Genomic DNA, 140,897 nt, shown 5'->3' on the forward strand with positions numbered 1-140,897 from the left:
ACGCAAAAGCATTCCACAGTGTACACCTAGACCTATTACTAGACAGATTGTATGGTATGCACAACCACACACAATGAATTATAATGCACACAGGATCTGTCCATTCATGGCAATACTTTTATGTCTTTAAAGTCCTTTGGCATTCACATCTAAGACAATGTACTGCCTCTCAAAATGTCTCCTTTATTTAGTTTTTTTTTTTTTTTTTTTTTTTTTTACTTGCAAACATTATTTCACTCAGAACTCACTTGAAGAACCAGTTGGGGTCACCACGGTAGGTTCCATCATTCTTGGTAACAGCAATGCTGCCCAGTGCCAGCAGTGTTCTCTGCACTGCAGCCAAATCTTTTCCTGCATAACCATATGAAAAGACAATGCATTGATAATTCGTAGTCTCACCACCTAGATCCATCTAAAACTGAAAATGGGGTTACTGGTCATCCGTATTCCCCGTTTTTAAATGTTTCAACTGTGTCTAGCAGACGCACCCTCCCAGAGGTCAACAGTCTGGAACATGTCAGTTTTGGTGACACCGTAGTTTTCGGCAGCGTTGAGGAACTGAGACACTTGTTCCATCTGCTTGAAGGCCATACCAGAGCTCTGGATCTTCTTTATGGGCTTGTCTCTGTCATACAGACTGTTAATGAGCTCGCTCAGAACCTGAGTTCAGTTAGGAGACAGATATGGAGTTTAAAAAATCTCACTGATACATGCATCATCACAGATATGTTTTCTATCAATCAGTAATAATACTCGTCGAGATGCTCAGTTTTGTCATCGGGACTGGTTAGGGCGATTTTATTATTCTGGTCAATCAGCAGTCAAAACAAACATCATGAAGAGAAGATCATTTGATCATCAGCTACTCGGTGAAGTTTACATAGACGCTGAGAGAGGGAATCACTCACACATCCGTCTTTGAGCCAAGTCTGGAAGCCCAGTTTGCCTTTCTCAGGCTTCCCCACTCCAGAGCCACACTGGGCAATAATCCACTCAACTAGACGATCCTCCAGTTCGGGGTCATACTTTTTGTCAATTTTATCCTGCACTTGGCGACTCAGCCCATAGGATGGACCTTTATTGGCCATGCCGACCTGCTGCTGCTGCAAGGGGAAGATTGGAGGAAAAGGAAGAGAGGGTACAAAACTTAGAGCACATCGTTTAAATGTGTCACAGTTTTCACCTGCAGGGCCTTTGTAGAACACAAGTACTTTTCCATTCTGGCCTTGTGTATATACCCCTGTGTTTTCAGTTTGGATGAATTCCAAACAGTTACAAAGGGAATCATGCAAAGCCATTCAATTGCAACGTAACGCCTGTCTAGATAGTTCCACTCAAGGGCTATGAAGAAAACAATGTTGTGTGTGATTCATGAGAAAACTATTTTGCGCTCTGGTTTTAAGATCAGAGCAGAGTAGCCCAAGGTTCCTATTGCTTTGTTATTCTTGCTAACTGTTGCAGACAAAGCTCTTCCTAAAGATTCAATAACTTTAACCACAGTGCATTTAAAACAACAGTGCTGAACTTGGCTCTGTGCTAGAAGGCCTACACATAATCCTCTTTTCCTCACGTGCAAGCATTTCAAAGTAACTGTTAAGAGGAGCAAAGTCTTGTCACACACAATCCAGTGTCTTTGAGGTGAACTACAGTGTATGGTAGCTAGCAGATGGAGTGCTTTAGCAGAACCTTCTGTGTCAACACTTACCTTGTTTTAAATCTATTGTTGTATTTATCTCTACTGTTCTATTATTTCTGTCAGAATTTACTTTAATTCTTCAATTTTATAATAAGGTTAGAGCTCATTCTTTTTTCATCGCTGAGGTAAAAAATAATGAGACACTCTCTAACTCTGGTGAAGCGTGTTACACAGTTGACTTTGATAAGGCATTGAATAGTATTTGCATACTAATTATCCTATCTTACAATACAACAGAAAGCTTTCTGTTCACCAGTTAGCATAAGGCTGATGTCATATTCTGTTTGCAATCATTGGTAAACGACCTGCTGTGACGATAATGCTTAGCGTTAAGCCTTTCAAACTGTGCTGACAGCCATCCAACAATGCAGACACACGTTGGCACATTTAAAAACAGAAACACAAACGCTTCGTTTCTTCACACACTCACAGTCATATATACAATCTTATTCCCCAAAGACATGCACACAACACAGGCGTGTCTTTCGACAGTCGGATGAAACCATCAGACCTGCAACATCCTTAAGAAAGTGCTGATCATCTCCAACTGCACACAGTTCAGCCAAAGGGTAATTTAAATATGCCTCAATGTTTTTGTCCACTTCATCTTAAAGTTGGCTGAAGAACTGTGCAATGGGAGATTGAAATGTAGCAAATAAACACTTATTTATATATGCCACTGCCATAGCAACAGTTGATTTCCCAGCCAAGCATAAAGCGCGCACACACTTTCACACACTTTCACACACACACACTCACGCACACACACACACACACACTCACGCACACACACACACACACACACACTCACGCACACACACACACACACACACATACACACACACACTTATCCTCTGGCACAATCACCTGTGCTGCCATCTTGATGTCAGGAAACCACGAAGCTCTGGGCCTAGAGGTTAGAGGTTTACAAGAAGTTTATAAGTCAATCCCCATTGTACTCTTGTTTACTTTTTCTCTCTTTTTCACTTCGTTACGTGCTTGCCCACTGGGGTAAATAAAGCATGTATCATACAGTGAGAACATTCTCCTCCCTTCTACTTCTGAATTTTATTCACACATCTGTTTGAAAATCCATGGAGAATTTTTCCCATTCGAAACAGTTATGTGACTATTTACAAACTATGGGGACTGCTGGCTTGAGGCACTAACTTTGTTTATCCACAATGCTAAGGTTAAGGACTACTGACTGGCATATCAGAGATTACACCAGACACAGACAACCCCACCTTCTCTTCACCCTTCCTACAGGATGTTTGTTGGATAATCTCTCTTTTCCTCTCACTCCTCAGCTGTCATAGGGTGTTTGAATTCTGTTCTCTGGTTAATGTTACCCTCGCCATTCTCTTCTCTGTATGTCCTTTTACGTTCCAAATCCTTCATGCATTCCACATTTATGCATTTATAATATGAGCGCTATGACAACGTGTGCTTGAAAAATGAGCATGGCCGCATCATTACAGTCTTATTTCAAAATCTGCTGGGCTTCTTTTTTTTTTAATCACCCAAATGCTCATGTTACTTCAGAGAGGTTTTTCTTCCCACTACACTGACTTTGTCCCTTTTTTCAGTACTGGTTGTTCTGGCTGATGTTCTTTTTTGTGTCATTATTGCATCTCTTCTTTCTCCCAGAAGTTTCTTGAATTACGTACAGAGGAAAAAAACGGTCAGTGCTAGGGTCGTATCTCAGATCACCGTAGGTATTTATGAGTCTCTAAGGAAACTGATGTTGGATTTGGAAACAAGCCTAATCAGATATTCAAGCAAAACTGTGAGAGCGTCTCCTCATTTACCATTTGTATACCCAAATTTCATATACCCGAAACTGTATAGGCTCTGTGTGTGTGTGTGTTGGGATGGGGTGGGGTGTGGGCTGGTGGTGTATCCTTAAGTCTTAGTCGTATATCTGACTTAACTCTGCCCTTCCCCCATACCCATGGTTCTGTTTTTTCTTCAGCGCTACTATGGCAACAGACTTGGAAATAGGCTAAGTTCCCAAAATACAGAAAAAAAAGAAAGAGAGAAAAAAGAAAAAAGGGAAAAGAAAAGAAAAAAAAGAGCAGAAAAAAGGAAGCATTCTCTGACTCTAATCCATGAACTGTAGCTCGCTACAGCTGGTAATAATGCCAGCTGGGAATTGTCACTGGAAAGGAATGTAGATAGCCTTATCTGTCTCTCCTGCTGTTCAGTCAGCTAGTGCTACTGCTGAACTACCATAGCCGTCACTACTTTCACTCACACCACCGTAGCCTACTGCTAAACTGCCATAGTCGTCACTACCTTTACTCACACAGTCGAGGTCTACTGCTGAGCTACCATAGTCATCACAACTTTGACTCACACAGCTGTGGTCCACCACTGGTGCTAGGTTAGATGCTCACTTTGAGCAGTGGCTAAATCTACTACCAGAGTCCTGACTGATAACATTACATAAAATAATGTCATGGGAGGTTATATAACAGCCATTCTGTTGCTGTGGTGATAACCACAGTTACATCTGCTGAGATGTTTTTGCATTCTTGTCTGATATGTAATTGAAATGATAAGGTATGAAACGCATACGAATTTCTCCAAAAGAATAAAAATGGATTATAATAAATGAAAGCTTCTTTTTTCCTATACCGAAAATTTTTTTTGTCTTTTTTTTTTTTTCGAGCCTTCTTTTTTACATTATGTGTAAAGTGCAATACTGTATACATATCGCATGCTCCGTATATATTTCTTGAGGTGGGAGTGAGGTTGGGCTGGGAGGGGAGTGTGTACATCCATGTGTGAATCTATTAAGTAACTTCTTTCCAAACGGGCCTCAGTTTACCAATGTACTCCTGTGGAAGGCCATTTATGGAAGTCATTTGCACACACAGTGTTAGGTATGCATCATATCCACAGCAACCCAATTTGTCTGTTAGCACAGGAGCAGCTGCCAAAATCAAACTTAAGTTGAAGCAATATGTGAATTCATCACAATTTCCCAACGTTCAGACCATTTCACGATGCAGACAGATGTCTTGAGTTAATATGTCATTATGTCTGCTCTGGTTAGGACCAAAGAAACGCAGTCATTTCTTTCATAAACCCAAACTCATACATTTCAGAGGAGACAACACAAACACAGAAAATGAAGGTATACACGTCTATAATGAGAAAGGCGTTGACTGCATCCTTTGACAGTACTGTGTTAACATAACTTATTCACAGATAAATACATCTATATCAAACCTCACAGCTTAAAAAATGTTCAAAAAACAGTTCACAGTTCCACGCCCTAGAATACACCATTAAGACAGAACATCAGATGTAAAACAGACTCTAACTGGACTTGGGCATAGACACCCGCCCCATAAAGCATATGCTTTCGCACACAATTCATGGAGTCCAAGTAATCAAAGCAAATACACCTGGAAATCATCATCCGGACAGGCATGACTGACTAACTTGCTCATTAGTATTAATCCCCTGTCATTAAAGCCAACAGAGTTTCAGTGGCAATGTCGGTGATGTACTGACCACAGTCTTTAACATCTGAAACAATTTATCATGAGTGCCCTGGTAAAAGTTCAGCTGGGTTTTAACAAAACTCTAAAGGCTTAAAGTAGGTTTGCTAACTTATCCATCTGATAGATAGGAAAAATAATAAAAACATACTCACTGTGAAAAAAAGATAAGACCGAAAACTCTTTCCTCCTTCTAGTCACTGGCAGCTCTGGAGGTGTGTGTTTGAATGCGTGTGTGTGCGCGTGTGTGTCTAGGCGAGTGTGTTATATCTGTGGCGGAGTCCTCCCTCTGAAAAGTGCTGGTTTAAAAGTCAGAGAGCTGAAATGACTTCACCATTAAACAGAGAGAGGGACAGAGGGAAGGAGATGGAGAGCAAAAAGGAAACTTTGGCCTTAAAAGGGCATGGTCTTTTTCTTCAAGCCTTCCTCTTTCCAGATCTCTCTCTCTCTCTCTCCCTCTCCCTCCCTCCTACATCCCTGCAGTTTTCATTTCTGCCCTTTAGTAAAAAAACGGAACCATATTTGGGAAGAGCCTTGGAAGTGCAGAGCAACACTGCCAATAGACATTGGTGGTCAGAGAACGGAATTCTCCAAATACCAAACCACTCCATCAGCGTTAGAGAAAAAGAGACAGAGAAGTCGTAATGGGGCTGGACAGTGAGGGATGTAGAGAGGTAAGAGAAAAGAGGAATAGAAGGAGAGGGCCATAAAGACAGGTGAGGCACTGATGAAAACCATCACCGACAAGGAACTAAGTGCAAAGGATGAAGGATTGCGTGTGATAACCGATTACTAAATGATCATATGAAAAAAGAATAATAAAACAAGACTCTTCCATGAGGGAGGAGATGGAGAGAGAACCTGAGAACAGGGCCAAAATCGAGAGAGTAGTCGTTTTCAAGAAGTGTTGAAAGGGTTGAACTGCCTGCAAAACACAGCAGGCGGAAAGGGTAGGTTGGGGGGAGGATGTGGGGGGATTAGATGAAGAGGAGGAAGGAGAACGTGGAGAAAAGAGTGTGGAGAAATACTAGAGATAAATTACTGATGACTCTTAGATGAACTAGCAGCTTACAAGGCCATTTATGTCCACAACATACTCTGTGGGTGTGCGTAGTAGAAAGAGTAAGAGAGAGAGAGAGAGAGAGAGAGAGAGAGAGAAGATGATGAGCTGCAGAGAGAGTTACCTCCCTCCTGAAATTCCCTTGCGTCTACCTCACATTCAGTACAATGCCATATAAGCGTGTGAAGACATGTCACTTTTCACACAGCCCTGCATGGTCAACATTTTTACCAGTACTATGTCGATACATTTTTTCTCTGCTCAGAATAGTTTAGTTGGTGACATCAGTAAACACAAGAGAGTGCTCCTACTGCTTATTATATTCTATGTTGTATACACTTTATGTAATACACAAGAAATGCACTTTTGATGTCATCCTTATTTTGATTTTTTCCCTTAGATTTGCTAACTGTACATTGTTGCCATTCGCATTAGTACTTTTATGTCATTTGGGAGCTATATATTCATTGCAGTCAATGCAGTTTCTGACTCTATGGTTGTCTCATATGTTTTTTGTCTTCACTTGATCTCCATTTGATTTCTAGAACTTTCAGTGGTATGACTTAAAATAGTACATCAACAAAATATATAAACATGTTATATTGAAGATTAGAAAGTTTTCAATGTTTAAAAAGCTTATCAAACTGCAACACAAAATGTAAAATAGACAAAAATCATAGTTACATGCAATTTTAACCTTGATTAAAGTTTATGTTCAGACCCTAACCTCTGACTGAGGATGTGCCCAGTTGTTGCTCCACATATGTGTGGAGTAATACTATACCTAAGTATGTTTATATGAGCGAACGGGTTTGCTTACTCCTAAATCCTTCAGTTTACATGAAGTCTTGCTTTGCCATAGTGGGATGAACTGCTTAAGCTTATCCAACAAGATAAACAGACTGGGTCATCAGTGATGTAATATAGCATAACTGCCCACACTGAGTAACACTGGGTACACCTGTACATATTTCCAGATAAGAAGATAAAATCCATTTTCTTTTATGTCTGAAGTAACTGGAAATGTACATTCATACTTCAAAAGACTTTTGGGGGGTAAGGGTAGGTACATCGGAGTAAGATTTGTTATTCTTTTCTTCCCTTCTGTTTTTCTTTTCTCTCCTTCTTGCTTCAGAGATGCGAACCATTCTTATGTTACTGCAGTTCCAGTAACTTGCATACTTCAGCAGATTTACAGGCACCACCAAGCGGCCATCCAGGAACAGTCAACGGTGATGAACGTTTATTGAGCAGTCCTTATGCACTTAATTATGACATATATTAATGAGGTCTGAACAATTCGTCTTTCAGAAAATTCCCGTAAAATTTACACATAGTGCAACGTAAGACGCATTCTTTCTTTTTAAAAATCTTCACGTGTAGTTGTGGGGGACAATTGCAATTCTAGGGGTGTGAAACAAAATGAACTTAAACTGATTCATTTGCAACAGCCTCCACTGCTTTTCCCATCTCCCTCATCTTTCTGTTTCGTGTCTTTCTAGGTATCTTGGGATGCAAGTTATAAAATACTGTATGTCTTTCTGGGGCGGGCTTTCCGTTTCGTTAACTCCTACAGTAGCCAATAGACGTTTTGAAACTACTACAACGTGATCGAAGAGGCGCGCAAAATCAGAAGCAATCGTGTGTTTCTGCCGCGAACTGTGTCTACCAACTGTGAAACTATCCTCTGTAGAGAAAGGTAATAATCAGATCTGAATGTGTATTTATGACTAAATTTAAGGTCAGTGAGCAACGAGTACATTGGCATGTGTCGTAAAGCATATTTAAAGCGCCTGGACGTATATAATAACTGGAATCTATGAACTAGAATATATGATAACAGGAGTCTGTAGTCACATCTCTAGTGCGAAACATTTTATAATAATCTGCAGAGATATATCCATATCCTCTTTGAATAAAGTTTTTATTGCGGCATTCAGCGGTAAAATCAGTTGATTGTACCTGATACCAAAACCACATGACATCGGTTCTTATAGAGTTCACGCAGTTTGTTTTTGGAGCAAGTCGTGCAACATTTGGAACCATCAAGGACCACGCAAAGCAAGTCGCTGGTCTTTGCAGAATGTATTCTTTGAAATGTCCATGAGTTTATTTTCCGAACCGGATTAGGTTTTGCGGGCAATGCTTCCTGCGACTATGAAGCGCCGCATGGGACAAAAATGATGCTAGCGCGGGATGCTGCGTCATTACCTGCAGATCAATTCAGGATGAAACGCTTCATAAAAAGTTTAAAGATAGCTGTCTTTCATTCAGTATAAGTATCCAGTCTTTTGTTCGAATCGTATATTTGTGTCACTGATATGATTTGATATTTGGTCATAATAACATAAGCTGTCTTTTGTGTCTTGTGTCTTTGTGTCTTAAAATATTTTACAGCTGTACATTTACAGTTGCAGAGACATGCCGTCAAATGTCGAGATAAAAGCCACTGTGCGTAACCTGGTCTACCTGACTCAACGGGCAAGGGAGCTGAGCGGTTCGACCGGGACCACCATACGCCAGAAGGACACGTTTTTCACAGTACAGAAGGGCCGCCTTAAACTTAGGAATTTCATGGTAAATTCGACTGTTTAGATAGGGAGACACCTAGTCAGAGACGCGACACCCACTGAAACATAACATGTAACAAACATTTTTGAGAAACACGTCACGCTTTGTGAGTTAAATTAATAATTTGCTAGGAGTTTTCTTTTTCTTTAAAATCTCAGCTGTTCACACTGTTATCTCCACAGGATGGGAAAGGACAGCTTATATTCTATGAGCGACCAGATATGGATGGACCTAAACTCTCAAACTACTCAATCTCTCCCACAAATGATCCAGAGGGACTAACAGTGAGTGAGCCTGTTTGAAAAGATCAGTTTCATATACAGTAAACTGAGTGCATTGTTGTAAAGCATCATTTTATTATTTACACTATCAAAATAAGGTTTAACATAAGACATCAAAAGGTGAGAGCAGCCTGTAAACATTTTTACCAGCTGTAAGTTTGTGAGCTGCCCTCTTAGAAAAATCACGATGTGCTCATTAATTTAAAGCTCCGTGAAGTCCTGAAGGATTGTGTTTTGTGCTGTGTGTATAGAGGGTTCTGGCAGATGCTTTGGGAATGGTGGGACAGGTGAAGAAGGAGCGGCAACTCTACCTGGTGGGACAGACCAGAGTACATCTGGATTCAGTGGAGGATCTGGGGAACTTTATGGAGTTGGAGGTGTGTAGGAAGATGTTGAATTGTCATAGAACGATGGTTCCTTGGCTGGTTTTCTTAGCATTGTTGCAGTATTGTCACAGGACGCTATCATCAACTGAATTATGTCAGGCTTAAGAAACCGTCATAACTGTGGTAAATCACAACAGTGCTATTTGCAGAACTCGTTGACAAGAAGGCTGTTGACCTTACCGTGAAAATAAGATCACCGCTGTCATCTGCATTTCTGAAAAACAACTACACGTTTTGTGTGTGTGCGTGCACATGTGCACCTGCACGCATGCATGTTTCTGCGTGTAATTAATTGAACTTGTTACTCCAGGTGGTTATGAAGGAGAATCAGACTACAGAGGAAGGAGTTGCCATTGCTAAACAGCTAATGCAGGAGCTGGGCGTGAAGGAGGAGGACCTGATTGAGGGAGCATACATGGATCTCCTACTTGCCAAAGGAAAACAGAATGGTCACTAATTTAGACTCACTACCCAAATTGGACAACTCTTGAACACTGGACTCTATCAGTAGTGTTAGTACTTCTACTTCTCTCTTAATAATCCAAAAATTCATTAAATTTCAAATAGCCTTCACAAGCAGTGTTATATGTTTTGCTGTAACTACAGTGTTGAATGGAGCACACAGAGATGAATTCCAAAACAAAACTAGATCAAAACAAAAGAAGGAGACAAAAGAGTGTGATGTCCACATCTGTTGCAATTTTATAAACCTCTGTATGAGTAGAAAACAGACTCGGATGGGAGAGTGTGTTTATTTGCAATACTGTGCTTGTATCAGAACTTTTTTCTTTTTACTAATTGCATTTGTAAACCTTTTTGTTTGTAGAGGGATTTGCTTGATTCTGAATTAAAGCAAAGGTCCAACTAAAGATAATGGCTTCATTTGCTTTTGTGGGCTCTTGCTTCAGGCTTTTCTTCAGTCACATTGTTCCTATGGCCTTTAGGAATCCTATAATGATATCAATAAACCTGTAGTTCTTTATTATATCTTTTTTTATTCATTTTTCTTATCAATGTTTTGTATAAAACATGCCATGATCTGTATGTGCTCAAATGCTTAAAACATTTTAAAAGTTTTAGCATGGTTGTTAAAATGGAATATAATAATAGCAAATTACATTTTTCGTATTTAGTGACTGAAATCAATGAGTTTTGTTCTGGAATATAACAATAAAGAAAACATTCACACATACATTTAAGATTTGCTGAGAAGGAATAACCTAAAATATAAATTCATTATGAAGTATGTAAGTAAGATGCCCTTTTAAACTGTATGAGTCAAGCTGGTTTTTATTTTTAGTTATCTGAAAAGACACATCCAGACAGTTTTAGGTTTGCTAATTCTGAAGAAGTTTTTATTTAATTAAAAAGAAACACCATTTGAAGGAAGAGACACCTCAGATCTCAGCATATGAAGGAAGTGATCAGTAACAATAGGGCACACATGCTTTCCTTTATTATCCATGGATAACTCTGAAGATGGGGCAACATTGATTTTCAGCACAATCCTAATAGTTATGCATCAACAAACTATGGCTGTTATCCAAGCCTTTGTGTAGACATTTACTCAAATGAAAATTTTGGATATCTCATTCAGTTAAGGGGTAGATTTAACAACAGTTTCCTGTCCAATGCGTAAGCAGGGGTGTAATTACATAGGGGTTTTTTTTCATGTCCAGGGTGTATGTGTTTCTGCTTCCTGCGTCTGCATGTGTGGGTGTGTTCATTCTATCAGTCTCACTCTGTAAGAGGGTAGACCAGGTAGCCGCTGAAGGTATTTCGTCCCTGGTTGTCTCCGCATAGCAGTCGGCCTGAAAGCAGCTCCACGTAGACCTGACAACCACGGCGGAGCTGAAGGAGAATCGTCTGTGTTCCACTGTCCTCCGAGTCCTCACGGTTATCCTCCCAGACCGAAGCTATCATCTGGCCGTTCTTCATGAGCTGCACCTTATGGTAGAGACGCTCTCCTGCCGTCCCCACGAATGAGAAAGCCGTGAAGGTGAAGGAGTAGAGGCCAGCACGCTGGGCAGTGAAAGTCCCTGTGTGGGATAGTTTGAAGCCATTACTGTATTTGTGTTTGTTGTGTACTTTAGTTTGTAATTGTGGAGCTACTTATCGCTACAGTGTGGTCGGCGTATGTGTTCTTCTTACCAAGTGCAGGATTATATCCGAGGCCTTCATTGTACTGTACGTTACTGTATGGGATGGGTACATTGCTGGTGAAAGGCCCAAAGCATCCTGTCATCGGTCCCATCGCTGCCGTGAACGCTACTTTCCTTTCCCCTATTTGGGAATAAACGTGCGTGAAGGTCAGTATGCAATCCAGAGCGGTGTTAATGTGTCTGAAATGTTTGGCTGCCTTGAACAGTAAGGCGAGTGAATGAGTTAAGGGGTCGGGTTTTACGTCGGAGCGAGATGACGCGTACCTGTTAGTTCGCCGAGCTGGTCGTTGAGGCTGCTTAGGCTTTCCCACATGTGCACCATGCGCATGAACGTCGCTTCCTCCAGTGCAAACACCGACTCAGCAACGCAGCAGCAGCCTCTCTGTCTCCTGAACACACAGTCACAGTCCCAGCCACCACATGGCAGTGACCCAGGCCAACTCACTGAGACCCAGACAAAGGGTCAGACAGAAAGAGAACCAGGGGGACCAAGGAAAACAACAAAAAAAAAAAAAAAAAAAAAAGCACCGATATGTGGGTAAAAGAGGTAAGTGAGACATCTCAGAAGGTATTCGCTAGGTTTCATGAACCAGGTATTATGGACAGAGAGCATCACAAACGTTGCATTTCACCTGCGGTTTCCCTCATAAGGTCAAATGTGCTTGTGGCATCTGCTGCAGCAGGGCACAGACACAGTGCCCCCAGTAGGCCTAATGTAGCAACTGCAATGGTCTTCATCTTCCACAGAGTGTTGCTCAGGTTACTGCAACTGAAACCTACACAGAATCACATTAACATTCTTGGAATAATATATGAACATATTTCTTCTTCTGATGAAGGCGTATTTGTGTAATAATGTCACTTATCACAGATAGTTTATATGAAATATTGCTTCTCTTTATCTGGATCTCTGTGAATCATCAGCAGATGTTGATCCCCATGTACTGTGTATTATCCATTTAATGGAGCCAAATGATCATACATCTTTTTTTACTCAAGAACTGTAATCTGCTGATTCTGTTCTGTTTTAAATAACGCCAAAACAGAATTTATTGAACAGTTAGAATTTAGAGTTAGAATTTATTATCGCATTGAAGATGTGTTCTCTTCTAACAGTTAAAAAAATGACAAAAACAACTTTCTCTAAAGTTGCTGGAAATATTGTTCAGTCAGGGATTGTTTAAAAGTTGTGTGTAAAAGTATGACTACATACGCAACAGATGGTAGGATAGGGTGAAAACTATAACTTTAAACATGATTCTGAGGCATTATCTATACATTTTATATTATACATTTATGTATCTGCATGTATAAAAATAAGTAGTCATAATTATCCTTGTACTTACAGTGATTCTGATGACGGTTCAGTGTCCCAGACTCCAGACAGCCACGCTACGACAGGCAGTTTGTTCTGACCTGGAGATGATTTTTAGTCATTCAGTTTTATGTAGTGGGTGGTGTTGGTGGACTATTGATAAGTAAAAATCGTCCAGCCTCTGTGTGAGTTGTGAAGATGTGGTGAGACACTCAGGGTAAGTAGGACACACAAACAGGTCCTCCCCTCATTGTGTCCATTTTTTGTCCCATGTGAAGCCCTCAAGAGACCGCACCATGGCTGAACATCCACTTCATGTGTCAACAAACAAAGAACTAATTGTGTCTCTGTTCTTATAAGTATAATGGATTTTATCAGGATACCACTATCTAGTTTCCAAGTCTTCAAATGGTCGTGGTTTTTTGTCAGCGGGCTGAAAACATTGTTGTGATATCTTCTTTTGTGTTGGCCAGCTGTTTGAGTCTCAGTTTTCGCAAACACATAATTCCTGACTTTTTTTTTGTTGTTGATAGGGGTTGCTGCTGAATCAGGGGCCCCAGTTATGAGGGACAGAATAGAATTTTGTGTTGCCCCCAGGTTCTCAAATTAAGGCGTGGGCCAGGAAAAATACCCTCTGAAATGATTGTTTACTTAGAGGTCTCTTGTGTTCTTGCTGCTTTTTCATAGTCCCTAGCATGAGACCCACTTTAAGAGTGCAAGGGGAACCTGAGGTATTCCATCAGGACAAATTGATTCAGCCTTAGCCCCAATTTGAAGGAATGAAACCGGAACTCTGAAAAATATGTTACGCAACTGAAAATAGGTGTGTTGCCATTGAAGGCAATCACATTCATAAGACACACTCACTGTACAATCACTATAACAATAAAATTACTTTTTCCCCAAAGAGTGTTCCCAAGGATTGAGTAAGAATGACCAGCCTATATGCCACATGTCATAATTTGTAAAACACAATAAACTGTATTCTCAGAGAGGATGTGCGATTTTATGCTTTCTAGAGAAAGATGTTTACGTTTAATTTACTGACTTGATCCTGGCCTGTTTAGCGCTTAGCTTTTTAGATATGATGACACTACATGTGGGATATAAAACAAGGCTAATATCAACATCTAAATCAAATAATAGGATGCAGAAATTAAGCTGATATGTCTAAATGAAAGATGTACTCTACACCATTAAGTGATTGTATATGAGATACATCATTGTATATGATGTATATGAGATTGTATAAGATCACAGAATACCAAAACTAATTTATAAAACACATGACAGTATACTATACAAACTGACCTCAGTTGATATATGTGCTATTTTGTACTGGCAACCTTTCTATAATTCTAAATACTGAGCCAATATTCATTTCAGTTATATATTCAGTGTATGACATCACTGGCACAATTCCAGGGACTCATTATTTGTGAGAAGGTCCATTGTCAGGTATATGTGTGATGATGTCATCCTTAGTGTTGAGTCACTTGGACCTGGTGACATGGAAATGCACTGTGTTATATGTTTTAGAAAAACAGGTTGAGCTGAATGCCGCACCAAGCAAAGATACATAGATAAACAACATTTTCTATATCCCCATCCCCCATGTAATATATACAGTTGCCTACTGTGTATGGCTTGCTCTCTTTATGTGTGTTTACAATGATTGCATTTCATTTTTTATCTGTGAATCATGTTTGGTGATGCTTGATCATCCTATATATCATTCTATATGTATTTTCTGGAAATTGGTGCTAATTTACAGATAATATCTGTAATCCATTCACCTTCAAGTACTTACTCTGTCAATATCTTTCAGTTGTGGTGAAACAGATGTATGTCAGTTTTCATGACTTTATGTTAAATGTTAATTTATTGCCCTTGCATTAAATGTTTGTCTCTTCAGTGTACTGCATTCAGTGTACCAAGTCACTATGAGTGAACTACAGCAGCATATGTAAATCAACCCATCACTCATTAGATGCTTCTTGTCAAATCAGCTTTATTTTCAGTTCATTTCAATACAGCCCTTTAGCTCTCCATTAGAGCTGTTCAAGAGAGGTACACTATTATTTCTGGATTTTAAAAAAAAGAAGATTTAAGGGTGATATCCAGCATTTGAATAAGGAAACACTTTTCGTTTGACAATGCACACATCAAAACAAAATCTTTATGGGGTTTTGCAGCCGTCAGATTAATCATTGGGCTTATGATAAAAAGGGCTAATAATGGTTTTTAGGAATTTAAGCAATGGTTTACTAGTGAGGGGAAGAGAATAGCATTCATGCCAGGTCCCATAGGTTGCATGTGGAAACCACCCAGTTAATGTAAACAGGAGTAGGGCAGAACAGGTCTAATGGGATAGGGTGGAAGAGGTGAAGGCTAGGATCACGATACAGCTTAGGGGACTTTCGATATGAGAGGGGACCTTCTCAATCGGTGGCGTAGAGCAGGAAGCCGGTGAAGGTGTTGTAGTGGCTGTTGTCGTCGCAGAGGAAGCAGCCCGCGGGCAGCATCACGTTCACTCTGTCGCCTGCCCGTAGCTGTAAAGCCAGCACGGCACTGACGCTGTCCTCCTGGTCCTGCAGGTTGTTCTCGCTGGGAGATGCCACCGGACGACCGTTCACACACAGACGGGCACAGGCGGCCAGGGTGGCCCCGGGCGAACCGGCATCGCTGTAGACCGTTAGGGCCAGGCTGTAGACCCCTGAGCGGGGAGCAGTGAAAGTGCCACTGGTGGTGCTGTAGCCATCACCCAGGTTGAGGAAGACGCTCTGATACCTCACCACAGATTCCTCCCTGAAGGGGCCCAGACAACGGCGTGTGTCAGTCAGGGCCACAGAAAAGGCACTTCGACTGGCTGAGGGAGCAGAAGAAAAAAATGTGTAAGATTTTATGCACCTTACAGTAACATAATAATATTAATGATGATAATAATAATGATAATAATAATAATAATAATAATAATAATAATAATAATTGACTATAGAAATGAAGGGCCATTGTAATAAATGTGAGTGTAAATGTAAATGAAAATAACTATCCAAAGGTGGAGTTTTAAGCTTGTCTCACCGCGCACGTTGTTGAGGACAGACTGAGCCCTCTCAAGTTCCCTCTGTAGTTCAGTCAGACTCATGTTGAAAAAACTCTCCATCCTCCACATCTGCTTCTGCATCAGACAGCAGCCACAGGAGGCTGAGTCCGTCAGGCATACTGCGCACACACACACACACACACACACACAGAATTAAGTATCTTCACATTCACTGCCTTATGCAAGGGTTTACATTACAGACACCAATCTAACCAATACTGACTGTTTTCTGTCCCCGATGCCTGAACGTTATCTTTGATTATGATTGTTTCTTTAGTCTCTGATAGTCATGTTATTTACATCTACAATCGATTGGTAAGATGCTTCATATTACAATCGCATCATAAAGAACCACTGAACATTAGTACAGCCCAACAGGCTTAAGTCTTTCTTTCACCATTGTCAGTGTTGGGGTCTCGTTGATTGGGTTCTCCAGGGCCATACCAGGAGTATGTTTGGTCCACTGCCAGAGCATATCCCAGCAGGCACAATAATACAATGGCTGTGTGGACAAAAGAATACAATTATTTGCGCACAAACAGACAGCGTCTCAAGGATATTGTTCAAATCTCATGAAAACCTGTACATTCTCCATTATATCCAACTACAGAGTTGTGGACAAACCTTTTTATTTAGATTACTTAGGTTAACGTAGTTTTGAAAAAGTAATTTTGATAACAGCATCATTGGGATTCAAAGTTTTCACTAGACTACTTTCTCCTAAATGTGGCTTTCTGTATTTTTAAAAGCTCACGAGGAATTAAAGTGTTACAAAAATCGATGGAGATATCTTCCGTATTTTTACTGCAGAGAGTCTCAGGAATTCTCACCTTTCATAGTGCGGTGTATTGATAAGTCTCTGCTGATGCTGGACGGAGCGGCTGAAGTTGTGCCGTAGCTGCTGATGTTTGACAGAGCGGCTGAAGTTGTACCCTGGCTGGAGGAGTCATGAATATAAAGTCTCAAACAGACCCCACCTCTCTCTGTCCTCACTCATGGGGATGGGCATTGTTTTTCATGCCTTTGTCCATGACCAGTTGCCACTGCATATGGGACAGGTATTGTTATCTCATCTGTAGTGAAGACGTTCCCATAAATTCATCCCTCTAGACAGAGACACATCAGCAGTCCATTGGGAAAACCTGGTTTATGGTTTACTTTATTAAGCTCATATAGGGGGTTGGGTGGGTGGGTGGGGGGTTGGGTACAATCATCGCTGCTAAAATAGTAGATTCACATATGAAATTATTTTTTTCTTCTTTTAAGAGAATGTAACATGACATTTCATAACATTTCATGACAGAAAAATAAGTTGTGCTCAAAACTGAAATTAAACAGATATTAAATAAGATCTGATATCTCTACAAATATAATTAAGTCCGTTTCCAATTTTCTAAAACACATATTTAAAAGCACACCAGACAGTAGGCTCTCAGAGTTGTCCTTGGCTAAATCAAGTTTGAGAAGTCTATTTTGCAGCGATATGGTCACAAAATATGATTTTTAAAGGTATGGCTTACTCATTGTCTTAGGGTATCAGTTAGGAAATCAATCAGGAAATCTCACTGAACTTAGCTTTGGATGACAAATTCAACATGCATTGACATTTTACATTTCTCTTTCTTTTTTTTTAAGACTGTTTGTATGTATCCTGTTGACCATCTACAGTTATTTTTTAGACAGTTATATTTTAGACAGATATATTATTTGAAGGACTGATTACCTGTGTTTGCAGATAACTAAAACTTTTGAATGTGTGCTAGAATGACTGTAGCTAGCACTGGCCCAGGCAAATACCTAGTAACCTGAGATAGAGGGCAAACACTTTGATACTGGATATGCAGCTGATACATAGGCAGGACAAGGACAATGGTGCTAATGGGAAAAAGAAAACTTAAGGAGTATTTAGGCCAAAGCCCAAGTGATAGGTAACAAAAGATGAGGAGAAGAGAGGAATAGGGGTAAGAAAACGTTTGTGTGTATATTGGAAATAATGAAGATCAAGCTGATAAGACAAGAAGTAGGTCTGCAGAGTTTGGGAACTACCATGGGACTGTGTTTATTGATGTACTAAATCAATACAAAAGTCACTTTTATACAACAAGATCAATGACAGCACAATGAAAGAAATATATTATAGATAAATATGCACCGACAGTCAGTTCATTTCTCATTCTGATCTCTCATTTCATGATAGGTTACCAGATCCCCCAGAAGATACAATGAAGAATACCCAAGCACAATAATAAAGTCTAATCCACTGACCATTCAAAAGCATGTGTTTAATTCCAGTAAACACCGAAGGAAACTGATATTCCTTTTTGATATTGTAAGATCTGGATGACAGAAGCTAAAAAGTTATCCGCCATACATCTCAGGTTCAAATTACATTTGTAGAAAGCAAAGCCCTGAAGACAGGATTGGTGTAATTTTGTAAAGACATTTTTCAGTGGTAGAGGTGATCTTGTGATCCGATTCCCTATGTGATAGATCATTATTTCCTCATTCCACTGACATGGCAACAGCTAAGCTGCAGTACAGGCAGTATCAGAGTCATAGTAGTTTGTGAGGGAGTGAAGAAATGTGGGGAAAAAAAAAAAGTTCTCCAGCCTTTATCAGCAGTGACCTCTAGTGGCTTTCATGTTGTTTTGAAATCTTCAAGGCAACTTTTAATATAATCGTTCACCGTCAGCTAAGAGCTACCTTAAGATATTAATAAAAATGCAGACAATAGGCTTTCAAAAAACATTCAAATGACAGAATTAATATGAATCATATACTTTAGTTGAGAGGTGCAGAATAATTAGTAAACAGTTGGCACAGAAACAGAAACTCCACAGGTGACATTCCAAACCCTGATGTCTCTGGCTTTCATCATCACCCTTATTACGGATATATTCCGGAAGCAGACTGACTTCAGCAAATCCTTTCTCTAGTCCAGCTGGCAGATGGTGATGGTGGAGCCCACACCAGACCAAAAGCGGAATCCAGGGAAGAGAGCCCCGGTGAAGTCTGTACAAATGGAGTGGATAAGGTCAGCATGACCATGGGAAACCCTGTAGAAGGCAAGAACGCCTTCCTGTTGGTCCAGGTAGACCCCGATCCTCCGGGCTTTGGGTCCACTCAGCTGCGTCTCTTTCCCAGCATGCCAAAAGGAGAAGACCGACCCAGTCCAATACAGGGTCCAGGACTGCTCATTATGGCCAAGTCTGGAGCTGTCATCTGACGGTGTTCGTGCTATGTCTTTGTAGGTCACACCGACTGTCACCTGGGTTAGGAGAAATTCAGTGTGTAAATAAACATTCTTCATTGCGTAGCCTGTAATACTTCCATTATCATCAACCACACCATCCAGTGTTGTCCATAAAATCTCTTAACACTTAGAACTCTTACTATTATTTCATGTAGCATGAAAGGCTAAGAATCATCTACTCCCAAACCAAGAAGAAGTCCACAGAATTTGGTACCTTCTGTCCAGTCCATTCTACCTCCCAGTAATAGGGGCTTCCAGCCAGAGGTTCCAAGCAAAGTATCTGTCTCCAGAAGAGGAAGCGTTCAGGATTCTCAGGATAGTTCTGATTCTCGGCCCGGAAGGTGGCTTTGCGATCTCCATCAGACAGCTTGATTTGACGGAACGCTGTCTTTCCATCCAGCGTGGGCTCAAAGCGGACTGGAAGACAAGGAAAACCCAGTTAATTTCTTCATGCTGTAATGCTTTCAGTTTTATCCAGGTTTACAGTTCTATAACTGCTTTTGGTCAGCATATTAATCACAGTGAAACTGCTCTGTGAATTATAGGAAATATAAAAAAATGGACCATGTGGCTTGCCTTGCTTAAATTCAAAGCATTATAATCTTAGTTATTACAGTTAAAATGCCTTTAAAAAGAAAAGTTGTGATGCTGTGTTTCACCATTCTTTTTGATATCCTTCAGAGCTCATCACCTTTATGCCCCAAATACATATGCCATAGTCACAGACCCTCATAGTCTGATAAGGGCTTTATAGCCTGGGCACGTATTGCCAGTCTTCCAGAAAAAAGTGTCACTCACATTTCAGCATCTCTTCTCTGGTTTTGGGTTCTAGGGGCTGTTTGGATCTGACTTGAACTGGAGAAGCAGAGGGAGCTGGAGTAGCAGAAGGAGCTGGAGTCACTGGAGTTAACTGGGAAGAACTGGATTTACTTGGAGGAACTGGATTTAGCTGGGAAGAACTGGATTTACTTGAAGGAACTGGATTTGGGTTGGCATCACCGTTTGTTAGCAAATCTTTGCCTGGACATGACAGAGACAGCTTAAAATAAATCAACTAGAAAATCATTGTTTAACCTCTCTCACAGCAATATGTTTTGAGACTTAGTTGTGTTCATTGAATGGAATGGCTTTATGTTTAATAAACAGAGAGAAAAAAAAATCATAGAGACAAGAGCATTACCAAATAAATAAACAAAATAAAATTTCAGCCATGACAATTCTAATTGGTTCCTCTGGCAAGGGGATCATACATTAATATTTTATCAACCCTCACATTGAGAACATAAAAGTGACTGGGCATTGATGGCTGTAATGTCACTAATTGCTCACCTGAGCTTTGTGATGTCTGAGCTTTGGGAGTCTGTGGGCTAAGAGAAGCTGATTCTGCTGCGGATGCCTGATCACTAGGCACTGCTGCTGGTGTGGCATCATTCACTGCATAAAAAGACACTGATATTACTGCTAGTGCATATTATTAGGCGTGATAGAGATAACGTAGTTAGAATTATGCACCATCCTTCATGCTAAAGATATGCCAGTACAAGTAACCAGGACAAATATATTATTATGTCTGTTGGACTTGCTGTTAAACCCAGGCTTTAAATGGTAACTGGTCATGGGCCTGTCCTTACCTGCCCTGAACATGTTGGCTAGGTGTGCTCTGCAGAAGTTCTGCAGCCCCTCTCTAAATTCCCCCATAGCTGCTCTCACTCCAGGTATTACCGACACAGGGTACGGACTTCCCCAGTCTGAACCGCCAACTTGACCAATGGGAGCTATGCCGAAGAAAGCCTGTAAGGATGATGAAATCATGCATCACAGAGCAAACAAGTTCTACATTCATGCATCACTGAATAAAATGAGGTCTGCATTTAGCTGGCAACAGAAAGGAGGAGTAAAAGTCTGTTTGAAGGGATGAAAACAAACAAACTCTATATTGAGACAATTAAAGAGAAGTCAGTTACCCTCCCCCCCCACCCCAAATGCATGCAGGTTTCTCTACATGCAATGACTGTTCTCAGACACTCACATTCAGGAAGCTAATTGAGTCCTCCATGCCAGCAACCCCTTTCAGCATCTCCTCCTGCCTCCGTAGCTGCGTGATCTCCTGCCGAAGTCCATGGCTGTGACCCTCAGCACGAGTACATGCAGACACCTCATGAACATTGAGGAGTTCCTCCACCTGGGTGCCCATCAATGCCAGACTTTTCACCAATTCAGCAAATAGCTCTCTATTTTCTCTCTGGAGCTCCTGCATAGAGTTCTGGGAGGGAGCAGGGGAGGGAGATGGAGGGAGAGAGAGGAAGCAAGAGAGAAAATCAGTGAGAAGCTAAAGTAATAACATTTTGGCAATCTGGCATTAAACTCACAGGACGTGCCTGATGAAAAATGAATTCACACACTCATACAGCTTTTGTTGTTCAGTTAATTAAATTACACTCCCGCCCCCCAGAGTGAAGCAAAAAAAGGTGTCCACAAATTTAAACTTCTGTATGTGACAAATCACAGTTCATATCTGTTGCGCAGTTCATACCTTGTAAGCCTGTGTAGCTTGAGGTAATAACTGAATGATTTTCTCCCTGTCCTGAATACTCTTTTGTATTGTTGCTTGCATCTGAACAAGCTCTTGCTGCGAACACAAACACATACACACAACATAATTTGAACCATAGCCAAGCAAGGCTCAAACATAAAAGAACAATACAACAGATCTTTTCCAAAGACTTCGATAGGATGTTATTACATACGTGAAAAGCACTGTTAGCACGAGAGAGAAATTAAAAGCAAGATAGTGAGAAGATTTTTTTCCAAAGTAGTATGAAATTTTTTTTAACTGCACCTGTTTCTCTGCCTTCTCCTCCTCTGGACGGACAACCTGATGACCCTTGTGTCCAAGTAGGCTGCAGTCATCACATACATGCTCCTTATCATTGCAGCAGTACAGTTCCAGCACCTGCTGGTGTAGTGGGCACAGCTTGGTTGAGCTGACAGGTAACTGGGGATACAAACTACACTGTTCTGAGGTACTTCCTTCAGCACCACCCGCCAAATCAGGCCGGACAGGCACTGGAGGAGGACCGAGAGGAACAGACACGGGAGGAGAAGGGGTGACGGTGAGATAAACAGGGGAAGGAGGTCTATCATTTCCCCTCACTCTCAGCTTCTCCATGGCTTCCATCAACACAGTGCTCCGAGCCAGAGTTGGCCTGGGGTTGAAGACCTGCCTGCACTGGGGACAATAGCACTCGCCCTTGGATGTCCCTTGGTCCCAGTGCTTCTGGATGCATAATAGACAGTAGGTATGTCCACAGGGAAGTGTTGCAGGGTCACGCAGGACTTCCAAACACACCGAACAGACGAATTCCTCTGGAGGCCAGGTAGCCATCTTGGAAGTACAAGAGAGAGACTGCTCTTGAAGCGACACCGACTGCACATAAACCGTCTTGTGATACACACCTTGAGCTGTTTAAAGCCAAAATGGGAGAGGTGCATGACAAGAAATACAGGTATTGCGGAAGAACTTTCCAGATTCATCAAGTCATGAGTCATAAGGTCACTTGCTTTGACTGGAGTGATGTTGAACAAAAGGAATCTCAAAAAGGCTGACTGGCTGGTTTCTACCTCTCTCTGATTTGAATGACTAACACTGCTCTTAATGCAAATGGAAACAGGTGGGGAAGCACTGATTGAGCAACAAAGTGATTTCTTGTTCTGCCCAATTATGTAAGCTCTCATGCTTCTGATGTCATGCCTGTCTTAGGTTTTGATGGTACAAACTTTTTTTTTTGCCCCTTACCATCCAGCTCAATGTTTTCTCTTAGTACAGAGAGAATATGTATCAGTTGCTTACTCCAAGCAACCTATAATGACATTCATAGCCGACATCTTTTACATTCACCCATCGAAACTGAATAAAAATTGTGCACTTCATTGACACAGTATGGGACCTGAGTATATATGATCTAGCCAAAGACATAATTTCTTAGCATATTACAAGAATCAAACAATCCTAACTGTTCGTTTCGTTTAAAGTACATTGCAAAATATTTAAAGGGATTTAACATGCAATATGTAAAAAAAGTTTCGTGACATGACAAGGGCAAACCATAAAAGGACGCCCCCTCTCTGTCACGTTGAGTAGTGCCAGCCGGAAAGGCTACTACAACTGGGTGATACCGATGTTCAAGGTTAGTAACTTTAGCAGTGGACAGTCTTTTCTTATCTCCGTCTATAGTTTATACTGTTCACGTTTTTTTCAGAACTTGTCACCATCGTAAGACCTCTATAACTACATTATTTTTTGTGGGTTAGCCAGCTATTGAGCTTTCCGCTTAGGCTATGCTATCCAGCTAGCATACTGCTAGTTTAATAACAGTTTGAATCACCAGCACTGCAATAGGGACAGCTGTTGGAAAGGCAGTTAGCCAGCTAGTTCACGTTAGCTCCAGTATAGTGTGACCGTATGAATTACCGAATATTTTCAGTGTCGTACGCCCGAAACTTAACTCGTCCTTTTCTCTCTCTGATCTAGCACCTACAGTGTTAGTTTTGGTTTATTATTCATGGTTTATTGTTCATTAAATAAAATGTAGTAGCCGTTTCTATGACAAATTAAGCTAGCTTAGGGTACTACGTCAACTGAGTTAACGTGAATGGTTGCGAGACACCATTTAACCAATCAGAAATTATATTATTTGTTATTGTTATTTAGATTTGTGAGAGTGCGGAGACAATTTTTTATCTATCACTGTTTAAAACAATGATGGGTAAAATGTTGCCGGTTTACCAAAGTGTCATTTCGTGTTCTTGATATCAGTGCCTGTAACCTCTGTGCTTCAACACAACCCATGCGTTTGAAAAGCCAACCAATAAGCTAATACTTTTGCCTCGTCGTGGTATTTCCAGTTTTACTCATCATAAGCTGTTTGAGGTTGCTCTGAGTGCGTCCAAACAAACAGGCGTCTTGATGAAAACAGATCAGGCGGAGAATGTCTGCATGCACTCTCTTTTTAGTACCTTTCTTTTAGCTAATACGCATTATAGTGTGACATCTCTGGACGTTTTTTGTTAACTGTAGTGCGTTTGTTGTACTCTTGAATACAGAATGTTTAGGAGTTCTCAGATGGTTGCCTCAACATATCTGCTGAGGACCCATAAATCACTTAAGCTGATTGGGAGTCGGGAACTCTTTGACATTCTACCACATTGTCTGTTGTGGAGGCAGGATGGCCCAAGACTGGGAAGAACTTTCTGTTATGAGTCCTGCCTTGGACCATTTTATATGGTGGGCAGATCAGACAGACTGCACAAGGACATACCTCACAAGACTGCAAAAGAAAAGGTTGCTCAAGTCTCACAAAGGACTAGCCATAAGATGATAGATAGCTGCGGACCCTGCCTGTCGTCAGACTCTTCAGGATCCAATGCAAATAAACATCTCTTCTACTCGCCTGTCATCCTCGGCATATTCCGTCCTCCTGCAGCAGGCACAAGCACAAACCACTAAAGCATTTGTTCACTCATCACACAGCACGATTAAAACCACTTCACAGGGACGTCTGATAAATCCTGTGCCATCAAAGGATTCAGAATTCAGTAAGTGCCTGATGCCAATGAAACAAACAAACAAAAACCAAAGCTTTATCGACAAAGAAAAGGCAGACCTTACAGTCGGCAGTAAGATTCAGGAGAGATGTTATTCCATAATTAGGGATGGGTTTCACAAGGACTTGTTATTTCGATTGTCAAGGTCGGCGAACAAGCTCTGGACTCCACATCTAGAAGGCTGGAATTGTTTTGGACAGTTAACGCATCAGACCCGAGGTTGTCATAGCGGTGTCCCGCGGCAGGCTGCCCAGATGGACTGCTTGTCTCCTGAAAACGAGGCACGCTGCAGGCAGAGGCTAGAACCCAACTCCGCGTTGTATGAGAAAGGAGAGAGGGAAAGAGCTGGGCGGCTGTGCTGGGTGTGTCTGTGCACTGTGGGGGGAGAGCCCTCCTTTTCCTCTTTTACACTTAGATCCAGCAAACTCAAGGGAAGGCACAAGGGTGACGTCAGGTAAGGCTGCACATCCGTGACGTCCCTTAACACATCCGTTAAAAAACGACAATACACCACTGATGGTACTTCATAGTCAAAGATATAATCTGTTTGTGTTTTAAGTGAACGCTGGATGAATGTACAGTGTGTTCATTTATTTCTCATACGTGATTAACTTCATTTTCTGTTTCTTTCAGTTTCGCAGGTGGAAAACGAGACCCGTCGGACAGAAACGTGTTGACACGGCTTTGCGAGAAGCTCGTGAGGAGCTTGGTATAGCGGTGGGAGAAGATCGGGTTTGGGGTGTGCTCAAACCGCTCCGTGACATGGTGAGAGTGCACGTCTTGAACAAAAAGAAAAACGAAAAAAAAAAAGGGTTTACAAGCAACTTACTGCAAATTGAACTTTTATGCAATGCAAACTCAGATCCTGTTTGCTTAATGGTTGAGCCTGGATTTCCGGGTATTATCAGCTTTTTATGTCTCTTTCTACCCAAATGTTTTCATTCATGTGTCTGTTACTTGTGTTGGATTTCCTATGATGAAATCCTCTACTGGACTCTCAAACCTTGTGGGGTTGCATAGGTCAATGTTTCCAAATCCTAGTCCTGGTGTGTAGGACACCAGATTCAGCTGCACATGTCTAAGGTCTCCCCTGTTCTCACACTCCTGACCTGGCAGATCACAAAAGTGCTACTTAACTGATGAATTGAGTCAAGCATGTGAGAGCTGGGAGAGACCTAAAATTGGTTTTGTTTTGGAGTAGCAGGAACAGGATTGGGAAATATGGGCTTGTGTAATGGAATTTTTTTATTTACTAGTATTTATTCAATCCAGTTGTGTAAACTTGTATGATTTGAACTTTGCTTAAGCAGTATTAAATGAATCCTTTCTTGGATTTGGGACAGCCATTTACAGACAAACTTGATTCAGACTGGGTCATCTGTTTGTTTGTTTGTTTGTTTGTTTTGAATTTAATTGGAGGTAAAGTATTTAAAATGGTTGGTAATATTCCAATGCATGTTTTTTTTTTCCCTCCTAGTCTGGAATGATGATCGCTCCAGTTCTGGCTAATCTTGGGCCTTTGGAAGCTCTGTCATTCAAACCCAACCCTAGCGAGGTAAATACTGCTGAGCTCCAAGGCCTCTGTCTTCTTTAAACCTTTCATTCTAACATTAAATATCCAGTTTCATTTAGTATGTGTTCACTATTTTCATCTGTCAAAATCTTAGAACAGTTCCCGGGTCCTGGGATCCCACTATACTGCACCTTTTTTATGGACTAACACTTCATATATTCCAATAAATCAGCTCATTTTAAAGCTCTTGATAAGTTGACCCAGGTGTGTTTGGTATGTGCTCTACAACTAAAAGGGGCCACAGGTGCCTTTGGCTAGCACTGTACTAATGCTCGACTGGCTTCAGGATCTCTACATGTAGTTAAGTGTGGACTGTTGCTTGTGAATAGGCAAGCAGTGACTTGCTTTTGTATCTTTATGTCCCAATATGTGTCATTAACATGCTAAATCTAGTAAGACTGCAGTTCAGTCCTGTTTGTCCCATAGATCACACAGTCTCACAGATGTTGTAAGAGTATAGGATGAAGTTGATTGGGTCAGCTTAGCTTTCTTCACCAGTCTTGGTTTCTGTCCCACAGGTGGAGGAGATCTTTACCCTCACGCTAGCTCACGTATGCAATCCTCACAACAAGGGCTACACTCACTTCCGCACCGGTGATCGCTACGGTTACACGCTGCCCGTGTTCCGTAATGGAAAACATCGCGTGTGGGGTCTAACGGCGGTCGCCTTGGACCACACGCTCAAACTCATTGTGCCACATTAGCACCAAAGCGGCGTCCACGTATAGTCAGACTTAAATCACAGGGGCCTGCTGCTGCTGCCAAAACGCATGCTGACTCAGAGAGAGGGTGGTAAGAGCTGTTGTACTTGTGCTAATGAGTACTAACCTGGTGATGAACATCCATAAATGTCCTAATTTTACTTCACAACCATGACTTGAAAAGTAGAGGCAATGTAAGGTGGGCTTTCATGCCGTATTGTCCGCACTCCTGTTTGGTTCAGGAAAGAGCTTTGTGAAGTGGAAAAACTGTTGGTGACTAAAGAGTACCGAGACCACATCTTAATTTTACAGCATTAATAACATAATCATAATATAATATTTTATAATAATTATTATAAAATATTTCTGTCAGGATTAAAATAAAAAACATCTTCAGATGATGTTTAGATAACCAATGACATGTTTTCAGTTGTAGATTCCACTCTGTTCGTCGTAGTTTTAGTAACTGAATGATACCAACATGCAGTGTCATGTGAGTCTGAATAGCAACACACAATGCCTCATTACAAATGGATGAATTGTTTTATTGAGTTACTACAAATTAAGGAACTTTGGACTTTGCTAACAGAAGACACAGTGAGTTTATACAGTCCTTAAACTTGAGGATACCAGACTTTGTCTTTGTGACAATCATTTTCTGAGATGTACGGTATATCTGTGGTGCTCTACCATTTGAAATATATCATGTACAGTTTCAGACAGAGCAATAAACTTTTATCTCTCCTCTTCATTATATCACTCAATTTCTGTGGTAGATGTGCATCAGTACTGGCCCCATTAACATCCCAAGAAAACGTTAAATACACAGGTACAGTTTAGTCAAAATGTTAATTTATACAAAATCAATAAATATCATTACCAAGTAACAATATTCATATTGTTCCATCTGTCTGTGAAAAGTGAACTGCTATTTTTGACTATTGGCCCTAAGAAATTATGATGAAACAAAGTGATAGATTGATTAATTTCAACATGATGCTGTCAACTTGTGATCAAGGCATCAATTCTCCATTTCTATAGTTACTTATATAACTGACAGGTGTGAAAACTCCAAAAGGATGTTAAAGCTAGCACCAGTCTCATCAGTTGCACATACAATTCTTGTTGCAAACAGTCTGCAGAAACATTTATTTGAGTTTTATTTTATCTGGCACTTAAGTTCAGCACATTCTGTTCTCTTCTGCAATCAGAATATCTGAGCAAAAAAAAAAAAAAAAGTCACATTGGAACGCTAGTAAAACCAAATCAAGAGTGTTTTCAAACGTTAGGAAACCAGCATCCATGTAAGTCCAAAGAAGTGAGAGGTAGGTATTGCACAACAAGTTGCCATAGTTTGATAATATTACACTACAAGCAGGCAATCACCTGGGGAGCTATGTTTGCCTAAATAGTGTCAAAGGTTATGAGTAACCGCTGGATAGACAGAAGCCAAGAAGTCTCAAACATACAGGTTTTACAGCCTTTTGACAAAATTACCCTGAGAGGGAAGAGAGTTGTTATCTTGTCCAGTGACTATTTTTGAAAAGGGATAAATAAGTAATAAGCTTTCAAGGCAGGGCTGGTTTTCAGTCAAACCTGCCCCCAGTGTAAATGTATTCCCATAGCTCTACCTCTTTGTAACGAGTGGTATCTGTAGACTTGTGAACGAGACCATTGCTGCACTGGCTGGCAGCCTTTCTTGCCAAGACCGGACATTTATATAAGAATCCAGTCTAAACAGTAATCTGTATGTGGTACTTCTTTTTGAGGAAAGCTCCTTTTTATTAGACACATACATCTCAGGTTTGTTTTCATGAACACAATCCAAAGGACCCTTGAACAGGTCAAGATCTGAAACTTGTTCATTTTTGACTACGGTACTCTCACTGGAGTTTTGAATGTAACCGTGTGTACCCTGACTTCTGTTAGGGAAGCGAGCACTCCATTGGGTCCTGGGTGTCAGGCAGTAAGTGGCAGTTGAAAGGCCAGCTGAGGCTGAAGAGGTCCAGAGCCTGACTGCACTGTTGCTCTGCCGAGGAACAGATGGACCTGCATGGCTGCAGCACTCCACCCTGAGGGCTGCACTGCGGCACAAAAATGCCACACACTAGCCTGCGCAACGGCTCAAAGCAAGCCAGGTCCATGAGCACCTGATCCAAAGACAGAGACGCCAAATATACGTTTACGAGTGAGCGCTTTGTACGACCATCCTGAGTTTTCATAATCACCCTGAACTGTTCTCTTACTTATTTAGACTCTTATTTTCATTTATGTCCTCATTCTTAGAAAACTTGAACTACCTACATTTTAGATATTACTCAAAAATATTATGAAAGTAAGGCAGCAACTTTCTAAATCAGCACCATTCTGGACTCAACAGTTATTGTCTGCATGCAGTGCTACAGTTGCTAAATTATCCACAAATATACATTTGACAAAGTCTTTAACATTCACACAAAAAAACCTTGTCTGTCCTATGCACATGGAATACCAAAAATACTTCCTTTCTCTTAACTCTGTAAAGACATTAAAAGGAGTTATGGATACTGTAGTTCAAGAGCATATGCCTTACTTTGTATTGGCTTAGCATAGAGGCAGCCTCTCTCTGGTCGGCAATGGAGAGCCAAATGTTGGGGAATGAGGTGAGGTTATAACTCAGACCCTGACACATGTCCACATGGATGGGCTCACAGGATGAAGCTAAGGAAGGGAACTGACATGACTGCATAGATCTTACACCCATTTCTGATTCGAAAAAAGCACATCTGAGCAAACACTGAATGAACATGTTTATCTTAACAATATTCCCATGCTAAATTTGGACCCCAAAATAAAACGGAACTTTCATTTAAGAAAAAAACTATACTGTATCAGTAATCAGTCTAGCGAATAAAAATATGACGTGAAGTTAATCCACATTGGACACATTAGATACCTTGCAACTATGAAATGTTTTACATGTTAAATGTTTTTATATAGTTTGCTTATGGAGCAATCAAAGCCGATTGTGAACATCCTTACTGAAAGGAGGGTAAGTGGAGTTGCTGCAGTCATGCTCATCTGCTCCATCTGCGCAGTCATTCCATCCATCACACAGCCAGTCCTGGTTCACACATTCCCCACTGCCACAAGCAAACTGCGTAGGGCTGCAAGTCCCTGGCAAAGAGAGGTGTATGAATTTTCCTTCAACCTGAGGGGTGTTTGTTATTCCCAAATAAAAATGGAATGACATGTAGCTTTGTGACTTTTTTTGACATAAATATACAAGCACAAAGGACTCACTATCCAAGATGGAGATGGCCTGGTAGGAGGCAAAAAATCCACTGTCGGCCACACCCTCATCAGCCACGAAGAGTACAGTCATTATAGGTCCAGAAGATGTCAGATCAGGAGGGAGACCAGAGCCACAGTACCTACCACAACACAGCATGCCACCAGCGTTTCACTCTTAACTCACAAAGGCTAATATGTTCACTTATGGAGTGAACCAGTATTTATGTATGTAGATCAAAACTTTTAAATACCCACCTTCCCAGAACGCTGCCATCTCCAGTGTCTCCACTATCATGCACCTCAACATAGTCAAATTCACACACGTCTTGTGTCTCCAGGCTGAAGTTTTGGAAACTCAGCTTAATCACGTAACCCTCTTCCACTGATATGTGCCACTTACACAGCTGTAAGAAAAGAAAAAAAGGATAGGAGAGAAATGTGCACGTATATGTGTGTGTGTGTGTGTGTGTGAGAGAGAGAGAGAGAGAGAGAGAAAGAAAATTAGATAGCCAGAACTATGATTAAGTGAAAAGCAATGAAAGCCTATTGAAAGCATGTCTGCCTAAGTTCTGAGGGGTGTCTGGACGTACCTGTTGATGGGGATATGGCTTTGGATGATTTGGACTGGAGAATGAACCATGTGGTCCACGCTTTTGACCACCACACTCTGTGCAAAAAATGCAGATAATCAGCTCTGGATTTTCATAGTAAGTAGAGAAATAGGAAAATCACATTGATCTCTATTGCCCTCTCTGAAGTTCACATTTTAGAGACAGACAGTGTAATATTGATCCCTATGCTTGCTGCAATCGATTGCGCTCTGATAAAATATTCATAGAATATGCACAATTCAACATTATTTCAAAACCCTGCATGCACACAAGTACTCAACCGCATAAATACAAAAATAGGGCTATTCCATGCTAAGCATAGTCAATAACAGACATAACACAAACACAGCTAAAATCCGACCTTTTCATGCATAAACAACTGGTGCTGAAGTGCACTGTGAAAGCTGCATTCACCCTTGTGTTTGTGGCTGCAGTTGGCTTCATCAGTGTGGTCCTGGCAGTTTGGTTGTCCGTCGCAGACAGACACAGGCAACAAGCAACGACCACTGTCACACATAAACTCTTCTCTGGTGCAGCTTTCTGAATCAAAACACACAGATATCAATAATGTATGCTGCATTAGAACAGAAGCATACTGATATGCACAGAAGGTCAGTTTTAGTGGTAAGCAAGTGATGCATGGTGAGACAAATGTTATCCTATCATCTTTCTGCCACAAACTGGCAGAGAGCTCGCCCTGACTCACACAACCAAACATGTATTACAAAGGCCCGTCACCAAGCTAAAGTCTTATGAATCTATTTCTTTACTTTTTATATCCTTTTCAAAACAAAGTGTTGAAAGATTTCAGAATCATTTCTGTGGTCAGATGACGCTGGGTTTATGGCTGTTATTGCTAATATGTAAGGAGCTGTACTTACTCTGTCCTGGAGAAATGGCAGTGTATTGAGCAGAGAAGCCATTTCCCCCGATGCTCGCATCAGAATGGAATGTAATCCACACAACACTGCTGTTTGTGTTGACTGTAGGTGGCGCCACATTGCCACAGAACCTAGACAAGGAGTAAAATGGAGAACAAGGTGTTATTTGTGAAGAATATAGATCTCACTTGTTGAGAGAAGTCATTACTCAGTCAGCCCCACCTAGTGGACATCTGCTCCGCCTCTTCTCTGACCTCCAGCCAGTCAAAGAGGCAGGGGGAAGGTCCCTCAATGCCCAGGGAGGACACATGGATCTGGACTAGGGAGGGGGGAGGCACACTAATCACCCACACACAAACAGAATCTGGCGGGTACAGACCGGGATGGTTGGGGGAGCTTAGTGTTCCCTCTGTATCAGTCAAGACACCACCACATTCTGGAAGGAAAACATGAGACTTAGCAATGAGCTACACGAACTTGTGAATCTGATTTATTAAACAATAGATCATCAAATAATTATCACATACTGAAAGACCATTATAGACATGCTCCAATGCTTCACATTAATGGTTACCCTCACAAATGACTATACTTTGCAAAATATAACAACAACTACAACAACAACAACAACAATAATAAATTAATAGCTAGATTTACAAAATGAGCCTGCATGGTGAATTAGTCTCAATAAAATCCCATATTCAGTGTGTCCTTACAATCGCCAGAACCCTACAAAATGAAATTAAAGGATGTAGTTTTGGGATAATAAACAATCACTTGTAGGAGAGGTGGGCTCTCTTTCGGGCTGGGGAACCACAGTACTATGCAATGGGTGGAGGCTGTGAGGTACTCCATCTCCATTCCAAGAGTCTAAGGGTGATGGCATCCCTCCCTCAGTACTCTCACTGTTCAACTCTGTACAAGAAAGAGACGGTAATCCGTGATATGGGTTAAGACTCTATTGACTCCAATATTTACAGGTTTACAGATTAACTGTGAATATGTATAAGTGTCTGTGAGACAAGAAAAATATAACTCCTTGGTGTGTGACAAATGCTTTCCACAGACACACAGGTTTACAATCTCTGTGGCATTAATCTAATATCAATCCAAACAATCTTGATGAGTGACTGAAGTACAGTAAAGAACTACTGAACGAAGATGTCTATGAAACATTGTAGTTAGGTGCTAGTTGACAACATTCCACAGAAACAACCAAAAGATTTGTACAACTCAGGTTCCCTGTGGATCAGCAGAGAGTAGGAGTGTATAGTAGTGTTCTCACGTGTAAGAGTGAGCGCCAGTGTAAGGCCCAGGGCTGTCACCAGTAGCAGTACAGCTGCTGACACCACCACTGCACTCCAGCCACACCAAGAACCCCTCAAACGTACCACACAAAGACTCAACACTCCTCGCCCTGCACAACCATAACAAAGAGAGGAGAGCAGAGGAGAGGAGAGGAGAAGAGAGAAGAGGATGGAGACAATTCATACATTTCACACACATATTATGCTCCTTCTAGTCTTCATTTCTATATTTAGAAGTATGTATCATCTCATAAACACTCTGTCTAACATGGTTTATGAGGTCTTGGTCTTGCAATTATTTGTTATTTAGTCAGTCAGTTAGTTTGTTTGTACAATTTCAGTTATTTGCAGCAACTAAGAATAGCCTTTCCTGAAGGATTTGGAATCAGGACTGTTCTTACTCAGTGTTAGAATATTGTTTAAAAAAAAAAAAGTTATACGGGTAAATGACAGTGCTGTAAACAGTGCTGTAAACTGTAGAGACACTGTAGCGGACTTACGCGTGGACGGTCCCTTGCTAGGCTGTGGGGGAACATCTACTTTAAAGCTGTCTTTTACCTCATCGCGATCGTTCTCCGGTTCAAAAGCAGGGTTACAAAACACATTCTGGAAAATGGTCAGGAAAACAGGCGTAGTGCCACAGTTATAGGCTATATGCTCATGTGCAGAACTAATGCAATAATGATATTAATCTGCTTCAACCAACGGCACTTACTTTGCACAGCTCGGATGAATTGTCCTCAGATATCTCAGAGGGTTCCATCATCTTGATGCGGAGATGCGTTGATGTCACGTAGCCAAGTCAAGATAAACATTGATCCTCATTAGTGTTTGTAAGCCATCTACAGTGATGACAGTTTGTCAATAAAAAAAAGTACTCAAAACGTACCAGCAAAATTAGATTAAACACAGGTTGGAGAAGGCCATTTGGGTGCTCCAAACAAAAATCAGTGTTCTGCCTGTGTCACTCGTAAAATGACGGTCCATCAGCTCAATCATGAAAATCCCAATTGCTTATAATTTGAAATGGCGAAGACGTGGGTGGACAGAGAAATTCTAAGCAGACATAAATCCAACCGAAAAATCCACAGAGAAACGGAAACAACAACGGAAAACAGCGAGGTGAACATTAAAAGTCTGATCTGGCGTCGTGTAAAAATCCAGAACGGTAATTGTGCTCTGGTTACTCCGCATTGATCAGCGTTTTCAACACTTTGGATAAATCGTAAATTGTGTGTTTGAGATAGATAGTCCTGAATGCCCCCCTGTTGTTAAGGGTGAGTAGTTAGTAAAAAGAAGTAGAGATCCCTCTCCTCGATTCTTGGCAAAGCCAAGTCAGCTGAGAGGACTGAGCCGGCTTGGCAGCAGGGTTTAGGGGGTCGTGCTGTAGCAAAATTCCACTAAATACCCATAATGATCTTCTAATCCCTAAAATTCAACACACACACACACACACACACACACACACACACACACACACACTTATTACAGCTTGTACACGAAACATGACATTTTTCTTAACCCAATTATTCTCAAGTAGTGACCTGGACAAAATCTCCTTTACATAGTTTTTCCTTATATGACCTGTTTTTTGTACTCTGTAATGATAAATTCCATATAATGAACACTGTTAACACTGCAAGAGGCATGACAAACCTGTTTACATGGAGTTGCTTAGATATTTAAAGTATGGTATGTAATTTGGTGCTACAATGTATCCAATGTTATTTTGCGGGGAACGGCCCTGTAGGGGGATGGCCCTGTAGTCACTCACATTACTCTATAGGGGTGTGGCGGGTTAAAAAGGGGGATGCATTTTGGTCATTTTGCCGGGGGGGCGGGGGGGGGCAAAAACCTACTGAGTGTATTGCTTCTGAGGAGTTCCTCTCAGCTTATTACAAACTTGCTATGATGCACTCCAAATCAAACCTATTACTCTAGTTCTGGACTGTCCATGTTTCAAAAATGAATAGCCACTCCAGCATTTCAAGGTTACTTTTGAGATATATATCATGATCGTACAGGCCTCCATAAAAGAGTAAATAAATACATACCTTAAATAAGTAAATGAATAGATAACCTTTTTTTACGTTCACTGTTGTTAGCCTATCCTGTTTACACAATCTGAGTTTTGTTTTCGGGGAAGTTAATGGATAATCACTCCTCAAATACAAAATTCAAAAGTCCCAGTAGTTTGACTGTGAGGACACATTAGACATCAAGAGGAACTGCCATGCACTCTCCAGTCACTCTTCTTATTTATGCTTTGTGCTTCACAGTCGTTGAAGGTAAGCTATCATATTATCACAATTCACAAAAAGGGCACAAAAGCCAAACGCTGCATGGAAACATCCCGTTTGGGTCACATGTGAACAATAGCTTGTGTTTCTCGTGCTTCTTGTATTTCTTGTGTGAGTTTCCTCTCCTCCCCTATTCCGCTGTGGCTAAAATGAAACCATTTTGATTTTGATGTCCATTTTGATTTTTACCAACCAATGTCATTGCTATCTTTCTTAATGCTACAAACTTGTGTGTTTAACGGATTCAGTGGTCCTCAGAGATAAGCCTTGAGAAGATATCTGATCTCAGGAAATTTTCAACTCCTTAAATCAACTTATTGTGCTAAGTTGCATTTCTACAAATCACTCCTCAAGCAGAAATTTCATTACAATTTCATTAGAATTACAACAAATTTACTGTGTGTCTGGAAAATGACTGTTTTTTTTGTTTGTTTGTTTGTTAGTTTTTGTTTTGTATAGCTGACTTGTCAATTCCAAATGTAATCTCTGAATGTTGAGCTGCCTTTGTAAAGTGCTTAAGCATAAAGATGGTTTTTCCATAAACAAACTGCACAGGGATTTTTGAATGATTAAGCATTCACACTGAAAGAAAATGTGAACAATAAATTAAGCCTGAGAAAAAGAAAAGGAAAGTAATCTGCCTGCATGTTAAACATCTACATATTACAGCTCAAATCCCAAATCCTTATGAATATGACTATGAGGACAACAAGAAGTGCCCTTTGACGGAGTCCATCAGAGGGGGTACAGTGTCATACTCTGCTGGAGGAGAGCAAGGGAGTGTACTAACTTATCATTGCAAGGATGGCTACGAACCGCATCCAGTCAGACAAAGGACGTGCAGCCCTGAAGGGGTGTGGATTGAACAGGTTTCTTTGGTAATTTGCCAAGGTAATATTACATAATATTCAAAAGGAGTTATAAGGCTTCTTTATATTATATCATATGCAACATTAGGTATTAACAGATCAGATAATTTACATTGCCTCATCGATCATAAATGTTCAGTAGACTTCATGATCCCCTTCCACCATCTCTTGGTTTGTAGCTTGGTTGTAACTTATTTCAGGACTCTATACCTGAAATAACATTGTGTACACTTGAATCTGAGCTTGAAGCTTGAATCTGAAATCTTAATGTTATAAAATTATATTCCTCATGACTTTTTTGTTTAAGTAGTTTTAAGCAGTGTGATATGTAATATTCATGAAATGTGGCATACGTTACTGCTATTTGAATATTTTAGAAAAAGAGGGAGATTATGACTACGGGGATTATGAGGTCGAAGTGAAGAACTGTTCCATGTCTGAGGTCATAGAAGGAGGCAATGTGTCCTACTCCAATCTGGGCTTTGAGGGCAGCATGTTGACTTATCACTGCCAGGCTGGATATTACCCATATCCAGTCAGCCAGAAGATCTGTAACTCCGAGGGACAGTGGTCTGCCATGGGGCTTCCTTTTGGGAAGCCAGTAACAAAAGCAAAATGCAAAGGTAACAGCTAACACAACTGATAGAGCCTCCTTGCTTCTCTCTGTTTATAGACTTAGATTCTGTATCATGCATCAAAGCATCAAATTACTCATCCCCTTCTTTATCGCAGAGGTCTTTTGTCCAGCTCAGCTCCAGTTGGACAATGGTGAAATCTGGCCTAGGCAACAATGGTTTCAGGTAGGGGAACAACAGAACTTCTCATGTCAGGATGGGTTTGTCCTGCTGGGGTCTGCACAGCGTAACTGCACCCAGTGGGGGACATGGACTGGGAGCACACCAGTTTGTGATAACCAAGGTAAGTGTCCATCGTCGCACAGCGGACAGACAGTGAATATCTCACTACAAGGTTTTGTAGAGATTTAGGGCTTGTCTGACGTTCCAAAAGAAGGAGCAGAGCAAGGGACCACCCTTTGATCTGCAGGCAATGAAAGGGGCATCCATGCTTTGAGAATGAGAATCTAATACATAATGTGAATACTAAACCAGAGAGTGGTGAATGAAAGGGTTATACAAAAGCATGCCACATGGTCCACTCTCAGTCACAAGTGGTTTACTTGTTTACGAGACAAGGCATAGTTGTGCACACATACAAAGCTACACTCTGTGTGAAGGTTTACAAGCATGTAAAGCTTACGCTTAAAGAAGTTTTAAAGTGCCGCACTCCTCAGAAACCCACTGATGTGCATACAAAAGACTGATCCCATAGTGGGTTTTAGTCACTATACAACCCATTGTCATAAGCATAAGATTTGTCTTAAAAAAGTTTGATTCTATGCTGTGTGACAATACACATAATCATTACAAAATATCACTTAAGATCACTCTAACATGCACAATATGAAGACAGCTGCACAAAGCATTAAAAGTTACATGATTCACGTGTTTGAGGTCATTTATTATTTTATCATTTTCTGTGCTAGTCGATGACTGCCAAAACCCTGGGACTCCACCTGGGGCCACACGTTCTGGAGAGAGGTTCCGTACTGGGGAGAAGGTCCAGTACCGCTGCCACGCGGGACTGGACCTGTTGGGTTCGTCTGAACGAGTGTGTCTCGAATCCCGAGAATGGAGTGGGTCAGAACCCCGCTGCTTGGGTCAGTGATGAAAATATATAGAGACTTGTTTAATTTAAAATCCATTTGTAACACTCTTGATTAAACCTGTGATGATGAAATAACTGAAGTGCAGTCGTTGCTCTTTTAAATAGACATTTTACTTTTGTCATGCTGTTGTTCTTTTATCTCTGAATTGAGATATGCAGTATTATTGTAGCAACATGTTAAATAAATTAAGCAGACAAAATGTGCATCAAACTTCACAAACTGTAGCAGCTGTTATACAGACTGCTATAAGCTTCATAAGTTGCTATACATAGCACTATAAGTTTGTTTGGACCCTAGGTATAAATGGCACCCTAGATATATTGTTTGTGTCTTTGTAGCCCAGTACGCATTTGATTCTCCTAGCTCTGTGGCTCAGGCAATGGGAGGTTCTCTGTCTGGCGTCATGGATGTCTCATCTCCTGAGTTCAAAAAGAAAGGTGATAATATTGCTTTACTCATAATTACATTCCTTGTTGGTAAAGTACCAAGATACTTTATGAACTGTGAAAGCAGTTATGTAAACAGTATATGGAGCACAACGCCCATGTATTTAATGGTGTTAGGTGCCAAAAAGTTGTTGAAAATGTTTTTCATTGGGATTAATCAAATTCTTGAAAATTCTCCTGTAGCATCTTTGCTTCTTCTTTATGGCATATGGCTTAATAAAAATATCCAGTCTGATGCTTATTTCTTTTTATCTGTTTAGAAAGTTTTGGGAGAACTTTTAACATGGCTGATGGTCGTATCAACGTCTTCATTCTATTAGACACTTCAGGTAGCATCACTCAGAAGCACTTTGATGAGGCAAGAGATGCTACTGCTAGCCTCATCCGCAAGGTAAACATGTTCATGCTGAGTTATTTACTGTGAAAGTCCCTGACTGTTTTTAAATCTTCCAAGAAGCCACTCATAAACTAGTTCACGATAAAGGATAGTATAACTGGGTTAAATACTAAAATTCTCATTTCCCTTTAGCTCCCAAGAACAAATTCAATTAAGCATTTGTAGTCAGGTAACTATGACTTACAAACAACTTACTTTGATTTAACCACTGACAAATCAGCCTAGTTCCCATGTTAACAATCTGCTTTATATATGTAAACACTACAGGCATCTTTTACATGAGTCAGGGTTTTCATAGCTCTAAATAAAATTTCAATTCAGTTCAGTGTCTGAAAACCTCTAAACTCAGGTTTTATGTTCCAGCTGGACAGCTATGAGGTCACAATGAAGTTTCATATCATCTCATATGCCAGCCAGCCAAAAGACATTGTAAATATACAAGACCCCAGCAGTGACAATGTGGAATATGTATTAGACAAGCTACAGAAGTTCAACCACACAAGTACGTCTATATTATTCAGTTGTCCTTATCATTCAGTTGTATATACTGAGCTCAGAGCATGGCTTATTATTTGTTGTTTAGCCCATACCTTTGCTGTGATATAAGCTGTTTCTCAATACAGGTCATGGGCAGAAGAGAGGCACCAACCTCTACAGTGCTTTGTCTAAAGTGTATGAGGCCATGGTCTTCCTCAAGGCGCAGAACAGCAGCAAGTTCAGCGAAACCCAGAATGTCATCCTTATTGAGACAGATGGTATAAACTGGAAAAATTTCTCCTATCAGTGCTTGCAAAAAAAAATATCTTAGTAGTTCTTGAGTTGTGATGGAGATTTTTTTTTAACTTTCTTTTTTATTATGCTTTTCAACATGAAACTTTACAATGTGACAGCAGATTCAAAAAGGAAATTCTTAAATATATAATAAACAGATCAAAAATAATCTGGGTATAAAACAAAAATGAAATGACATAAATGAAAAAAAAAATGTGATGTAGATTTTGGATATAAATATATGATTCATGATGCCCTGAGCTTGACTATTTGGTTCCTTGGTTTAGGCCATCTTAACATGGGTGCCCATCCCAAAAGCGTCCTTGAGAAGATAAGGGACCTCATGGGCTACAAAACCAGTGAGAACGACAACACAAAAGAGGATCTCCTTGGTTAGTCTTTGATTCAGTTCAGTCTGATTTTATTTGAGAAGCAGTTTTACAATAGAGAAGCAGTTTTACAATAGACATTATCACAAAAGAGTTTCACGACATACATGCCTCAAGTGAGCAAAGCTGTGGTAACAGTGGCAAGGAAAATCTTTGGCTATAGCATGAGGAAACCTTTGAATGAGACCTGAGACTCAAATGGGGAGACCCATCCTCCTCTGACAGTTAATGTGTTTTTAGAATCTATTTTAAGTTGTAAGGTGACAAAAACATGAAACAAAATGACACATTTTGAGAACCTGCATCGTGCCTTGACCTAACATATGACAAGACAGAACATGCTAGCTTTAGTTTTAGCCACCAAAACTAAGGTAAGAGCTGAGGAAGGGAGGACTTAGACTAACGTGCATAAGATGCACCTTGTCAGTTTCAAATTGTGATTAATACAAGAAAATAATCTCCGAAAATCATTCAGCATTTTACTACATGTGTTTTACTGTATGATCTTGCTTCTTTTCCATCCAGATGTGTATGTGTTTGGCATTGGGGACAGTGTGAACAAGAAACAGCTAAATGCCATTTCATCCAGCAAGAGAAAGGAAAAGCATTTTTTCATTCTGAAGGACTATAAACAGTTGGGAGAAGTGTTCAACAAAATGATCAGTAGGTTACACACATTCATAAACAGCCCACCAGAAAGTAATATATGAATTATTAACGAGTCCAACAAATAATTTACGGAATACATACACTAATACATATCCACATTTCGCCTTAATAATAGGAAACATCTCTAACCACCATTTTGTTTTAAATGATCATTCTTATACATTCTTATGTACCCTACGTTTGTAAATGGTATGGCCCATTAAAATGTACTAGAATGAGTTAAGAGTATGTCATTCATACATGCTGAATCACCAAGGAACACACAAACGGAAAAAATATTAAGGAAGTCATGACAGTACAATAATTGCCATGAATTTTTCAGTCCACACTGAATAATGTCATGCTGTATTCATTACTCAGTGGATTTTCTTAGCATGTCTGAAATTTCTGAGAAACTTAATTTAACTCGATTTCATTCAAAGCTATCTTCTTTGTTCAGGTGATACAGCAGTGACAACATGTGGAATTGCACAGGAGGCCATCTCAAAAGACTCATCAGAGAAATCATCAAAAAAAACCTACACAAGACCTTGGCATGTCCAGGTCTATTGGGATGACCTCTCAAAAGTAAGCTAATGTGACTCACAGGTGTACCATATCGCAACTCGTTTGTGTACAGCAAGGTGTCCAATACAATACTCAGGAATCCTAAACTCGCTCTGAAATGTTCAAAGTTCTTTGATTCTGGCTATTGTCAATTGCATCGTCATATGAGCACATTGTCTAGAATGTTGTATGGTGTTGATAGTTTACTTATACCATTAGTACTTTACAGTGAGTCATGACGTCAGGGTTCGCTTGCTTTTTTAATTTTTTTTTTCTATTTTGCAGAGTTATATGTCCATCACTGTGCTTGTCGTTATGCTCATCTTCCTCTCTTGATCCTGGTTTCATTATGAACAGAAATCCACGACCTGCCAAGGCTCCATACTGACTGAGAAATGGGTAATAACAGCAGCCCACTGCTTGATGAAACCACAGGATGGCTTAAGCGTAAATGCCACTTCTGACAAAGTGACGGTTAAGCATGGTCTGTATCATATGCATCATTTAGCTGACATCTTTATCATCATTTGGAAAAATATTAATTGTATAAAAGAGACAGAGAAAGAAGCTCTGACCTGTAATATATTGCTTTCTCCATGCTCTTCTAGGCAATGGTTCTGTGAGAGCAAGGTCCCTGCACCTGCATCCACGGTATAATATCCATGGACTCAAGGCTAAGAACGTTAAAGAGTTTTATGATTATGATGTTGCACTCATAGAGGTGGATGACATCAAGCTGTCTTGGAAGGCAAGGTAAGCTTGAGCAAAGAAAGAAAGAAAGAAGAACTGTGTGATTATACTGAGAGATCAATTAATTGGTAATGGTATGGTTAGCTAAATTAACTGAGAACTGTTAAAAGTCTAAAAGTCTTCTAATGTGCAAGCACAGCACCCGAAATGGTCCCGTAGGTTTCTATAAAAACTGTTCTAAGACTTTTCATTGTACAAAATCTTTGTTATGATCTCCTGGCTAGGCCCATCTGTTTGCCATGTACAAAACCATCGAACCAAGCCCTAAAACTCAGTCAAGACTCTACTTGTGAAAAGCATAGTGAGTATCACAGACATTATTACAGCAAATTAATGCTAAATTGGTACAAAAACCAGTTAACAGTTAACATCCTCGTGCCCTGGTCGATGCTAAATGCACCTTGTGTGGATTCAATGTGACCAGAAAGCTCCCTGCTGCATCTGGATGAGACCCAGGCCCACTTCATAAGTAGGGTGTCCAAGGACGAATACACCCGCATGCAAACACACATACAGAGAGGTGTCAATGTGAGTTTTATCCTCTCTGGAGAAGTATGGACAATATGATATTGAAATTTCATTCTATGAATTAGAATGTATGTAGATTTTCAATTTTAAAACAAAAAGTTGTCCTTTCCCTTGCAGAGGCAAGATTGCATTGAAAAAGCCAGCACTACTTTCTCATCAGACAACCAAGCCTCTCTCACTGAGGTTGTGACAGACAGGTTTATGTGCACTGGAGGATCAAGCTCCTACAAAGATGCCATTTCTTGCAAAGGTATTTTATATATATATTAATGTTCCCTGCCCAATGTTGCATAAAAAGCTATAGTTGTAACCCTTCAACCGACCCCCCCCCCCCCCCCCCCCCCCCCCCATGCCCCAGCACACACACACACACACACACACACACACACATGCAGTGAAAATTTCCTTGACTAGTTTCGCCTGTGCAGGTGATTCTGGTGGAGCCCTTTTCCTCCGTAAAGGAATGCGATATTTCCAGGTGAGAGAGTGGAAACTGAATTTTCAATCTCATGCACACAAGACACCATCTCTTCCTACTTATACTGACACATTTTAACCTGTGCTCCAGGTGGGAGTGTTGAGTTGGGGCACCAAAGATGTGTGTGACAGTAAAGGAAAGGGTCGAACGCACAGAGCAGACGACCCCCCTCAAGATGCCCGAGACTTCCATATTGATCTTTTCTCCATCATGCCGTGGCTTAAACATCACCTGGGTCAGGAGATGGAATTCCTGCCGATGGATGGCTGAGAGGTCAAATGAGGACAAAAGCTTGCAGTTCTAAAACAGAACTTGTGGGGTTTCCTAACATATGACAGACAGAATATTGTAGCATGTTAGGGGTAGGTGGGTGGAACTTCTTAGCATGCCTTGGGGTGATGGACTGTTACCTCACCCCAGTTCATTGTCTGAGTCTTTATATTGTATAGACTGCTACAGATTTAATTGCAGATAACAGGCTTGAAACTATATTAGAACTGTTAATGTTTTCACATTCCACTTAACCCTCTAGCCTAAACGTGATTCACAGGCACTGTACCTTTTAGAAAATACAGTCACTGGTTTACTCTTTTGATATGACAAGTGTTCAATCAGTCATGCAAGGTTTAATTTTGTAGCTAGACTTGTGCTAAATCATTCAGGGACAGTTTGGTGTATGAATACATATCCTAACTGTATATGCATCAATAAATCGCAGTGAGCCAACAACTCTTGTTTGCACGTTTTCTGTTTTTGGCATGATGTCTTTGGTGTGACAAGTGTCTAAATTTGCCACCTATTGTCATCTCTCTTTATATTTAAGCATTTATGCTTTACAAACTTCTGTCCCTCCTCTACTTTGACATCATAAAAATAATTTTGTATGTATGTTGAGGCTTCCTTAGTAGTTATTTAGTTGTGATGTAGATTTTGGATATTAATATATGATTCATGATGCCCTGAGCTTGACTATTTGGTTCCTTGGTTTAGGCCATCTTAACATGGGTGCCCATCCCAAAAGCATCCTTGAGAAGATAGGGGACCTTATGGGTTACAAAACCAATGAAAACGACAACACAAAAGAGGATCTCCTTGGTTAGTCTTTGATTCAGCTCAGTCTGATTTTATTTGAGAAGCGGTTTTACAATAGACATTATCCCAAAGGAGTTTCACAATATACACGCCTCTGGTGTACTTCCCTCCTGCTGTGTCATTTTTGTGGTTATTAGACTAATGTGCACAAGATGCATTTGCTACATGTGTTTTACTGTATGATCTTGCTTCTTTACCATCCAGACATGTATGTGTTTAGCTTTGGGGAAAGTGTGAACAAGAAACAGCTAAATGCCATTTCATCCAGCAAGAGGAACAAACAGCATTTTTTCATTCTGAAGGACTACAAACAGTTGAGAGAAGTATTCAACAACATGATCAGTAGGTTACACAGACTCATAAACAGCCCACCAGAAAGTAATATATGAATATAACTCACAGTTATTCATGGTGTTGACTGTTTGAGAATTTTGTCAGAGCTATATGTGTTCATTGAACTCATGTTTATAAGTGATCATTTTAGGGGGGGGGGGGGGGGGGGGGGGGCGAGCCAGGAAAACAGCAGGATTGGAATCGGTTGCTTGAGAAAAAAACTGTGTGATTTTTGAGAATGAGAAAAACTTTCTCTTTTTTTAAACCAGGCAAGGTTGAAGCATAGAAATAATCTACCAGTTATCCACCGACGATAGGCCTTAGCAGTGATGTACTGGCCATTGGGCATACTGTGACAAATCTGGGTGGGCCACCAAAAAGTATTTACTGGCCCTGTTTATCTCTTTATCGGCCCTTTCTGTGTGCCTGTCATCCGGGGTGTGTGTGTGTGTTCCAAGACTGGGCTCGTTGGCCAATCACAACCAAGTTAGTTAATGTGCATTAACATTCTAGACTAATCCAAAAGTAGCGCACAACAGTGAGATGACCAACGAAAGCCATGGACAAGAGAATGTCAAAAAGGAAACAGGGGCTGAAAAAACTAGAGAAAAAAGGAAGCAGGCATTAGAGACACGGGCCTCCAAATGTAAAAAAAAAAATCGACATGTTTGGGCATCAGCATTCTCAAGTTGCCAGCAACGCTATTTTCAAGGAGCAGACTGAAGCAGTGAGATGGATGTTAAATTATAGGCTAAGCTACATGTTCAATTAAACTGCTGTAACTTGTGGTTATAAAACGACCACACAGTGTTGTAACCACATTCTCAGGTTGTACAATGTGCTGACAGAACTACCACTTCCATGGTATAGCATACAAATTTCTGCTTACCCAATATCACTCAGGTCACATTTTAAACGCTCAAGTTCAATAAAAACAGGCTCAGAAGCAAACTCTCACAAGATCAGTTGGAGGCTTTCATGCTGATGGCAACAGAGTGGGACATCCTGCTCACTCTGGATGCTGATGTGATCATTGACAAAGTTTCAGAGAAAAGTAATCTCCTAAGAGATGTTCCACTATAGGCACTGAAAGTCATGTCAGGCCTTTTTGGCTGGCTAATCAAAAAGCAACAAATAAACAACAAAAATAAACAAAAGCTGTTTGTTTCATTTTCTTAAATTAGATTATGTCCTGTTGAAAGACGATAAACATTTGCTTATCTTATTTGGCTTGTTTGAAAATATGTGAAATACTTTAGTACCTGAGTAAAATGCACCAGTTCATATGGAAGCAATGTTATGTTGTTAATTTTAGGACATCATCATTGTATTCATCTTTTTTGATTTGTTTTCAGTAAGTAAGAATTAGTAGGAAGGTAAGATTTGTGCTGTTTTTTTTCTATGAAAGATAATAATAAAATTAACAACTAGAGTTGTTTCTGGAGTGGTATTCACCTTAAACATGACACAAAACGTGATAAACATTTATATATTTTTTGTGTAGGCTAGGGTTGCAATACATAAATATGTAATCACATTGACAGTTACTTTGAAAACTTAAAAACAATGTTAAGACAACAAATTCTTAGTAATTAAATAAACTTTTTCAACTTTAGTTTTTGAATTGAAAAAATGGTATTTTTCATGTTGACTTTACTCACGTTTTCAAGTCAGCAGGTGAAATAAGGTTTCTAAGTTTAACCAGCATGAGATGTTTTACAGTGTCACAGGCACTATACCTTTTAGAAAATACAGTCACTTGTTTACTTGTTTGATATGACAAGTGATCAATCAGTCACGCAAGGTTCAATATTTGATGTTGTACCTACAGTTGTGCTAAATCATTCAGGGACAGTTTGGTGTATGAACATATACCCAAACTGTACATGCATCAATAAATCGCTGTGAGCCAACCACTTTTGTGTGCATATTTCCTCTTTGGCATGATTTCTTTGGTGTGACAAGTGTCTAAATTTGCTACTTATCAATTATGATTAACCTTCAAGTGTACCTTGACTGTAGGACAATGAAGCCAAGAAACACAGAATGACACACACATAATTACAATGGAGCACTGAAGCATAGTTAATAACTATGTACTCAAGAAGTCCCATGAATTCAATTCTGATTAACTAGTGTTCTAAGATTATTCAGTGACTAATTAACCTGATTTGACTGTGAACACTCTTTATGTGCACTGGCCACACCCCTCTCCATCTCTCCAGAGCTTAGCCCATGAAACAAGTCCTTCCTTTTGCCCACACCTAACCGAGAAATCTTTAAATTTGAGTGATGTGACTTAATCTGTCACTCTGCTTGTCTGAGCTTGGTATGAATTTTGTTGAGAGGTAAGTTTAATTGCTGTTAACAATAAATTTGTGTTTTGTGTTACTGGTTTTGTGTTACTGGTATTCATCTTCAATGCTATACAATGCAATATAACAAGTCACTGACAGCTAAGTCTGAGTTGGCTTCAAAAACAGTTCAGTTTTATTTTTGTTGAGAGAAAAATGCTGAAAAAATGCATGGCACATAATAACTTCTATAATATTTAAAGAAATGTGTACTAACATCAAGAAAGGAAAATAAATTCAGCTTAAGTTAGCTTTTCAAAAATGTTCTCTGGAATCCCTACCACCCTTAGATTCATTAAAATCTTTTGAAGACAGAGCTATATGATTGGGAAGCAACGACACTGTGATATTTGCTGAAAAACTGGCAACCTTAATAAACTAAAAAGGAAAAAGTTGTTCATTGTTTAGTAATTACCAGCCAAGGAGTTTAGTGTTTTTGGATGAAACAGGCTAACTAATATGTTTGCCATATTTCTGTAAATAGCTTTTAAATATAGCTTTTCTAAACCTTTTTTATTTTTTTTTTCATTTTAGGGTTGTTTTTTTTTTGTTTTAGTTTTATTTTAACCCCTCATGTCGAGACATGTAGAGTTTATGAAAATATAAATTTGATCAATTCAAAATAATTATTGATTTCGGCTGAAATGATCAATTTTGTGATACATTTTTAAGCTATATCGTCCAGCCCTAATTTTACCATTATGGATGTGATGAATTTGATATATGACAATAAACAAACAAACTAAACGTTTTTTCATGGTTATTAAGATCTCAGTCATTTTATTTTGAGTGAAGGTCCATTTGAATCCACATAAAACGCTGAAATACTTCATGTTTTCTGTGATAATTGCCAATTGAATATAGTATAGTTTTTTGGTTCATTAGAATGCCATTAATTTTTCTCATCGTCTGAGCCATTGTACCAAACTATGTGATATAGAAACACATGACCTACTGCGAGTATTTTCAACTGATATCCAGCTCTCATGGTGCCATCCACAGTCCAAAGGTCAAAAGTTTACCAGTTGCCAGTAAGTCCATACAACAGTGTCTGATTTGCCGTTCTGCAATGCCCTGTGCGTCAGGGCACATTCTAGAGATTTTACTCGGAAACATCAAAGCACAGGGCAAAACAAGTGCAATAACCGATACACACCTCGAGTCCAACCAAGTTAACTATCTAAAATGGCACTGTAAGCAGGCGCTTTGGTAACGCTGCACTTTACAGTGTTCTAACTCTAGAAAAAACATAATTAGCTCACTCAAGTGTCACGGTGCCATATTGCTGAAATTCACTCTTCATTTGATTTATTATGTATAGTAATAAGAGTTTGAGGCGAGGATTTCAGACGGTTGAAAACAAGTTTCAGAAATTAATTCTTCATTGAAGAACTGCTCAGTGTTGATTTCATTGCTGCATTTATTTCTAATGATGAACAATTTGCTTGATATTGTATTCATACCATTATAAGGATCTGTTCTGTCCTACACTCCACAGGCCTCATGCATTCTGGCTATCTGATTATGATGCACACCGAATCTGCCTGGGACCTGATGGGCCCTATGAAAGACATGTGGGGACCCATCCATGAGCTTGGTCATAACCAGCAGCGTAGTGTATGGGAGTTCAGACCACACACCACGGAGTGTACTTGCAATATTTGGTCTGTATACATCCATGAGACAGTTCTACAAATAAGTCGGGAACAGGCCCATGAAGAAATGACATCTGCAAGAAGGCTCAGGCGTATACAGAGTTATGTAAAGGGTGGCCAGAACCTGAAAGAGTGGGAGGTTTGGACAGCACTGGAGACCTATATGCAGGTAAGCTACAGCACGATTTGTGAGGAGAGTAAAACTGCCAGTGCTTTAAACTTTAAACATGTAACTTGAGATTATAAAAAATTATTTACTTCCCGCTGTCCCAAATTGTCTTAAACTCATTTCCCCCTGTTGTGCACGGGGCATCCTGCCAGCACACAGCTTATACCAATCACCTAACCAAAAACCACTTCAATAGTGGCACATCTTTCATATGATTTTAACAATCCAAGCTGTAAATTTATTTCTATGACATGGTTACGTGTGGTTTCACCCACCCATTCAGATTTACTCTGACAGATGTGTAATGCTGAGGACACAGACTTGACGGTGGGGTTGTTTAAAAGCAGACAGACCAAAATATTAGTGAGGTCATGTATTAACTAAGCATTGTAACAAATTTTAGGCATTTGCACAGTTCATGCATACTAACCAAGTTGTACTTTGTAGCTGTATTTTCAATAGTCATGGATAAGCCTAATTGTTTATACCAGCCTTGAATGAGAACAACAAAAAATATTTTACAGAGTTTTTCCTACAGAAACAAAGCTTGTAAAAGTGTAGTGCAAAAACACTCTGTTTCTCATTTTCAGTTTGTTTGTGTGTTTACTGATGAAATTAAATTCTTAAATGAACATCAAAATTAAATGACTGAAGTTGCAAAATCTGGCTCAGGTATCACCCTTTCATGTTCTTTTTTCTCACGAGTCCTTTTACTTCCATTACTCCCATTATCTTTCCTAAGCTTCAAGAAAAGTTTGGCTGGGATGCCTTCAAAAAAGTATTTGCTGCATACCACCACATGAAGGATGTGCCAGACCATAATGAGGGAAAGATGAATGTATATACTGAAACCCTCTCCAAGGTGGTCAACATGAATCTGGCTCCCTTCTTCAAAGCTTGGGGCTGGCCTATTGAGCCCAGCACTGAGGAGAGGCTGTCCAGCCTGCCTGTGTGGAGTGACCACCCTATGGCTCAGTACATTTAGAAGAACAGGGGCCAAGGTGTGTGTACAGTTCATCCAATGCAGGGAATCAAGAGTATCAGAGATATGCAGAGTCTTCTACTTTGGACCTACTTGTGAATCAGGACCTTTGAGGACACTAAATATTCACTTTGGTGTCTGATTGATTTTTAGACAAGACAAGGTTCATCTATCACATGAATAAATAATTGTTGCAATGATTCAGAAATAAGTTACTTCAAAACTGGGGTGGGTCCTTGAGTGTATGCATACTTTGATTTCACTCATATATAATTGGGACACAACACTGTTAGTTCTGTTGACTGTTTCTAGATACCGTTATAGGTCCTGCCACTTGATCCCATTTCCTGCTGTCAGAATATGGCTATATTCTATTACTGATGATCTAAAATATAAAGCTTGCTAAGATTAAAAGAAAAGGATGTAATCGTATGAAAAGCTTGTCAACAGTTAAAACAATAAATGGATAAATAAAAGGAGCAACAGTCTTCTTTAAAGAGAGGGCTTTGACTTATCCATTGATGGAATGGTCCCTCTGGTTCCCTGGCCTGGTTATTCTGAACAAACTCGACTGGTAATTTGGTATGGATTCAGTTTGCTGACAATTCACTCACTGGTTTCAAGATACAATTCAAAATACAAGATGAACAGATCACTATTTTGTCAGTTTATCTTCGTCTCTGCGATCCCCAGCGTTTACGCAGTAAATATATCAAATTAAAATTCTAATCTGTCCAAAATAGGAATGTTGATATGGATAATTCTCATTTTCAAAGTCCTTTGGGTCCTCAACCGCCAAGATTTGTATTCTGCCTGTCTTGGAAATCACTATGAATAAAAGCATCTGCTCAGTCAATGAATGTAAATGTAAGACAAGGAACCTGTAATGTGAAGCAATGGTCACCTCATGACTCAGGAAAGACATTTTATGATGATTATGTGAAAATTTAGGGGGAATGTAAATCTTAAGGTTTTCCTAATATTATTTGGCAAAGACAACAGTAATTTGTGGAACAGTTGTTGGTTGCTACGTGACGAGAAACGAGTGACACCCAGTTGTGCAGTGCATCTGACTATTTGAAACCCACTTATTATATTTTGAAACTGTCGACACAAATGCTAGACTACATACTGTCCCTACAGTTAGTTTAATGTCAGCCTTTTTTTCTCCTTTTCCAGTACTACACTGAGAACACACTAATCCCCTCATCAGGCAGGAGCTCTGATAAAACTGTTTATTTGCAAGGTCTGATCATGGTTTTACAAAAATGCTATGTCTTGCAAAAGTATTAGTGAACAGCAGGACACACAAAGATTGCTTAATTAACTGTGCGTGACAGCATGCATACATACTGCAGTAGAAAACCACCAATGACTCTTTCAAATGCCCGAGATTTGCACAACACCATTATCTCATACCTAGGCTACAGCTGGACCTGGGTCAGGTGACAGAATTCCTATCAATGAACAGCTGAAAGGTTCATTTTGAACACATACTACTGAAACAAAATCAGACAGTGGTTTTATTCTCCAAGTATTTCTGTTACATAGATTGCTTCAGACTTAACTGTAGTTAATCCATAAAGTGTATCAGAATGGTTAATTTTATCTTCCTTAAAATTCCTCAAAATCTACCAGCCATGACAGCACACTTCATTATATATCAGAAAACATTTTCCTTTATTTGCAAGACGCACTGTAAATTTAAAGAGGGTAAACATTTTTAAAAGCAAAAGGTCATTATTTTTCTGACTCCAATAAAGCCAAAAACAAATGAAAACAGTTGTCACATTTGTTTACAAATGAAAAAAAGTCAAATCTTTGGATAAGTTTACTTTAACCCCAGCAGCCCACCAGATTCAATTAAACAGATTCATTTTATTGTTCTGAAATGACAGGTGGATGATTTGGGCTAATAGTCTAGTCATAGTCATACCCGCACCTCTCAGACAGATGCATAGGTCATGTTCACTCATAACACTTCACAGTCCTGCTCAGAAACAATCCCAGGTTAACAAGTGTGTTCAGAGCAGCAGTCAAGGAGAAATGGACACTGATCAGAAGCAAACAAATATCTGGGTTGACATCTGGACCATCTGGGAAGTTGACAAGGTTTTTGCTTTCTAGTGTTAGAGCCCACACAAATCAACCTTCAGAGAACTGACTGAAGAGAGCCTCTGACTGACTGTCAGAAAAGTCGGGCACAAAGTGGATCTGCAAAATTTCTGAAAAGCCCTCTGACAAGCTGGGGGCCACAAACTTGTTCCTAGGGAAAGAGAAGATGCAGTATGCACAATGTTTCAAAGGTAAGAACTGAAAAGAATCCGGTTACAATATTTTAAATCTTGGTGCTGCTTTGAGCCCTTTACAGCTCAGTACATATGATACACATGGATCAGATATTAATATCTGTGCTGTGGTTATTGTCATCAGGCAGATTTAATATCTAGCCTGCTGGTGCTGTTTCATTGCACTTGACCTATTTCAAGTCACTCACTTGTAGCTGCGGAAGACCATGTCATTGACAGGAGCATGCTTGGCAGCAGAGGGCGCCATCTCCTGGAACTGGGACATTTTACATGAGGCATAAGATTATATGATGGGGACATAACTTGAAAGTGAGCCACAGATCCTCACTTTTTCACATAAGTGTTCCCACATTCCCATCACAGGTTTCCTGAAAATTCCAGGACCTGCTGCCACAAACACCTAAAACAGGAGCAAAGCGAGCAACAAACAGAACGTGAACATCTAGACTGAGGGAGCAGAAAACTCACAGCTGAGAAAATGTACATATATCACTGCACAAATTCGAAACACACATACATGTGTTAAAGGTATTGTTCTGCGGTTAATATTGTCAATGACTGACCTGAACAGGCAGGTTCAGGGTCTTACGAATGTCTTCCACCTTAGACTTGAACACCTCTGGTCTTAGCTTGCCTCGAGCTATGTCCAACTGATTGGTGAAAAACACCACCTGATACAGAAGAACACAGAAAATGATAAAGTACTCAGAACCATTTGGAAGGAGAAGCTGAAAATGATGCGTCACCATATTGTTTAATAAACTTTTGTGTATCTGTTAGGAATGGGGGCAGATAGACAGTTAAGTGTATAAAAAAATAATTATCTGTTTAGGGCAGATTATATGAAATTAAAAATACCTAAAGGAGCCAGTCCAATATCTTAAAGCAGACCTGAGTGATTACTGGAGAAAAAACATCAGGAGAGATTTCCTACACTGCCAATGCTAGCAATGAAGTATTCTGCATCCCCTGTTCCTTCTGAATGAGTGTTCTAAGGTACAGGTCTGGTGTTAAACAAACGCTGAAACTGTCCACTGCCAGAAAAGTTAGACAAGCTTCTTGAAAACCAATTTGACAGATATGGAAGTTGAGCAAGATCTCTGCCACAGTTTATTACAAAAAAGGTTTTGCCTATGGAGGTGTTTCCGGTGGAACGCTTTTCCTTCGTAAAGGAATGCGATATTTCCAGGTGAGAGAGTGGAAACTGAATTTTCAATCTCATACGCATAAGACACCATCACTTCCTACTTATACTGACACTTTTTAAGCTGTGCTCCAGGTGGGAGTGTTGAGTTGGGGCACCAAAGATGTGTGTGACAGAAAAGGAAAGGGTCGTACACACAGAGCAGACAACCCTCCTCCAGATGCCCGAGACTTCCACGTCGATATTTTCTCCATCATCCCATGGCTTAAACAGCGCTAATTATGTCAGAACTGTTAATGTAATCATGTTCCACATTTACCCCTCTAGCCTAAATATGATTCACAGGCACTGTACCTTAGAAAATGCAGCCACTGGTTTACTCTTTTGATATTGCAAGAGATCAATCAGTCATGCAAGGTTTAATATTTGATTTCGTAGTTACAGTTGTGATAAATCATTCAGGGACAGTTTGGTGTTTGAATACATACCCTACCTGCATCAATATATCGCTGTAATCTAACACCTCTTGCTTGCATATTTTCTGTCTTTGGCATGATGTCTTTGGTGTGAGGGGCAGTAGGCCATTTGTAGGGGCTGAGGGGGGATGCCATCCTCCTTGTTAGCAAAATGACCAAAAAGCATCCCCCTATGTACTCTATAGAGTAGTGACAGTGACCACTGGGCCATCCCCCCATTGGCCACTGGGCCATCTCCCCCATTAATAAATAACAAATCACGTACGGGTGACAAGTGTCTGAATTTGCCACTTATTGTCATCTCTCTTTATATTTAAGCATTTATGCTTTACCAACTTCCGTCTTTCGTCTACTTCGGCATCCAAAAATAATATTTTAGTCAAAAATTGTTGTGTATGTTTGTTGTTATGGCAAGTTACTATTCAAGTCTATGGACTGTCTTTTAAGTGGTCTACAAGCAGTCCAAAAATATTCCATCATTTGATAATGCTGGTGCAACAGATTTAAAGGTTAACCTTCAAGTGTACCTTGACTATAGGACAGTGAAACCAAGAAAACAGAATGACACATCATTCCGACCTCAGTTTCTAACTATATACTCAAGAAGTCCCATGAATTCAATTCCTGTGGGGTAGTATTCTGAGATTATTCAGTGACTAATTAACGTAATTTGACTGCAAACACTCTGCATTTGAATGGCCACACGCCTCTCCATCCCTCCAGGGTATGGCCTATGAAATAAGTCCTTCCCTTTGCCCACACCTAAGTGAGGTTGCTTTCACACCTACTTTGTTTGGTCTGGACCTTCTGACTTTTCAGTTTGGTCTGAACCAAAGTAGCAGGTGTGAAAGGTGCCTCGGACCACGGTACGGTTCAATATTTGGTCAGACCAAAAGAGGTTGTCTTGATCTGGGTCAAACTGAACCATAGTTCGGTTAGTTTGCAGCATGAAAACACTTTCTTTCAGACTTTCTGACCAATCACAGGAAGTTGAGGCAGGCTATTGCCATCCATTAAACAACAGAAGAAGAAAAAGAATCAGAAGAAAAGTAAAAATGAGCTACGGTAGCACATGGGGAGACGAGGAGAGGACAGAGGTGGGAGTAAGTCACACATGTGCAAGTCACAAGCTGCTGTGGTGAGAATCAAGCAACTCAAGTCAAGTCCCTGCTGAGTCAAGCAAGACAAGTCAAGTCACTGATAAGGTCAAGCAAGTCACAAGTCAAGTCATACGAAATTCTGATGATCCGAATCAGTCCCCCGATTGTCTTTTACCTTAACGATCCGTCTTATCAATAAAACGTATAATCGATTCGAAGCCAAGTCTAACATAGCTTAAACTTAACGTTTGACCAGCCAGTAAATTAGCTAAAAAGACACTCTCACATACCTTTCTTTGTGGGTTTTGTATAGTGACGGATGAAGTTGGATGTTGTGGTGGTCGTGTCACTGATTGTTTAGCTGCACACATTGCATACCGCTGTTCTCTTCTTCCTACCGTCATCGACTAGGGCTGCACAATTAATCTAATTAAAATTTAATCGCGACATGTCCGCATGCAATTGCTAAACCGCTAAAGGCTCAAGATCGTATCTGTACATCTTAGTCATAAATCCGGTCAAAATTCATCTCCGTTCTGAAGCAGTGAGCCTGCGTTCGGCGTAGGTCATCCTACCTCGCTTGCCTCCGAATCGTTTATTAGTTTTCGGGACACCCCGTTGGGCATTGGGCTACCCCGTATCCTACTTCACGACAAATAGAGCTTTATGATGAATTTACGTATGAAAGGAAAATAGGACAGACGAAGTTCGACATGAACTAAAACAAACAATTGTTGGTGACTTTACGTGCCTGACGGTCTATGAGAAATTCTTTTTTGAAATGTTCTAAACAATTTGTACCATTTTGTCATTTAAAGTTTTTATTGAGTTTACGATTATTACAAAAAATCCTTTTACAGTGTTGTTCTATGCCTTAATCTGATTTAGTCTTGACAACTAAGAAAAAATTTGAGATGCTAACTTAGATGTTTATCACATGGTAGTTCAAATCGCACGATATGATATTTTTGACCAAATCATGCAGCCCTATCCACAACATAATTATTGAATCCAAATTTTACTATTTTTTGACTAGCCCTCTCAGGATAGCTGCCTGTGTGTTGGCCTCTGCTGGTCTGCCGCGTCCTAGTAAGCATTGTACTGGAAATCACCAAATCATGTTTCAAAAACGAAACGCAACTTCTCAATATGTAAAAATGGCAATATTTAGTTATAAAAAAAGTTTATTCCTTGAAAATACGCATAAAAATTCAGAAACTCATAACTTATTTTCTGAGGGAATAACAGAGAGAGGACGGGGAGCAATGCCACCTGAAGATACAGAAACTGCGGTAGCACAGCAGTATGTATCTCGTCAGTGCGGGACGCCATTGGAAAAAGGGGTATGTAAAAAAATGAGAAGGACCATTTTCCTTTTTATGACGACGACTACGTCCAGTATAGGGAGACGCAGCCACGTAAGTGATGACGACAGGACGTAGATGTGTAATGCAAAGTTCTTCAGTGCGCTCGCAAAGGTGCAATGTGAAACCAAAACTAAAGATTCAAATGTATACAGTGCAACAAAAACACAGACCTTGGTCCGGACTTTCACGTGTGAAAACGCCCTTAATCTATCACTTTGTCTGTCTGAACTTGGTCTGAATTTTGATGAGAGGTAAGTCTGTTTAATTGCCAGGATCTGTCGGTACGCTAACTGTTGAAGAGAAAGTCGGTCTTTTCTAAAAACATATAGTAGGCTTACCCCTTTCTTTGTGAAATAGCCGAGAGTGAAAATTCACAAGTGTGAAATGTGGACCTACCTATGCCTGATGCAGAGCACAATGCTCTTTCGGTCCATTGAACAGAAACAGTCATGGTGTTGTTCTGATCCTAATAGTGTGATCCCTGATCTAACTGGGGTGTCTGAAAACAAATCTCGGAGAAATAATGAGATATTTATGGGAGATATGAAAATGATCTAAATGTAAATTTCTAAATTTGATTTATTTCTGCACCGACGACTCATTTACCCAGCCGGTATTTCAACGTTTACTCAAGGTTTAGTCAACGTCATGGACCAAGGTTGAATCACCGCTGAATTTTGTTTCGATTCTGAAAATTTAACCTACGTTGATGCCGCGATGTTGTTTCAGCGTCTTGCTTTTCAATTTTGGTGAATATAAGGTCTTGCATCGACGCTGAATTAATGTTGAACTAATTATTGATTCTGAAAATCGAATCAACGTTGATATCGCGACGTTGTACGTTCCGACATAGATGAAAGGGTTGTCAACACTGAATTAAACGTTAATAAAGTATATGAAAGCAACATCGATACCACAATATTGGCTACACTTCACCAAAATGGTGACGTCCCAAATTACTATCTGTAACATAAAAATTTAAAACATAGAGACAAATATAACAAAATCACCAGTAAATATCCCCCAACACACATCTACTTCAAACACGTTGTCTCACAACAAATAAACAGTGAAACTTCCCCAACAGAGCAAAAGGGGCGGGGTCAACAACCACTCTCCGACGCTACAATATTATAACCTAGTTAGCAATTGGATCAACATGACAATACTGTCTGAATAACTGGGAAAAGATATTATGGCACTTTCCTGAATAAATATGAGGGGCAACAGGCGTTACAATTTTCTTTTGTTTGTTGTTGAAGACATTATGTCGATTAAATGTACAGATAATTCAACGTCGAAATTTCGACATTGACTTATGAGTATTGTGTTAACATTTTTACAACCATTAACATTAAACGTTGTTTCAACGTTATTGCAACCACAATTCAACGTTGAGGGTCGGTCATGTGCCAGCTGGGTAGGTTACAACGGGGGCAAAAAATCACAGCAGACTCTTCAACAAGTGAGTTTAACTGAGATTGTTCTTCTGAGCTTTCCGAATCCGTTTTTGAGTCATAATTGGTCTTTGATGTGAGGGCAATTTCATGGACAAACAAACAAACAACTCTCTTTCAAACTAACAGAACTTAACACAGAATGGGGAGCCTTAACCCACCCTTAACCAATATGTAGAGTTCCCTTAAACAAAGCACAATCATGACACAAGTTGATTTTTAACCTTTTTTATTTTAATTTTAATTTTTTTATTTTATTTTTATTTATGCCTTTCATGTCGTGACAAATACAGTTTATAAAAAAATAAATTCACCAAAAAATCATTTTCAATCTAAATAATCATGCGACATTTGGTAAGTCGCTCATAGTTTGTGCATTTGATTCTAAAAGTGCTTTTGTCAGAACTGAACAGAATCTCATGATTAAAATCTAAGCTAAGTCAAATACACATGAGTAAGAGAGAACTTTTTTAGCATGAAGGGCCTGGAGAGAGTCAGGAGCCATTCAACACTGTTAACTAAAATGACTGAACTAGATGCAAGTGCAGAGTACTTTTTTATTTACAAAACTTTCCAAGAGGCTGTTAAAAGTCAGGCAGGGTTCGGTACACAGGATACAGGTATATCAAAGGCAAAGTGATGGAGTCATCAACAACACAGTGCAGAGTTCATTATGCAGGCAGCCAGTATGTTGAAAGTAAAGCAATAGTCAAAAACAAGGAACAGATCAGGAAGGGAAGCAAAGCTACAAGAAGCAAAGATACAAAGAATAGAAGTAGGCTCAGAATCTTTGAATGCAAGAGACTTTGCAACTAAAAATGAGCCGACGGTGAGTCATATGAGTCTTCGGAATGCCAACGTTCAACTTTGTCACAGTCACTTCAATAGCAACAAGAAATTTTTTCAGGAGACATTTTCAGTCATTATCTTTTGAAGAACCTTATCGTGAGACTGAAGACATACAGTTGAATAATGTACTGAAATGTCTGTGTCTTGTCTGATCTGCTTTCCAAAATACAGAGTAGCTCAGCATCGGCAACATCAGAGGTACACAAACTCCAGTCAGACTAAGCCTCAGCTACTTCATAGGAAGCGTCCACCCAGAACACTATGGCATGTGAAGAACACTACTCTGCTCTTATGCATGGATTAGAGAAGCTTGATTTTTCTGGGTCACCAGTTCCGAGTGCCATGGTGCTAACTCGTGACCATGCCTTTCCGTTGGCCCTGAGTCCCAAGGGTCAGGTTTTAATTGCAGCCTCTTGCTATGGCCAGGGACGGATGGTGGTGTTGGGACATGAACAATATCTCAGAGATTTTCCTGATTTGGTGGAGAATGCCTTGTCTTGGCTTATTTCCTCTGTTGAACATACAACTACTGTTGGCATTCATGAAAGCTGTAAAGACATTGCTTATAACTTGTCTATTTCTGGAACAAACGTAAAGGTTGGAGACTTTCAAAGCGGGTTTGATGTCTATGTCTGTGATGCCTATGGAGTGGACCAATGTGCTAAACAGTTGGTCGCCTTCCTTAAAGCTGGAGGAGGCTTGCTAATTGCGGGTCAGGCCTGGCACTGGGCAACAATCCATCCAGATAAAAACGCTTTTCTTCACTTCCCTGGAAACAAGATATGCAGTGTGGCAGGAATCTACCTCTCAACATACTATGGAGAACATGGAACATTTTCTGTGCCCAAGCAAATCCCCACAAGCTACCACTCTGTACTGTAAGTACTGAGCCAGTGAATTAATTTTCTTGGCCACTTGGTTATGATAGTCTTTAAGGCTAAAATTTCCTACCTTTACTCTCTCCCAGGTCCAGCAAAGATTTTGTAAGAGACCTGGAGTTTCTGCTGAAAGGAGTTTCAGAGTTTGACATCCAGGGTGAAGCTGTACCATCTGAGGTCTTGGTGCATGGACCTTTAGCATTTCCCATTGGAACCACTCCAAATGGAGGAGCCTTTATTGCTGGGGCATACTATGGGCAGGGTCGTGTAATTGTATCCACCCATGAAGCTTACCTGGGACACGAACCACTAACAACTTTCATGATCAATGCCATTCACTGGTTGGATGAGGGGCACAATGGGTTGGTTGGTGTACAGCCCCAACTCAAAGGAGCCTACAAGCTACTGAAGAGGTCTGGGCTGGAATGTCAACTGACTCACTTCAAGGAAGGACTCAGTGTCTATGTGTGCACTTCCTACAGTGATGCCCAATGTGATGAAATTCAAGACTTTGTGGCTGAAGGTGGTGGACTCCTTATTGGTGGTCATGCTTGGCACTGGGCTTATACCCACCGTGGACATAATGTGATGACTGATTACCCTGGGAATCACATCCTTAATGAGATGGGACTGAGTATCCTAGAAGACACCTTGAGTTCTGGGCTGTACAAGACTCCAGACGTTCAACAAGTATCCACTAAGGGATACCACTTCCGCAAATTACTGCAGCGTTTTATTGAACACATGACCCTGAGTAAGACTTTGACAGAACATGAGCAAGCTTTCTTAAAGAAACTCGGCAGTGACTATGCTAAGTATCTCCGCATTCAAGCACACGATTCTGCTTCCTACACTTCGGTGGTGACATCCCTCACTGAAATGTTGAAAAAGGTCGATTTTCCACAGGTGTCAGACAAGAGACCAGTCAGCAGTGCCAAAGATCACCTACTTCTCCACATTGGGACTCAAGTGTACAAAGTTTGCTCAGACCCTGACACTCTACTGCCCTATATCATTAAGAACAGACCCAACCTCCCTACAGTCTCCAATGCAAGGGTTTGCATCAGTGTCAAAACTGAAGGTAGGTTGCCTTTATTTTGCCTCTGGGCAACAGAAAGAAACTTACTTAATTACTGTATAGTCTACAACCCTTTAGTCTATGATTTAATGGAAAATGAGATTCACAGTATTTGAAACTCCCAAAAAGTGGCCATCTCAAGATTCGATCTACTCTGTGATTTCACAAGTTTATTAGCTGAGGCACTGCTCTTCAGAGTCTCAAAGGAAGAATTAGTTTTTAAATAATTATATTCTGGTTTGCTGTTGATGTTTTGTAGCATCTTATCTCAAAGGAATCTATCTCCTTTAATAGCCATTTGCATCACTGAAAAGACAATCCATAATAAAATGATGCATCTGTGCCCCTCTGTTTCAGATTTTAAAGAATGGATAAGCACTGGTCTTTATCTTTCCCCTGGAATGAAGACCTACATAGAAATCCCACCTGAAATCATAGGGAAAGACTGGCAGGTAACCACTTTATGCATTTCTACCATTTCATATAATTTTCTCACAATTTTTCTCACAATTTCACAAGTATACATTTCATTAACCAAATTTGTTGTTGTTGTTGTTGTTTTTGCTGTTGTTGTCAATAACTGTAGTTGTACTGATTAGTTTATCTTGGTATCAATTAAACACCTCACACACACACACACACACACACACACACACACACAGTTATATAAGTGTGTGTGTGTGTGTGTTTACGATCTCATATTGAAAATATATAAAGATGTATTGTGTTGTAGCTATAGATCTGTTAACTTTACAACCTTTTATACAATATTCTGCCAACATTGGACACCATGCTTTGTCCATCTCATGAAGCAATTTCTTATATCATCTAATGTGCAAATTTCTGCTGAGATTATATTGACAGAATCAGTAATTTCTCAGGACCTGTTTTCTTAACATCTTTGAAAATATTGTTTCACTCTATTCAATTTCAAGAGTAATCTCTCCTGGATTTTTTTAAAATTTTGATTTCCAAAAAATAAAATAAAAAAAATCAATAATTGATTGTTTCCTTGGTTTATTTGGTGGCATTCAGTCTTACTATGTGCTTTTTCTGGTCCGTGTATTTTATTAAGCTCAGCTTCCCTTCTACAGCTTTTCTTAAAATAATAATTTGAATGCATACACATACAATTTAAAAACACTTAATATGATTAAGTTTTTGGGTGAATTTTGCCTAATTTGATTTCACATCATTCAGGTTCAGATTGGCTGCCAATCTGATGATCTTGGCAAGGCAGAAGTTCTGAAGAGGGCTCCTGTCGTGTGTGAGCTATTTCCTGTGAATGCAGAGAAGATACATGTTTGCAACCTCTGGGGAGGGCTCATTTACCTGATAGCTCCACCCAAAAGTCAGGTTAAAGGAATGGAGATCATTATAAAAACAGCGATCCAAGCACCCTACTACAAGTCTGGTAATATGATTTAGTATTTTCATTCATGGCAAAGTCACCAGAGAGCACATTTAAGAGTAAAAATTTATGCCATCATTACAAATCTTCAGTGTTGTTTCAGTGAAATGAACATTTGACAGTGGCATTTTTGGTAAGAATAGCCTGAATAAGGTAAAACACAATTCTAATAAACCATGATAATTATTCTTTTTATCTGGTTACTCAAAATGACAGAATGACACAGAAATAGCGATCATCCATTAGTTGTCTTTAACCAGTAAAGAGATGAACAGGCTAGTTTAAAAGTCCAGTGATTTTGTCCTCCTTAGACGAAACCACAGTAAAAGACTGGGTGAACAACATCCGGAATGCTCCAGCTCCCTGGGCGGAGCTTGAGTTTGAAAATATCATCCTCACCATGGACTCTGACATCATCCGGCAACTGGAACGTCCTGATAAAGTGGCCACACTCTGGGACAACATTATGAAGGGGGTAGCAGACCTGGCTGCGAAGCCTGCTAAATTCCCACGCAAGGAACGTTTCGTGGCTGACGTCCAGATCTCTGCCGGTTGGTTATACACAGTCCTTTAGAATTTGCATTTAGTTTGCATCGTGTTAAAGTTAAGTTTAGAATTGCATCACCTCCAGTCATTCATGGCATCATATAACTGAAAATTATCTGGAAAGCCAGAAAGCAGTTATCAGAGCTCAACTGTCAAGCATAGGTGGCAAAAGTAAAAGTAGAAGTACTCTTGCTAAAAAAAAGTCCTCTAAGTAGAGTTAAACTGAGAACGATTTTTGTAAATTGTAAGCAAGTGACTATTTCACTCTTACTGAAATATTATTCAGGAGGGATATGTTAACTCAGAGTAATTTGTTTTTAACAAATGTACTTCTACTTTTATTTTTCCCACCTCTGCTGTCAAGGTGTCTCATACAACTCCATGTTGTGTACTGTGGATCTGTAAGCACTGTTGCGCCTAAATCGAAAGGTTTATTTTTCACCCTTAAGTAATGGCTCACCATAACGCATCATACAATACATTTCAACACGTTATGGTGGTACATGCAGCAAATTTCACATGGAATTTTTTAGGTTTCAGAAAATTTCCATTTTTCCTGTATGGCAGCTGTCAAGTTACCGTGTTTGCAGTAAGAGATGCAGAAGTCACCATGTTTGCACTACATTGCTGTAATAAGCTCTGTTGAAATGCTCCAGCACCTAAACAACACAAAAGCTAGCATGGAACTGTGCAAAGACTTCTGAAGTTTTAAGAGTGCTTCGCTATGGATTAGTCAATAGAACAGAACAGAAAAGAACAGAAGAGATTAACTAGCTTCAAAGTTTCTCTCACAATTCAGCCAGAGCTGTTGTTGTCTAGAATGCATTCTGTAAACTACCCTTTTTGCAACTTACATTCCCTTGTGACACTAGGATAGCCCTTTTAACGTTTTCTTTCTGAAGGTAGGCTATGCCTTGCTGGATCTTGATGGTAAAACTCCAGCTTGAAATTGCAAGTGGAATGAGCAGTGACGGACCTATAGTGCTTTAGCCGTCATTCGTAACCATGCAAACACCATATTAATTATTTAACTTTGGAACGTAACAATAGCAAATAGTTCATCAACCATGGAGAGTTAGTTACTTTAGAAAACAAACAAACAAAAAGTTTTCACATGGTTATTAAGATCTTCGTTTTATTTTGAGTGAAGGTCGTTATGAATACACTTAAAACGCTGAAATGTTTCATGTTTTCTTTGATAGTTTACACTTGTTGTTGATTAGCACGGTATTAATTATTCTACTTGTCTGAGCCTTTGTACCAAACTATGTGATCTAAAAATACATGACCTTCCTGACTGCGTTTATTTTCAACTGATATCCAGCTCTCATGGTGCCATCCACGGTCCAGTAATTCCATACAATAGCGTCTGATTTCCCGTTCTGCAATGCCCTGTGCATCAGGGCACATTCTACAGATTTCACTTGGAAACATCAAAGCACAGGGCAAAACAAGTGCAATAACCGATACACACCTCAAGTCCAACCAAGTTAACTATCTAAAAATGGCCCTGTATGCACGTGTTTTGGTAACGCTGCACTTTACAGCTAGAAAAGCTTTTACAGCTTTTAACTAGAAAAAACATAATTAGCTCACGCCAGTGTCACATTGCCATATTGCTGAAATTCACTCTTCATTTGAATTATGATAAGAGTTTGTGGCAAGAATTTCAGACGGTTGAAAACAAAGAACTGCTCATTGTTTATTTCATTGCAGAATTTATTTATGATGAACAATTTGTTTGATATTATATTCTTACCATTATAAGGATCTGTTCTGTCCTACACTCTGCAGGCTTCCTGCATTCTGGCTATCCGATTATGATGCACACCGAATCTGCCTGGGACCTGATGGGCCCTATGAAAGACATGTGGGGACCCATCCATGAGCTTGGTCATAACCAGCAGCGTAGTGTATGGGAGTTCAGACCACACACCACGGAGTGTACTTGCAATATTTGGTCTGTATACATCCATGAGACAGTTCTACAAATAAGTCGGGAACAGGCCCATGAAGAAATGACATCTGCAAGAAGGCTCAGGCGTATACAGAGTTATGTAAAGGGTGGCCAGAACCTGAAAGAGTGGGAGGTTTGGACAGCACTGGAGACCTATATGCAGGTAAGCTACAGCACGATTTGTGAGGAGAGTAAAACTGCCAGTGCTTTAAACTTTAAACATGTAACTTGAGATTATAAAAAATTATTTACTTCCCGCTGTCCCAAATTGTCTTAAACTCATTTCCCCCTGTTGTGCACGGGGCATCCTGCCAGCACACAGCTTATACCAATCACCTAACCAAAAACCACTTCAATAGTGGCACATCTTTCATATGATTTTAACAATCCAAGCTGTAAATTTATTTCTATGACATGGTTACGTGTGGTTTCACCCACCCATTCAGATTTACTCTGACAGATGTGTAATGCTGAGGACACAGACTTGACGGTGGGGTTGTTTAAAAGCAGACAGACCAAAATATTAGTGAGGTCATGTATTAACTAAGCATTGTAACAAATTTTAGGCATTTGCACAGTTCATGCATACTAACCAAATTGTACTTTGTAGCTGTAATTTCAATAGTCATGGATAAGCCTAATTGTTTATACCAGCCTTGAACGAGAACAACAAAAAATATTTTTTATTTTAAAAATAATAGCTTGTGAAAGTGTAGTGCAAAAACACTCTGTTTCTCATTTTCAGTTTGTTAGTGAGTTTACTGATGAAATTAAATTCTTAAATGAACATCAAAATTAAATGACTGAAGTTGTAAAATCTGGCTCAGGTATCACCCTTTCATGTTCTTTTTTCTCACCTGTCCTTTTACTTCCATTACTCCCATTATCTTTCCTAAGCTTCAAGAAAAGTTTGGCTGGGATGCCTTCAAAACAGTATTTGCTGCATACCATCACATGAAGGATGTGCCAGACCATAAAGAAGGAAAGATGAATGTATATACTGAAACCTTCTCCAAGGTGGTCAACATGAATCTGGCTCCCTTCTTCAAAGCTTGGGGCTGGCCTATTGAGCCCAGCACTGAGGAGAGGCTGTCCAGCCTGCCTGTATGGAGTGACCACCCTATGGCTCAGTACATTTAGAAGAACAGAAGCCAAGGTGTTCATACAGCTCTTCCAATGCAGGGAATCAAGAGTATCAAAGATATTCAGAGTCTGCTTATACCTGTGTTTAAGGTGTGGACAACACTTCCTCTACTTTGGACCTACTTGTGAATCAGGACCTTTGAGGACACTAAATATTCAGACCTTGCAAATAAACAGTTTTATCAGAGCTCCTGTCTGATGAGGGGACTAGTGTGTTCTCAGTGTAGTACTGGAAAAGGAGAAAAAAAGACTGACATTAAACTAACTGCAGGGACAGTATGTAGTCTAGCATTTGTGTCAACAGTTTCAAAATATAATAAGTGGGTTTCAAATAGTCAGATGCACTGCACAACTGGGTGTCACTCGTTTCTCGTCACGTAGCAACCAACAACTGTTCCACAAATTACTGTTGTCTTTGCCAAATGATATTAGGAAAACCTTAGGATTTACATTCCCCCTGAATTTTCACATAATCATCATAAAATGTCTTTCCTGAGTCATGAGGTGACCATTGCTTCACATTACAGGTTCCTTGTCTTACATTTACATTCATTGACTGAGCAGATGCTTTTATTCATAGTGATTTCCAAGACAGGCAGAATACAAATCTTGGCGGTTGAGAACCCAAAGGACTTTGAAAATGAGAATTATCCATATCAACATTCCTATTTTGGACGGATTAGAATTTAAATTTTTATTTGATATATTTACTGCGTAAACGCTGGGGGTCGCAGAGACGTAGAGAAACTGACAAAATAGTGATCTGTTCATTTTGTATTTTGAATTGCATCTTGAAACCAGTGAGTAAATTGTAAGCAAACTACCAGTTGTTTTACAAAAATGGTTTTACAAAAATGCTATGTCTTGCAAAAGTATTAGTGAACAGCAGGACACACAAAGATTGCTTAATTAACTGTGCATGACAGCATGCATACATACTGCAGTAGAAAACCACCAATGACTCTTTCAAATGCTCGAGATTTCCACAACACCATTATCTCATACCTAGGCTACAGCTGGACCTGGGTCAGGTGACAGAATTCCTATCAATGAACAGCTGAAAGGTTCATTTTGAACACATACTACTGAAACAAAATCAGACAGTGGTTTTATTCTCCAAGTATTTCTGTTACATAGATTGCTTCAGACTTAACTGTAGTTAATCCATAAAGTGTATCAGAATGGTTAATTTTATCTTCCTTATAATTTCTCAAAATCTACCAGCCATGACAACACACTTCATTATATATCAGAAAACATTTTCCTTTATTTGCAAGATGTACTGTCAATTTGAAGAGGGGAAACATATTAAAAAGCAAAAGGTCATTATTTTTCTGACTCCAATAAAGCCAAAAACAAATGAAAACAGTTGTCACATTTGTTTACAAATGAAAAAAAGTCAAATCTTTGGATAAGGCAGAGACGTCTCCCTTGACAACAGAAACAAGAAGAATCTGGTTTACTTTAACCCCAGCAGCCCACCAGATTCAACTAAACAGATTCATTTTATTCTTCTGAAATGACAGGTGGATGATTTGGGCTAATAGTCTAGTCATAGTCATACCCGCTCCTCTCAGACAGATGCAGAGGTCATGTTCACTCATAACACATCACAGTCCTGCTCAGAAACAATCCCAGGTTAACAAGTGTGTTCAGAGCAGCAGTCATGGAGAAATGGACGCTGATCAGAAGCAAACAAATATCTGGGTTGACATCTGGACCATCTGGGCAGTTGACAAGGTTTTTGCTTTCTAGTGTTAGAGTCCACACAAATCAACCTTCAGAGAACTGACTGAAGAGAGCCTCTGACTGACTGTCAGAAAAGTCGGGCACAAAGTGGATTTGCAAAATTTCTGAAAAGCCCTCTGACAAGCTGGGGGCCACAAACTTGTTCCTAGGGAAAGAGAAGATGCAGTATGCACAATGTTTCAAAGGTAAGAACTGAAAGGAATCCGGTTACAATATTTTAAAATCTTGGTACTGTTTAGAGCCCTTTACAGCTCAGTACATATGATACACATGGATCAGATATTAATATCGATGCTGTGGTTATTGTCAACAGGCAGATTTAATATGTAGCCTGTTGGTGCTGTTGTTAAACAGTCATTGCACTTGACCTATTTCAAGTCACTCACTTGTAGCTGTGGAAGACCATGTCATTGACAGGAGCATGCTTGGCAGCAGAGGGCGCCATCTCCCGGAACTGGGAATGAGAGGTTGTTGCACATTAGACAAGGCATGCATGCGCGCACGCACGCACACACACACACACACACACACACACACACATACACATACACATACACACCCAAGAATATCACTGTAGTCATCCCTATCAGTACAGCAAGCCCTACTGCTGTTACTGCTGAAGCATGACAAAAATATTTCTGTGATTGCTTTACGGTATCCCTGTGATAATTAATATCAGTCAAAATACCCTGTTGTTGTGCTTCGCCTGTTCCAGAGAGGCCGCGAAGTTGAAACACCGACAGGGAACGCCAGCATTCTGAGCCACATCCACATACCTAAAGAGACACATCAGGAATAAGGTCAGTGGTGATTTCCGAAAGCTGAATCATTTATTCTCAGAGACGGCAAGTGACTGCGGCACGTGCTGATCATAAAGGTTTAAAGCGATACCGTTTCCTGGACTCTGGGTCGGGGTTGGTGTTATCCACGGCTACGCTGCGCCCTTCCTTTAGAGCACGCTCGCAGGCTGAAACACAGCTCTGCCAGGAGCCCATGGTGTCCTACAATTTACACAAAACACAAGAGCTGAAAGGTCAAGGGTCACAACTAAGATGATCCTCCAACCATTTTTAGATGTTTAAACCTTTCCTAAAGCCCTATTAGATTTTTTTTTTTTAACACTACGATTACCATGCTGAAAGTGGAAAAACACAATCAGAGGGTTTTCGTAAAGCTGTTAAAGGTTATTTAGCCGCATTGTCTAAATGTAAGTACTACTGTGTACATGCACTCACCCTATTCACGTATACGTAGCCCTTAGGAATGATGTGTTTGTGGAAGAAGGTGGATTTGCCGGCTGAAAGGTTTTTAAAAAAAAAAACGAGGGCAAAGCTACATATCAGTTAATCAGAAATCAAGACAGTGAAGAGAAAAGATGCAACCCTATTTACAAAACCAAACTCACAGGCAGGGAAACCCACGGCAACAATAACTTCCTGACGGGTGGACGTGAGACTGGCATCAGGAGGATCATACAGACGGCCGTTCGGGTCACATTTTCTCTGTAAAGAGACAAATACATCAAACATACAGACATACAATCACAGACATATAAAACGTAATAACAGACATATAAAAACAGTAATAACACATAGAATACAACGGAAACCCGATGAACATTAATGAGGAAATTACTTACAGGGTCAAAAGACGGCAATGTGAAAGGAGCACTCTTCCAACCCAAGAAAAATTCCTCTGGAGTGTGGAACTGCAGTCCGATGTTTAGGGCAAACTAAGAATGACGGGGAAAAAATGATGAGGACAACCCATGTGCATTGAAACAATTCAGACACATTGCCTCTATCTGTAAAAGGAAGAGATAAGCTTATGAGTGTATACCAGTCTGTCGCTGCAGGAGAAGTCTTTCTTCTTTTTCCCTGGGGCCCAGTTCACAGGACGGCCCGCTGCATCTGCACCGTTAAAGACACTCAGTCATGAACACAGACACGCTTCAAAGACAAACACAAATCGGAGAGAAAGGAATTGACACACACCCAGTTACAACCAACCTGTGCTGAAGTCTTTTACATTCAGTAAAGTTTATTATTTCTGTGGTCTTCTGCAAAGCCCTTCACTGCAACAGCAACTTACCTCCCACATAGAAACTCTCCGACTTATTCACTGGTACCCCATCATTTGCCTGCGGGAAGAGGAACATTCTGTTTCACAAGGAAGCACTTCATTCCGAATTTTTGAATTTGACTGGGGGTACAAACTTAGATGCCACTCTGGTCAGTTCGGTCTGTTTCTGGTGTCATATGAGCAGTCAGTGAGCTGCACCCTCATGTTTTATTCACATGCTGTCAGGTGCCAACCATTACAATACATTACACAACGTAAGGGAAATAAGTTCACAGTCAGCTGTTCACACCTTCTGTCTCCATGTGGAACAAAGTCATATGTGTTGAATCATGTCTGTTTTAAGATTAATATTACACACACACACAGATACACATGCTTACTGACATTTTATTTACCCTTTTATTGCACTGATTTTACAACTTTTAAGTCAAATGCCTCTAACACTTTATTTTATTGTTTTCTTATTTTTCTCTTATTTTTCTTATGATTATGTTTCTTTTATTGATTATTTTATGCCTGTCAAGCGTCTTTGAGTACCATGAAAAGCGCTCTACAAATAAAATGTATTATTATTATTATTATTATTTTACATGACGTATAAGATTATATGATGGGGACAGAACTTGAAAGTGAGCCACAGAAAAAGATCCTCACCTTTTCACATAAGTGTTCCCACATTCCCATCACAGGTTTCCTGAAAATTCCAGGACCTGCTGCCACAAACACCTAAAACAGGAGCAGAGCAAGCAAAAAACAGAGCGTGAACATCTAGACTGAGGGAGCAGAAAACTCACAGCTGAGAAAATGTACATATATCACTGCACAAATTTGAATACACATAAATGTGTTAAAGGTATTGCTCTGTGGTTAATATTGTCAATGACTGACCTGAACAGGCAGGTTCAGGGTCTTAAGAATGTCTTCCACCTTAGACTTGAACACCTCTGGTCTTAGCTTGCCTCGAGCTATGCCCAACTGATTGGTGAAAAACACCACCTGATACAGAAGAACACAGAAAATGATAAAGTACTCAGAACCATTTGGAAGGAGAAGCTGAAAATGATGCAGAGTGTCATACTGTTTAATAAACTTTTGTGTATCTGTTAGGAATGGGGGCAGACAGACAGTTAAGTGTGTAAAAAAATAATTATCTGTTTAGGGCAGATTATATGAAATTAAAAATGCCTAAATGAGCCAGTAGAAGATCTTCGAGCAGACCTGAGTGATTACTGAAGAAAAAAAATGAGGAGAGATTTCCTACACTGCCAATGCTAGCAATGAAGTATTCTGCATCCATTGTTCCTTTCTGAATGAGTGTTCTAAGGTACAGGTCTGGCATTAAACAAACGCTGAAACTGTCCACTGCCAGAAAAGTTAGACAAGCTTCTTGAGAACCAATTTGACAGATATGGAAGTTGAGCAAGATCTCTGCCCCAGTTTGTTACAAAAAAAATACTTTGTTTATTTACTGGTTCCTTTTGTTTCACTAGAGAGTTGTTGACAGAGCATTTAATTAAAGTCTGTAATTTAGAGCTCAGCCATAATCCATCAGGAGGGTCACTTTTAGAAGGAGGGTCACTTTTTTAAGAGCACTTTAGGTAGCCTGTATGCTATAGAAGAATTTTACGTTTTCTGGCCTCAAGCACATTCTCTTCATCGATCATGTCTTGTGTTTAAAGCCAGAGGTGGGACAAAGTCATTCTTTGGCAATTAACAAGTGAATCTCAAGTCTTAACGATAAAGTCCCAAAGTCAAGTACAAGGTCAAGTGTCAGAAAAATATGTTATTCCTTTGTATGTAATAAGGCCATGATCATGGTTACTAAGGTTCAGCAAAAGTTCAACTGGGGACGCTGAACCGAGGCACGTGAAGAACTGATCTAGATGTGCTTCACTGATAGTGATGAGCGAACTGACCACAGCATGTTCTTCAGGCGGTAGACATGTAGGCCTAGTATAACCAACCGAATTAAACATATCGTGTGCAAATATAAGATATCGTGTGCAAAACATGCAAGATGCCGTGTGCAGAGGTGTCAAATGTTAAATATTATAACAAAGTTCAACTTAAGGGAATTTCAGCAGAAAGAAGAACATGACCTGGGACTAACCGCAAGATGTTAAAAGCAAACAGTGAAACTGCGGTCACAAGAAGATAACCGTGTTGTACACATTTAACATGCTCTGCCTAAGAATCTTATCACCGCTTTTGTTATTCTATAAATACTGCATGCAAACTAGAAGAAGACAGACAACTCACTACTGTGATGCTGGATTGTGTCGTCGTGTAACTTGTCTCCTCGCTGCGAGAATAAACTAACCTGCCTTGACTTTGGAGAATCTGAGCGTCTTTTATAAATTACTCTACCATCAAGACAGAGAAGTCCCAAGCAAGTCCCAAGTCAAGGATTACCAAGTCCACATTAAAGTCCAAGTGCTTAACCTTATGTTTCAAGTCCTAAACAAGTCATTGTGCGCTCTTCGACAAATTTAATGCTCTTGCATTTTTGCCTGAGTGAGTGGGTGAGTAAGTGAGGTGAGTTGCTTTTACAGTATGGATTTCAGGGTGAGCATACCGGTAGCTCAGGATGAACCGCTACATTTACAAAAAATCAAACTGGACAGAAGTGTGTCAGACGTTTGTGCGCGATGAGGATGTAGTGTGATGCCACTGGGGCTGAACATGCGCTTCATGGGAGCACTGGATTAAAGGCAGATATTGCAACCAATTTGTTAAAAAAAAAGATTGTGCTACCACACTGAGTGTGTCGAGAGCTCATTGTTTTTAGGTTGATAGCCCGTCTAGAGCTAGGTAGACCAATTCTAGCTCTTATCTTGCTAGTTTAAGCCATGGCTTACCAAAGATAACTACACAGATAATTATACTTAATTTACCGGTCTTTGTTGCAGCCTGAAGTGTCGAACAAAGTTGGACATTGTTGCTTCACCATCTGTAATTCTGGTCCCACATATTTTACATATTGCCATCCGTTTGCTGTTTACAACACCATAGACTTTGAAACCAAATCTACTAATCCAACGTCTCATTTTCTTATCTGCACGGCAATGCCTCTGGACATGCAATGCCATCATGTTCTTAAGTCCCGTGTGAGCAACAATATCAGTAAATAGCTGCACACTTTTTTGTTAAGATGAATAAATTTAGTATTTTCACCTATGAAATATGTCAAGTCCTTACAAGTCAAAGAGGGAAAGTCCGAGTGAAGTCTAGAGTCACTGGTATTAAAGTCAAAGTCAAGTTGTAAGTAATTTTTTAATTCGAGTCCACATCTCCATTCTCCGGAGGAACTTTTCCATAGTTCTTAGAACTGTTGGAGAAAGTACCCCCTTTTTCGCGTGTTCGCACCGCAGGAACTTAGAACGATTATAGTTGTAACAACTCCGTTTTGAGGGGTTTTTTTTAGCTCTTTCGCAGCGCAAAAGGAACCTTGTCACGTAGGTGTACAGCCATTGGTCCAGACGCAGGTATACGATGATTGCAACTGCCATTTTTAAAGATCCGTACAAAATATAAAGTCTTGGAACGTATTACATTTAGTATTTGATATTCGTGTCCAAAAATGTCTGGAATTGTAGGATGGGAGACATGGTTTTTATGTTTTATTTTACCGGTATATCTCCCAACAATGACCATTTCTGCAACGTCCAATGTATATTTGAAGAGGCAGCGTACACTCCGCTTCGGTAGGTGCTTGTGTGTCCGCGTGTGTGGCTGTGATCCGAATTTTAACCTACAATAAGAATGTCTTTATCTAGCTTACGATTTGAGGACTGCGGCGGGGAAAAAGAAAAAAAAAAACAAAACACGAGGCTACGAGTAAGCGTCAGGCACAAGCGCTATGCTAGCACCCGAAAACTACTATGCCTACCGAGTCATTCACTGCTATTGCGGTGGTAAATGCATAAATGCAGGGGGACATTTCATTCCATTGGACAGGGTCTGTCGCCATACAGTTTTATTTTCGTTAATGAGAAAGCAGTTATATGTCTAATGTGCACTCAATATTTCTGTCATTCAAATTCAATAAAACTGGTTAATTGTGTATGCTGTAGTCTAGTTTGTCGATTTCTTTTGTCGCAGTAATGGTATTTTTTCCTTTCGGAGGTATTTAAAAGGTCTTAAAAGTCATTAAATTTGTACTTAAAAATGTGCAGCTATCCATGGTTGGTCATTAACAACAGCTCTTCGCTGCTGTACCGTCTGCCGGCTTACGTCACTTCAGCGTTCCTACTGGCGGTGCGAATGCAAACAGAAAAAAGGCCCTAGAACGTATGTAGTTCTAGGGGAAGCTCCCCAGGGGGTAGTTCCTATCAAATGAGACCCTAGAACTGTGCGGTCCGAAAGCGCCTAAAAGTGGAGACAGTCATTGAATAACTGTGACTTCTTTTTTTTTTTTTTTTTTTTTTGGTTGTTTTTTTTTTTTGCTGTCATTATTGTAACATTACAAATATAACAAATGGCAATTATTACACATCTCAGTTTGCCGCTTTTTAGAAAGTAAAACAGAAATGAATGCAGAGCTTTAAATTTACAATAATTTCATTTTAAAAAAACTTCAAGCAGCCATTATGATTGTAATGCAAAGCATATCTTGCCCCAAAACATGAAAGTGTATACATGTAATACCCATCCTTATTATTTCTGGGTTGATCTGATATAAAGATTATCTCCCAGAGAGGTGTGTTGTTAACAAGTTCGACTGCATTCCATAATGTCTGAGTCAAAGAGGCTACTAGCAAATACCGCCTTTCACTGTTCAAATACAGACAAAGTAATATTTGTTGATCTATAGACAAACCTTAAATCCCTTCTTTAACAGACTGGCCAGTCTGGGCTGAATCTCCGGATACAGGATCCTTCAAGACATCAAAAACAGAAACAAACCACCCTCCCATTATAAGAGGAATGTGTACACACAGGAATGTTTACTCTTCTCCTTAACTGAGTGCTTTGAGACCAGCCTCTTCCAAAGAGAATATAATAGCACATACTGTTTGATGTCTAAAAAAAATCTATCAAAAAAAGTTTAGCAAATGCGACAAACTTGAGCTGTATAATAGAGTATTTCATCTGGTTTGTTTGTCTCAGTGATCATGAATTTGTATGCTGAAGGACAGTAAAAAGAAATGAGAATCAGAATAAAACATGCTCACCTCCAGTCATCTGGAGCTGTTGGAAAAACTTTTCCAGATTTTGTGGTGATAATACAGCCGTCAATATCAAACCCTGCAATCTGGATCATTTGAGAAAAGCTTTGATCAAGACATACTATATGTATAAAGATTATACATGTACTTTCATGTAAAAAAAAAAAACTGCTGAAGCAAAGTATGCAGGGTGGCTTAGTCCTACTTCAATTGGCAATACCTGAATAGAATCAGTCATATTTTAGTGTGTCTCATCATCCAGTAATGTACATCTCACCTTCGAGCTTGCCGATACCCCTGCTGCAGTGTACAGCATAAGGTTGCCTATTTGTTCCCAACGACTATGAGAGCATGCAGGAGGTCTGGCTGGTGCTAACTTTTCTGGTGTCTGTTGTGTAATGGCTTTCTTTGCAAACTCCTGCAGCTGTCTGAGTTTCTCCTCTGCCAGGCTTTCCTCTTCATCCTCATTCTTTTCCGGAGATTTCTCAGTGCGTCCCCGCTTTGTGCCAGGGACCTCTTCTTCAGAGCTAGGTGGCCTTTTCATTGACTGGGTAGAAAGAGTAATAACGCATAAAGATACAGTAAAAGATCTAGTCTATCAGAACATAAAATACACTGTACATTAAAGAGAAAATTCAGAAACCTGCAACAGTCTGAACTTTGTGAAACAAGTAACAAACTTGTTTCATAAAGTCAACAGGAAACGAGTCTGTGGTTCTTACTTTTTTGGGAGATGGGGCAAAGAAATCCTGGATACTCCTTTTGGGAACTGCTTGCTGGGTATCCTTAGATGCACTCCTCTGCTTCTCTTTCTTTTCATGTGTATCATTTCTCTTCTCGTTCTGTTTTTCTGGAGAGGATACTTGAGGGCCATTAGGGGTGTCAGAAAACTGCAGCATGAAGGGGTGGGCCTGATTGACAAGGTACAATGTACCTCCATGAGAGAGACATTTAGACTGACCTCTGCCCAAGACTTCTCCATCTACAGAGGATGGATTAGGGCCAAGCTGTGCAGAAAAAACGCAACAGATAAAAAAAAAAAGATTGACAGTTACATTTCAGAGGATACTGTTGATAAATATGATTTAAAAAATATCACATGTATCTTGCTACCTGTGTTACGAGAACTTGTCGGTCTGCGTAGTTGGCGACCAGTTTTACTACAAAGAAAGATGACGATAGCGGGTGAAGTGAACGCCTTATAATAAAAACATTGTACATAGTCATTGATTTAGAGGCGTGTCTGTGGTGTGTCCTTAATGCATCTTGTTTGCCCCACCTTGATGCCTAGAGCACTTTTTATCCGTCACACCAGACACTGGTCCACGACCGAGTATCAAGGCCCGGCCATCGGACAGTGACACGTGGACTCCCGTCACAGTTATTAGTGAACAGTGCATCTGTTTAAAGAAAAAACAGAAAAAGAGATAGGAGCCACTTAAGTCTCGGCCCAGAAACTGCAGGAAAAAGCTATTGATAAGACGACAGAATTAAATGGTAAGAGTCAAATAAGAAGTTGACTGTTAGTTATTAATTATTGCATTGTTTCACATGAACGAGAGCTGTTTTCCTCGAACTGAAAGTCTTAAGCTAATTTAGTTAGAACAATTAAGTAAACAAGGTTCGTAACCAAGCTCTAACTTTGCTTTCGTCTGCAGCTGGTTTACCTAAGCTAGCATACCTTGCAGGAAGTTCTCAAATCGGAATCAAACATGTTCTCAGTTACTTACGAGAGTAACCTAAACAGTATCGTAAACTCCACAAACTAGCATACTTATACGTTAGCGATGGATATTTTAACTAACGATGCTATCTAGCTTACAGCTGAAATACGTGAATAAACAGAGCTGTTTCAGCCGAGCGAGTACTAGAGTCAGACACCTTGAAAACGGATGATTAATTTAAAGTTGTAAAATATCCATCCAAGGATTACTCGATCAACATCAAAGGCACACTAAAGTAAACGTGAATGTTTAGTCAGACTTTTGCCGCATTGTCTGAAACCAGCGACGTAAAATAAGCATTGTCTGGTGAAAACTTACTCTCAGTAGTGCTTCACGTAAACATGTCCGTCTATGTTGTCCATCTTTGCAAATGGTTCCTAACTGCATAAGCCGGAATGCATGTTTGAACAAGCAAAGAAGTTCGTTTGTTTGATGTTGGTGTTGTAGCCTTAGTTAGTACTTTGGGCTAGGTTGACCGGAGAGCAGAAGCAACAGATATTGTTGAAATTAAAAGTAACAATGCTTTATTTAATACAATGAGAGCATCTGTTGCAAAAAGAATATCTCAATATATTCAATATGCAAATTGAAGAGCCGTAGTCCAGTGGTTGACAATTATGACTCGCAACGAAAAGAGGTCAATACGGCCTAACTGTTGCAGTAAAATAAGGGCTTAAAAATTTGTGAACCTTTGTTATTTTTATTACTATCTTATTCTGTTGAGCAGGGGTAAGAGCTTCCTTTTAATTTGCTAACAGGAATTAAACATGATCAAGCCTGCACTGTATAGTATTTGGTTAAACTATAAACTCTCGAACTCCAGTGGATGTTTTTATATGCTTGCACACCTTATGTAGGTGACCAGTGCACTATTAACAGTTCACCACACTACCAGTGCATATGTGAGCAAGCCGATGTTTTAGTCATGTGAAAGTGGAGAATTTTGTAATAGTAAAGAGGCACTGCTGGGATTTGAATCCAGGATCTCCTGTTTACTAGACAGGCGCTTTAACCAACTAAGCCACAGCGCCTTCTTCTCTGGCACCAAACAACCCTGCTTACTTCTGTATCGGGGATCTCAGCGCATTGTCCTGAAGGACCATAGGAAGTCTTCAAGTGTCTGAGCCTGCTTACATTTTGTGACAAGTTTCACAGGACTGCATATAGAATGTTGTTCTTGTCTGTTGGTGCTTAGGCAGCCTGGCATGTCATCTACACATCCAGAATAGCCAGTTAAGTCACAGCACCAGAGGTTTCTCATCAATGAAATGACTTTTCAAGGCCAAAAAGTGTGGACCTTTGCTGACATGGAATCATAGTTTTCTGGTACAGAGCATGATAGGACTTCTGATGCTTCCAATGCAGGCCTAGAGTAAAAAAAAAAAAAAAAAAAAGACAGTGCTGGGGATTAATCTCAGGGTTTCCTAAGAGCTAAAGCTTTTATTCAATCAAACTGTAGGAAATCAGGCATTTTTTGAAAATCCTGATTTTGAAGATTTTGAAAAGGTGATTCATTAACTAGCCATGGTGCTCACACATATATTAGTTTGAGCTGGTGCATTTACACATTTTCACCCCCCACCCATCTTTGCCCAGGCAGTAGTGATCGAACTGTTTTTAACATTTGTAACAGGTTTGGATCCCTCAAGGTACTACATAATAATTGACAGCTCTTTGTGTCCGTAACAGACCACCCTAATTCTCTCCATAGTTTAGCTGCGTTTCACATGTTAAATCTGTCCTTGAGAATCAAATGCCTGTCTAAGTAGATTGAGTGACCAAGTGTCAGTTTACCTAGCTGTGTCAAGCAAGTGTCAGTTTACCTAATGTCTGTCTTGATAAACCAGATCACCCTGATAGAAAAACAATGGAAAAATCTAAGATCAAAGAAGCTGAAGTGTTAAAGTGGCCTCAGTAGTGGCATCACCTACAAAAAAAAGTGGTATCAGCTCATGAAGAGTGTGGTCATATATAAAATTCATTGGACATTGTTTTGGTATTAATAAGTGAGTAAATATCATTTAGTCATTTCCCACAGCGTCACCACATCACAGCTCACATGATAAAAGTTTTACAAATATGTCACTGGAAAAACAGGTTCTAGGAAAGGTGTAACAATAATGGTATGTATTCACAAACCACTCAGATGAGTTCACTGTTTGCTGATGGATTTTAAGCAGAATGACCAGCATGCAGGCATTTATTAAATGGCTTTGAGTGTCATGTCGTTGTCCATAATTATTTTATGTTTTTGTGTTAAACGTCATTAGTTCGTGAAAAATCTGTTACTTTCAAGTTAATATTAAATTGTGTCTGATATAGAGAGCATAAATAAGCGACTCTCCCAATAGTTTTGACCACCTAAATAGAGACATAGATATGCCTTTCTCATAAAATGTCATTGGGTCTCTAAGCATACATCTGCTGGTGTTGCTGGCATTTTATATAATATGAGTGAAAATACTAAGATTTGGGTATTCCTGGGGACACTCTGTATGTTCCCTGCAGATCAGTCACAAAATTTACGATGTTTCTGAAAAGTTGTGCTCCAAAATATCCCTCATCGATATGCCAGTGCATTAATGACAATGGGAATCCATGGAGTCTATGGAATGAAACAGCAAAAACTATATCTGACAGTAATGAACAAACTGATAATGCTGTTGCCACACAAACATATATGATTATACTTCGATATTGCCTGGTTAGTTCAACAGTTATATTTTCCAATGTTTGTTCGGGGATTTTAAAAATTTTCCATTTCTCCCTTAGAGGGAGTTGGCTCTACAAATAGGCACTCCTGTATTTCAGTCACAGGGCTCTGGTAAAAACAAGGCATTCATTCTCTGCTCTTTTGGCACGCCCATCTACCTCTCTCTAAAGCCTGGCCTACGTAATACAATTTTGCACTTCTGTGCGCTCATAGTGATTGGTTTTTTAGATGTAGAGTGATATGATCAGATGTGTTCCTCTGTTTTTTTGTGTATATGAATGTCATCCTAAGGTAAGTGCGTGACTCTACATTGTAACCAATATTTTTGGATTGATCTTTCTTACCAGTTAAAGTGTAGTGTATTCAGACAAGCTCATTAGGACCATATAAGATTTGGACCTGTGGTCAGGTACTTATTTACTTACCAGATGGTTTCTAAAGATTAACATGTTTATTTTAAAGTTTAACAAATTTTCTTTTCTCTTGTTAATTGCAGTAGGAATAACCGTGAATAATTAATCAATACTATTTGTCTGACAAATAGTATTGATTAATGTTCTGTGTATGCTATAGGCTATAGTATGTTTTTTGGTTTCTTTAGATTCTGTATATTTTGCCATTTAGAGGACCCTGTTAGGGATACTAGGCTTAATGACCACATTTGAATTATGTATTGCAGTGGTTATATTTTGTCTTGTCTTTGTCTTTGTAAACCCTCCAACAATAGCTCAATACTGGAAACTGAAGATACCTAAATTCCAACCAGACGAACTAAGCCTGAGCTGCTTTAGAACATCAGCAAGCCTCCACCCAGAACAACATGGCACGTGAGCAAGACTACTCGGCTCTTATGCGTGGACTGCAGGAGCTTGATTTCCGTAAGCGACAGACACCTAGTGACCTGGTGCTGATTGGTGACCATGCTTTTCCATTGGCCATGAATCCAAGAGGTCAGGTTTTAATGGCAGCATCTCGCTACGGCCAGGGAAGGGTGGTGGTGTTGGGACATGAGGAATATCTCACAGCGTTTCCTGGTTTGGTCGAGAACGCCTTGTCTTGGCTGATGCCCTGTGCTGATCCTACACCTTCTGTGGGCATTCATCAAAGCTGCAGTGCAGTTGCTGACAACTTGTGTTATTCTGCTATAAATGCAGAGTTGGGAGACTTTCGAAGTGGCTTTGGTGTGTATGTCTGCGATGCCTATAATGTAGAAATGTGTGCTAAGGATCTGGTGGCCTTCCTCAAAGCTGGAGGAGGTCTGCTCATCGCAGGTCAGGCCTGGAGCTGGGCAGAGGCCAATCCAAAGGAGAACGCTTTGCTCAGCTTTCCGGGGAACAAAGTGTGTAGTGTAGCAGGAATCTACTTCTCGGAACACCAAGGGGAGCTTGGTACGTTTCCTGTACCCATGCAGATTCCCGTCAGCTGGCTCTCTGTGTCGTAAGTATTGAGCTAACTCAGTGCTTTCCTTTGCCACATACTTGTGATAGTCTTTAAAGCTAATATTTCGTAATTTGCACTTTCCCCAGGATAGGCAAAGATTTCAAAGAAGACCTGGAATTTCTTCTGAGAGGAGTTTCAGAGTTTGACATCCGGGGTGGAGCTACGCCCTCTGAGGTCTTGGTGCACGGACCATTAGCATTTCCCATTGGAACTACTCCAGATGGAAGAGCCTTTATTGCTGGAGCATACTATGGGCAGGGTCGTGTAATTGTGGCTACCCATGAGGGTTACTTGGGACGCGAATCATTATCCACTTTCATGGTCAATGCCATTCACTGGTTGGATGAGGGGCGCAATGGGCTGGTTGGTGTCCTGCCCAAACTGAAAGGAGCATGTACACAGCTGAACAAGTCTGGGCTGAAATGTCAACAGACTGGCTTCAAGGAAGGACTCAGTGTCTATGTGTGTACCTCCTACAGTGACGCCCAATGTGATGAAATCCAAGACTTTGTGGCTGAAGGCGGTGGACTCCTTATTGGTGGTCATGCTTGGTATTGGGCTCAAACCCACACAGGGTGTAATGTTATGACTGATTACCCTGGAAATCACATCCTTAACAAGATGGGGCTGTGTCTCTTGGGCAACACTTTGAGTGCAGGGCTTTACAAGGCTCGACAATCAAAGCAATGCGCTGAAGATTACCATTTCCGCAGCATGCTGCAGCATTTTGCTGAACATGTGACCTTAGGCAAGAAACTGGAGGAGCATGAGCAGGCTTCTTTAAAGAGGCTTGGCAGTGACTGTGCCAGGTATCTACAAATGCAAGCGCATGAATGTGCCTCTTATGCCTCGGTGTTGACAGTCCTCACCGACATGGTAAAAAAGGCAGGGGTTCCACAGGTGTGTCACAAGTGTCCAGTCAAAAGTCCTAAAGATCACCTCCTCCTCAATGTTGGGGCAGAAGTGTACAAAGTTTGCTCAGACCCTGATGCTCTACTGCCCTACATCATTAAGGATAGACCTAATCTGCCCACTGTCTCCAATGCAAGGATACGCATCAGTGCCAAAACGGAAGGTAGATCATGTCTATTTCTAGAAGACTGATAGGAAGAAACTCAGTATGAGTATATAGTCAATGAGTTGCTTAACTGAAATATGTGATTTAGAATGTTTACAGTTTTTAAAAAATGGTCATATTGCCACTGGTCAAACTGATCCACTCATTGACCAGTGCAGTCTGCTCAGTACTTCCCAGCACGTTAAAATAAAAAAGCAGTGGTTTGAAACAGTTGCTGTTTTGAGGAGTTGTTGATGCATTGCAAGATTCTCTGTCAAAGGAATTTATATTCAATGTTGTTTGCTTCGTGAAAACAGATGTTCCAGAATGAAACTACATTGTGATCCTTTGTTCCAGGTTGTGAGGAATGGATAAGCACTGGTTTGTATCTTTCCCCTGGAATGAAGACTTACATAGCAATCCCCCCACAAATCATTGGGAAAGGCTGGAAGGTGATTACTTTATGTGTTTTCACTAAGTTTTCAGTAAAAAAATCCAAAAAAGAAGGTTAATAGTGGTTTGATTTGATTTAGCTGGACACAAGTTGTAAGCCTCAAGCTTTTCACTAGTGTGGTGTATCAATATAAACATGATAAAATTTTAATTGGGGTTTTAATACAGTGTAAGATGTGGCATGTTGTAACTGCCTACATCTTGCCTTCTCGAGCAAGCGTTACTGCTATTTTTAGGTGCTCAAGCAGTATCACTGCAGATGGTACCTTGCATTGTCCTTTCTGTTTTGCACTTATGGATGCTTACTCACTTTTAAGAAAGGCTTTAGACTAAGGGCTGAAATTTAACAAAAATAGAATAATCAGAAGTGAATTTTGCTGAATTTCACATACCCTTTAGATTCAGATTGGTTGCCAGACAGATAACATCGGCAAAGCAGATGTTCTGAAGAGGGCTGCAGTGGTACATCAACGATATCCTGTGAATGCAGAGATGATACAAGTGCATAACCTTTGGGGAGGCCTCATTTATCTCATAGCTCCACCCAAAAGTCAAGTGGAAGATGTGGAGGTCATTGTACAGATTGCTGTCCAAGCACCCTACTATAAGTCTGGTAAGGTTGTTCATCAGGGCATCACAATATAAATGTATGAGTACCCATTATATGAAGACAGCAGGTTGTCCAATAACAAAACTAGACTTACTGTGTGTAATGGCACAATCAAAATGCAATGGTGTCTGCATCCCATTAGGAACTTTGCCAATTTAAAGACCAAGAGCATTTCTCGCCTTTAGGAGAAACCAGTGTGGAAGAGTGGGTGGACCATATCCGAAATGCACCTGCACCCTGGGCGGAGCTTGAGTTTGAAAATATCATCCTCACCATGGAGTCAGAAGTGATCCGGCATCTAGACCGTCCTGATGAAGTGGCCGCGTTGTGGGACGACATTATGAGGGGAATTGCTGACCTAGCTGCCAAGCCTGCAAAATTCCACCGCAAAGAACGCTTTGTGGCTGATGTTCAGATCTCTCACGGTCTGTTACACACAGTCTTTTATGACTTTTCATTTATTGCATTTATTGCCAGTATCTGTTGTTCAAGATGTGTCAAAGTGTAGCCAATCCATGACTCACATGTTGGTGGGAAGGTACTGTTTTGCATCCCAGTGGTTTCACCATGAGGATGACTCCATATCATTTTGAGTATCTTACATCATTGACTATGCTTCTTTTTGTGTATGTACTGCAATTTTTTGTCATTGAAACAAGTCTGGGTAAATATTGAAGGTAATCCATTAGAGGAAGTTTGTCAGTCTTCTTTCATGATGGCTAACACGATATTTTATAAATGTTTTGAATATGTTTCTAATATGATCAGGTATGCTAAACAGAGCAGAGTTTATTTCTGGTCTTTAGAAATGAAAAACCCACTTGACGTCATATTACCACTCCTACTTGACACCAATGCACTTGATTCAATGTAATCAAGCCCTTAATCAGCTCACTAAAGTATATTAGTGCAGGGGCTTGACCAGGGATGTGCAGTGCTTACCCATTACTGATGTGTGTCATTTGAGTTGTTTGTTCAAATTTTGAAGTCAGAAAGTAGAGAAAGATTCAAAGAGTGTTGAACTTCACTGCTTAGACAATGGACATTTTATTTTATTTTTCATCCCCTCTTCCTCGCCATACAGGTTTTATGCATGCTGGCTATCCAGTTATGATGCATTCCTCATCTGCCAGAGCCCTGGTGGATCCTGGTAAAGCTCGTAAAACAGGCCTGTGGGGGGCCATCCATGAGCTTGGCCATAATCAGCAACGTGGGGTCTGGGAGTTCCCCCCGCATACCACTGAGTGCACATGCAACATCTGGTCAGTCTATATCCATGAGACAGTGCTGGGAGTCATTCGGGAACGGGCTCATCAGAATATGTCTTCTGACAGAAGGCTTACTCGTGCAAAGAACTATGTCAAGTCTGGCCGGGACCTGAAGAACTGGAGTGTTTGGACAGCGCTGGAGACCTACATGCAGGTGGGCTTAACCTTAAGGTGTAAACTGATATTATACAGTTGACAACAAAAAGTAACAGAGGTTTGGTTTATTTAGAATGAAGGTTTGTTTAAAATGAAATAGCCTAATATGTGGTTTTGTTTAGTATTTGCTCATAAGAGAATACTTGTAAGAAGTTACTTAGTTTTTAGGTATTTAATCATGAAATTTTTTTTTAAACATAATTTATTAAAAGCAAATATCTTCATTGTCATGAGGCTTGGCTCAGAAGATACTCATTTATGAACAGCACTCTCATTTACTAAATCTTGATCATTTTTACTCTCAACACCTCTTCAAATATTCCCTTTACCAAGCTTCAAGATGAGTTTGGCTGGGACGCCTTCAAAAAAGTATTTGCCGCCTACCACCAAATGAAGGATGTGCCAAAGAATAATAAGGGCAAGATGAATGTGTATGCTGAAACCTTTTCCAAAGTGGTCAACAGGAATCTGGCTCCCTTCTTCAAAGCTTGGGGCTGGCCAATTGAGCCCAGCACTGAGGAGAGACTCTCCAGTCTGGCTGTATGGAGCGACCACCCTATGGCTCAGTTCGCTTAAGAGAGGAGATGTCCTGGCCATGTGCTCAGTTGCTGTGATATTGGGTTGAGTTTAGAAGGTAGTTCAAGGTCAGCCAGAAACTGAGATTAAGCATATGACAACACTGTTGGTATGGGTATATGGATCTGAAGCTTTTGGTGGTGCACTGAAAATTAAAGTATAGGGTGCTGGTAATTTTACTTAGTCTATGTTTTAGTCCTCAAAATCCTTAGGTGTGAAACTGATTTGAATTTATTTATTAGCTAATACACATTATGGGGTCAATATTTTAAGTGAAATATAAAACTTTCGTACCAGTTACATCACACTGAAAAAAAGGAACACTTAACATTTGCTTATTAATGTTTAATAAAATATTTATTCTGCAGGTGGGACTTTTTTAGGGGAAAATGTGGGCAAAGCGGTTCTTTTCCACTTGTATAATGCACTGTCCTAATATTTATTATATTTTTGTGCTGGGGCTTGTTGTATATGTGCCTTGAATTTATAAGTGTTTACTAAATATTATGCGGAGTCAACAAAAACTATGCTGTTAATGATGTAAACAAATTTGAATCTTTGACTTCATGAAACAGAGCAATACTTGGATAGCTCTTCAAATTCTTACAAAAGGTCCAGTGACTCATTTTCAGCACACAACAAAACACATTTTCATCCGCATAATTCAAACGTCTTCTGAAATACATTTTCTTGTGGTAAGGGTAAGTTATGTTTATGCTTTTGTTGTTGTGAAAATAAAGCCTGTTTGATTTCCAGAACAGAAAAGCCTTTTCTTAGCATTACTTGCTCTGAACTTTTTTTAATGCCATTCAGCAGTCATGTAGACTTTATTTTGTGGTCATTTACAGTAGACATAATTTTCTTTCACTGATGCTTTTGGCACTTTGGAGTATTAACCTGTTGGAGTAGTTACTAGTAGTAGTTCATTTGTACTTATTCTTGACAGAATCTTTTTTTTTTTTTTACATCAGAATCTGTCATCATGGTACTTGAATGGGGGAAAAATCATAACTGACATTTCTGATGAAGTGATCTGTAAATGCAGATTGTAAAATAATTGCCCTCAAAAGGTTTATATTTTCTTCTATAAGAAAATACTCCTCTCGTAATTCAGATTGCTTTAATTTATTCAGGACAATTAGCTTTTTAAATTAGTTGGCCTGTGACGTGTTGTGATCTCACACTAAAATGTGCAGATCTAAGATGTAGAGCTTCATTTAAGCCCTGCACTGGTTATAGAACAGCTCTCCAACTGGTGTGTTGGAGTATTGCTGCAAGAACCCAACCATCTCATCGAGGGTGAGCTTCTCAACTACGTTTAGCTCAGAGTTCAGGGCGGTGGCAGCACCACTGAGGATAGGACGACCATTCTGGTCAGTGCAGCAGTAGGCGTTCCACATGTAATCCGGGATATTGACACGCCTGACGTTATTCTTGATGATCCAGTTGTTTGCAGACGGGATGGCGCCCACCAGCACGTAGGCCTTATGACACTTGGACAGGAACAGGTCTGTCATCTCAGACTCATGGATGCGCCAAGAATTCTGGTTTAGCGTGGGGTTCTGGGGCACCACATTGGTGAGGGTGAAGGTGGCATTGCGGCTGGGGACTACATTAAAGCAGAATTGACCGTGGAATTAATAGGAAAATGAGGAACGTTTTCACAAACAGACAATGATACATTTCCAATACTGTTTCCTGTGACACTTTACTGTGTGTGAACTTAGTTGATGTTAGACATGGACAGGCCATGACCTGTCACACCAACGTAACATAATGTTCAGTAATAACACAGTGGTTCAGAATGCCTGTGCTTACACACTGGCAATTTGACAGAGGTTAATTTTAGCTCTACCTGGTGTTTAGTTCTGCAAATCATGATCTTTCCCTGTCCATTTAAAGGAATGTTTAGCAAAAATAAGAAATCACACAGAATTTTTTTCTCCTAGGAAGACCTCTTGGAATGAGAGGCAAGTGGTAGTTTTTTGTGTCGTCGTTGTACCTGGATGGTGCCCATTGGGGTTCAGGTGTCCACGGTCAAAACCAGAGTGTGTGTAGTCCTCATTCAGAGCTTGATTATCACCCAAGTAGACATCAGGGTTGTCCCTACCAAGCCAGTAACCATCTTTCATCTCAGACCCCCAGGATGGATCCACCAGCTGGAATAGTATGCTGTATTTAGAAATCCATTGGGGGTGTGTGTGTGTGTACACATGTATGTGTGAATGAGTGTGCATGTACATGTACACACAGGTACACGTGGGCAAGTGTTGGTTGAATAAGAATTTGAGTGTTGCTGAATGGTGCCATATTTTTCAGCCATGATCTACACAAAGATCCATCTCATCCCATATGACAGTAACATATTGTCACTTAAAGATATATTTTTTATCCCATTTATGTCAGTTAGTCACACAAATTGGTTACTAATTCAGGAGAAAAAGCACATGTTTGTTTTACACATGTTGTTTTGAAGGACAAGACCACTTCAAACTCACCTGTGGCTCCACAAACCAGCGCTTCTCCCTGCCACCTCCATTGCTGGGCTCAAACACATAAGCAGAGTAGACAGCAATGCGGTGTCTTGTGTCATACAGTGTGGCGAAGTAGTACTGGTTCTCGAAGCGCTGACACAGACGAGCAACGCCAGGCGTAGAAGCACCCCACTCCGGCACTTTTCCTCTGTAGAAATATTCCATACATTTAGGAATGTCTTGGAAATTAGTCACCACTTCTCCCTCAGTCAGAGACAGGAATGTGCCCATTAGGACACAGAGAGCAATGGTGATCTGCATGGCTGCACTAACAGTCTGCCGTGTTTTTGGTATAACCCGCGAGACAGCTAGGTAACAGCTTTTGGACACCCACCTTTATATTCTCCTGCCTTTATCTGTATTACGCACCTTCCATCATTATCTCTCTTTCTGTGACAGGTGAAGGTCACCAGGTAGAGCTAAAATTAACCTCTGTCAAACTGCCAGTGTGTAAGCACAGGCATTCTGAACCACTGTGTTATTACTGAACATGTTACGTTGGCGTCACAGGTCACGGCCTGTCCATGTCTAACATCAAAGGCGTTGGCTAATGATTCACCGAAAAACGTGATTCTCCACTGGACTTGCAAAGTGGGGTCTGTGTAGTTTGCACCAGAGTGATCCTTAAAAGAAAATCACATCATGATATTTTTTAATGATTCAAAGTTGAACCAGTCTATGCAAAAAAAAAAAAAAAACACCATATGTGCACAGTTAATGGCGTATAATTGGGTTCATTAAATTACCACTTGCCTTGATTGCCAACAAGCATTCTTCAAAATCTTTTGTCACTTTCTGTGAACAATTGACTTAACTCCTAAGAACTGAGTCACCATTTGCAAAATGACACCTTTCATGAGCAAAATGCCCTTTGCTCTCCCCAAAATATCCATAACAAAATTCAGAGCATTAACACCAATTTTAATCATCTTTGTATCATCACCAGTGAAATACTTTCCTAAATGATTGTGGAGTCACTGATATTTATATGGGTAAGCACCTCTACAGGAGCTGAAATCTGAGTACTATTTTGCAAAAAAAAAATGTTCTTCATCTTTTCATTTTATGTAAAAGCAGGAATAAACTGCTGCTCATGCTTCATTATTTTTGTTGCAGTAATCAAGATAAACTCATTTTGATTTTAAAATGATTATTTAAAGGTGAGAATAGAAGAAAGATTAAAAAGAAATGACTGTTTAAAAAAAAAAAAAGTTATGTAAAAAGTTACGTTAAAAGGCTGTTTAAAAAAAAAAGTTACGTAAGACAGGAATATTCCGTGTTTATGGAGTTGCTAACAAACTAAAATTCACAGCAGGTCTAGGCTACCAATGATCGACCAAGGATTAAAATCCTGATAAAACAGGAATAAGATGTTGAATATGTAGTGTGGTTAATGAATGTCTCTTCAGATCTGTTGATGTTTTTTTCCACTACGTTGGATTGTGTAAACAGTGGCTCATATGTTTGTTTCCCATGATCCAGCTATGAAGACATGAGAATACTGAAGGCTCCTGACCTGAATTTACCTCCCTTTGATGTAACACTACACACACCACCAGAGGGCAATAAGCTTAAGGTTGTAATGTCCAGTTCGCTTAAATTTTGCTGGCCTTTCCAAAATACTCTTTTTCTCTCTATGAGAAAATATTTACAGTTTTTGTGTGTGCATCTCCAGTTTCAGTTTTATGAACGAGGATGTTAAATCATGTCTTTTTTTTTATTTGATGTTTGGTTATCATGGATGCTATGTGCTCCTGGTTAAGCCTTGCTTTACTTTGAGCTGGTCACTTGTCCAAAACAAAGCACAAAGGCTAGGCCTTGCTGACACTAGGTGGAGGAATAGGACAAGAGTTTAAATTCAACTTTCTGGATTTTGAAAAATCTCTCCAGGCTGTAGGGAGCAATTCCCTCAAACACACATACAACAACGAAACAATAATCGAATTATTCATACATAGTTTTAATGGTAGCTAAAGACGTATGAGTGCATTTTTCCCCCCAAACATAAAATTATCTAAAAAAAAAACCTGGATGTTTATAGTGCTTTGCTGAACTGTCACTCTCCTGTCATTTTCCAAAAACAGACAGAAATTAAAACAGAGGTCTCAATAGGCTGTGATAGCAAATATATCTCAGAAGAAGGCCATTATCTCCAAATTGTTTTTTTGTTTTATTTTCAAATGTGTAACTCTCAGTAGATCTACTGTCTCAGTCCAAAACGTAATCCAAGGATGCCAACTCACCTTGTTCAAAACAGGCAGGAGCTGTATTGAAAGTGAAACACTTAAAAGGACACAGATCATGATTGTTATGGTTGTTATGACTGTGTTAAAGTGGTTCTATTTCTAGATATGCCAGCTCCACTTTGAACTGGATCATTTATCGTGTTGGTGTATCAGTAGTTGCCACATTTTATAATGAAATGATCCTACACTTGAAATTGTCATGCTGGTGTCATGAACATCCTAAGTAAACAGATTAGCTAAGTGAGTAACTATTGACTAGTTTCAGCAACAATTTATTTATGCTAAATTTGTTTGGATTCCAAGCAACTGGAGTCTTCAGATGAAATAAGCAGGTTAACACACAGGGCATGCAGAGAGCCAAGTTCAAATCTGCTCAAACCCTCTCCACTCCTCCTCAGCTACGCCTTTAAAGTCAATGCATTTCAGATTTATTCATACATTTCCAATATATTTATGCATGACTCTCCCTCCTTCCCTCCTCTCCCCTCCCCTCCGACACCCCATCCCATTACTGTAATCCATCACAGCGGCATCATCCGCCATGCGAGCAGCCCCTCAAGTTACCATGGCAACCACCTCAGGCCCCAGCTCTGCGCAACCCCTTTCTGATTGGCTGGCAGACTCAGGCAGTCAGAGTCTGTCTGGTAGATGTGGTAATTGGCTTGGAGTCTCCAATCACTCCCCCCCCCTCCTCCACAAACACACACACACACACACTCCCAATACATACACACACATACACACACATACAGACAAACCAAAAAAACACACACACACACACATCATTATATTCTAACACCATATAAAACCAAAGCACACCTACGAATGTGTCGCTACACAGAGGTATCACATTCTCACAGACATCTACAAAGCAGAGAACTTAAGATTAGGGTCAGAGTAATGATCTTTTTTGGCAGCGGGAGGTTGAGTGCATCTTTGGAGAATGAGAGAGTGAGAGAAGGGGTGAAGGTTATCAGGGTATTTGAATGGAATATGGGGTTTACTTTATGGATAAAGGTATTTGGATCTAAGGATGCTGCGTAAAGGAAAAAAAAAATCTAAACACAGAAGCACTAAGAGAAAGACTGCATTTGCCTCACCGACCACGCTTGGTTAGGTTTCTTAAGCCTAGCTTTAAGTCAAGACAATTGCTCATTCCACTGCTTTGAGAGCAGGGGAAATCAGTGCTGTGCAGAGACAATAAAGAGATTTTGTTCCCAAACAGAAAACTGTTAAATATATTTATGTCAAGTCGCTTCAAACAACATGGCTCGAGTTCTCCCCTAAACAGTTTTTATGTGTCTTCTCTTCAATATCTATATATTATTTATCACTGAATGATTCCTACATGCCACCAAAAAGAGAGAATTTAAAGAGAGTACAGTGTATTTGAACACTGGGCCAGTGTCAGAGATCTCAGCATACCATAATATATCAGTACGTGGAATAATTCATATTGTGTCGTTATCGCAATAACCCTATTATTGATATTCCTTGTGAGTGTTCAGATGTTGTGTTAATGCTGTGTTAGATGATGTATATATTAAATAAAAGTAAGAAAGACAAAATAGGGAATATATTTGCAAACAGGTCCTAAACTGTGCGAAGATTAAAGCTGCCACTGGGTTAGTGATTTCTGTGATCTTTACTGAATTAGCCCAGAGGGAACCGATCTCTTGAATATCACGTTGTTGTAGTGCTTCTTCATGTCCACACGAAACAGCGCAGCATGATAAACTCAGGAGTTCGAGTACATCTTTTATTTCTTGTTTTTTTCGAAATGGATTGAAATAAGACAACAAGGACATCTTTAAAAAAAAAACAAGAAAGAAAGAAAAGAAAAAGAAAAAAAAAAAAACCCCAGAGCTGAGCATGGCTCATGTCAGCCATTCCACGCCCGCTCTATCAATGCACTCATTTTATTTTCAGAGCGTTTCCAAGTATAAGGCAGGAAAAAAAAAAAAAAGAATTCTGAGCCTGAGTGCAATTTTTTTCAACTTTTTTTTTTTTAAACAGACAGATACAAGAAAGAAAAGGAGCTCACACACACTCTCTCTTGCTGAGGAACATCCTCAGTTGGAAAGACAAAGTGCAAGCAAAGATCACAGCACAACAAAATACAAAAGGAACAGACCCTGCTTCTGTCGCAGACTGGCCACGCCTGCGTCCCTGCAACCCCATAACTCAAATCTGAAACCAGGGCAGAGTGAAGGGAACTCTGGGAGAAAGCAGAGAGCTGGACTGATGGACATTAGAGAGGCTGAGAAACGTCAAAGGTCCTGGTCTCAAAGGCCCAATTAAATCGGAAATAGATGAACCTCCAGAAAACAAATTAGTGGCCCTGGACTTCACATACCTTTTTCAAAGCCCACAGATCCAACATAGCATACATCTATCCCTTAGTTCAGCCTCAAAAACAACACAGAGCGATTGTGTATCTCGATTTTTAATGTGGCCTCTTGGCATTTATTGGTCAAAGATAAAGATAGTCGCCAACTCGGTCTCTATCTACATTACCTCACTCTCACGCATTACGTCACCCAAGGTAAAAATACAATCACATCATTTATTAACTCCACCTCTAAACAGAAAAGGCCAATGAGCTAACCCTTTGATTTCCTGCTAACCAATCACAGGGCCCCTTTCAGAAAATGGTCAACATTAGTCACATGATGAAAATGATGTTTACTGAAAGTTACCAGGGAGGAATAGGAAGGTTTATCTCCCCTCTACAAACTCAAGTACGCACATATATTAGATCAAGTAATGCCTTTGATTTTCAATAGATCATTCATTCCTTAATGGCTAAAGCGATAATCCAATCCATTCAGATCCATTCCACTCTGTTAATGCATCACTACACACTCAGGTGTTCTGAAAGGGACATGAGGAGGTCTAAATAGGTGCAGCCAGATGAAATGGATCAACATATCCCTTATGTACTCATTGTGTTGCCTTACGTGACTAAACATGCAAAATGTGAAAAATGTTGCCCCCTAGTTCATTTCTTATGATTAAAATCAGTGTAATGACGCCTTCACTGTCATAGTCACACAGAGGCTGTGCAAAATATTCAGAAATACTCAGAAAATATATAATCAAATGCACTGCAAGAGTGTGTGAAAGTAACCTTACCTGGCTTTACTCAGAAAAATAACGTGTATCAAAATCTGAAAACAAAGCATATTTCTGCCAAACATTACGTTTTTCTAATTCTATGAAAATGCATTGAATTACCATTCTGTATTACTGTTCTACTGTCATGTTGCAATACGAGGTGTACAAACTGAAAAACTGCATCTTCAGCTTTAATCATCCAAATTTTAAAATACTGCAAAAAAAAAAAAAAAAAAAAATTGAGGTGATCCGACATTCAGTTTTATTCGTGGTACTATGCAGAAATAGCTTGACTTTCATATTTTGATACATAAAGCACATTAACTTTTCACTTGACTCCATGACATGAACGTTCAGGTCTGGAAAAAAAAATAAATAAAAAATAGAAACAAAGCGATTATCTATTTACAGCAAGTGTCTCTCAGCTTAAAGCTCCAGGACTGGCCAGACAGGAAGTGGCAGAAGTCCGATCAGGTAGGCCACGGATGCACTGGACTTTGGGTTCCAAACAGTCGCCTCAACACAAGCGCACAAACACACATGCTGGCGTCCCAGTAATACTTTTCTGGTTTTAGCATAACTTTTTTTTCTTTTTCTTTTTCTTTTTTTTTTTTTTTTTTTTGTTCAGCACGTTGCAGTTACGAGTCCTAAAACACAAAGCATCCTTGCAGTTAATAAAGAGCTCATTCTACAAAAGAGGCGGACTATTTTTTTTTTTTTTTTTTTGTCACAAAAGAAAAAAAAAGGAAAATTCCCTTCAAAAGGGTTTCGGTGAAAATAAAAAGTCTCAAAGCTGGCTTTTATTTTGTCCAGTTCAACAAAAATGAGTATCACTGTGGTGTCCTGAAAAAAATTCAGAATCTTACAGATCCCTGCCCCTCCCCCTATCATAGACTCCTCCCACCAGCACTCTGTCATCAAGTTTCACAGTTCCACACTTTTTAAAAAGCGTACGTACATACACACAGACGCAACTCCTCCGTAGAAGGTCACAAACACATTATTGCGAATTAAGTGTGCTTTCTTTAATATTTTTTTGTCCTTAAAAGATTTTTTTTTAAAAAAAACCATAGTATTACAACATGCAGGCAAAGTAATCAAACCATTTAAAAAAAAACAAACACGTGGGCCCTGTTTTTAAAACAAAGCCAGACATTACTCATAAATGTACACTCTTGCAAACACACTCAGAAGAATCTTATGTTGGCTTTTGTAAAGACTGTTAAAGAGATCATGTAAAATACAGTAAGGTCAGACAAAACTGTTTGATGGAACTTCTTTTTTTTTTCATTTTAGATGCAGTGTATGTCACTGTTTAACAATCATGTACCTCATATCGTCTTGAGGCGTCACTCACATTGCTGATGGGTAGACAATTTTAACACACATGTTTAGGTTCAAAGAAAATATTATAAGTCTATAAAACGGATGCTGGTCCATCTGGTTTGTGACAGAAATTGGCTTGTTTTTTTGTTTTTTTTTTGGACCAGGATTAGACCACAAATACCCCTCAAGGCACAGCATTCTCTGCAAAAACCATTCAGTTAACTTCTGGAGCTAAGCCTGTGTGTCTAATCAGTTACTGGCTAATCATGATGATCTGGAGTTACTTGAGAGTATTTAACCATTAATCATTGGTTTAACAAGACAAATGCAGCTCAAACGTCAGCAAAAGATCACAGACGTACTTTCTCTGTTGACATTTCTCTGTTTCTGACAATGTGTAAAGAGGCTTTCGGACACTGATCAGATCTCTTTGAGATGTACTTGGTTGTATATTGTTGCAAATCATTCTCATTTAACTATTTGTTTTCTTTCATCAGATAGATACTGGTTTCTCCTGCACATAAGGGAAGCTTCAAGTTCTTGTGAGGAGTTACCCTTAAGAGCACTACTGAGAAAGTCTTAATCTGGTCAAACTTCAGTTACAGATCATGTGTAACGTAGATGCTCTACCTCCAAGCCTTGAAAAAGACAGATTGATTCGTTCAGTGGAATTTCATGATTTCAGGAACACGGGTCCATGATCACTTTTAGAGACATGGACAGGCTGTGTGCTGGTGTAGACCTCAAACAGCTGACTGCAGAGAATGTGTGGCACGTGTTTATAATTTCCCTTCCTTTTGACTATTAGAGCTCTTCAATCCAATGTGCTGAACCCTTCATGGTGCAGGTGAGCTGATCTAGTGACTCTTCACACAGCTCAAGTGTCCTCTTGTGCCTGATGTCAAATAGCTCTTCAGTTCCAAGCTATTCGGCACTGTTTGGTTAACTATGATAGGATAGATCAAGTGACTGGAGAGGGTCTCCCCCTGGCCCTTGAAGGTGACAGCTCTTTTGAGTGATCTTAAACTGGGTTGATGACTTGGGAAGTCTGTCTCGAGCACATTGGTCAAATCAACATGATACGTCAAAAGATTTTTAGGGCAGCTCAGAGAGAGCGCACGAGATACATCCAATGAAGGACCTTCTGTTTTCAATGCAAACATCGGGATCAAAGAACGAGATGGCTTTTGTCGAATGAGGGAGAACTTGTTGGCCTCTCCGAAGTTGAGAAAATACCTGGATGAATTTTGGGGTAAGTCTCTTTGGATCTGCCATTGTGGATGCTATGGCAATGGGTCAATGGTTAATTTGGCTGGAGGAGTGGATCGGGGAAGTGGAGACAGGGATTAGGTCAAAGTGATGTAGGCAGACGCTTTCTCCTTCAGCTGCCGCAGACACAAATGGCAACTCCAACTTCCTGCAAGAACAATGATTTTCTTATCAGAAATACAAATTTACTATACGCTCTACCACTCCCTCCAGACAACGTAAAGGCTATCAAACTAAATGCAAGACACTGCAAGGTTAAGTAACATAAAATGTATTCCATATCTGGTATATCTTTCCTACTGCACATATCTAATCTCATTGAATATTGATTCATCGTTCAATCTTTGGCCAGTGACCCACTCTTCATTAATCATAGGGGTTGGTCAGGAGTGTGAACATACCTTCTGGAGGCTCTGCCATAGGAGGACTCAGACAATACATATGATACCCTCTGTCACAATCATCACAGAATAAAAGCTGATCCTGACGATATCACACACACGCGCGCACACACACACACACACACACACACACACACACACACACATACAGAGAGAGAAGATCAATTTTCATAAGTTCCTACCCACCATGACACACCTCATTACGGACTACAAAACAACTAAAAATACATATTATGTCATTTGAATGAGTTACACACTGCATGATAAAATGCCTTTTGAAATGTAATAAAAAAACAGTTACTCTCTCTGCTTAAGTTGTTCAGAAGACGGCAGAAGAGTAATTGAGTATATACCAATGAAGGAAAACAGCAATGCACACAGTGGAAGGTTTAGGACAGTTATAACTATTAATAACATCTACTTAATTATTAGGTTGTTGACAGACTTGGAAGGTGACAAAGGTAATGCTATGGCACAAACAGGGGCAAAAATAACTTGGTTCACAGAGGAGATGAGAGAAGCTCACATCATTCTCAGAGGTGCCACAGAGGCTACAGGACTTGCACTCAATACACTGCCAACGATAGGTCCTCACTGCTGCTGTCATGTTGACTGTGAACTGCAGGCAGGATGGGTGACCTATAGAGGCAAAATTAATGAACCAATCTGACTTTTCAAATTCAACTCTCAATTGACTCCCCAGTTCATTATTTATCAATAAATTCCTCGGAACAGTGAACAGAGCTGCAAAAGGTGACTATGATCATTTGAAACATGTGGTGTCTGGAAAAAAAAAAAAAAGTGGACCACATCAACTTTTACTGTGTTACAATGACATCCTAGTCATTTTTGGCCTCTGTTCTTCATTTGGAGATGTTCTGTGCTGGGTGGGCAGAATGATAATGTACCTGATCGCCCACAGTCGGCACAGGAGATGAGATCTTCTGGACAGCCTGTCTTCTTGGAGCCTCCCAGGCAGAAGTCACAATAGCCATTAGGGATAACTGACCCATCTGCTGCTTTTTTGGCTGTAAAGATATAAGGAAGGGGAGGTTCCTCCGTTAAAATCCTGGTTTCAGTCTCATGTAAAATTTAACATTGTGAAACACATTATCAAGACTAATATAGAAGAATGCAGTCAAGCCTTCGCAAAAATGTTTTTAAAGCAACTTGAAAAAGGAACGTTACTCTTTGTTCATTTTTTTTTTATTCATTTTTGTAAGTCACTCTGAACGTGAAAAAATAATCTAAAACAGAAGCAGTCCAACAAAAGGCAAGGGAAGGCGAGGAAGAGAGATAGAGAGAGAGAGAGAGAGAGAGGGAGAGAGAGAGGGGGAGAGAGAGAGAGAGAGAGAGAGGGGAGAGGAGAGAAGAGAGAGACAGACAGGGAGAGAGAAAGGAGAGGAGAGGAGAGGAGAGGAGAGGAGAGAGAGAGACAGAGAGAGAGAAAGAGACTGGTGGTAGAAATGGAGTCCCTGCAGGATTGTACATTGGGTTTTCACCCCATATGTTTCTTCTGAGTGTCGTGGGTATTCTGTTATGCTCTGGTACTTTCCCAGTCCTCCTCATCCAGTGAGGCTACGTGGAGAGTGTGTAAAGAGGGATGAGGAGGTGGAAGAGGGGGGAGGATTTGGGGTTCTCCATTGAGAGGCCCAGGGGTCTGTTAAATATTGTCACAAGAACAGAATGAGAGTTTTCAGGGACCTGCTGTGCATCAAGAGACAGGTGCGCTGCAGGAGGCCATTTTGTAATCTCATTAACAAGGGAGAGAAGCGAGTAGTCATCTCTTTCATTCACAGCCATTGGTACATTCTGGCATCAAACGCTGTGTGGCTATGACTGAGGGCCTCTGTGTCTCAGAGGGATGAGACAAAGACCAGCCAGGCTGGCTTAAGGATATAAGAGTCTACATATCTGTGATCGTTCATGCACATGCTTGTTTTAGAACCGAAGACGGCAATGCACCTACAGATCAAAAATAAATGAATAAATAAATAAATAAGCTAATACTGGTGCCTGCACTGCTCACACATACACAAAGATCATAGATACGACTACAAACATACATTCACACATACACGCACGAGCGCGCGCACACACACACACACATACACACACACACACACACGCACACACACTAGCAGCAGTAGCAGCAGCAATGGCAGGCGGAGTTCTGTCCAGGGAATGGAGTAATCGGGGCAGTGTGTGTTGTGCTGTTGGGTGATTTGGAGAGCCTGGGTCTCTCAGGGCGAGGTCATTAATCCACTCCCCTCTCTAGATTGTATCAGTAGTGGGGGGGGGGGGGGGGGAGGACGTGGAGGAGAAGGAGGAGGGGGTGGCACTGTCTTTTTTTTTTTTTTTTTTTTTATTCCATGGGGCTGCTCTCTGTTCTCTAATCCCCACAGAGAGGGAAAAAAAAACCCTCTGATCAGGATGAGAAGAATAGAGAGCAGTCCACCGTATTAACACAGTGAAATGACTGAGATCCACACACACTGTACTAAAGCATTCCAAGATGTAGGAAATTCATAAAACAAACATACGTACAGTAAGAACAAAAGTACACGTGCAGATACTTATACTGCACAAAGACTGTTATTAGTGAGCAAGGAACAGATAATGGTTCTTTTCCGGACAAAACATGACGGCCAAAAAAAAAAAAACACCACGTACAGAACAAACAACTTGGCTGTACCGCAAAATACGCAATAAAATCCCAGTCTCTACCAGCTAAATCACTATGCTGTGGTAGCTAACACTCATAAACGGAGACTGTACAATTAGTAGTCTTGGGTACTGTACACAGAAGGCTGATGAGCTGTCCGTGGTGCTGAAGTATAGTCGGGATATTGTAAGAGCCAATTAGAAATAACGATAAAGTCTCAGCACACCCACTCATACAAACACAATTAAAAAATATGAAACGTTCACGATTTAAGAAAAAAAAAAAAAAAGTGCACAGGTAGGGAAAATAGGATAACGGTAGACTCCATCTACATTTAGGGGGATAAGGTAAGTCTGTCACTGCCATTGGTGCCTGGTCAGAGCACTACAGAAAACATAAATTCTGTACACCATAAATAAAGAACAGAGGAAGTCTCTACGGTATTAGTGCAGTGTCTAGAGGCTGCTATCTCCTCTGTATAATTAGTGCATGAGGCATGGGAGAGAATGCAGTGGAACTAAAGTGTTATCTCGGCAAGACTGTCTCACCCTCATTAATATTATAAAACACCAAACGTATATTCCATAAAGAGTCACTCTGAACCTGAATGTGCTATTTATTGCACAGACACCGAGCGTAAAAAGCGTCATTAAAACATCAGCTGCATGATGGATATTAAACTAAAGAAGAATGTACAACATAGAGTGACTGTGAGTTTCTGTGCGAAAATACTTAAAAACTAATATAAAAAAAAGCCTGATAAAATAGACAAAGCATATTATTACTGAGGTAAATAAGTTCTCGTTATTCAAAAGTGAAACAAGAGTCGTTTTTTTTTTTTTACGATGACTCCAGGCTCTCTCATGGACCGTTAACAGAAAAAAAAGAAAAAGGGCGGACTTGTGGAAATCCGTTCTTTTGGCTTTTTTCCCCCTTTTATTTCATCTTTCTGCTGCAGGTTGTGCTCAGGAGCCCCTGAGGAGCAAGAATGCAGACATGCATGCAGACGCACACACACACACACACACACACACACACAGTCATACTGTACAGACACTTAAAGAAACACATAGACCCCTTAAACACACACATGCGCATACGCCCCCCCCCCCCCCAACCCCACCCCAACATATACATACACAAACACACACATCAGCATGTACACACATTCATATAAGAATGCACTGGAGTAGCAGATCACCCAAGAGAGTGAATCAGCAGGTCCTGACATAGCTGTGTGTGAGAGCAAGAAAAGCTGCCCCTGGCATGCCTGACTCAAAAAGGGAAAAGCCCATCAATGATTAAACGCCTGCAGCCATGTTTAAGGTCTGCTGTCAGCCACAGGCAGTCTATCGCCTTCTCCCCTTTCACACTTGTCTCCCCTGAGCCAAAGCAAGACAGAGAACAGAGAACACACAGACAGAGGGGCAGAAAACAGACGGGACAGAAAACAGACGGATAGATAGATAGATAGATAGATAGATAGATAGATAGATAGATAGATAGATAGATAGATAGATAGATAGATAGATAGATAGATAGAAAATCAGGTTCTGTGGGGTGAGATGGAACAATACACCTCCCCACCTTTCCCCCATTCTCTATCTACCTCTTGTCTTCCCAGAACACCCGTCCAATTACGGAGAGAATACAGGCAGAACAGCACACTTCACAGCTTTCAAGTGTGCCAGCAGCCTCCTGGGAATTAAAAGACAGAGACAGGGAGAGGAATCCTCAAATACCCCCTCCCATCTCTCTCTCTCTCTCTCTCTCTCTTTCTCTCCCCCTCTCTCTGTCTCACTCACTCTCTCTGTCTCTCTTTCTCTCTCATCTCCTGGAGCCACAACAATCCCATACGAGCCAGATCGTATGCTTCTGATCAGAACACTAGAGGGAGATCGATGCAGTAGCCATGGCCTTATTGAATTAGCACCACCACAGGAATTACCCACAAGGACCTGTTGCCCCCCCCCACACACACACACAACCCCCAACACACACACACACACACACACACACACACAGACTTTCTCTCTCTCTCTCTTTTTCTCTCTCTTTCCTTTTTAAGGTCTATTCCCAAGTTATTGTCTTTTTTCATTCAGCAACATAGAAAACCTACTACTTTACAACATTACTTACATTTAAGCTTGAGTAAGACCTATTCTGTACATAAAACTGTCCTGACAATATGACTGCTGGACTAGTAAAAAAAACAGAAAGGAGACAATAAAAAAGAGGGATATGTGGACAAACCTGAGTGGATAAGAAGAGAGTAAAGAAAACTCCAGCAGTGTGGGACACTTATTATAATAAAGAATAACTCAACATTGCACACATCTGACGAGTATAGTGCACACACACACACACACACACACACACACACACACACACACACACACACTCACACACACACACACACACAGATTTTGATTTATTGTCTGTGTATCTGTGCATAATAAGGTTGCAGGCTTGCAGCATCACACACCATATTCTCTGCTCTATAAAATGACAAATAAGACCGTCCCAAATGCTAACTTTTATGTGCCAGCCCTCATTAAGGCATGTGCCTCATATAACACACACACACACACACACACCGAATACTATGTGCATACGGGCAAATAGACCAGCAAGTGACCAGCAAGCCCATAACATCACACACTGTGATAAAAGGAAAGCATTCCCTCACACATGAAGATATAGGTACAGACAAGCAAAGTTACCTCCACGCTCAGCTCAAAAGGAAAGAAATCAACCCTCACCGTCATAGATTCCTACATGAATTTGTGAGTTTAAGCAAGGACAAGGATTTACAAATACCTCATTGTCTTTCTCTCTCTATTCTTAATCAGCATTATCACAATCTGTCTATTCTCCCCTACCCTCATCACTCCTTTTTTTGTTAAGCACACATCCAAACACACACACCAAGACAAACACACACACACACACACACACACACAAGACGCAGTGCAACACACGAGTCCATCTCCTGTGCAGTCAGCAGGTTTACTTGCGTAACAGACAGGACTTTAAAGAGAATGACATTGCAAAGAACGAGGACAGGGAGCTTTTGGTGCATAATAAAACTTGATCTATGGCTGCAGCGCAATCAGTCTGACCTGCGCACAATATAGCAGCCTGAAATAACCAGACCTGGCACACACTACTCCGAGCTACATCCGCGGAGACAGAAAAAACACATACAATCTTGTCGAACAGAAACATATACTGTGAAAGAATATGTGTAGAATATGCATTTCAAGATACTATTCTGTAAGCAAAAATCTCTCTCTCTCTCGCTCTCTCTAAATATATATATATATATATATATATATATATATATATATATATATAAATATCAGCAGTATCATGTCATTTTATTTATGCTACAGTAATATGAATCAAGTGTTAATCAAATCTTGATTCATACATGCAGACATGCACGCGCACACACATGCACACACATGCATACACGTACGCACCATACACACATACACACACACACACACACACACACACACACTAACACACGCGCATACACACACGCACCATACATACACTATCACACACATGCGGACACACATAATGCATGAATATATGTATGTATAGCCAAAGACCTCATCTTTGGTATTAAGTCTAAAGGAAAAGATGAAAACTGTAAATGACTCAAATTAATCCTTTTTCTACGGAGGGAGCACAGATTACGGTTCCACTGCCTCCTCGTGTGATTTTATAATCCTATTTCAAACGCCTCTAAACTCAAACACTGAGTTTGGTCTTTTGACTGGACACACTTGAGCGCTCCTACAGAGGAATGGATCTTGTGCGCCGCATAGGTAAACACAACCACACACTTACTGCGTATTTACACCTTATTGTTTCAAAGGCAAAATCTGCTCACACTAAAAAAAAAAAAGAGGCCAATTAAATACTCACCTTTCCAATCTCAAGCTTAATTGGACTGCCTTTTAAGTCTTTTCAGATTCATTCGGGAGAATTTTAATGGGTTTTTGTCAATGCTTATGTTTATTTTCTGTGATCTCATGCAAGTTGCAGTGTCTCGGTGCCTTGGTTATTTGAGTAGTTATTTTTCCTTTGTGTATTTTTGTAATACAGCACTGGATTTTTTTTTTTTTTCATTTTCTTTCATATAGATTTCTTAATTCAAAATTCTGCCGTAAGTCCTGTTTGTCTGTCTGTGTGTATATGTGTATTGTCTGTGTGTGTGTGTGTGTGTGTTTGTGTGTGTGGGGGATTTGATTGGGAAATGGGGATAGTGAGGTTATTCTGATATTACCAAATTACTTTCAGGATCCAATCCTGGCCCTGCAACCCCCCCCAGTCTTCGGCCCTTTCTTTAATACAGAATCACAAATGAGGCAGTCTGCAATATCATTCAGCCTTCTCTCCACCCTGCCTCAGCTAATATATATGGTAAATCATGAGGAGACTTTCCCAACTCTCTCCCTCTCTCCCTCTCTCTCTTTCCCTGTCTGCCCCCACCACTCACTCTCTGTCCTTGTAGACTTTAATGAACTCCCTCCACCCTCCCTTAAACCCCTGGCAACTCTAAATTCTACAGTCTCTCCACCCCTTCCTCTTTTAATGTACATATAACAATGGATTCTTTAGGAGGGAGCCTGGCTGGCCGGTTACCATGGCAACACCATCGCTAGGCAACCACCCTGTCTCTTCCTGCTTGGTTGCAGTGGAGACAGCAGCGTTCTGGTAGAAGTAGCAGGTAGCTACTGAGGCCTAGCGGAGCTGAAACTAAAGGTAGGTAAACTGAAAGAACCATCAGGTCTATGCATTTCTGTGATTGTGTGTTATGATTAAAGTGCATACTAACTTAACAGTATTAGTGTTTCACTCAAAGTGGGGCGGGGCAATTGTCCATTATCCCCAAACACTATAGAAACAAGTGTTACATAAGGGGGTTGTCATAAAACTGCTAACATGCTATAACTGACTTAGAAGCATTAGCCCGCCTCAGTGGGTGTGACAAGATAAGTTTGAATGTTCAGATTCTGATGATTTTATAGTACTGAAATAAGGAAAAGTATTTTTCAGTAGACATTCGACGGTCTCCTAGACACCACGCCGTCTTTTTGAGAAATGCACGACTACCCCGCAATATTCTGCTGCGTTACAGAGCAATGGTTTCAGTATACGGCAGATGCAAATACCACTAATGATACAGCCAATCTCAGCTCCAGCCAGGTGTGCTGCTATGCCATTACCATTTGAGATGTGATTCAGCATTGCAATCATGTTAGTCCTTTCACACAGCAACAGAGTGAGCAAATTCCTTTTGAGAAGGGAAACCATTTTAGGCTTTTTTTTTTTTAGAACATTTTTTAAATGAAGGTAATCACTGGAATTGTTTAGAGGAGAGGGTGTGAATTCAAGGGGAGAAAGAGGGAGGGGGAGAGAGAGAGAGAGAGAGTGAGAGAGAGAGAGAGAGAGAGAGAGAGAGGGAGAGGGAGAAAGAGCACTATTTGAAGGACCACAAATAGTGAGACTGAAGCTAAACAAACAAAAGAAGGCTGACCTTCACATTCAAAGAGCAACACTCAGCCCATGGCCACTGTCCTGACTGTGTGTCTGTCTTGATAAACCAAATGCTGAATCTCAATCTACACTTTGGAGAGGGAGGGGTGCTTTGTGACTATGCGCTTCACTTTGGGGGAGGGGTTTCTCTCTTAACTAGAACTCCCCGAGTCACAAAATCCAATTTTCAGGTGCACATCGCGAGAGGCGACCTCCAAAGCAAACACCAATCCTTTCCCTCCACACACACACACCCCCCTCCCACCCCAGTCACATCAATTCCCAAACAACAGCCAATACCCCCCCCCCACCCCCGCCCCCAAACCCAGCCACGCACCCACACCCACACAGAAACACACACACAAACACACACATACACCCACACACACACACACACACACACACACATACACACATACACACAACCCTTCTGGACCCCCCCCCCTTCCTTTTGCTCTCTCATATGAAAAAGAATATGAAGAGACATGAATTTTAATACATCTCCTCATTTCAACCAACCAGCTTCAATTCACCAATGGAAATAAATAAAAAGTGGAAAAAATAGAGAGGACTGATAGATAAATCTTAAATCAAAAGAAGAGAGACAGACAGAGAGAGAGAGAGAGAGAGAGAGAAAACGAACGGGGGACAAAGATAGAGAGGGAAAGAGAGAGAGATAGAAAAGAGACAGAGAGATGGATGAGAGAAACAGCAAGAGTGAAAAAAGAGACTAGCGAGCAGACATTTTGAGACACATACTAAAGCGCAGAAAGAGAAGAGAAAAGAACAGAGCAAGACAGAAAGGGACAGAGGGAAAATGAGAAAGAGAGAGAGAGAGAGAGAGAGAATCTCATCTCTTGGCAGAATAATTTGTCATTTATCAAACTGATTGAAAAAGGAGAGTGGTGGAGAGGGAGGGGGTTGACTAGCAGTAAAACAAAATAAAGAAAAAAAAAAAGGAGAGAATAGGAATTTGGTTTTTCCTAAAGCTCCAATACTTCATTCTACAGCTGAAGTTAGGAGGATGGGGGAAAACATATCGAAGTCTAGACATTTCTTTTTTTGGTCTGAATATTGCATGAATAATGTATGTTCTAGGTTTCATTAAAATCCCTCTTATTAATAATATTACTCATGGTGCAATATGGAGGGCGGGTATATTCATAACCTGGAAGAAGGCGAGAGCAACGGAAGATGTATCATCTCATCAACACAGGGAGAGAGAGAGAGAGAGAAAGAGAAAGAGAAAGAGAGAGAGAGGGGGTGGGGGGGGGAGACAGCATCCCATCTTTTCAGTTCTCTGCATGCACAAAAATCGCACACAAAAAAATGTACGGACACCAGCATGCGCGCGCACGCACACACGCGCACACACACACACACACACACACACGCGCGCGCGCACACACTTGCACACAGCTCTCAAATTTTTCCAAACCACCAGCTCACACTCAGACAACAAGAATCCATTGCTCTACAAGGTAAATAGACAGACAAGCCAATTCAGCCAAGCACTCGGCCAATTAACTCTGGGAGGTAAATGGGCATGTTTCCACAAGGACACTGCAATAAGGTCAACTACAGCGACGTTACCGTGGTGAACTGAAAATTCTCCGTCCTTCTTTGAGACAACAACCTATACTATGGAGGCGTTGTTTATCGATCAAATTTCGTCATTTCTCTATGACGTCTCGTGTAGCATTCATTCAAAATATAACACAAAGACCGCCAGCCAATTAAATAAGTGAATACAGGCCCAAACCACTGCCCTTGCATAAAGTACTCATTTAAAAATAAAAAACAAAACTTGAAATTAACACTATGAAACAGTATGGTCACTATCGCACTGACGTGGCTATATGTTTAGATGGTTCACAGTATAATGTCTATGGCACAGTGCGTGCAAAGATGTGCCTATACTGTGAATGGAACATGTTAATGTCCAGTATATATCTGCTTATATACAGTATGTGATGTGATATGAAATGTGTTATGGTTTTGCTTCGCTGTCAGTACAGTGAGTGCTCGTCTCTAGAGTGAAAGTATAAGTTAAAAGTTTTTGTTCCAGTATGAACCAGTATAGGAGCATTTTCACAGTATAAACAAAGGAGCGGAGGGTCGTGAGGATTCGATATGCGCATGATCCGTCTCAGACTCACGCTTGTGGTTGTTCTTGCGTTGGAAGGGCAGGGTGTGACGTTCAGAATCCTCCTCTCCTTCTTCGTCTGCCAGGTGCGTGTGAGTGTAATGGTAACTCAAGCCCGGGCGGTTCTTGTAGCGTTTCCCACAGACTGAAACAGACCCACACACACACAGACAAACACTTACCTACAATTAAACATTACCGAGATGGACCTCTAACTAACGTGCATTTATAATGTGCACTCCTCGTCGTTCGGTTTACTGCTGCAAACCACGCTCTTGCAGTTGAGCGTTCATAAATACTTCAAAAAAGAATCTAACACACAGCACAACGTTTGCATGTTTCTCAGTGTATTTCAATGTATTTCAAAACTTCCAAATGATTTATCGATTGATCATAATGTTCAGATCATCTCTGTGTTGTTCCTCAGTTCATAGTGGGTGATGTACCCCGTCTTTGCTCTCATCACGTGTTTGACATTGCGTTGCCAGGTGTATAGGTTTGTGATACTCACTATCACACACATATGGTTTGTCTCGATCCTCCAGCGACGTTGGCTCCTGTCTCTTTCTCATACCCCCCACGCCACAAGCCTGGAAGCATGTATTTTTGTACAGGTTGGCATGGCAAACACAGACACAGACACAGACACACACACACACATAGACGTTTATATGCTAAAATGTCAACACATCCTTGCCTTAGAGTTTCAAGGTAGACTTTTGTGACATAAGAGAAATCAAGCCTGAGATAATTATCCTAACATTTCCTTTTATCGCCCACTCCTCTGAGTGTATCAGGTCTGCAAGTAACACCTAAAACCAAGAGTGAGTTTGAGCTCCAATTAACAGCATCGAATGTGTGAAACTCTCTTATACAGTGCCGTTGCTTGGAGTAAAAGATTTTGAGAGAAACAGAGATGAGAGTTCCTTCAACCACAATCTACAATCTCTGGTCCTATGGTGGCGAGATGTTAATGATACTGTAACAGCTCAGAAAGGACTGCTGCAAAATTATCTTTTTCTCAGTGACAAGCATTGCTGAGCAACAATAAAATGAGTAACAAAAAATGGAATCATTTTTCATGCGCTGATAAAACTGTTTTGCACTCTATTACAGGGGGAGGTGGAGTGAGAAGAGCCATTTTTCTAATGCAACAGAGCAAAAAGATTGAGGATGTAATTTTGAGGAATTACAGAAGAACGCAGTTGGTCTATAACCTTAGCGCTAGAAAGTCACATTTAGGGAGCTGAATGAAGGCCTTATGGGACCATCCATAAAATGGGAATCATGACCTTAAAAGAAGCATAGCCAATCAATTGACCTCAACTACATCAGATCTGCTCTTTCTGCCTAAGGGGTTAATCCAGATTACTCAGTATCTAATCACACCCACAGAAGTCCACAGAAACTCCACCAGTAAGACCTCACCCTTGTCTCACCTTTTGTAGCTGTAAGCCTGCCCTGATTTCTTATCCATCGCCCCCTTTTATTTAATTATTCGGAAGTCAAGGTGTCAATTCCCAGCAGGTACAACAATAGCATTCACAGAATTTGCCAGAGTGGGTCTACTGCTGATTTGTCACATTAGCTCAACGCCGAAGGTTCTGGTTCTCACCCGTCCTTTGGTGCGGTTCTTGCGTTTGGGTATATCATCCTCCATCTCCTCTACGTCCAGTTCGTGAGGAAAGTCTCCGACCAGCAGCTTCTAAAGAAACGAGGAAAGGCGAGCACATCTGAGAAATGCGCATTATAAGGGCGTAATGGGACGCAGTACACAGCTGCACTGCTGTGACTCGCTGAGTCAAAAAGTCTGCTGTTATAAATTAATAACGATATTAGAGAGACCCAAAATTATTTTGCAAACTCACAACAAAATAAAGATAAAGGAAAAAGAAGATTAATCACCATGTCAGGTTAAGCTTGTGTAATATGTAAGTCAATATCAGATAAGTATTTTTTTGTGAATCTTATACAATAGCACCAACAGCTCTTTGCGATCCTGACTGAATCACATAAGATGTGGCTGAGTGGATCAGAGATTGATGCGCAAGGTTAAGCAGTGTGGCTTCCTCGTGGCGACTGAAACCCACAGATGTGGTTACTGAATGCAAAAAGATGAACTAAGGTTGTGAACCATGCTGATGTGGTTTTCTGCCATTGAACTAGATGGGGGTTTTTTTCCAGTGGGGGTTATCATGTCTGAAGCTCGAAAAGTTATAGATTTACTTTTGACGTATCTCATATGCGATTACATGCCATGTCTCATGCAGAGAGACAACAGGAGAAAAAATCATCACTTTCTAAGAAAGCGGAGACAATGTTGATCTCAGGCAATCACCTCCACATTTTTGCTTTGTTTCATATCCATTTCATTACTCAAACCTCTGATTTCACTCTTCACATTTTCACTTACAAAAGCTACTTTTCACATGGTAATGAGAACATCACAACAAAAAGATTTGGTGCATCCTGAAGTGATGGAGCGCGCTGGTATCTCACTGCATGTTTAAACAAGAGGTGAGAAAGACAGACGTAATTATTAAACAAACTAGGGTGAGAACATATGGAGGACATGCAGTCTGGAGGGAAATTCAAGCCCTGAGGGAAAGTCGAGCCCATCAGCCTAAGCTTCCTGCTGGGAACTACAGCTATGTAAGCAGCAAGATCACAGGTCTAGTCCCCGAGGAGACCGGGGTCTGCCATGTGGGCCTTAATTGAAGTGCTAATTGGCTAATTGTCGACCCCTGGGATCATTGTCAGGAGCCGAGCGTGGAGAGGGGACTGGGGACTGCTATGCTGAAAATGGATGGCAGCTCATGTGGAAGAGAGACAAGACTGCTTGCAAAGATGCACACAACGTATACACACACACACACACACACCATATGGCAAAAAAATATACTCTATCAATAGTCTTTTCATTTGTGCTGAGCAGAGGCATAGAAACACACACACACACACACACATAATCTTTGTGGTTAACGAGGACCTTTGCTAGTGGAGGCGTTTCATCACTGCAGGGGTCTATGTCACTGCCAAAGAGAGTCACTGACACTACACAGACACTGGAGGGTGAGGAGGGGGGGGGGGGGAGAAGGAGACGGGGGGGGCGGGGAGAACTTGAGATGTGGTGATACAGGGGTAAAGTGTGAGAGGAGGGGGAAGGTTTGAACATTTTAACAGTGTATAGGATGGAGGTGTTAGGAAATAAAATCCTGCCATTATTCACAGTGGTAAGAGCAAATTAATTCCTTCACAAGCGCTCTCTTTTTACCATTTCCACTGTGTGTGTGTGTGTGTGTGTGTGTGTGCGCGCATGTGCGTGTGTGTGTGTGTGTGTGAACGCTTGTGGAGGTGTGTAACTGTGTGCATGCCACAAAACACTCCACAAACCACGGGCTTGCTCTGTAAATGGAATACAACATTTACTCAGCATCACAGAACACTACAAATAAATTCAGTATTCTTCAGAATGCAAGGAAACCCCTGTATCTGCACACGACCTCAAAACTCTCTCTTACTTGACACTCGCTCATAGGCTCCTCTTCCTTGGTCTCCACCTTCTTGTCCAGGGTCTCTCCACTGAGTAAAGACTCCAGCACTGGGCCCTCTGGAACACCTCCCTCCTTCTTCAGCGCCGCCTCGTAATCTGCTGCATGTAAAGGAGATTATACTCAAAACCTGCTTCACCCACTAATGCTACAACACAAGAGTCAAAGATGCATTCAAACTGATTCACAGACTGTCATTTGTATACTGAAAATATTTACTGATGTACAATTAGTGCGCGACTTGTAATAAGGATGCATTAGACTGAGCGAAATAGAAAAACATTTGGGTTTTACTTTACAGTAAAAAGGAAGGAGAACCCACACAGTAATGAGGGTAGAGCTGCACTGTGTTTAACCCAACTGGGTCATCAATCTGACAAAGGCCCTGTAGGGCTGCAACATAGTGCTTTAACCAATGAAAATATAAACTGTCATTGTGGGCAACATCTACTGCTTTCTTTTTCTGCACTACTCTTGGGTAAGGACCTGTACCAGTAGAATTTTTATGGATATGCACAAGTAGACAATAGGAAAACAATTACTGAGGCATATAAATACACACCAAAGGAACACACACACATACACACACACACACACACACACACACACACACACACACACACACAAGCACGCTAACACACGCGCACACAGACACGCACACACACACACACACACACGCACACACACACACGCACACACAGACACGCACACACACACACACACGCACACACACACACGCACACACGCGCACACACACACACACACACACGCACGCACACACACACACACGCACACGCACGAACACACACAAGCACTCACGTACACATGCATTTGATACTTTAACATACATTAATATACTATTGCTTTTAATCAAACATGCATATGCAGGCATATGTATGCGCACACATATATCGCTTACCGATTTTGAACTCAATGGGTCCCAGTCGAGGATCCTCCAGAATGTTTAGCCGCCTCTTTTTACGCCAGCAGCGAGCGGGGTATGTGTAGAGCTGCCCTGGGGCCAAACCTGCATCCAGACAAAAAAAGATGCTTTATAATAAGGCCTGTATCCTCACTCCAGCTCCAATCAGCAGGGATCAAAGATAGCACTTAAGAAAGAAGAGAAAAAACATACAACCACTTTGCATTCAAAAGACCAGCTCAGACAAGGTTATGGCCAAGGTTTCAGATCAACTTACCCTTTACAAAAAGGTTACTGTTACACTCCTACACACCAAAACCCTGTGTATAATCTCACAAATCACATACACACACACACACACACACACACACACACACGGAGATATACACCAACCTGGCCCACGGTGCGTCTTCTCCATCCATATGTAACAGTTACTCTGTGCTACTCCTGTCTGGGAGTCGAGGAAAGGCAGCCTCATGGAGCGTTCAGCGCATAGACGTGCATTATAACTCCGACAGTGTTCAATAGCCTCTCGATAGAATTCCTCACCCAGACTACAGAGGAAATAGACAGGAATACATACATCTGAGACAATGCGGTTTGGCAGTGCAAACACATATCACAGTGTTGGCTGCTTGTATTTCAATAGGGTATAAACATGATTTGAGGTAATGTTAGAGTAGTCCAGTTAAATCATGCTCCAAAGAACACAAAATTATAATAAAACAAGCAACACTTTTATTTAGAACAAAGACAGTACTGTTACGCGCTTTGTATTGTGCAAATAGCAAATTTCAATTTGAAATATGGTCTTTCATCTAATGGTGGTTTTCAAACAGACAGTACACATGTTTGCAGGTTAAAAGCTTCGTTAAGAAAAGTGCAAGAGTGTAAGAATTCAGTGTTGTTGTAATAAAGGTGATGTGCATTCACAGCTCAAATAAAAAAAGAGCACAGTCAACATTTTCATTTTCTCCACAGGAGCATGTGAGAGGAGAAACTGGTGTGAAGGAAGATGCTGATGTGTTCAAACCCTGAGTTTAATGCAGCTACAGCAGGAGCAGAACAAACCCTCGTTGTTAAATCACTTTGTAACGAGATACCTTCACTTCATTTTCCCGCTTTGTTTTAAACTGTTATGATTCCGTCTCAGTCTGTCCATACATTAAAAAAAAAAAAACATATAAATATGGTTATATAAATATAACTAAAATAATATAATATAAAATAAATAAATGGTTATATAAATTCCAGCTCTTCCAACTTCATATTTTATGCATTGTTTTTAGTGTTGATCAGTGCTGATGACCAAAAGAGCTCCCCTTCCTCAACTCCTACTGTCTGCCTGATTTAAAATACTAAACTATATTTTTTATAAAAATTTAAGTTATTGCTAGTGATTCTGCAACTGTTTATAATAGTGACGACCATGGATAATGCTGAGCGTCTAGACATTATGGGATTAGACCAGATCCTTGTTTGACAAGTAGAGGTTTCAGGTTGAATACACAAAAACAGGTTACTCTGGTGAAGTAAAGACATGGGAAGTGGGTTTAAAAACCAGGAGAAAGTTGAGGTGATGAAGCAAAGTTGCATTTTGCATTCAAGGGAACGGGTGAAAGGCTACACGTGGCTGTGTCGCTGTATGAATAACCTATAATGCAGCTTATAGGTGAATATACTGATATACTGCAGGTGGATATATTGATTTTCCATGCTACGTCCGGTTATACGAGAGTCTAAGAATATGAGGAATACTGAATATTCACTCTGCAGGCCTCATCTGTAAAAACAATACATCCGTCCAACATTTGCACAACATGTGTAATGTCTACTAGACATTACAGACAGACACCAGAATTAACTATAAATGTACTACCTGTAATTACGGCAGTGAGCTTCTAATCTTTAACGGTTAGTCAATGAGAATATGCATGAGCTCAGGCCCTCATATAAAACACTATACAGTTCATGCATATTCCCTTTGAGTAATGCATCGTTCATCTGCTGATTCAATGGCAGGTGAAGATGTGCTAAGGAAAATCAAATTTAGTTACTCTGAATGTTGTTTACAGCCGTGATTATTTCGTCTGAAACACTGAACAACGTCTGGTTCATTAAGAATCGGACTCATCGTATGAACCTTATTTGTAATCTGTATATCTAATCTCCACATTTTTTAAAAGTTTAAACAATAAACTCTGCATGCCACTTAGGTATCCTTAGAGACAACTGGATTTGTAGCATGTCAGTTCAATGTACCATTTTTTCTCATTCATTTATTTTGTTTAACTTTTCCTCTTTTTTTCACTGATGCTACAGTGTGCTGTGTATATTTTCTGAATTATTTCTCTAATGTTTGTGCGGCAAAAATATAATACATTTAGCTTCCTCATTTCCCTGTGCAATGTGCCACAACAAGAGAAAACAGCAATGTTACTTTGTTACTTCACAAAATTTGTATAAAACAAAAAAACTGAGCGGAGTGTATTTTTCAAATGAAACCTCGAACACCTTAATGGTGGAGTTTTAGATATGCTAATTTATGTCTTTCATTAAGTCGCTTGTTAGCGACTTCTGTGTGCTTTCGCTGCTCTGAACCTCCTAAAAAATTGTTTTCATCTTCTTTTTTTTTTCTGTCAGTCTAATCATGTTATCCTCAGAGGGCAGAGAAAACATACCGCTTGGTGCTGTTCAGAAAGATACATATCAAAGGAGAAACGATGCCCTACATAAGGAGGAGTAGTGCCCCAGGTAAGGAGGAGGTCCTTGTCGCACGTGACAGGTGGCGTTCACTGTCACACTGTGTCAAGGGAAATGACTCTGTACCTGAGAAGGAGATGGTGTTCTGCACAAGTATTACATTCTGCATACCTGTTTTTTATGACTGCTCCACTTGATTGCCTATGAGAAAATGAGAGAGAGAGACAGAGAAAGAGAAAAAGAGAGAGATAGAATGAGAAAGAGACAAAGAGATAGATAGATAGATAGATAGATAGATAGATAGATAGATAGATAGATAGATAGATAGATAGATAGATAGATAGAGAGGGAGAGAGAGAGAGAGAGAGAGAGAGAGAAAGAGAGAGACAGTTTATATCTGTCCATTTGAACTTCCAGAGTTATAACTCAGTACCCATATAAATGCTTTCATGAATTATACGACATGGCAGATCTCTGAGGTTACAGTCCGCAACTAAACTTAAAAGTCTTTCAAGCAGTTACATGAACTGAGTCATACTGCAAGAATAAAATCTTTATTGTGATGAACACAGTCAGACATGGGGTCGTTTAACTGTGAGCATACCCATATTTCAAAGACCAATGTATGTAAGTACTGCATGACAAAGAGTATTGCTGTTAAGAGCGGAGAAAGAGCACCAGAACATACTCTGGCATAAATGCATTCTCTAGAAAATTATTATTGTTAAAGCGTTTTTAATCAAAACTGTTTCAGAGTTCTTAAAGAGTCGAAACATGGCACGGATTTTACTGACATAAGTTCATAATTTATCTTGTATACAGAAAGAGTTGGGCACAAAAGATATGTGTGATGATTATTGTGCTATGTTTCCATGTCTTCAGCTGCTCCATTATACATATGTGTGTACCCCCCTCCTCTCTCTCTCTCTCTCTGAATCTCTCTCTGTCATTCTCTCTCCCGCTGTACCCCCCCCCCCCCCCCCCCCCGGGCTCTTGTGTGTGTGTGTGTGTGTGTCTTGACTTTTAAGTTAAAATAAATCACTACCGCTGAATCTCTGAATCTCTTGATCTGGCTTTGCTGTGACTGTTCTGTACAGTAATTTAACTGCACAAAACACAGCCCAGATCCTCTACAGACCACGCTGTAAAGATTAGTGCTGCTGTAAATTTTAGGTTTTGCACTCACAAAAAAAAAAAATCAGAGCACATTTCACTTTTTAGTCCATAACAAAACCACATATATACACACTTGCACACACATACACACATAATCATGCATGTAATCACAAACTCACACACAGGCCTTTTAAAATATTAAGTGTGTGATGTGAAAAAAGGCAAACGCTTAAAAGCAGTGCTAATTCTCAAAGCTAAACGAAGAGAGGATAGTATGGGGGGGAAAAAACACATTCCAAATGCAAAGCAGTCAGTCCCTGAGGTTTGCCCTGATGCCCCTCCCCCTATGCCCCCAATCTGACTACAACACCCCCACCCCACCATTCCATCACGCACCGACTGCTACTGGAGCTATCGTTATAAGTCAGCTTTTCAATAATAAGTTGACAGCTGTAGAAAATGGCCGCTCTCAATTTGGTTGCTTCTCAGTGCAATCTCATTACATTACGCTGCGGCTGTGTGCCCTTGAAAGCTTAGGAAAGTATTTTGCTAGAGGATGCAGGGTAGCTGACTCCCTGAAAAAAGGCACTAAAATTAGGCTGAAGCAGACAGGACCAAAATCACTCCGGCAACAGTCTCCACCTTACCTGACGAGGGCTGAACCCACCCTGTTTTTATTATGTTCCTTTCCGGACCAGTAGAAGCACATGAGTGTTTGTATTTGAAACGGCACCAGTGCCCCGTTAGGTTGGCTGTCGATAAAACGAGCCAAGTTTTAATGCACTGTCTGTGTTAGCTTTGAGAGGCTATTTTAGGCTACAGACACTAGCCATGGGCCCATTAACCCAAAAAGAAAAAAAAAAATCTACAGTTAGTCTTTCTTAGGAGGGTATTGTATTTATGTGGAATCAGACGCACATAAGCAAAGAGCAAAAAGACATAAACACACGCAGACATGTCTTTGTTGGTCCTCTGGCTGTATTGCGTTCAGTCACACAAAGAAAAAACAAAAAGTGCCTAAAGGATCATGCGTGCATTCACACACACACACACTAGCACACACACACACATACACACAAGGTCCTCTATTACAACCTTAAACGTCTCACAAAACTAGTCATGGGTTAACCAGCTATACCTCCCAATACCTCCACCAGATGTGCACCAATTAGCCACAATTAACATTGCTTTGTACTGTAAGAAATAGAGAGGGCTCCCTCTAGAGGGGAAGAGATGTAATTGGGATAGTTGAACTTAAAGCAGTTTGGCAACATTTCTAGTTCTTATGAAGAAATAACCCTCAAAATACATATAGAAAGTTTAAATAGATAGATAAATTAGATGGACAGAGATCTAACATGTTACCAAAACACATGCTGAGGCACTGCTCTTGATTCAGGCAAACTGTTTTGTTTGTGCGTGCGTGTGTGCGTGCGCGTGTGTGCGTGTGTGTGTGTTGCTGGATATTATCATTTGTAAAAAATCAGTAAATAGTCCATGGGTTAAAAAAAAAAACTATTAGCCTCATGCCACTGCAATTTGCACAATGTAACTCCCACACACTGTCATAAATCAACCCATTAGAAAGCATATTTTAGGACAATTTTAATCTTAGCCGTAATGGTGCTTCTGAGCACGTCAGATGATGTTAAATGTAGCTAACGTCACTTAAACCAACAGATAACACATCTTATTTGCTCAAAATTGTGTTCCTAAAGTCATTTGTTGCGTATTACAACTCATATGAACTGAGAATTTGAAGGTGTCGTTTATGACTGGCAAAAAAAAATCTCACTCCAGACTCATTTGACTCTCATGACATGTAAAGTGTGTGTCTGTACAGATGGGTGAAACAGGGACAAGCTGACCCCAAGGAAGGCGCGAAGGAGAGAGCACAGGGAAAGCCAGGCTGAGTGTTAGCAATCGCTAATGGCCTGTTCCACAGCTTGTCCATAAGCTTGGTCCTGTTTAGAGAGGCAATCTGCCCTCCCATCCCCCATCACCACTGTAGATTACACTATGCAATATCACCCCTTCCCTGGCACCCCTCCCTTTCCGCCATCTCTCTTTCACCCTCCTCCCATTTTATCTCTTTCTTTCTTTCTTTCTTTCTTTCTTTCTTTCTGTCTCTCTCTTTCTCTCTCTCTCTCTTACACTATCCATTCAAATGATTTACCTTGCCCCTCTCTCTCTCTCTCTCTCTCTCTTCCTCTACAGATGTGGCAGAACAGATCCTCTGCTTGCTGAAGATAGCCAGGTCACTGAGGACTGGAAAAGTGGAGTTGTGCCAGATGGTTAGAGAAGTATTCATACGGTTCTCAGCATCACATATAATATGGCGTTGTGACTTTTTTATATTGTTTCTGCAGTTTCGCAGAGAAAACTTAACAACATCAGGAGCAGCGTCACTCGGCTCTAAAGCATGTGACGAAACATAAAGAATGTTGTCATGTGTACTATAGACAGTTACAGTATATGTGTAGCTTTTCACGCTTACTGTTTCAAAACCAGTCAATGATTTCATTCTATGACTTTGTCCAACTGCTAACACAAAGTTTCTTCCATAAAAAAAAAAAAACCCTTACATAGAATAACAGTCATTTTTAACGATTGTTTAAAGCAATTGCCTCCATACGTAGTGGGCCTTAGTGGCAAAGACATTTGTCCGTTAAATTGAATTTTGCTGCCTGGGTTTTGCTGGCACAGCCTGTGCGTGAACATAAATCGTAGAGTGTGACATGACATTAGCCCTGATGTCCAAGTCCATGTTTCTCCAGTAGTCTTGACTCTCTGAAATAAGAACTGAGGCAGACCACATACTTTCCTCCTCGAATACGCCAGTTAAGACACTACCCAGGAAAACAGAAATTGTCACTGTCTGGAAATGTACAAATGAAGACCTTTGGGACTTGAAGCAGTTAAATATGCAGGGTAAATCTCAATTTTTGTCTGAAACTGAAAACAAAATGATGCCAAGAAACCTTTCATAATTCTAACAGTAAAAAAGATTGTTTAAATAACTACTCCCCTGCTACATTCTATTCTTATACTCCTACAATCTTACTTGGAATAAGAAATATATCAGCCTTAATTTCTTTAATCACTCATTCCCCCATTCTCTTTATCCCTGTATTTTTGTTCTCTCTCTAGTTATTTATCTTAACTCTTTTCCACTGCCATGCCTATGGATCTCCAGTAGAGATGGCCAATGGGAGTGTTTGGCCAGCAAAGAGGGAGAGAGATGAATATTTTTTCCTTCAGCGCTTTAATAATGTCTCAGGGTCTGGGGAGAGGATCCATCCACGTAATAACAGGCAAAGTGGAAGAGCCATAAATCTCTTCTGATGGACCTGCATTCAGCACTGAACCACTATGCACTGCTGTGCTTCTCCAAATGCACGGTCTGATTCACAGTGGCACACACAAACACACCAGTGCAACACACACACACACACACACACACACAACACACACACAACACATACACACACATTATAGACACAAAGCACAGACTCTCAGGGTCACACAGCACTCACAAAAAAAACATAGACAGCCAAAATACACTCTAGATATTAAAATACTAACAGATAAACAAACATCCAAAGCATATCGACAGAACAATACATACAAATTCTCATATGGATCTGAACTGTCTCGCCAATCCCTCTCACACATTCATGCACAGGCAATATGCAGGATGGCAGCAACAAAAACAATGACTTTAACTGAATATTGTCATATTATCTGTTACAATTTTGGAACATCTCCCTTTTATGTTCCCCTCCTGCAGGCAGTCTTTGTTGTAGGCCCTTTTCTTTCTGTGTTAGTGTTGTACGGTGCCTAACCATGTTCAGCTCAACATATCATTAATGCCATCTGCCCCGTGCACTGTATCACCTCATGCTCCACCAAATCTCTCCATATTCATTCAATATTCACTGGCAAGGGGTCAGCAACACGAAGATACTCCAAAAACATTTTTAACATACTGCTAGGGGCCATGGAAAGTAGCAGTGTTTATTTGGCAAAGCGTTTCACATTCAGTCTCACTTATTCAGAGCATCTTTTCATTTCCTTGCTTCCTCCTCCTCCTCCTCATCCTCCTCCTCCTCTCGTTCTGTCATTATTTTCAGTCAAACACATCAACCACTTTGCTTCTCTTATGCTCATTCTTATTCATTCCAGCCTGGTCTTAAAACCAACACCCACGACACATCTTCTTCCTACTTCATCATCTCATCTAAATGACACAAAACTCAATGGGCTACCCAGGAACTGACCCACTGATCCAAATACATGTCTCTCTCGCTCTCTCTCTCTCTGTATCTATGACTCCCTATTATTCACTTTCAGTCTTTCTCTAACCCTTCATACTCTCACATCTATCCAACTGCATACTTTCCCGAACTGTACACTTCTATTGTCTGGCAAGTTATTCCTCCACAAGGTATCCCCACCGCCCTGCTACCAGGGTCAGGTTTCAGTATGGCCCACACACATAGCCTCCCCTCTCTCTCTCTCTCCCTACCCCACACAACTCCTCTTGCCCAGTACCACACTACGGCATATCCACAGACAGCGACCATACACCAAAGGCTCCCAGAGCAACAGTGCTATGACTGACAGTCAGTTAGGTAGCTTTGGAGAAATAGGTCATAGAGCTAAAAATACCTATCTGTGTCTCTCTCTCCTCATGAAGACAAAGAGTCTCAATAGAAAAAAAAAAGAGAGAGAAGGAGTGTACAGCCCACCAGCCTCAGAAAGAGAAAAAAAAATGTCCTTATAGGCAACTAGCTGACATTACGCAAACAAAAAAAAAAAAAAAGTGAAAGAGGAACAGGATGGGAAAGAACAATCCAGAACGGAGCGTCGGTCTTAGGCTTCAGTGCACCCAGCAGAGGCCTGCTTAAGCAATGCCTGAGTACAGAATTATATGGAATCCGTTTTTCTCAGATCAGTGAGGCAAAGGCGATATGACCATCAGGGCAGTCAGCATACAACATCCTGTTCAGTAGGAAGTGACAGGGAGAAAGTGGGCAAGGAGTATTATCACAACGAAAGATAACGAAAGATGCTAGAACCGGGCTTGAGAAAAAAAATTGAAGGGGAAAAAGAAGAAACAGTGAAACTGAGGAAACAGAAGGTACAAGAAATGGTTAAATTGAGTGGAGAGGAACACCTTGATACTATTCGGGCCAATAAAATGCTCGGAATTCAATTGTGTTCTGAAACAGACAAGCCAGTGATGGCAGAAAAGGGAGGTTGGTGTGGCTGGGGGTGGGGGTGGGTGGGGGGTATGAGAGGAGACAGCAAGCGGAAAGGAGAGGGAGCAAAAGAGAGGAAATGAAGGCACAAGAGATTAGAGGGGAAAACTAATCCACTGGAAAAGGTTAAAAAAATCTCAGTCAAATGTTCAGGGTTTTTTGGGGTTTTTTTAGATATACTTTTGAAAGCATCAGCCCATCTGATTCGGAATCATTTTTTAGGAGCAATGTCACCATAGACAGACTGCTTAGGAAGAACCAATTTGCTGTAACGCACAAGTTATTCTGCACAGTATATCTTCTTATATAATTTGTCATGTAGGATCTTCATGAGGTTGCAGAGAACAACAACGTCACAACAGACTACTCGAAAGAACAATTTAGATTTGTCTATGGACGGCAGTCCCTTTTGCCATGTCTTGAACCATGGTTTTAACGTTTTAACGTTTTTTTTTAATTAATTCAAATTAATCCTCGTGGAGGCACAGTCCCGAAAAGACCTCTGCGATTCTGCCTCTGCCCAGTGAAACTGCTCAAACTACCATACAGTGAACAAGCAAAGAGTTTTCAAAGACGTTTTTACCCACAATCGAACGATTCAGTCCTCAAATTCACGGAGGTTCTCTCTGTAATAAACGTATATATACTCATATCTTTGTACACATTCATCAGGATGTATGTGTAGGTGGGTAGGTGGAGGTGTGTATAGGCTATGGAAGTGCAGAGTCCATGGAGAGTAAAAAGTTACGTTTCCATTTTGTTTCTGTTTTACAGAGATGTGAGCTGTGCAGTTGCACACGTGAACAGGATGGATTTTCGTATACGCGGATAAGTGTAAATAAAATAAGATATCATAAAATAAAATAAAATAAAACAAAAACTTCATCACGGTATGTCTTTTTCGTGTATGAAGCTCCACAATATGCCTTTATGGCAAGAATTCAAATGAAATGCCATCACAGTCGTGCCGGAATTTAAAGTCAAACCCAAACTAGCCTATTGGTTATGGAGATGCTTCACCTCGCGGTTTCAAGTGCAGAGTGATGAACACGCAAAACAGGTGCGTACTCGTTTCCAAGAACTGCCTGAAATGTCGCCCGTGTATAGCCTATTTCAATAGCCTACGCGGTGACAACAGCGGCTGCATTTTTGCATCGCAGTGAGCTGAACTCATATACAGGTAGGCTGTCATGGAGACTTTGATTAACAGAAACGTCCCTGTAACAGGTATGATAGAATAGGGTTATGCAAAAATTCGTGGAAAAAAAGCTGTGTTCCATGTGTTGTTTCAACAATACTTGATGAAATGTGCCCTTCGAAAGGTCTCGATCTCCAAAGATGACAAACGCAAAGCCATATTTTGGCACTGAGCCCTCGCGGTTGTCTGCGTGCAGCACGCTGAAATTCTCATCTGTCAATTTGCACAAAGGAATCGGATGAGAACTTGATGGAATGTTCATCGTCGTATCGGTCCAGACACGACAATGTTACATTGTTACTCCACAGTTACAGAGCACTGACCGTGCTACAGCTCATACCGGGTGCACGTATCAAATGCGATTTTGCCATCATCAGCGAGGAAATTAATAGTACCTTTCTTATTATTTGTTCACTTTAAATTTGGCCGAGGTGAGCGCACGTTCGGCTATTGCATTGACATAAATAACCTGTCGTGGAGTTTGGAATATCAGTAGCTGTTATTAAAATTAAACAAACTGGAACATAAAAACGAAGTTAATGCATTACGTTTTGTATAGCTTTGTTTTAGCCGGGCTAAAATTCTGTTTAAAACAATTCATTGCACACAGGTAGCAATTGTAACCATATCCTCCAAAACCTCATCCCAGCTCTTAACATGCTGAAAAATGTATACAAATATCATACATTTTCAACTAACGACCGTAGAAGTTCACATTAATCAATATATTGACAAGTGAGACCGGGTCACGTAAATTGTACTTTAACATTCCACCATATCGTCCCCATACAACTGCTCCGGAATTGTAGGCTATCCGAAAACACGCATTGGAGACTCCGCACTTCAGAGCATATTCATACAATTCCAAAAACAATGCCGGTGATGATATGACTTATTTCTCTATACTTCAAAAATTTATTTAAACAACCCCTGCCGGCAACTGACACTTTTAACGATGTTTCCCCAAAAAGATAATAATACTGACAACAGCCTCTGGTGAAAAGAATTCGGTTAGAAAAGCAAATAATAAAATATGTTTTTACTTACGATTTTAAGGGATTTTGGACCACTGTGGCCATTTTGATATAGTATGATACAATGTACGACTGCAGATCCCCGGTATTGTACATGTAATATACCAGCAATTTCAATTTCATTCATTCTCTGGGGCTGCGGCTGGAGTAGCCAGCCAATAGGAGTAGGATTTCTACATGGCAAATCTGGGGAAATGTAGTTTTTACACCAGTCGATATTAAACAAGGTGATGGCTTGCGTACTACAACTACCAGAGTATATCACGATTAACAGTATAGTAGTCCCGCCTTGGATTTGTATGGGTAAGCCAAAACATCTACTGTAATGTCAAGGTTGGCTACCGGACTGTCAGTCTGTCTGTGCCATTCGTATTAATGTATTGTTTCCTTCTTCTGCAGACATTGAAATGCATTTGAAGGGCGAGGCTTTCTGCTGTGTAAAGATGAAATTTGTGAGTCTGCATTAAAGTCAGTGTAATATTTGCCTAACTGATATTAATCCATAATGTAAACCAATTTATGTGAAAGGAAAATGCAAAATAATTTCACTGCATTTTTCAGTAGTCTCCGTCTGTCTTGCGCGAACACGCGCGTGCGCACACATGCATGTACGCACACACACGCACTCTGTCTTTCTCTCTCTCTCTCTCTCTCTCACACACACACAGAGACACACACGCGCGCACGCACGCTGACACACACACACACACACACACACACACACAATATAAATATAAATATAATTTCACTATTCACTGTTCTGATGATTTAACTAATCCTGTGAATTGTTTACTGAGGAGCAACAACGATCTTGTAGCAAATATCTGTTCAGTGCAACAGCCCAATGGTCTAGAATATTTCAGTGCATCAAAACATCAATTCCATTGTCTAAAATGTTTGTTTGTTCTAGAGCAATAGACCATGTCCTTAGTCTAACACCCCAGAAATCAAGGTAATTTCATTTCAAGACAAAATATATTCATGATTGAAGTATTAGAAATTGTAAAAAATCGGTGAATTCCACCACTTGGTTTAAAAAAAAGAAAAAAACATGGCTACGGTAAAAGCTGTGCTATGAGGGATCCTCTTTAGCAGCAATGGCGCCACTTCCAAGACACTCAGTGACACATGATATTTATAGATCTCTACTAACAAATATTTAATGAACACTGGAATGACTGTGAACAGCTCATGGTTTGTTGATTCAAGTGGACCTTTTACTTTTCCCCCCATTTTTACTCTGTAAGATTTTTAACACACTGCTGTGACTGACTAATAAATGTCATAGAAATTTTAGATAGATCTATTTCAGTCAAGAAGTCTTTTTCAACGGTATATATTTAAATCCAGTCTTCAGTTAGAGTCATCTAATGAAAAGAGCATGAATGTTTCACAAGCAGTTCGCAGCCCAAAATTTATTCATAGCATTTATCAGCTCTACATGTATTGCATTTTGTGGAATCCATTCGCATGGGGAAAAAAAGAACTTACACATATTTATGCATATTTATAAGCATTATAAAGACGTGCATATTCATTATTTATAAATATGGAATCTGCATATTTTGTTAAGGCAGGGGAAAGCATGATGATCCACAAACAGAGCAAAACAGAGAAATGCGATTGCGTATTGATAACATCAACAGTTTCGCATTACTGAATGCATAAAGAGTTTTAGGTATTTTTATTCGGAAACGATGCATGCTTCATATACTTAATATTTTTGAATAGGCCGCTCTCTAACTTGATGTAACAGCATGTCCCAGCTGAGAATCATCGTACTATAGGGTTGATGTTTTATTATGTGCAGGGCCATGTGCACTCTGCGCAGTCGATTGACAGAGGAGGCGCACCGAAAAAGAAGAGGCACATCCGACGCTTGTGAACATACCCAATTACTGACAGGGTCAGAGACCAAGAGGAGACACGAAAAGAACAATATTGTTGTTCTTTGCGCTTTACTGAACTGGGTGGTAAATATTTCCAACCCTCGTCGAATGGGACATGTGAACGATTTGTTTATCTCTCTGGGATGATTACAACTGTGTCATTATGTCTGAAATGATGGTGAAGGAAATGGAGGAAATATCACTTGGTCACACAAAGAAGGAGAAAGAAATGGAAAGTGGACGAAGTTTTCTTTTGGTTGACGAAAACGAAAGCCTACAGGTACCGAGAATATAACATAAGCTGTTGTTTTCGCTTGCAGATGACAGCTGTCTAGAAAAAAGTTAGCTTAATTTAGCTGATTAGCCTGGCAGGTTTGCTATTTAGGTTAGTTTGACAATTGCTTTGGAGTTAAGTTAATTAAATTCTAGTTGGGGGCATCTTTGAGTTTTCCAGTCAGCTGATAAAATGTTTTATCTGTAACGTGTTCTTCTTAACTCTTTTAATTGTCTAGTCTTGAAAACAGCTGATTTATAAACAGTTTATTAACAGTGCAACAGACTTGGTGATAGTTAACGTAATTAGCCATGCTTGCTTTGTGAACAACTGCATAAATCGTGTAACCTAGGATATATGCACAGCTTGATCTTCATCGAAACGTTGTGAGTTCCAAGTGACTCGGAAAATGTAGTTCTAAAAGTAATAAATGGCGTAGTCTTTAGGGCATTATTACTGTTCGCTTGCTAATGCACATGTGAAGTTGCTAGTTAGCTGTAAACATTAGTGAGCTATATGAAGCTAACTTAGTGAGCTGGCTAAATCGAGCTAACCTAGTGAGTTGGTCACCCTAAATTACTTCAGCAAAGCTTGCGTGAATTCATTGAACTGTGAAACGACTAGCTAACTCCTCGTCAGCTAAATGCTTCATAATGCATGCTTGTTCCATACAGCCATTTTTCTTTATTGTTGATTGACGTCAAGGTTAGCATTAGCTACATAAGTCTGCGCTGTTGAAACCTCCATAGCTCAGTGAGTTTGGAATTGATTTTACTGGAAAGTCCCCATGCAGGCGGTAACGTGTTTACGGGTGTCAATTAAAAGCCAGCAACAACTTTTATCTGTCAGTATGAGTCAGCAGTTAGTTGTGGTTGTTATTTGAGATCCTCTAATAATAGGGGCATGTGTATTTAAGCACCACTAATAACAAATAATTTGTAAGTTTTCAAGATGGCATTTTGAACTCATGGATACTACATCTAGCTACTAGCAGACATCTCTATGAGAAGCTTTCCCCTTAATCCATCTCCTCTTTCACTTTTCTGATTTCGATTCAAAGTTACTCACGTGACTGCCTTGTCAATATGATATTGCTGTGGAAGAGTTTAGTACCTCTATTGTTGTATGACGTTTGAGATACGCATGTTGGAGACACGTATAGATACATTGTGTAGATACTACACTATAGATACACTAAGCACAAAATAATGAAACATCTGAAGCTAAGTAAGTTTAACATTTAATTTCCAAGTGTTTCAGCCTATGATGCTTCACACTCCAATTTGTTGTTTTCACAGGTTAGAGATGAGGGCCAGTTCTTACAGAAACTGGGTTGTCGAGAGACAGACACCATTAAAGTGATATCAATCTTTGGCAACACCGGTGATGGTAAGTCACACACACTCAACCATGTGTTGTTCGAGGGTGAAGAGGTGTTTGCTACCTCTCCCTCCCAGACCTCCTGCACGGTGGGTGTGTGGGCTGCCTTCGACCCACATCTGGGCGTGGTGGCGTTGGACACAGAGGGCCTACTTGGGGCAGCCACACAGCAGAACCGACGAATGAGGCTGCTCCTGAAGGTTCTAGCAGTTTCGGATGTGGTCATTTATCGCACACGGGCCGAGCGTTTGCACAACGATATGTTTCAGTTCCTGGGCAGTGCCTCGGCGGCTTACCTCCGACACTTCACCCCAGAGCTTCGCGCTCTCTCCAGCCGCTGTGGCTTGGATGTCCCCCTCTCCAACCTGGGGCCTGCTGTCATTGTGTTTCAGGAAACCTCCCGGACACAGCTGCTGGGCCATGGTGAGTGTGGCACTGAGGAGGCACAGAGACATCCAAGCACAGGGCAGATGTGTCACTCAGTATGTGCAGTGCAGGCATGGCATCTTTCTGTTTTCAGTTGTCGTTGCTGTAACGTAGTCTTTACCACACCATTTCCCGTGTTGCCTGAAACATTTCACTTGTATGTTGTACGGTCACAGTTAAGAAGACTTGATTCATAAAGTATTCAGTCGTCAGGTTCTTAAATCAATAATGTTTGGTTGTGGATAAATAGCAATAATAATTAAGCAATTCATCATGGCTGTAGACTACAAACTCAGTCCTACTTCAGGAAATGCTACTTTAGGCTGTTTCTCTGGAAATGCTGATCCAGGGTATGGTTGAGCCAGGTCTGTGGTAACCTATGAACAAATGAGTTGGTAATGCTGGTTTCTGGTTTTGGAGAAAAGACACATACAGTAATACTCATCTCTCATGTTTCATTTTCATATCTCTGTGTGTATTGTAAACCCCCTATAATTGATACTGGACCGATTCAAGTCTTATGTGTCTTAAACTCATCTGGTCTAAAAGGAACAGTTAAAGCCAGAGAGTAACTGATGTGCTTCATAACCCTTACAGATAACTGCGGTTCAGGGCAGGCAGACACTCTGCTGCAGAAACGCTTTCACGACCTGAACCAGAGCACAGAGGCCTTCAGCTCAGTGCAGTACGTCGGCACACAGACCATCACCCCGCCCACTGACTACTCCCAGCTGCTCGTGACTGTCAGGCAGCAAGTGAAAAACACAGCCACCAGGGCGCCTCGCCCTCCTGCCATTGTCTTCAGTGCACTGCAGGTAAGGGTTGTATGCGTGCATGCTCTTTTACGTTATGTACAATAGAGTGGCACAGTCTCTTAGCGTGTTCCTCACATATCGCACGTTGGCCCTTAAGTCATGCACTGATGTCACCACTGGCTGTTTGCCCTGTTCCAGGCCTTGAGTGACAGGTTCTGTGGGGAGATCTCTGATGACAAAATCACCCTGTACTCCTTTTTCCCTGATGAGTACTTCACGTGTCCTTCTGTGTGCCTCAGCTGCAGGTCAGTATGCTTATACTTGGTTGTATCTAAGGATATGGAGAAATGTTTTATTGAAATTACCCTGTTTATTTTCAGTCTGTTTTTTGTAAAGAAGCTTGGGCGTCATGCCTCTCTTGTATGGCAGTATGTTACCAGCTTGAATCGCCTTCTGATTTTATCAAGGGAACAATGGACCCCTTTATGTTTAAAGTTTTCAATGGTTATACTTTTCCAATGAAAGCTTTAAAGCAGCAGTTCTGAGTGGATACAAAGGTCAAATTGTGCCAGATTTCACACCGTTCCCCGACATTAGAGCAAATTATTTTTAGGTTGTTGTTTAATCAAGCTTTGACTGTGTAAATTTCAGAAGAGGTCCTCATATGGCTTTGTTATGTCTAGTACAAGGAGCACAAGAGGTTTATGGCTTAATCATGTTGGTTTGTCCCATATGTTTTCCTGTGCTTAGAGGAACAGTACTGATGTTTACTTCGGGAGGGTTTTTTTGACAAACTGTTTACCTGAAATGCTTTACCCTCTTAAGTCCATAATGAGAGTGAGAGTATGTTCAGGTCTAGGTCTCAGCTGCATTTTATTTCTGTGTACGTGTGTGTGTGCTGTAGTTGTCAGGGCTGCATTTGATTGCGGCGGTATAGCAGTTCCACCATTGTTGTGCATGGTTTTGTGTTTGCTCTCAGGATGCGCTGTAAGCACAGGATGAATCATCAGAAAGATGGAGTTCCTCACATGGCAGATGGCCTCTGTCAGTATGCTCATCAGTACAACAACAAAGTTCTCATCTGCAAGGTAAGCTTGTCCTCACTCCACAGGAATTACAGCAGGTCTGGGGAGCCCTGAAAGGTCAGGGCAAATGCCATCCTTGTATTTACATTGTCCGTTCTCTTCTGTTTATCCAGAGATGCTATGAGGGAGGTAGAGAAGTAATTGTTGTGCCTAAAACATCGGCCTCTGCGGACAACCCGTGGCTCGGGCTGGCAAAATATGCCTGGTCTGGGTGAGTACTTGCAGTTAGGAAAAACAAATCGAATGCTGTAGCGCACGCAGACTGTCTCATCAAAGCTTTCTCATCAGATACGTGTTGGAGTGCGCCAGCTGTGGCATCATCTACCGGAGCCGTCAGTACTGGATAGGGAACCAGGATCCAGAGAGCAGCGTGGTGCGCCCTGAGGTCAAACACGTCTGGCAAGGAGTGAGCGTCCTCTCAGCGGCCAGTTTTCATTCCCTCTGGAGCCTGAGAAAAGGAATCGCCAGAGCTTTTAGAGACGCTTTTGGCTGATCTGACTTTCTCTGTGACGTGCGCGCCCAGGTCAAGTTCGAGAGGTCTTTAACTTTTCTGTCATGTTCTGCTTTCCAGTCGGATTCCTTCCAGACGGACAATCAGAACGCGGCCCAGAGGGTCCTGGATGGCGTGAACTATGTGATCCAGTCCGTGTCCGGTTACAGCACCGGTCCCACCAAAGCTGTCACTGCGTGGCTCACCGATCAGGTGGCACCACCCTACTGGAGGCCAAACACCGAGATCACAGTGAGTGCACATTCTTTACGCTGCTTCTGAGAAGATGGAGGAATGTTTTAAATAAAAATACTGAATATATCAGCCTGACTTAACCAATAAAGTTTGTATTGATGGAACTCCCAGGCCTTCAATACATTCAGTCTCTCTGATCATCCCTTCTCTCTCTGTTCTTTACCCACCATTTGTATCTCTCACCTCCTAATTTTTCACTGTCTGTCTGTCTGTCTGTCTGTCTCTCTCTCTGGGTGTCCAGGAGTGTCATGGTTGTAAGAAAGAGTTTGAGGAGGCAGAGAGGAAGCATCACTGTCGTTCGTGTGGGGAGGGGTTCTGTCAGGCTTGCTCCACTCACACCATGCCAGTGCCAGAGAGAGGCTGGGGAAGCGCCCCTGTACGAGTGTGTGACGCCTGCCACCGGCATGGGGGAACATCCAGCTCGGGGCAGGGTAAGGACACGTAAAGAAATCCAGACAGACAAAGCCACAAGGAGGTTTAAGATGCGTGGACTGCATTTGTGTAAGGTGAAGTCAAGGCAGGTAGATTGTAATGGTCAGTGAAATAACGTGTTAGAAGGGATGTCATTTTTTTTTTTCAGTTGATAAAAGCTGCGTCTTAGAATGGATTAGGTTTCTGTGGATTGAGGAGTTTAGAAGTTTGAGAATTAAAACTCTGAATGTGGAATATGTAAAGTATAACTGTGGTGTAGCTGAGCTGTGCTATCTTCTGCAGTTGCCCAGATGGAGCCTAAGAACCTTGTGGCACGTAGGGTGACAGAAGTGGCCCAGTCTACCCTGGACATGATCTCCACTGCAGTGGATTATCCTCTCTGTGAGTAGGGCTGGCATACACAGAGCACACTCCACACACACACACACACACACACACACACACACACACACAGCTGATGTCACACCATCTATCTGCCGTTCTACATTCCCTAAGACCCATAAACCAAGGTATACAAGATACCGTGGTGTCAATAAACTCACCATCTCAGTTCTCACTCATATTCTCTCTCTCTCTCTCTCTCTCTCTCTCTCTCTCTCTCTCTCTCTCTCTCTCTCTCTCTCTCTCTCTCCCTCTCTCTCTCCCTCTCCCTCCCTCCCTGCCTCCCTCCCTCCAGGTTTTGTAAAGGGCGTGGCTCGACCTGACTACTGGGTCCCGGATCACGAGATCACAGAGTGTCATCAGTGCAAAAGGACCTTTACCCCCAACATACCCAAACACCACTGCAGGGGTTGCGGCCAGGGGGTTTGCGGAAACTGCTCCACTCGGAGCCTTCCCGTCCCGTCCCACGGCTGGGACCACCCGGTGCGGGTCTGCGACGGCTGCGCAGAACGCAGGTCGTCTCTGTGACGGCCACCGGACCGACGCGGAAGCTCAAACCTTGCGGCAGCGGAGCGCCCCGGGCTCGTGTTTGCGGGAGCTCTTCTGTGACCCTGCCGCCCTCTTGTGGCCGTCTGATTCGTGACGCACTGTGACGCTGCCCCGTTTTCCACCGCCAGGTGTCAGCTGTTGTGGGATGTGGATGGATGACTCCGTAAGCTGTACTAAGCTTTTGGTATCGGTGTCAGAATCACAAGCATAATCAGGATTTAAATGGCTTTTATTCTAAATAGAAAATAGCAAAGGGAAAAATAGAGAGTCCAGTGCTCAAGAATACTTCCGGGTTTTTATTATCTGATGTTTGCACTGAGAGACAAGAGTCACTCCCTACCTTTAAAATTTTGCTTTAAGAGTCATTGTATTACCTTTGGTAAACGCTTTACTTCTCCTTCCTCAGTCTGCTGGTCAGACAGCAGACCATTTCAGTCCTAAAGAACCTGTTATTATAAAGTAATATGACACTTAACACATCCAGTGAACGTCACAGCATCTAACTGAGATCAGTGGGAACCTGATTTCTCTGTAAGTACTCTTTAGGGATGATCTCCTATTTGTCGTGTCTTATATGAGTGAAACAGTGAAAGTGTCTTTGAAAGTGAAATGCCTTACTTTAGGAATTGAGAGGTAAAGGGATGAATAGTTGAACATATTTGTTTGAGGGGGGAAAAGGGGCGGGGCGGGGGAGGGTTGGGGGGCATTGATTGGAGAGTGCAGATTCTCTGTATTGAATTCATTGGACATTCCGCAGTCATGTCTGCACATGTAGCACATAGTCATTCAACAGTATATGTGTTTGATTTGTGAATTTTTTTTTCCTCTCTTTCTCTTTTTTTTTTTTTGGGAACGCACTTTATATAATGTTGTATAGCTAATTATTGTATTAGTACTTACAGCCATGTAATCTCTAACAAAACGTTCAACGTGCTTTCATTATTTAGTTGCATTCAGCTACGTTTAGTAGTAGAGCATATGAGGTGATTGTGACATCACAGAATGACGTACTGAATATGAACGACATCATTATCTCTTATTTCATCTCAGAGCGATGACTCATCGTCAGCCCCACCTTCATTTATACACAGGGCTTTCTGATTGGTGGATGGAGCGCTTTAATAAAGGGCGTGTTGTACAGAGCGCGTTGCAATACTGCAGCGGCAACGTCTGCCTCAGGGTGGTGACATACATCCATTCATGAAACCTACTCCATCAACGGAAACATGAAGAGCTGTGGACAGTGATTTCAAATGAGAGCAACGTATAGCCAGTAACTGTCATAGCCTTATGTCTTACCTCGGCCAATGGAGAAGCAAGTATCGAAAACCTACTTGCAGGACATGTTATGTGTTTTCTAAATTAGACTAATGTTGTATTTTGACTTTTTGCTGCTGAAAACAAGCAGATTTTAATTGGTAATAATGAGATATGCATCAGTGGGAAATTTTTGAATGGCTTTGTGTCTCCACCTTAAATGTTCCTTACAGTGCTCATTCATTGCTCTAGGATCATATCTTATCTCGTGTGTAGGAAGACAGAGTTTCTCCCTCTTTGGACTGCATATCTACTACCTATAGTCAACTGGAAACACACCCAGCCTTCTGTGAAGTGATCAAACCAAAGCGATGATTTGATTTGCACATATTGATTATTCTACATAGGACAATCCTGTATAACTTTAAGGCTAATACAAACATTAAAGTTCTTATTAAACCCCTTCTCATGTCTTTTGCTTTCTGACACTGACCGGGTTTCTTTTCGATATTGATATATCTGCACTTCCCACAAACTACTCATGACTTAATTCATTGTTTTGTTTTGTTTTTTCTTTTTTTTTGCACTGTGTTCCTCTTAGCTTCATTCCATTATTGTTTATCATCATAATGTAATATCTCAATGCCAATCCAGATGAATTATGGGTTAATGCTTGGTGCACAGGCTAAGAGCAAAACAGACTGACACAGTGTATGGCATCAGCATGGATCGGTCTAAGTGAATTATGTTTACGTGTGCCAAGATAATCTGTCTCCTCAAGTTCAATGACTGATCTCCTTCCCAACATCTTGAGTCTGTTTCAAGTCCAAAGGACTGCTCCCAAGTTTAATGTTTGTCCGTTTCAGCACACAGACGTCACCCGACGCTAGTCACTGAGCATTGCTCTTAAGGAGTGTCGTCAGCTCCTTTTTACAGACCTGCTTTTATTGACCAAGTTCTGACAGACTTTGGAATGAACTGTTTAGTAACAACGTCTGTCTGATTTATACAGGCCTACTGTACGTTTCCAATGGAACTGATAGGTGGAGTGAGTCAGTATGTGACACTTAAGCCAGTAAGGCCTATCACGGGCACATATGCATATGCATAATCGCTGAATTTGTGCCCAGCACGGACGCGAAAAACATCAGCCCGTGATGACGGCATGTATTCTCATTAGTTAATGGACTGTAGGTCAGCTGAAGGTGATCACCCAGATTTCCTGTGCCGTGTTCTTGAGCATGTTAAAAAGGATCCGCAATCTGATTAAGGCCAAGGAAGTTTTTCCTGTGCATTTCCTTCCCTGTAAGTGATCGGGTTCTGGCTAATTAAGTTTGACTATGCATCATGTCATTATACAAAACATGTGTCCCATATTTAGAGCAAGAGCTATAGCATGTACTGTGGTGAGACATTCCATGATAAACCACAACCCTTTGAAATACAGTCAAATAATGCAAAAGAACAGGGACAGTTGTCCCAGCACAAAGAAACTGAGGATTTTTAAGTCCATATCTGAATTTTACTTAAACCGCCACTGAGGGAAATTAACAGTGATTTATGTTTACATCTGATGCAACTAAACAGATATCTGGAAATGCTCACTTGAGCCAAATATGCATTTCAAGTCTCTTACCACCAGAGGGCAACAACACAATAAAGATTCCCCTGTCAGCCCTGGAGTCAAAAGAGAGGAAAAATAATTAGAATTACTCATTAATGAAATGCATACAGTAACTGTTTTGTTAACTTGCCAGGCAATTTCATTATGTATGAAGATATCATAATTGAAATGGTGGATGACTGAGAAGATGAATTCATTATGTAGGTCCTGTTTTTTATGTAGGTCCTCTTTTGGAGGCAGCCCACATCTAACTTCAAATTTATCATGTCAAATTTTTGAAAGTCACGAATTCAAAATATTTAGCCTGTTTCTTTTCCTCCAATGCGTATACAGTTACACTTGATTTCCCCAATCCACAAACATTCTTATATCAAATTTTGAAACTACACGTGTAACAAACTAAAGTATTGAAAGACCAAAGGAGCATACATAAATGTGGTGTCATAATATCCTCACAAATGTTCAGAAGCACAGTCACAAATCCACTTTCCTCATTCAAAATGGACTGGTAACAAGTCCGTGGTGGAAGTCAATATGACACATGAGCAGAATAATGATCTGAATTTTAGTCTTTGGATCACAGAATGCATAACAAATGATGGTGTGTGTGGGGTGAGGGGGGTGGGGTATTGGTCAAATGTACCCCCAATGTAATTTAATATCAGAGATAAGTAGGGACAGAACTGGTATATTTCACCTTTGTACGAATAACAGTCTGAAAAAAGCTCATAGTGGTTATGTAACACATTACGCCTATGCAAAGCTTCCCTCTTAAAAGGCATTAAGATAATCCATGAATATCATACAGAAACGAGTGATGTTGAACACTGGCCGCTGGCCTGGTCTTAACCTTGTGTATTTTGCTTCATATATGTGATCTGAAGTGTCCACATCAGTGCGCATTTACACTGCTGTCCACTGCTTGGCAAAAAAAAGATGCATATTCATACACACATCAAAGAGTCTTCAGACATCAAAGTGCTCTTTGGGGATTTTTTGTTTATTGCTATGATGGAGTTCAAATGATCACGTCAGTTTGCCATTGCTAAGGTTGTGAAGTCACAATCTACCGAAAGGATAGGAGTAAATTTGCCCCCAAATGGAAAAAAAAATCAGATTTCAATGCACTTAGGTGTGCTGTGATTTAATATATTTCAATAGTTGAAAAAGAATGCTTATCTGATTCCTAAACAAGGACAGACATATGTTACGAATCAATGCAAAAATCAATGTACTTTACCCAGAGATGTCGAACACATTCAAGTTTTGAAAACAGATATTAAAAGAAAAGCCGCTTAGTCCCATATGCTGCCTCGTTATTTTCAAATCCCTGACAGAAAATTTAGAGTCAGTGTGAGATATGAAAAGCAAATGTGCCATGTGAGACACAGAGACTCATAACAGTGAACTTATCTCCTCATTATCACATTTCTGTGTAACCATCTGTGGGTATTTGACGGCCCCTATGGTGCCACGGAGCAGCTGATGGTGTAGGCTTATTTCACAATATCCAGGCCCTTCTGGGGCTGAGAGAAGAAGTAGGTCATTGGTACGGTAGGAAGCAAAAGAAGTTCCATGCCACAACGTGAAATTATGCTGACCCCACAAAGAGAAAGAGAGGGAGAGAGAGAGAGAGAGAGAGAGAGAGGGATAGAGAGAGAGGTTATTATCATTTCTTCCCGATCAATAATGAAAGCATTTGTTATGGGAAACCTGCCATATTATTTCTCAAACTAAAAGGTATATAATCTATAAGCGTTTCCATTCACACACAAAGAGCACTTCACACAAATATGCACAACGTGAATTTGCACGGGAGGAGGCATTTGAGATTAGTGCGCCTGTGTAAAGCTGTTATGCAAACGTGGTAGTGAATTTGTGTTTATCCTTTCGTAGCTCTGACATGTGCCTATGCTGAGCGGTACGTATTGGGATGAGGTCATCAGTATGACATCTGTAATACCACGCTGCTCATTTTGCCTTTTGATCTGACCATTTTTAGAATGTGCGACCATTTTTAGAAACATCATGGCCCACGCACTACTAGGGAATATCACATGTAAACGGTTACTTTGATTGAGTGTCTCAGTCGTTTTCATGCTTTTAGACATGACCCAAAGATGAGGATCAAGATCCTTTTTTGGCTTGTTTTAAGATCTGCTCCACATGTGGCGTTAAAACGTGCTGTGCTAAGATCCAGAAAAATGTCTGTCATCTTTAAGAGTCTTTTTCGGTAAATATTAGCCACTTTAATGTACATCTATGGCCCACTGTTGTTCTGCTTTCCGTGGTCCTTTTGGGATGTTTATAAATGACTGTTTCGAAGGGGGGGGGTATCCATGGTAACATATCCTGTGGTGTCCTGTTTTCACTCTCATCCACACAGCGTCTAGCTGTGGAAGGAGAACAATGAGGAGAGAGTTACTACTGAAATGACGAGTGTGTTCTAAGGTTCTCCTGTTTTTCTCACGGTTCCCTGGGGCACAGGGGGCGCCGTGCTCGGCCCCACTTAGCTTCACCGACCATGGGCTTTTATCAAGGTACAACAAGAGAGAGACAGCATGAATAATGTATAATGCTGAATATCGTTTCATTTCCAGATCTGCTGAGAAATTCCTCCGCAGGTAGTTCTGCTAGCCTTTGCTGCTTGTGTTTCTAAAAGTGATGTTTTTAACGTAGAGTCAGGTAATAACGTGCACAAGACTGGGGTGTCGACTGAATTAAGGCTTTCATAATTTCAAAAATGTTTAGAACTGTTTATTTAGATGTACGTTTAATACACCTTCTTTCTTCAATACCAATCCATCCTCTTATTTCATCGAGGCCTTAAGGCAAATATATAGTTAGGAAAAATGTATATCAACTGTTGGACAAAAAAAAAAAAAAAAGCAATCTTTAATATTATATTATTTATTTATCTTTGTACAATGTAATTACAATACAAATATGTAGGTTTAAATACAAAATTCTGTAAATAAAGATTAAAAATAAACTCCACTGGTTTGTTATGACTACACTACAGTTTACAATCAGGTTTATGAGGTACTTTAGTCTCCTTATTTTGAACAGCCCAGCTTTTTTGAAGGACCATGGATGAAAAACCAGGACAATAGCATTTTTATCAATTCAACCATGTTATATTTATGCATACCATGTTGGGTGTGGACAATGGATTAGTTTACCCAGAAAATAAGTTGATTCCCTCTAAAAAGCACATTTGTCTGATTACAAACACATAATTCTCTTTGGAAAAATAATTGATCCGAGAAAGTCATTGTGCCACCAATATAGGCCTGCTTGACCCTGTAATTCAAAGTTAATGAGCAGGAAACTGGGAATCAGCAACAAGTCTTTTCCACTCGGGGGATCCTGAATGCCCAGACACTAATACGGCATTGTGTACACCCTATATGTTCCCTAGTCCAAAAGAGGAGCCTTTAAATATTGAAGCAGAGTCTGTGTCTTCTTGACATGTACATGAGACGTGAGCACAGTGAGTAGTCTGGCTTTGACCATCTAGCTTTTGACCGTATCATTTACATGTTCCAGATGTAAAACTCAAGCCATGGCAAATCATTTCCATCGCTCCATCTGCAGTTTGTGGCAGGCCCTGGAATACCTCAGACAAACGTTTCCATGAGGTCAGGCTTACGGAATTGGAGATTAATTTCAGAATTGTAAATTCAATTCACCAAACCGTCCAAGAAATAGTACTGTCTTGATTACTATCAATCTTGAATACATTAGGAAAGGCTTTTATCATTACTGTCTGGGATCAGCGACAGTTATTTGAAGATAAATGAATTATTTATCAGTGTAGAAGGAGTGAAAACAAGAAAAAAAAAATAGCTTTGAGGCATATGCATATGTTCTTTTAAGATACTGAAATTGAAATGTTGTGCATATGTGCATTGTATCAAACAATTCATTCATTTTCCATTTCCGCTCTCTGAAAACTATGGATGACCTAGAGGTGACGGCATATTTAAAACCCGAACCATTCTCTAAAACATTCTCTTTGACTTGCTCTCCATTCCCATCCAGTTACAATTTTATCATTTCCAACCCATCTTCAAAAAAAGCTCCTTTCTCTTCTCAGACAAACTTTCTTCTATCTTATCAGATCCTTCACCAACATCAACATACAAAAGATTCAATTCATTCATGAAGTCATGGATGAACCTGAAATGTATGTGGGCCCCTTTGAATTTTATGCCAAACACACCAACGCTATTTTATTCAGTTTTCTGGGACAGTGTATTTAGGCGTGCCTGAGTCCTGCTGTGTTAGGTCCCTAAGAATGGCCCCAATTTGCCCAGAACATCGGCAGTGCAAATGCAAAAGCATTTTTCCAAAGGAACCTTGCACACCCGAAAACACGTAGACTTCCCTTTCCGCCGACAAATCGCAAAAAAAAGTAAAACTGAAAAAAAAGAATAAAAAGAATAAAAAGAAGTTAAAATTGCTTGTTCCAACTTTCCGTTCCACCACTCCAAACAACTTTCTGTTCTACAAAGGGTCATACCTGTTAATATCTTCCAATTTTTAAATTCAGTTGCTGAGTTCAGTTTGACATAGAATTGCCCTCAATTCTGAAAAATTTGGTATGGGTGAATCCAGTCAAGTTTACAGTTTCCAATCAACATCATCGTAGTAGGAATGTATCACTGTAGCCTATTCCAGAGCTTTGTAGAGCTTTCGTAATGGTGGTTTTGCACAGACTCATCTGGATCGAGTAATAATTGACAGCCACAAACAGGGCAATAAATAGAGGAGGGGAAAAAAAACACATGCTATTTACATACTCTCAGGACACAGCATCCACACATAGCTCCATCAATATGGCTTTAATTACACAGCCTTTCATCTCGTGAGTCATTTCTTATTTTTCCACATCTGCCAAATTACAGTTGTTCCTCTGCCGTTCGGTTCAACAAAAATAAATACAGGGAAAGCAACTTAGAGTATTTTCTATAAAGTAAAAAATCTGATTAAAAGATAAATCGATACAATCAAGTAAAATAAATAGTTATTTTGGCCATCAACTAATTAGTCTGTTACTCCTTTACAGTCTTTGCCTCAGATAATATAATTAACCAGCCAACCAGGGTCATTATGCACGGTGAGTGAGTTCACCTGAACGTCTGAATGTGTACGACGTGTTATTGGTCTATATAGCAAGTGCCAGTGTTGTCTGCATTCTTGGGTTCTGTGACATTCCTATCATTTTTAGAGCTGGAGTCTTTTTTTTTTTTACGCCAGTTCTCCACAGGACACAAAAATACCAGATTATCCTATTACCAGAACAATGCCCTTAACATGTGTCGGTGCATATGGCAGACTCTCTACAGGGAAAATGAAAAGAAAATCCACAGCGGAGAGGCGAAAGCAAATGGGGGAGTGGAGTAATTCAGTCTTATTCAGAGCCTGCATCCCAGTCTACGCGCAGACTCTGGCGACGTATACACAGTTATAGCTCGATCTCGAAAGTCTTCTGCAAGTCGTTGGAAAAAGGGTTGGCTGCCTTGGGCTGTGTTTTGGATTCGAGGGCCGCCCACTTGGCCTCGAAACGCTCCGCCTCCTGGGTGTCGGCTGTTAGGTCGGACTGCTGCTGCTGCTGCTGCTGCTGATGCTGCTGTTGCTGCTGCAGGATCTCCATTGGCCAGCCGCTTCCAGCACTTACGTTGACATTGGTGCCATTGTGTGTTACACTGGGGACAGGAGTGGGATTGTGAGGGAGGCCATTGACTGCTGGGGGGTTACTGAAAGTGGTGGTTGGAAAGCCACCAGGCAGTGTGGGGAAACCTGGGTTGTGGCCTCCACCAAGAGCACCTGTCTTGGGGCCCATACCAGCTCCCAGTGAAGCCCCGCCCCCTGTGCCAGCTGCTGTGCAGAAAACATTAGCAACCATCTGGGATGGCGTGATGCCCACCACTGGCACACTGGCGTTGGGATAGGTCATGCTGTTGGCCAGGGTTGGCATGTAAGCTTGCATGGGCATAAATGCTGGCTGAAGGGGCGGCTGAGCATACATGCCCACTGGCGCTGGGGTGGCATCGAATGCCATAGGGAAAGGCTGCATGGAGGTGGGCAGGGAGCCCGGACCCATCGGAATGGTCGGCACGGGTGGGTGTTGCTGAGCGGGCGCTGGGGGAAGGGGTGGCGTTTGCTGTTGGGCCTTCACCGACTTGGCCACTTCCTCTAGCCAACGCTCCGCCTCTGACGGTGTCCGTTTATGGCCACCTTGAGGAACAGGGGGCGGAGACTGGACAGCGGGCTCTGTCTGCACCCATGAGCTCGTAGCTGTGGAACACATCAAAAATACAGGCAAGACGTAAACAAACAATCATTTTAGAAATGGTTTTAGTTGGCACAGAAAAACACGAATATACATAAAAGAACCCAAGTTACTCAATTAATATGTTAATTGACAACAGTTAAAACAGATGATATTGTAGTACTCTGGAATATACAAACAGTGCAGTTATTCTTGACTGACTTCATCTGAATTGAGTCACCTTATGTGACGAATCTTTGAACAGGATTACACAACTATCTATAACAGTAAAATCAGCCAAATGAGGACCACAAAGACTTCATTTTAAAAGGGTAAACCAGAGTGAACATAAGTTTAATATTTTAAGGTGAACTGTCTGACCTTGCAGAGGGGCAGGTGGTGGAGGGATGGCAGGGGGAACAGTGCACACAGGCAAGCCGTTGGTGGTGGCTTTGGCACACAGGTCCTCTGACGGTTTGGTAAAAGAGCTGTTGATTTGGCTGCACAGTGCATTGATGCTGTCTGCCTCGCTCGCCACAGACAGGTCCATTTCTGGAACTATGAGACAGATCAATAGACAAGGTCAGTTTTCCCACTGTGCCAAAATTGTATGCATGCATCTTCAACAGCATGAACCTAAAAGCTCAGGCATGACAAGACAGTGTAAAGACAGTCTGTAGTCAATGCTCCCTGTGTTGGCTACAACACATAAAGGGACAGTTCTTTAGCCTAATGCACCTCAGTAGATGTCAATACATCAAAATAGATAATGCCACTGTAATTTCAATCACTGTGTGAAACACTTAACTTAGCGGAAAAACAAATTACAACTAAATAACTTGCCGAATCATCGTAAAAGATAGAAAACTATTATTGATTTGATTTTGGGCACAAGATTGCAGAAAGATTTATCAAGGCAAGCAAGACTCATATAAAACAGCATTAGCTGTGTCCACTCATAACCTCAAAAGAAAGACTTGTACTGGGCCGTTGCCCATCTTGATCAGAATTTTCATCAGCATTTTTTATCAATGATTAAGACATCTACTTAAATGAGTTTGTAATAAAAAAAAAGTAATAAACTGGGGAGAAAGCTTGACCTCAGCCAGTGACAGTAATATCAGAGCGCCCGTATCCACATAATTCTGTTATCAGTGTCCAGTCTGGGATTTGGGGATTAAGCTGGTAAGTAGAGAGGGCCCCTCACATCTCTAGAAAGCATTCTAAATATATCATATCCGACCACATAGGGCCAACGGGGGAGGGTCAGTGTAGAGTGGATGGATCTATAGGTTAGTGTAGTGTTTCATGGCTGTCTGTGTATGCATGGCATCCTGTATTACAATGTCCACTTGTATTTGTCCTGAGGGGACACTAAGTGAGTTTTCTAGAAATATCTAGGATCTTTACAAGATGTACGTTAAAACTGTTAATATTAGCTGACAGAAACATAATGTGCCTTGCAACACGTTGTAAAGCCGTCACACAATTTCACGAAGGAACAGCTGAGGGAACAGAGACAAATGATAACTATTGCTTTTGCGGGGCGTGTTGAGAGGAAGAACAAGCTAACATCTCAGAGAGTGTGTTCCTGTACAAACCTACAGTTTACACAACGGCTATAATCACCAAATTTCCCAGAGACAAAACCCATGTGTTACAGGCTCATGCTAAGAAATCTAATTAAAGTTTCACTGACAGGAAACCGTGACTCCTGGATGACACTGCGCAGAGCACAATGCCCGCCATTATGACAGTAATTACAGCATTTTATAAACTCCTATAGTGAGCACACCCACAGAGCAAATTTCAGACAACACTGATTCTCCATCTAATTTACCCTTGATGTTTAACAGGATTGGGGTTTTCTTTCTTTCTTTGTTTTCACTTTATTTTGCAAAATTAATATCCGTAATGTACAATTAATGTCTTTCATCTATGATATTAAATGTATGAGTTTTAACTTTTCAACCATGTTTCAGACTCGTTTAAATTATTGACTGATTAGACAACAATCAAGCTCGCTTCGAGTTATTTAATTATGCTAGCGGACACACAGTACATTCACGTATTAAACTGTAAAGTATCGGGTGTTTGACAGTTGAGGCTAACCTGGATTCTTGGTTTGGAAGTCGGTCTTGCGTTGCAGGGTGGATGGCAGGTCATTGAGGCGGAGCGAAAGCTGGCGTTTGAAGGGCGAGTTTTTCTGGCTGAGGGCAGGGAAGCCACGGAAAGAGCCTTGTCGCACCAGCTGCTCGATGGGTGCATGGCGTCGTGGGATGGCGTGCGGGCCCCCCGGCTCTACTCGCTCGACTGGCGAAGCT

The 140,897-nt window shown here is 40.6% G+C and overlaps 14 protein-coding genes and 1 non-coding gene across 17 annotated transcripts in view; 5 read left to right on the forward strand and 10 right to left on the reverse strand.

Annotated features, from left to right (window-relative positions):
- Nucleotides 1-5,547, reverse strand: part of tagln (transgelin) — a 6,401-nt gene extending 854 nt beyond the window's left edge. Inside the window, exons 1-5 of one of the 2 annotated variants that reach the window (XM_030776845.1) lie at nucleotides 5,364-5,547; nucleotides 2,564-2,606; nucleotides 909-1,103; nucleotides 489-660; nucleotides 249-351 (exon numbers count right to left, since the gene is read on the reverse strand). In XM_030776845.1, coding sequence (XP_030632705.1) covers nucleotides 249-351; nucleotides 489-660; nucleotides 909-1,103; nucleotides 2,564-2,575 — 482 coding nt within the window. In that variant the 5' untranslated portion in view covers nucleotides 2,576-2,606; nucleotides 5,364-5,547. The remainder of the gene's footprint in view (nucleotides 1-248; nucleotides 352-488; nucleotides 661-908; nucleotides 1,104-2,563; nucleotides 2,607-5,363) is intronic. The other variant, XM_030776846.1, reaches the window with a different exon arrangement.
- A 5,696-nt stretch (nucleotides 5,548-11,243) lies between these two features.
- On the reverse strand, nucleotides 11,244-12,406 carry cbln18 (cerebellin 18). Its single transcript, XM_030778038.1, has 4 exons — nucleotides 12,301-12,406; nucleotides 11,933-12,112; nucleotides 11,658-11,789; nucleotides 11,244-11,545 (listed from the first exon to the last, which is right to left on the reverse strand). The coding sequence occupies exons 1-4, from the start codon at nucleotides 12,404-12,406 to the stop codon at nucleotides 11,244-11,246; spliced, it is 720 nt and encodes a 239-aa protein (XP_030633898.1).
- Nucleotides 12,407-15,424: 3,018 nt separating this feature from the next.
- Nucleotides 15,425-16,923, reverse strand: cbln20 (cerebellin 20). Its single transcript, XM_030778039.1, has 4 exons — nucleotides 16,917-16,923; nucleotides 16,484-16,588; nucleotides 16,065-16,205; nucleotides 15,425-15,852 (listed from the first exon to the last, which is right to left on the reverse strand). Exons 1-4 carry the CDS (start codon nucleotides 16,921-16,923, stop codon nucleotides 15,425-15,427), a joined length of 681 nt encoding a protein of 226 aa, XP_030633899.1.
- Nucleotides 16,924-19,018: 2,095 nt separating this feature from the next.
- Nucleotides 19,019-22,724, reverse strand: ftr86 (finTRIM family, member 86). Its single transcript, XM_030778041.1, has 8 exons — nucleotides 22,179-22,724; nucleotides 21,873-21,968; nucleotides 21,369-21,602; nucleotides 20,971-21,130; nucleotides 20,669-20,773; nucleotides 20,138-20,194; nucleotides 19,554-19,756; nucleotides 19,019-19,354 (listed from the first exon to the last, which is right to left on the reverse strand). The coding sequence occupies exons 1-8, from the start codon at nucleotides 22,722-22,724 to the stop codon at nucleotides 19,019-19,021; spliced, it is 1,737 nt and encodes a 578-aa protein (XP_030633901.1).
- A 1,734-nt stretch (nucleotides 22,725-24,458) lies between these two features.
- nudt8 (nudix hydrolase 8) lies at nucleotides 24,459-27,220 on the forward strand. Its single transcript, XM_030778042.1, is given in 5 exon segments — nucleotides 24,459-25,397; nucleotides 25,577-25,611; nucleotides 25,614-25,708; nucleotides 26,421-26,498; nucleotides 27,035-27,220. Coding segments are annotated over 5 exon segments (1,029 nt in total). The 5' UTR covers nucleotides 24,459-24,762.
- A 1,922-nt stretch (nucleotides 27,221-29,142) lies between these two features.
- On the reverse strand, nucleotides 29,143-34,055 carry mfrp (membrane frizzled-related protein). The gene is made up of 13 exons (XM_030778727.1): nucleotides 34,005-34,055; nucleotides 33,790-33,895; nucleotides 33,268-33,399; nucleotides 32,760-32,897; nucleotides 32,205-32,418; nucleotides 31,983-32,113; nucleotides 31,516-31,641; nucleotides 31,081-31,157; nucleotides 30,746-30,894; nucleotides 30,500-30,630; nucleotides 30,239-30,373; nucleotides 29,790-29,917; nucleotides 29,143-29,367 (listed from the first exon to the last, which is right to left on the reverse strand). Exons 1-13 carry the CDS (start codon nucleotides 34,053-34,055, stop codon nucleotides 29,143-29,145), a joined length of 1,743 nt encoding a protein of 580 aa, XP_030634587.1.
- Nucleotides 34,056-35,496: 1,441 nt separating this feature from the next.
- si:ch1073-280e3.1 (complement factor B) lies at nucleotides 35,497-43,884 on the forward strand. 2 transcript variants are annotated; one of them, XM_030778808.1, is made up of 19 exons: nucleotides 35,497-35,577; nucleotides 36,259-36,480; nucleotides 36,836-37,081; nucleotides 37,191-37,376; nucleotides 38,002-38,175; nucleotides 38,523-38,621; nucleotides 38,891-39,021; nucleotides 39,391-39,529; nucleotides 39,651-39,782; nucleotides 40,086-40,190; nucleotides 40,713-40,850; nucleotides 41,296-41,423; nucleotides 41,760-41,886; nucleotides 42,011-42,155; nucleotides 42,377-42,453; nucleotides 42,577-42,680; nucleotides 42,798-42,930; nucleotides 43,109-43,158; nucleotides 43,249-43,884. In XM_030778808.1, exons 1-19 carry the CDS (start codon nucleotides 35,523-35,525, stop codon nucleotides 43,426-43,428), a joined length of 2,571 nt encoding a protein of 856 aa, XP_030634668.1. In that variant the 5' UTR covers nucleotides 35,497-35,522; the 3' UTR covers nucleotides 43,429-43,884. The 2 variants fall into 2 exon arrangements, with proteins under 2 accessions (XP_030634668.1, XP_030634669.1); XM_030778809.1 differs by lacking the exons at nucleotides 42,798-42,930; nucleotides 43,109-43,158; nucleotides 43,249-43,884 and having other exon boundaries at nucleotides 42,011-42,156; nucleotides 42,379-42,453.
- A 14,822-nt stretch (nucleotides 43,885-58,706) lies between these two features.
- On the forward strand, nucleotides 58,707-65,455 carry LOC115815075 (TRPM8 channel-associated factor homolog). Its single transcript, XM_030778043.1, has 7 exons — nucleotides 58,707-59,323; nucleotides 59,413-60,404; nucleotides 60,759-60,853; nucleotides 61,602-61,815; nucleotides 62,124-62,363; nucleotides 64,153-64,478; nucleotides 65,213-65,455. The coding sequence occupies exons 1-7, from the start codon at nucleotides 58,707-58,709 to the stop codon at nucleotides 65,453-65,455; spliced, it is 2,727 nt and encodes a 908-aa protein (XP_030633903.1).
- A 1,384-nt stretch (nucleotides 65,456-66,839) lies between these two features.
- On the reverse strand, nucleotides 66,840-75,857 carry pnkp (polynucleotide kinase 3'-phosphatase). Its single transcript, XM_030777695.1, has 17 exons — nucleotides 75,737-75,857; nucleotides 75,571-75,617; nucleotides 75,180-75,464; nucleotides 74,735-75,004; nucleotides 74,464-74,543; nucleotides 74,109-74,166; nucleotides 70,178-70,285; nucleotides 69,944-70,015; nucleotides 69,299-69,347; nucleotides 69,047-69,117; nucleotides 68,847-68,939; nucleotides 68,613-68,709; nucleotides 68,443-68,504; nucleotides 68,099-68,208; nucleotides 67,896-67,983; nucleotides 67,594-67,661; nucleotides 66,840-67,352 (listed from the first exon to the last, which is right to left on the reverse strand). Exons 1-17 carry the CDS (start codon nucleotides 75,855-75,857, stop codon nucleotides 67,232-67,234), a joined length of 1,800 nt encoding a protein of 599 aa, XP_030633555.1. The 3' UTR covers nucleotides 66,840-67,231.
- A 1,281-nt stretch (nucleotides 75,858-77,138) lies between these two features.
- trnat-agu (transfer RNA threonine (anticodon AGU)) lies at nucleotides 77,139-77,212 on the reverse strand. The gene has a single exon. It is a non-coding gene; the product is annotated as a tRNA-Thr (tRNA).
- Nucleotides 77,213-79,714: 2,502 nt separating this feature from the next.
- LOC115814718 (TRPM8 channel-associated factor homolog) lies at nucleotides 79,715-84,454 on the forward strand. The gene is made up of 7 exons (XM_030777656.1): nucleotides 79,715-80,331; nucleotides 80,421-81,409; nucleotides 81,749-81,843; nucleotides 82,244-82,457; nucleotides 82,640-82,879; nucleotides 83,539-83,876; nucleotides 84,212-84,454. The coding sequence occupies exons 1-7, from the start codon at nucleotides 79,715-79,717 to the stop codon at nucleotides 84,452-84,454; spliced, it is 2,736 nt and encodes a 911-aa protein (XP_030633516.1).
- Nucleotides 84,455-85,671: 1,217 nt separating this feature from the next.
- On the reverse strand, nucleotides 85,672-87,249 carry LOC115815076 (endonuclease domain-containing 1 protein). The gene is made up of 3 exons (XM_030778044.1): nucleotides 86,953-87,249; nucleotides 86,457-86,613; nucleotides 85,672-86,063 (listed from the first exon to the last, which is right to left on the reverse strand). The coding sequence occupies exons 1-3, from the start codon at nucleotides 87,247-87,249 to the stop codon at nucleotides 85,672-85,674; spliced, it is 846 nt and encodes a 281-aa protein (XP_030633904.1).
- Nucleotides 87,250-95,023: 7,774 nt separating this feature from the next.
- On the reverse strand, nucleotides 95,024-121,622 carry dpf1 (double PHD fingers 1). Its single transcript, XM_030777510.1, has 12 exons — nucleotides 121,513-121,622; nucleotides 113,059-113,088; nucleotides 110,578-110,738; nucleotides 110,182-110,289; nucleotides 109,233-109,360; nucleotides 107,327-107,416; nucleotides 106,223-106,301; nucleotides 105,725-105,856; nucleotides 96,256-96,375; nucleotides 95,874-95,986; nucleotides 95,348-95,429; nucleotides 95,024-95,094 (listed from the first exon to the last, which is right to left on the reverse strand). The coding sequence occupies exons 1-12, from the start codon at nucleotides 121,620-121,622 to the stop codon at nucleotides 95,024-95,026; spliced, it is 1,224 nt and encodes a 407-aa protein (XP_030633370.1).
- Nucleotides 121,623-123,451: 1,829 nt separating this feature from the next.
- On the forward strand, nucleotides 123,452-130,083 carry LOC115813966 (zinc finger FYVE domain-containing protein 1). Its single transcript, XM_030776665.1, has 11 exons — nucleotides 123,452-123,668; nucleotides 124,961-125,465; nucleotides 126,066-126,283; nucleotides 126,422-126,528; nucleotides 127,203-127,311; nucleotides 127,422-127,519; nucleotides 127,597-127,714; nucleotides 127,880-128,050; nucleotides 128,295-128,484; nucleotides 128,768-128,866; nucleotides 129,162-130,083. Exons 1-11 carry the CDS (start codon nucleotides 123,552-123,554, stop codon nucleotides 129,392-129,394), a joined length of 1,965 nt encoding a protein of 654 aa, XP_030632525.1. The 5' UTR covers nucleotides 123,452-123,551; the 3' UTR covers nucleotides 129,395-130,083.
- A 7,683-nt stretch (nucleotides 130,084-137,766) lies between these two features.
- The window catches only part of numbl (NUMB like endocytic adaptor protein), an 11,635-nt gene continuing 8,504 nt past the window's right edge, over nucleotides 137,767-140,897 (reverse strand). The window contains exons 6-8 of the mRNA XM_030777775.1: nucleotides 140,686-140,897; nucleotides 138,955-139,131; nucleotides 137,767-138,599 (exon numbers count right to left, since the gene is read on the reverse strand). The exon at nucleotides 140,686-140,897 is cut by the window's right edge and continues 58 nt beyond it. Coding sequence (XP_030633635.1) covers nucleotides 137,767-138,599; nucleotides 138,955-139,131; nucleotides 140,686-140,897 — 1,222 coding nt within the window. The remainder of the gene's footprint in view (nucleotides 138,600-138,954; nucleotides 139,132-140,685) is intronic.

Source organism: Chanos chanos, chromosome 6 (genome assembly GCF_902362185.1).
Source record: "Chanos chanos chromosome 6, fChaCha1.1, whole genome shotgun sequence".
In the NCBI taxonomy this organism is placed as follows: Eukaryota; Metazoa; Chordata; class Actinopteri; order Gonorynchiformes; family Chanidae; genus Chanos; species Chanos chanos.

Excerpts from the sequence above, each read along its gene's own strand:
- cbln18 (XM_030778038.1), bottom strand. The coding sequence starts at position 12,406 with ATGAAGACCATTGCAGTTGCTACATTAGGCCTACTGGGGGCACTGTGT. Across the intron at positions 11,790-11,932 it reads CCAGCTCGGCGAACTAACAG|GGGAAAGGAAAGTAGCGTTC; the intron begins GTACGCGTCATC and ends ATTCCCAAATAG. Across the intron at positions 11,546-11,657 it reads CGGATATAATCCTGCACTTG|GGACTTTCACTGCCCAGCGT; the intron begins GTAAGAAGAACA and ends TATCCCACACAG.
- cbln20 (XM_030778039.1), bottom strand. Across the intron at positions 16,206-16,483 it reads AGACCCCAACACTGACAATG|TATGCCTGACGGACTCAGCC; the intron begins GTGAAAGAAAGA and ends GTGTGTGCGCAG. Across the intron at positions 15,853-16,064 it reads TGTCCTCAACAACGTGCGCG|CCAGTCGAAGTGCCTTTTCT; the intron begins GTGAGACAAGCT and ends CTGCTCCCTCAG.
- ftr86 (XM_030778041.1), bottom strand. The coding sequence starts at position 22,724 with ATGGCTACCTGGCCTCCAGAGGAATTCGTCTGTTCGGTGTGTTTGGAA. Across the intron at positions 21,969-22,178 it reads AGGAGAAGGCAGAGAAACAG|CAAGAGCTTGTTCAGATGCA; the intron begins GTGCAGTTAAAA and ends TTGTGTTCGCAG. Across the intron at positions 21,603-21,872 it reads AAGCTACACAGGCTTACAAG|AACTCTATGCAGGAGCTCCA; the intron begins GTATGAACTGCG and ends GCTCCCTCCCAG.
- mfrp (XM_030778727.1), bottom strand. The coding sequence starts at position 34,055 with ATGATGGAACCCTCTGAGATATCTGAGGACAATTCATCCGAGCTGTGC. Across the intron at positions 33,896-34,004 it reads ATTCATCCGAGCTGTGCAAA|AATGTGTTTTGTAACCCTGC; the intron begins GTAAGTGCCGTT and ends ACCATTTTCCAG. Across the intron at positions 29,918-30,238 it reads CTCCACTTACCCTCCTTTCA|CTTCATCCTGTGAGCCCATC; the intron begins GTAAGGATGTTC and ends TCCCTTCCTTAG.
- si:ch1073-280e3.1 (XM_030778808.1), top strand. The coding sequence starts at position 35,523 with ATGCACTCTCCAGTCACTCTTCTTATTTATGCTTTGTGCTTCACAGTC. Across the intron at positions 41,424-41,759 it reads ATTGGGATGACCTCTCAAAA|AAATCCACGACCTGCCAAGG; the intron begins GTAAGCTAATGT and ends CATTATGAACAG. Across the intron at positions 42,454-42,576 it reads CTCTACTTGTGAAAAGCATA|AAAGCTCCCTGCTGCATCTG; the intron begins GTGAGTATCACA and ends CAATGTGACCAG.
- LOC115815075 (XM_030778043.1), top strand. The coding sequence starts at position 58,707 with ATGGCATGTGAAGAACACTACTCTGCTCTTATGCATGGATTAGAGAAG. Across the intron at positions 59,324-59,412 it reads ACAAGCTACCACTCTGTACT|GTCCAGCAAAGATTTTGTAA; the intron begins GTAAGTACTGAG and ends ACTCTCTCCCAG. Across the intron at positions 62,364-64,152 it reads TGACGTCCAGATCTCTGCCG|GCTTCCTGCATTCTGGCTAT; the intron begins GTTGGTTATACA and ends TACACTCTGCAG.
- pnkp (XM_030777695.1), bottom strand. The coding sequence starts at position 75,857 with ATGCACTGTTCACTAATAACTGTGACGGGAGTCCACGTGTCACTGTCC. Across the intron at positions 68,505-68,612 it reads TGCCGTGGGTTTCCCTGCCT|CCGGCAAATCCACCTTCTTC; the intron begins GTGAGTTTGGTT and ends AAAACCTTTCAG. Across the intron at positions 67,984-68,098 it reads GACCCAGAGTCCAGGAAACG|GTATGTGGATGTGGCTCAGA; the intron begins GTATCGCTTTAA and ends GTGTCTCTTTAG.
- LOC115814718 (XM_030777656.1), top strand. The coding sequence starts at position 79,715 with ATGGCACGTGAGCAAGACTACTCGGCTCTTATGCGTGGACTGCAGGAG. Across the intron at positions 82,458-82,639 it reads AGCACCCTACTATAAGTCTG|GAGAAACCAGTGTGGAAGAG; the intron begins GTAAGGTTGTTC and ends TCTCGCCTTTAG. Across the intron at positions 82,880-83,538 it reads TGATGTTCAGATCTCTCACG|GTTTTATGCATGCTGGCTAT; the intron begins GTCTGTTACACA and ends CTCGCCATACAG.
- LOC115815076 (XM_030778044.1), bottom strand. The coding sequence starts at position 87,249 with ATGCAGATCACCATTGCTCTCTGTGTCCTAATGGGCACATTCCTGTCT. Across the intron at positions 86,614-86,952 it reads GCTGGTTTGTGGAGCCACAG|CTGGTGGATCCATCCTGGGG; the intron begins GTGAGTTTGAAG and ends ATACTATTCCAG. Across the intron at positions 86,064-86,456 it reads CCCCAATGGGCACCATCCAG|TCCCCAGCCGCAATGCCACC; the intron begins GTACAACGACGA and ends GCTTTAATGTAG.
- dpf1 (XM_030777510.1), bottom strand. The coding sequence starts at position 121,622 with ATGAAATTGAAATTGCTGGTATATTACATGTACAATACCGGGGATCTG. Across the intron at positions 110,290-110,577 it reads GAAGACGCACCGTGGGCCAG|GTTTGGCCCCAGGGCAGCTC; the intron begins GTTGGTGTATAT and ends GTCTGGATGCAG. Across the intron at positions 95,430-95,873 it reads GTGGCACCTCTGAGAATGAT|GATCAGCTTTTATTCTGTGA; the intron begins GTGAGCTTCTCT and ends TGATATCGTCAG.
- LOC115813966 (XM_030776665.1), top strand. The coding sequence starts at position 123,552 with ATGTCTGAAATGATGGTGAAGGAAATGGAGGAAATATCACTTGGTCAC. Across the intron at positions 127,520-127,596 it reads GCAAAATATGCCTGGTCTGG|ATACGTGTTGGAGTGCGCCA; the intron begins GTGAGTACTTGC and ends CTTTCTCATCAG. Across the intron at positions 128,485-128,767 it reads AACATCCAGCTCGGGGCAGG|TTGCCCAGATGGAGCCTAAG; the intron begins GTAAGGACACGT and ends TATCTTCTGCAG.